This window comes from Zalophus californianus, chromosome 3, assembly GCF_009762305.2.
Source record: "Zalophus californianus isolate mZalCal1 chromosome 3, mZalCal1.pri.v2, whole genome shotgun sequence".
Classification (NCBI taxonomy): domain Eukaryota; kingdom Metazoa; phylum Chordata; class Mammalia; order Carnivora; family Otariidae; genus Zalophus; species Zalophus californianus.
Window position 1 is genome coordinate 28,350,559 of NC_045597.1, and position 144,179 is coordinate 28,494,737.

General features: G+C 37.2%; 1 protein-coding gene and 1 non-coding gene across 2 annotated transcripts; one reads left to right on the forward strand and one right to left on the reverse strand.

The window, feature by feature from the left end:
- Positions 1-22,884: 22,884 nt before the first annotated feature.
- Positions 22,885-22,955, forward strand: TRNAR-UCG. The gene has a single exon. It is a non-coding gene; the product is annotated as a tRNA-Arg (tRNA).
- A 3,020-nt stretch (positions 22,956-25,975) lies between these two features.
- Positions 25,976-93,799, reverse strand: NDFIP2 (Nedd4 family interacting protein 2). Its single transcript, XM_027589119.1, has 8 exons — positions 93,456-93,799; positions 59,781-59,946; positions 53,748-53,881; positions 47,671-47,764; positions 37,895-38,019; positions 32,715-32,781; positions 29,947-30,052; positions 25,976-27,524 (listed from the first exon to the last, which is right to left on the reverse strand). Exons 1-7 carry the CDS (start codon positions 93,771-93,773, stop codon positions 29,949-29,951), a joined length of 1,008 nt encoding a protein of 335 aa, XP_027444920.1. The 5' UTR covers positions 93,774-93,799; the 3' UTR covers positions 25,976-27,524; positions 29,947-29,948.
- Positions 93,800-144,179: the final 50,380 nt, after the last annotated feature.

Below are 144,179 nucleotides of genomic sequence, written 5' to 3' on the forward strand. Positions count from 1 at the left end.
CTTTAAGTCATTAAAATGTCTAATGTATGTATGAGCAATTACATCCAGAAGGTCTCAGCTGTGCTATATGAGATATTTTTTTCTATAACACAACTATTAAAAATGTTCATCCACATACCACTTAAGATGATTACCATATGGAACTACACTATAATTGGGAAAACTGTGCTCTGTAGAGAAGATTAAAGGCACCTGCTCAAGCTCACCAAGCTCTCTTGCAACTCTCATGCCCCGGAGAGTCCACCACCTGGAATCTTCACTCTATAACCCACTGTCCTAGTAGGAAACTCGATCCAGCCGGAATCTCCTCTCTACCCTATCCTGACCTCTTCCAGCTCTTCTGGCTCCCCTGTCTCATACTAGGACTTCATCATCGGCCCCTGCTGGAGTCTCTAGGCTCTTCTTCCATTACACACTACCTCGGACTTTGTGCTCAGCAACACTCACCTGCTTGTGCTTTAACATCTTTTGTCTTCTCTCACCTTCTCACCATTGCTCAGGATCTTTTCTCTGTCTAGAATTCTTTTTCTCTACCTCCTCTCTCCATTAAAAAAAAAAAAAAGACCTATGGACCTTAGAAAGGGGATTTTATTTCTCTTTATGATCTCCAATTTTAAATGGATACAGCATATGTAATTTTGCTCAATTTTACCACAATCCTTCATTCCCAGCTACTGCTTTTTATGAAACCCTATTATAAATTTGTTTATATTATTTCCATTCTTGCTTCAAAATGCCTTGTGGATTTATAAAATTGGCAATAACACTATTAAGTCCAAAAGCGCAGTTCTGAGTAAAAGGAAAAGAAATGTGTAAAAAATGTCTTTTGCCACAATATGGAGTCACTCTTAGCAGATATAACTTATATATTTACAGGTTAACACAAATCAAATATTTAAATCATTCTTGCTGCTAAATAAAGTTCTAACTTCATCAAGAGATGGAAAACAATATAAATATTTAGAAAGTTTATTATATTTAATATAATGATCTTTTGATTATTGATTAATAATTACAGAATTACTGTATCTAATATAATGCTTTAATTTGCTCAAATTATTTGGCCGGTGTAATCTGTCCTGGAAGACGTCGAATGGATGAATCCTGTCATCAAAGTTCTTGTTCAAGACAATATTTGCCAAAAAAAAAAGCGAAAATCTAAACTCAAAGCTGATTTTTAAAATAATTTGACAATGTTTATAAGGAAAGATATTCCTTTATAAAAACCTAAACGTCTTAAATATCGTACGAAATTCTTTCCTAAGCTTTCTTTTTCCTAAGTCACAAAGAACAGGAAATTTAGTCTAGCACCTCAGCAAATCTAATAGAATGCCAGCAACTTTCTATTACAACATTAAAGCCCCAGAAAGTATAAGGTCTTTCTTTTCTCTCCTAGACTCCAGTTTCCACTGTATCCTAGATGATGGTTGTTGAAATCAGCCGCATTTCAAATACTGTTCTTTCAGAACATGCCTGTACAAATATTAATTTTAATGTTGTTCGTAGTTATTCTTGAAAACTGCTAAGCTAGTAGTTTGTTAGGAAATAACATTTTATGCTTTAAGATTCTCAATCTAATAATGCCTTGTATTTTTTGTTTTCTCTTACATCATTTGTTTATCTTTTGCTTATCTTACCTCATTTCATCTGCACCATAATCCTATGAGGTCAGTAGGGTTGTGTGCCAAGTGCCCCTTTCCTCTTGTTCCACTTCTTTCCGAGAGAGCGTTGCCTTAGCGTGCACTTGGGGAGGCCAATATGCTTCAGGGGAAGCTGAGCAGTCCCCCATCGTGTTAGCCTCGGCTGTGATAATTATATTGCTCTCACCAGTGATTGGTTCAAGAACGGCAAAGAGATGTAAGGGAAGTTTCTGAGGGGCCTCGGGAGAGGTTTTAAAATGCACCTGGGGGAAACCTCTCTTTTCCTGCCTCTGAATGTTGTAATCACAGAGGAAGAAAGTGAGCCCGTGAGAGGTTGTTGGGCCCAAGACCCACATGTTAAGGGGAGTGAGTGCAAGGGAATAAACAGCAGGGAAAAATACTTAATCACCAGTGGACAATATATATAAGATAAATATATATAAAACATACATGAAGGTGTACAATAATAACAGGCTGACATAGATCCTTAATGACACAACTAAACCTACAAAGCAACAACACACCTTACCAAAAGAGAAACGAATGCCCCCCAAAATTTAAAAAACCAGGAGATGAACCATAGCCACATACATTTCTATGGATGGATCTCAGCGTGGATAAAAGCCATCTGCAGAGAATCCACATAGGATGGTTGCATTTACATAATATTCAAAACCAGGCACAACTAAAAAACAGCTCTTTGTTATAAAGATGAAGAAAAGCTATAAAGAAAAGCAAGAGGATGATAAATACAAGTTCAGAAGTTCCCTTGCGGTGCAGACAGACAGGATCGAGGAGCGCCCACACTATCCTGTTCTCAAGCTGGGAGCTGGGAGACGGTGTCCATGTGTCATGTTACTGTTGTTCTTTATGCATTACAGGTTATAGATATTCCTGCGTAGTATTCAATATGTAATTTAAAAAAAAAAACCTATTCACAAAGAAAAGGGAATGTTGTCAAGTAACCAGTTAGGACACTTGCAAATACCAGAATATTTTTATTTAGAGAACAGAATTACTTTGACTCTATGAGAAGGGTAAGGCCTCCTACTTTAATCTGAGGTTGTGGGATCAGATCCTGGGTCAAGGCAACTCAGAGATTTTTTTGCTCATGTCTGAACATGTGAGGTGAATAGGCTTCTAGTGTGAGGTTCCGTGTTTGTGTAGAAGTCAGACTGTGTTTGCTGTTGTAGCTGCAGGTGTCAAAGGCTAAAATTCCTTCTACCATCATTATTTTTATCTCCCCTGTTGTCTTTGGGTTTCCCTAGACACTTCTTCTTACTTCGGATCTGAGGCTTACGGAACTTTCTGTTGTAATCCCTGGTTATTCTACAGGAGCGCAGTTTATGTAGCGGTGACATGTGGGGAGAAGGAAAGGGTTCTATTCTTCTTGTGATTAGCTTTCAATCTGTGAGTGAGCGTGTACCGCTGGGATGTAATCTTCACAAGCACTTCTCCACTTCTTTCCTGCCTAGTGAAACAGGAAGGCTGGAGGGGGCAGGAGCTGGGGATTTTTCCTTTTCCACACAGAAGGCTAGAGGAAGCTACAGTTGGGTGTTTCCTTGCCCCTAAGTCAGGTGGGCTCTGGTAAATTATTTCTCTAGAATGCTCTGGGCAGATTTTAAAATCACGCCACCATGCCCTGACACCAGAAACATGGGATTTTTCTCTGATCTTCACCCGAAGAACTTGGTAGGGGCACTGGGAGGTAAAACTAACAAAAGCAGGGCAGACCCCCTAAGATGGAGCCCCCTGGAGATTTTAACTCTCTAGCTCATCTATGCTGAGCCTCCAGCAACTCATCAATTAGTTGAAGCTTTTCTACCTTGGTCTTGCCTTCCACCCCCATTAAACTATGATTTTCTGTATTCACCTGTCTCTTCAGTCCTTGAGACAACATCTTACCTGGTGACTTCCATCATCTGAGAGATCTAAGCGCAGTTCCCGATTTTCAGTTTGTTCAGCTTTTTCTTTTGTAAGGACAAGAGGGATATGTAAGCTCTTTCCATGTCTGACAGGAAATGGGTAGCTCACAATTCACTCTGCAGACTTTTGAATTTTATAAATAAAACTTCATAAGTAAGACATTAACAGTTTCTCTCCTTCTACCTAAATAGTACACTTATAGTCTCCAAAGGAAAAGGGAAGGGAGGCAACATCGAAAGTAATGGGACAGGTTGGGATGAGAGGTTTCTTCCAATGGGCAGGGCATTGGGCCACCAGTCACCGATGGGTCACTCGGTGGGAGAGAGCACGGAACCAAAGAGCAGACCTGTGCAAAATGATGTGCTGGGCAGTAAGTGCTCTTCAATCCTCGGTAATAATTTTTTAAATAGCATTTTACAGAATTGACAGAAATAAGCCATAAAAGAGTACTTAATTCACTTTCAAGCAGCTGTAATATTATAAGGAAGCACATCAGCAGATACAAATATTCTCTAGAACAGGTTTAAAATGCTGTCAAGAACAGTTTCTCTGAAACACAAAGACAGGTTTGGGAAATCCTCTTATCAAACAATGTACACTTTAAGGCAAGAAATATTTTTAGAGACAGGTTTTTCATAATGATAAAGTGTCCCATACACTCTGAGCACCATAACAATTAGAATACTGTATGTCCAAAGGGACCTAGCTTCAAAATGCATACAAAAAAAAATTGACAGAATTACTGAAGCCAAGCCGTAGTGGGGCCACAGGCTGGTTTAAATTTTTGAGAGAAATACAGCACCGTGTATCAGACAATGCACAAACGACTCATTCAAATTAGTTTCACAACTTCAACATGACATCACACTCTATTTGTTTCCATAACACCATATTTTGTGAAGCTGAGTTGTCAGTGATTGCTGTGATTAAAAAAAAAAATAGCAAACATGACTTGAAAACATCAGTTTGGAACAGGAAACAAGGATGGTGGTGTCTAATCTGATTTCAAGTTTCGAGAAGCCCTGTAGTCCCCAACAGGTGCACACATGCTAGTGGTAAGTAATTGTGGTTATCTAAGAACAACTTAGATAAAAACACAAAACTATTTTTTTCTCTTTAAAAAAAAAACCAGCAGGGACCAGGGCTAAGTTTTACTGGGGTGGCTCAACCACCTCTGGGGGCTGATTTCAGAAAGAACATTTTGTATAGGTGTGTATGTGTGTTTTTACATGTTTTAAGGAAGATGTGTATTCAGTCAGGGAAAAAGAGGCCAGCATCCCAGGCAAGACCTTCTGATTTCACCCAGGACATTGTAGTAGGGCCTTGTTGCCTAAGTAGTTTCTAGTAAATTTACAAGTAAGCAGAAGTTAAGACTCTTTGGGTTTTATAGACCAGAAACCGATCTAGTTAACTTAGGCAAAACTGATGGATTTTAGACAAGCTACTGAGATCCAAGATTTGCTGAAAACCAAGCTTTCAGGGCCCACTCAGGGCTGCTCTGGGAACCCACCACATGAGTTTACAGTGTCTCAGTTACCAAAAACTCCTAGCCCCTGTTTTTAAGTTCTGAATTTTCTGGAACAGAAAATCTGATTGGCCTACCCCAGTCAGTTGTGCACCTTTGGACAAATTAGCTATGTCCACAGTACTGTAGAAACACAATAGCTGGAATAGCACCCCCATGATCAAAGTGGAAAGCTTTTCTCAAAGAACCAGATACAGAATCAGCTTAATAGAGACCCAGTATTTGGGATACACATTTTTCCGCAAAGGGAGAAAAAGCACAGTTCTAACCTATTGGCTCCTCTGAATCAAAGTCCTCATTTAAACTTAGTTTTATGTTACAATATTTTTTTTCTCCACACAGGAAACTACTGTAACAGCGCTAACATTTATGTCATAAGAACCCTGTGGAAACTGAGCGGGATCCCCTTCCAAAGGCATTAAATCTTGACAGAATGAATTTATAAAATGAAAATCTCCCTCCGAAGGTTGATATTTAACCTTTTATATGTGAGTATTTTAAGATACTTCATTTTATTTGGATGTGTAAGGTTCTGATATAAATTTTTGGCTAGGTCTTTATACTAATGACTATGCATTAAATCTCATAGCCTGCAAGTTCAGGTAGGCAAAAAAATATTGATTTTTCTATAACTCAGCTTATTTTCTTTCTCGAGCTCTCATTTCTTAGATGACATAAATGAATGCTAGTCAAGCAGAATTTCCTTGGCCAACTCAGAGTGCTTTTCCCATCCCCTTTCTATTTCTCCAAGATTGCGGCAAAGATACAGAAAGATCTCTAACGTCCAAGCAGAGGCAGCAGGGGCTGGAAGGCCTCGGGGCCCTGTTGTCATCTGCCCAAGCTGGCAGTTCCTGCTGGTCCTCATGCTCACTGGTCTCTAGTGTGGGGCGTCTATAGTCCACACGCCATGGCCATAGTCCCATCTGGTCCACAGTCTAAACCCCTTGGCAGTTCCTGGGCATGACTCTTGTCTTAACTGCGGGGTTGCATAGGTCAATAACCCACTCTGCCTGTCTCTGTGCCCATCTTAGGAACAGGGTGAGGCTGTAGATGCTCTCCTTGCCACTTTGCCTACACATCACGACCCGCACCACAACGGAGGAGAAATCTGGAAACTCACCCCTCTCCTAGTTCCCACCAAAGAAACAAAGCAGAGTTGCAATGCCCTCCTGGATCCTCAAGCATGTGCGTGGAGTCCTCCGTTCACTCATATCATCCCCTAATCGCGGCTCTCCTCGTCTACTCTCTTCTGCCCCCAGCCGGCAATATCTTTGTCTAGTCTTGGTAGGTGGGCTGCCTGAGTCTGCGGAAGGGTTTGCTCTACCTCCTGTTTGTGGCATGGTATTATACTTTAGTTCTTCAGAGTTCTGCTTTTTGACACTAATTACAACTCATAAAGCTTTTTCTTTTCAACTGCTATTCCTGCCATGAATGTCAAATGCGTACTTGGGAACATGAAACTGAACACTGACTTTTTTTTAGTCAAGCCCCTTACTTGTTGGTCCTTGCATTGCTGTTCTAAGAACCATACACTGAGAAGTGTTAGTACTACCGCCCCTGCTGCCTGGCTGAGGAGCGCCTGGTAGGGGTCACAGGAGAGACCCAAAAAAGAAGCATAGATCAATATTTTAGGCTATTAGCTCATTGCACTAAAACATTTTGCAATTATTTTTGACATTTCATTTCAAAATAAGTATGACATTTAAAAATGTAAGACATTTGGGGCACCTGGGTGGCTCAGTTGGTTAAGCGTCTAACTCTTGGTTTTGGCTCAGGTCATGAGCTCAGGGTCATGAGATCGGGCCCCACGTTGGGCTCTATACTGGGCATGGAGCCTGCTTGGGATTCTCTCTTTCCTCTCCCTCTGCCCTCCCCACCTCTAAAAAAAATTAGACATTTTCCTCTAACTTACCATGAATGTGTGAAGTAGAACTTTTATGAATGATGTATCAATAAACAGCAAACCTATTCATGAAAACCCTGATCCATTTTTATTTTTAGTTTACTTCTTACATATATTGAGGGCCCTTTGTTAAAGATAATGACATTAAATTAAAATGTTTCTTAAATATATTTCCAGTGGGATAAACACGCCCAAGGAAAACCCAAAGTCCCAGTTTGACCTGTCCAATTTGCCCTGCCTGTATGGATATAGATCAGCATGGCAAGGATACCGTGGACATCGGCCATGACCTTGGTTCTTTCCACTGAAGGAGCAGTTGCAGTTTGCTCTTGGAACTGAGCATTCTGACTTGTGTGGGACCAGCCCCATGCAGGCTGCCTGCCTACAGCCCTTCACTGAAGTCTGATCCATCCGTCCATACCATTCCTTTGCCTACCAGGTTCCCTTTCTTTATTCGGGTTTCCTGAGCCAGGTGACCTAAGTCAGCTCAGCAATTAGTCCCTCCTTCTATAAAAACCTGAGGGGAAAGAATAGCATCTATAACTTGTCAACTCATCTCTGCTTGTGGCCCCGCCAAATTTGGGGATGTACTTTACTTTCGTGCTAAATGCCAACTACTGGTTAAGCCATCCTCGGGCCTCCTTTACTCGTTAGTCTTCCTACGTTCTGTCTGTCAAGTAAGACTTCTTGCTGGAAACATAACACAGAAGGCAGCACAGAAATATGACTCAACCTACTGTGACAGTCACCGTGGCCATTAGAGTCCCTGGAGCTGACCAAGAGCCGTGATCAGAGTGCTCATCCTCTTGGCCACTATTGAAAGCACTGACATCATATTCCATACAGTTTTTAGGCCATGATTTGCCATTGCTGGACAATGATCATATTCATTATTTTACTATATTATTCACTAATATAATATTATTAGATGATCATTATTTTATGTATTAGTTTATTATATCTAAGGGTGTCGATGAACCTCTTTATAAAGTATTTTTTATTTGCTGAAGTCTTTCTGTGTGAGAAATTCCCATAAATGAGATTATTAAAACTATCACAAACATTAATTATGACAATTGTATAAAAATAGATGTTAGGGTAAAACATTGTGACGAGAAAAGAGAACACAGTTCGTCTGGAAAATAGCAACAACTGCATGGGGTCAAGACCTGGAAAAAATGAGCCAAAATGAAATTGTATGAAGATAATGAGATTAGAAAGGATTTTTTTCCCTAAAATTTACAATGTTAACTTTTGCTGGAAATTTTTTAAAAAGACCACTGAAATCTTCTGATTTTAGGGACACGTGAGTTTTTCATTGAAAAAATATTTATCCTTATTGTTTAGAGAGTACATGAAAAAAGAATGTCGTTTCTTCAGAGCATTATGGTTTTTCAAGGACATAATCAAACTGGTATTGTTTGCATTGTTTGCTGGTGTTTCAGTGTTGGAAAAGTATCTAATGAACAATAACAACAATAAAAACAGTCTCAAGGTACCCTGTTTGTATTGTACAGCTCTTACAAATATGCGCATTTGAGGACTTGTAATAATGGCTGATCTACTAATTAAACATAACTGAATAAAAATTTTTTCATATCTTAGTCTTCATTCATTCGGATTTAAATTTAATTCACATTTTGTGTGTACATTCCAGAGGAAAGACAGAATAAACGATAAGAAGGAAATAATATGGAGGGTTAACCTTTGTTTGGACAAGTAAATAAAACATTTTCTCTATTTGTAAAATTGTCTTAAAAGATGGCTAATAGCATTAATGCATTCGAGTTGCTTATTTTATTTTTTTTAAGATTTTATTTATTTATTTGAAAGAGAGAGAGAGAGCATGAGTTGGGGGAGGGGGAGAGGAAGAAGGAGAAGCTGACTCGCCAATGAGCAGGGAGCCCAATGCGGGGCTCGATCCCAGGACACTGGGATCGTGACCTGAGCCAAAGGCAGGCACTTAACCAACTGAGCCACCCAGGTGCCCCTCTAGTTCCTTACTTTAAGTCAAAATATAAAAGATTCCAATCCTTTCTTCCTTTTGTTCCCAGTTATCATTATAGGTCACTTTATTCTTCAACAATGAGGTAGGTTCTAGCATTTATTAAGAAACCCCTTGTTTGGGGCGCCTGGGTGGCTCAGTCGTTCGTTAAGCGTCTGCCTTCAGCTCAGGTCATGATCCCAGGGTCCCGGGATCCTGGGATCGAGCTCCCTGCTCGGCGGGAAGCCTGCTTCTCCCTGTCCCATCCCCCTGCTTGTGTTCCCTCTCTTGCTGTGTCTCTCCCGGTTAAATAAATAAAATCTTAAAAAAAATTAAAAATTAAAAATTAAAAAAAAAACTTGTTTTATGTCTAAAAACTTCCACAAAGGCTAAAGCAGATACTATTTTTTTATCAAAGTGCCTAACACGTCACCCCTTTTTAAATCCTTTTTTTTTCTTTTCCAGCTTTAGTGAGACGTAACTGACAACATCGTATTAGCTGTAAGTGTACAACATGATGAGTTGACATCATTTCATTCTGAAATCACAGTACAAAAATGCTACAGACTACTATTGTAAATACTGGTTGTTCCCCTCCCCCCCCCCCCCCCCCCCCGCTGCCCCCTTTGGCTGATAAGTGCACTCTGTGTGGTGTGTGGGATTCCTGCCTTGGTAAGACTCAGAGGGGTAAATACAAGAAAAGGGAAGTTACAAGAAAAAAAGCGTAGGAGTCCCCTATCAACTTGAGTTTGCCACTCCAGAAGGCAGTTTTGCAAATAGGGCGCTCATTAAAAGTTTATATGGTAAATTCAGGAAGGCTGAACCTGCGGAGAGCAAGACTGAAGGTTTTATAGAGAGAGCATTCTGGGTGGGCATAAGCATTGGGCAGAACCCAAAGTTTACATAAACCATTTCTCTGATATTCATCTAGCCGCTCAATAAGCATTCAGTTATTACTTACCCTTACGTCAGCACATCTGATCTTTCCCCCTTCTTCTCAGGCATTAAAAGAAGACAAAGTTGGTTATACAATTAAACAGGTCATTCATTCCTCATACCCTTTTTCAAATGTATGAGTACTAAAGGCTGCCAGACCTAGGGGATGGGAGTGGTGGAAAATAAATTATTTAAAGAATTAGCAGTATTTTTCTTCACTTAAGAATGTCATCTTAACCATTTTTTGAAAAGTGTTCCAAATTCATCCAGAAATCTGGGGAATAATCGGCAACAATAAACATGAGAGATGGAAATTTTTAAGATTTTTAAAAGCATTTTTAATTTTTACTGACTTGGGCAACTAAATGACGATCTACTTACTTAGGAAAACATAAACTACTGCTCCAGTAAGAGCAAAACCATATGCCTACCTCCAAGAATCTTCCTAGCTTTATTTTCCAGATATTTCCAGAAAAAGTTCCCAGTATATAGATCCTATTGTATATCTTGATGCTTTAGTCTTACAATTCAAGACCGCTGTTTTCTGGTTCTTGAGATAATCTTGTCCCTTTAATTCCATTCTCCTTTCAAGCCCTCATCCCAAGGGCTCTATCTTTCCAAATGTGCAGCCAGCGCCAAGCGTAGGACGTAATGGCTATAAGGCTTTATCTGCTTCTCTCTATTAGCATTCTTGAAAATACATTGAAATAAACAATCGAGGACTGTAATCACTTGGATTTCTCTCCAATCTAAGTTATTCATAAGATTAAATACTTAAACAGTCACATGAGAATTTCTTGACATTTTTTCCCCTGGTTTAGATTTTAGTAAATGTATGATTGAAATCCTTGTTATGATGAATGATTTTTGAATGAAACCTGGACATTTCGTATTAAGTTATGAGACTCTGGATCTTATTGAAACCTCTGTTGTAGCTGACTTTCTCTGGCCAGCGAAGAGAGTTGCTGCTTCGTTATTTCCACGCGTAATAGAAAGTCCAGGTCCCTGCTCAGCCCACACTGACACCCAAGGAGGGGCCTCCTCCCCATTACTGCTGAGGAAAGAAGGGTGTTCCAGCTCCGCACATGGTAACACCAAGGTGGTTTTGTTACCACTGGATGTCAAAAGTCTTGCCTCCCACTAGGCTTCTTCTGACCCCCAAGTGCAAGCTCCTTCCTTGGCCTTCTCAGCCCAGTGGAGGGTGGAGTGCCTTGTTTCAGCCTGCCGAATGTTGAAGCCTAGACTCCCCACTTCGTTGGTTGAGGTTGGACGAGAACACGGTTTTTTTTCCTGTGGTGTTGGGGGCAGCAGAATAGCTGTTGTCCAAAAGTTTTCTGTCTTGTTATGTCGCCCCTTTCCTAGTCCTGTGGGTAGAGAGATCAGAGTTATGCTCCGGCCATTTTGTGTCTGCGCCCTTTGGTATTTTCGGGTTGTTGGCATCCTGGGCTCCATGTCTGGCATATATGAGGCAAAAGAAAACTCAGGGAACTCACGAGGTCCTGAGGTCCCTAGAAGAAAGGTCTCTCCACCTTTTCTCTTAGGCCTGTTTTACATAATGTTTGGGGTTTTTAGTTGTACTCAGTGGGAGGAACAGACAAAGCGTGTCTACTCCATCTTCCCAGTAGCAGGGGGCCTCAGATAAAATCCTCTCGCCGGTCTTACTTCACCGAGAACAAAATCTGGAAAAGCTGTACCATTATGACAGGACTACAATTTTCACTCAAACTCCATTTACGTTTAAGTCTGAAAATCTAGCTTTCACATCAGTTCTAACTAAATACATGAAAGTTTATCCTAGGCTGGGGGATCCTCCAACTTGGTCATATTTCTTGGGGTGTGCAGTGTACTAAGGATGCCAATAATTGTCTTCCTGTTTCTGTGCAAGAATCTGCTTCAGATGAAAGCAGGTATGACCCTGCCCTTCCCCAGTGCCAGACGGTGCTATGGGTGAGTACCACACAAGGACACAGTCCAGGGTACCTGGGAAAGAGGGACATGAAGTTTTATCTCCTAGGAGTTTGAGGTTGGGACACAGAGAGACTTCATAAGCTAGCTTCTGTGAAGTTCAAGGTCAGGTCAAGTCAAGGGCTGAGGCCGGCGTGTAGAGATGACTATTACACACTAGGCACAAGAAGGATAAACTTAAGAAATCAATCTATAGAAAGAAAAACAATAATCGAGCAGACACACAGGGAGAAGGAGATAAGAAGCCAAGGGGTCCCAGAGAAGATATGTTTGAATTGTGTGAGAAGATTGTGTGAATGTGATTCTGACTTGGCTCCTGCTCGCTATTCAGCGCCTGGTTACACGTCCTTTTTGCATATAAACTGCTTTTCCTGCACTTAGGTGTCCTGCATCCCCATATCCCTCTACCCTAATAGCTTTCTTGAGTAGGTTTCGGAGCTCGAGGGTCTATGTGTGGAGTTTGGATGAGCTTTGGCCCCACTGCTGTAACTCTCCATATGGAGCAGGTTTCCTACCACAGCTCCAGAGAGTCACTCTGCAGCCTAATTATCCGCACAACACAGGCTCCCCTCCTACGCATTCGCCTTCTTGTCTATGGCCATGCGACCCTGAAGGCCCCCGATCTCACCTACATGTTTGCCTTCTTTCCCTCCACTCTCCCTCCTAGCTTTCCTGCCGTGCTCCTTTGCTCATTTTCTCTTCTGTTCTTCAACATAATTACCGAAATTTCAGAAATAGAACACAGCTGGTGAGAATACAAAGAACAAAAGGAATTGTAACTGGCCAAGAGTTGCCAACAGGCCATCCAAGAAGACAAGTTAAAGCCAGAAATAACCAAAGCACATGGGGAAAAAAACCCCAAGCATTTTCTAAAAGAAGTCCCAACAGCCATGGAAGTTCAAACGAGATAGATACCAGCTCAGACTTCTTTTTGCTACACCGTGTGACTGCCCACAAGAAGGACTGTTAGAATATGTCTGCCATCAATAAACAACTGAACGTGGGCCCCGCGGAAGATACTATCGGGAATTCTAAATCCAAATGACTGTGCAGAAATCATACAACCAAGAAAATAGTTAACTTATTGGAGGGGACGATAGCTTATTTTTAAGAGGATAAATCTAATATTTTCTGAGCTTTCTATATACAATCCCGGTGATGTCTGTTCAATCTTGCAAAAAGCAAAATCCTCTTTTTTTTGTACTGAATATTCCATTGTCTGATACTACAGTTTATTTATTCATTCACCTACTGAAGTACATCTTGGTTACTTTCAAGTTCTAGCAATTATGAATAAAGCTGCTATAAATATCCGTGTGCAGGTTTTTGTGTGGACATAAGTTTCCAGCTTCTTTAGGTAAATACCAAGGATTGCCATTGCTGGATCCTGGATTAAGAGCATACTTAGCTTTGTAAGAAACTGCCAAACTGTCTTACAAGGTGACTGTACCATTCTGCATTCTAACCAGCAATGAATGAGAATTTCTGTTGTTCCACAGCCTTATCAGAATTTGGCGTTGTCAGTGTTCCAGATTTTGACTATGCTAAATAGGTTTGTAGTGGTATTTCATTGTTTTTTTTTTTGAGTTTCCCTGATGACATAGGATGTGGAATACCTTTTCAATGTTTATTTGCCATCTGTATATCTTCCTTGATGAGATTCAATCTCCCTTCAGCCCTTTATTTATTTAGCCCATATTTTTTATTCAGGTTATTTGCTTTCTTATTGTTGAATTTTAAGAGTTCGTTATATATTTTGGATTATAGTCCTTTATCAGGTATGTCTCTTGCAAATATGTTATCCCACTCCGTGACTTGTCTTCTCATTCTCTGGTCTTTCACAGAGAAGTTTTTAGTTTTCATGAAGTTCAGCTCATCAATTACTTATTTCATGGATTTGGTGTTGTGTCTTAAAAGAGTCATTACAATAAATACCTGAGGTCATCCAGGTTTTCTCCCGTATTACCTTCTAAGATTTTTACAGTTTTGCATTTTACATTTAGGTCTATCATCCTTTTTGAGTTAGTTTTTGTGAAGGGTGTAAGGTCTGTGGCTGGATTCTTTTTTTTTTTTTTTGCATGTGGATGACCAGTTAGTTATTCCAACACCACTTGTTGAAAAGACTACCTTTGCTCCTTTGTCAGAGATAAGTTGGCGGTGTTTATTTAGGTCTATTTCTGGGCTCTTGATTCTGTTCCATTGATTTATTTCTCTTCTTTCACCAAGACCACACTGATTTGATTTCTGCTGCTTTGTAATAAGTCATGAAGTCAGGTCATGTCAGTTCTCCAACTTTGTTCTTCTCCTCAATATTGTATTGGCTATTCGGGTCTTTTGCCTCTCCATATAAACTTTAGCATCAGATTGTTGACATCTACAAAATAACTGGCTGGGATTTTGATTGGGATTGCATTGAATCTATAGATCAAATTGGGAAGAACTGACATCTTGACAATATTGAGTCTTCCTATCCATGAATATAGACTTTCTCTCCATTTATTTAGTTCTTTAACTTTATTCATCAGTTTTGCAATTTTCTTCATAGATCTTGTATGTACTTTGTTCGATTTATACCTAACTATTTCATTTTGGGGAGGTACTAATGTAAATGGTATTGTGTTTTTAATTTCAAATTCCACTTGTTCATTGCTGATATAAGGGAAAGCAATTGATTTTTTTATATTAACCTTGCATCTTTAACCTGGCTATAATTGTTTATTAGTTCCAGGAATTTGTCTATTCATCTCAACTGTGAAAAAAGGGACAGTTTTATTTCTTCCTTCCCAATCTGTGTACCTTTTATTTCCTTTTCTTGCATGATTACATTGGCACGGACTTTGTTGAAAAGAGGTGGTGAAAGGGGAAATTCTTCCTTTGTACCTGGTCTTGGTGGGAAAATTTGGAGTTTCTCACCATTAAGGATGATGTTAGCTCTAGGTTTTTGGAGACAGTCTTTATCAAGTTGAGGAAGTTCCCCTCTATTCCTAGTTTACTGAGTGTTACGAATGGATGATGAATTTTGACAAATGTTTTGTCTTCATCTATTGATATGCTTATGTGATTCCTCATTTTTAGTTTGTTGATGTAATGGATTACATTAAGTGATTTTTTAATGTTGAACCAAACTTGGGATACCTGGTGATAAATCCTACTTTTTAGGCACTGTTGGATTTGATTTGCTAATATTTTGTTGAGGATTTTTGTGTCTGTGGTCATGGAAGATACTCATCTGTGGTTTTCTTTTCTTGTAATGTCTTTGGTATTAGGGTAATGCTGGCCTCATAAAATGAGTTAGGAAGTATTCCTTCGGCTTCTATCTTCTGAAAGAAATTGTAGAGACTTGGTATAATTTCTTCCTTAAATGTTTGGTAGAATTCACCAGTGAACCCACCTGGCTTGGTGCTTTCTGTTTTGGGAAGTTATTAATTATTGATTTATTTAATAGATATTTCTTCTTGTGTGAGTTTTGGCCAATTGTTTTTTTCAAGGAATTGGTCTATTTTATGTAGGTTATCAAATTTGGGGATATAGAGCTATTCACTGTATTACTTTATTATCTTTCTAATGTCCTTGGGATTTGTAAGGATTCTTCTCCTTCCTTTCTGATATTAGTAATTTGTGTCCTCTCTCTTTTTTTCTTAGCCTGGCTATATATAGGCTTATCAATTTTATTAATCTTTTCAAATAACTAGCTTTTGGTTTCATTGTTTCTCTTGATTGATATCCTTTTTCCAATATCATTAATTTCTTCTCTAATTATTATTTCTTCTATTTACTTTGGGTTTAATTCACTCTTCTTTTTTAGTTTCATAAGGTGGAAACTTAAAATATTGATTTCAGCTCTTTCTTCTTTTCTAATATGTGTATTGTCATAAATTTCCCTCTAAGCACTGCTTTCACTACAATTTTTGATAAGTTGTTTTCATTTTCATTTAGTTCTAAATATTTTAAACTTTCTCTTGGGATTTCTTATTTGACCCATGTGTTTAGAAGCATGTTGTTTAAAGCTTCACAAATTTTAGGACTTTCCAGTCATCTTTCTGTTACTGATATCTATTTAGTTCCATTGTGATCTGAGAGCAGACGTGGTGTGATTTCTATTCTTTCAAATTGTTAGGGTGTACCTTGTGGCCCAGAATGTGGTCTGTCTTGGTGAATGGTCCATGTGAGCTTGAGAATAATGTGTATTCTGTTGCTGTTGGATGAAGTAGTCTATAGATGTCAATTATGTCCAGTTGATCAATGGTGTTGAGTTCAGTAAGTCCTTACTGATTTTGTCTGCTGGATCTGTCCAAAAATCCTCCTCTAAAAGACTTCATAAGCAGCGCACTTGTTATGATGAGCGCTCGGTGTCATATAAGTGATGAATCACTAAGTTCTACTCCAGAAACCAATATTACACCGTATGTTAACTAACTAGAATTTAAATAAAAATTTGAAAAATAAAATATGCAGCAAATAAATGACTTCAAATATAATAATTCATATAGTCTTGCACTTAAGTCTCGTATATTGAAGACAGCTAATCAGACATCTAGTCAACAGCTAGTATAATGTGATGTATATTCTGAGTTTCTGAAAATCCCAATAAAGCACTTTTCCTTCCCACCTGGGTTATATATGTGTAAGCTATAAAACAAAAGAGTGGAACATGGAGAATTAAAATATTAACTTTATTGCTGATAAAACTAGATTGGAGGGCATAGTTTAATTAAATGAACTCCAGAATTAGGCAGATGTACCTTACCCAGGTCGTGTTAGACTTCCTTCCCTGGGCAGGGGCAGAGCAGAGCTTGCCCTGGAAGAACAGAGCACAGCTGGAACTCCTGTGAGCTGCTAGCTCCCCAGAGGAAGAAGAGAAGCTGAGCAGAACATACCTAGGTATTTACATTTCAAATTTACCTATCAAATAAATTACTCCCCAAAGGAAGAGCTAATAAAGAGAGAGGTCAGGAGTTAAATAATTACATTTCATCCACATGGAAGAAACATCAAAAGTGGTGGAGGAATGTCCCCCCATCTTCCAACAGTACATTAAATCTTTAAAAAAACAAAACAAAACAAAACTCTAGTTCACAAATTGTAAAATATTAGCATTATTAGAAACATTTTCCTGGAATTTGAGGACCCAGAGATTTGCCAAATGTAAACAAATGGCTGAAGTTAACACACAGAATGGAGCTCACATTACAAGTAATTTCTCTTTCAGAATTTTTTATATTTGTCTTTTACTCTTGACTTCAGACAATGACAAACTAGGTTTATGTTAGCAAAGAAATGGTAAAAGGGAGAGGAGGGGAAAAAGGGAAAAAGGGCAGGGAGTAAGGGAGGTAGGAACAGAGAGGATAGAGGGACAGAGGTAATCACTGTTAACAAGTAGGTGTAAATAGTCCCGGACTTTGTTCTCTACATCTCTTCTGCATTCTGCTACACAGAGTTGATCAATCAATTTCAGAATCTGGAACCTTCAGTCTTATTTCTATAGGACTCCATTACATATTCTTTAACTCTTCTCTGAGAAAAGAATTTTTTTCCGGGGAATAGTTTGGAGTGAGAAAAATACATATTTCCAACTAACAGTAAGGGGAAGGGCAAAGCAATGCTCAAAGCTGTACATAATCATTGCAAACACATTATTAGGAAGTGTCTGTGTAAACTTTCCCGGTGTGAACAGCCAATGAATCTCAGAGTCATCTATCCTGTACTAGACCAGAGGGCAGAACTCAGGGCAGGTGAGAGATGGTGTTTTGGGGGCCTATTAAGCAGCAGGCTCTCTACCTAGAAACCTCCTTGGTTCCAAAGAATCAGACTTAGTTTCATTTCTGAAAATACAAACCAGTATCATACATTTGGGAGCTGGATCATTGCAAAAGGGAGTGCCCTTTTGCACCTGGGTCATTCTCATTTGTTGTTTTACCAAGCAGTAATTTGCAAATGGCACCTGCTTCCCCTGGCAAAGTTTTGTTGATGGGCAGTGTGGATAGCATCGAATGATCTTGGGGATAGTCGTTGAATTGTGGCTGCTGACATTTTCACTGAGGCCATTTCTGGAAGCATTTGTTGGGAAGTTAGTCATTCCATGGGACTCCCAATTGGAGAAAAAAAGAGAATGCAGGCATGAGTAAAGCAGATGTGAAACCCACTGCTTACACATTGCCACTGCATTGACTTGACTGACAATCAGCAAACCAAGTGCAAGGAGCCTGGATGGTCAGTGCCTCCTGTGCGCAGGTAAGTCTTGTGACTCCTTTTTCATGTTGGTGGCTTCTGATGACCTGAGCAGCTCTTCTGGGGAAACGGATGGTTATACTTATACCAGTTTGAATTGTTCTTAAATATCAGTAACAAAAACCTAACTAACAATAATTAAGCAATTATTTTTCTCATTGAGCAGAAAGTTAGAAGGTAGGCAGGTCCAAGTCTTACGCAGTGCTCCATGATGTCAGCAAAATCAAGCTCCTCCTTCCTTCCTGCTCTCATAGTTAGTCTACCAACTGTTGCCTCAGTGGCACAAGATAGTTGCTTCAGCTCCAGATGTCACACTTCAGTTCAAGAAAGGAAGAATTGGGGAAGAGAGAAGGAGGGGTGGTAAATGGCTGTTGGTTTAGCCAGAGAACAGTGACTGCCATATCCTGGAACACAGTTTTGGTCCTGAAACAAGGGAAATTAATTTTAAACCCAGAATCATTTTGGTCTTCCCTAAACCTACCCAGCCTGGATATTCTTGTCAACTCTGACCCCCTTCCTCCTAATAACCTGGTTCCAGAGAACTTGTTGCCAAAAATAGACCTATCGGAAGATCAGGAAGCAGGACATCTAAAAGCTGCAAATATCAGAACTTGGACTAGCCCAGTTCCCACAGGCCTGGAAGACACAAGCCATCCCTCACCTAGAGACTAAAGAACCAAGAAAGTAAACCTTGGTTTCTCAGGAAAAACAAAGTAAGAGCATTTCAGGAAGAAGCAGTCATCTCCAGAGCTGCCTCCCAGAATACAAAGAAAAAGGCACATTGTCTCAGACATTGTACCTGGGACCAGCTCACCTTTAGATGAAATGAGAAGTTCCACTGACATCACAGAAGACAGGGCCATCCTAGTAAAACATTATGATGAAAAAGCCTGTAAGAGTATATAATAAATAGGTAACAGTGGTTACTTCTGGAAAGGAAGAAAAAATTGGAAGATACATGAAAAAGAACTATCACAATTTATTCTGTATACTTCTTGTACCGTGTGTTTAGAGAAGAGGGTGCCTGCACCATTGTTAAGTTCTGAGGTCAGTAGTATGTGCAGTGGCAAAGTGAGTGGTTCACAATGACATGTGGAAAACCTCAGGCTTGCTTTTTCAAGCGCCAGGTGCACTGAAGGCTGTGGAATTAACACCAGGCATGGATCCTGGCCTCGAGCAGAAGTGATGAGGCATGAATGCTGTAAGTGTGCCACACAGTGGAACGTGGCTGGACAATAAAGAGGCTCAGATGAATTGCCATGAGAACTGGAAAAACGGTTACTTCCTTCTAAGAAGGATCGAGAAAGGCAGAGCCTTGTGCAAGAGATGGCAAAATACAAAATGTTGGTGATACATTTATTTTTTTAAAAAAGATTTTATTTATTTGACAGAGAGAGAGAGAACGAGAGCAGGAACACAAGCAGGGGGAGTGGGAGAGGGAGAAGCAGGCTTCCCGCTGAGCAGGGAGCCCGATGCGGGGCTCAATCCCAGGACCCCGGGATCATGACCTGAGCCAAAGGCAGACGCTTAACGACTGAGCCACCCAGGCGCCCGTTGGTGATACATTTAAACATAGATGGGGCACCTGGGTGACTCAGTCATTACGCACCTGCCTTCGGTTCAGGTCATGGTCCCGGGATCCTGGGATCGAGCCCCACACCGGGCTCCCTGCTGGGCGAGAAGCCTGCTTCTCCCTCTCCCACTCCCCCTGCTTGTGTTCCCTCTCTCGCTGTGTCTCTGTCAAATAAATAAATAAAATCTTTAAATAAATAAATAAAAATAAAAAAAAAACATAGCTGCACACTCCTTTTTTCTCTAGAAGTTCTAGTTCCGGCGTCACCTCTGTAGTGTAGGGTGCCCTGGTCCTCCCAGAGAGCAACAGTTCAGACCTGACATTTCTGTCCCTACCTCACATTAGCACATTTTCCTGTGTATAAATCTCCCTCCATTTGGGTTAAAGGGCTGAAAGTATCTTAGGTATCCTGGGGCGCACTCAACCTGGCACTGGCAGCCATCCCACCCATCCTTCCAATTTACTGAGCTGTACTGAGTGTGGGGGAGGCGTGCCAAGTTGGGTAAGATTTAACATCTACAACTGAGGACAGTAACACCCAAGTCAGTAATGATAATGCAGTGTCGTCTGTGCCTTGACAGAAAGAATACACAGGGCTATGGAAACCAAGAGGGCCGGGTCAGAGTGAGAGGATGAGAGAGAATGGACCTTCCCAAAAGAGATGGTATTCAAGCTCTTTTTGAAGGTGGAAAAATGAATAGGGTAGATGGATGTCCTGTGAGGGCAACAGCACCATCCCTTCGGCACTCAAAAATTTTTAATGGACCCAATTATGATCAGGGTAGAGTCTAGGAGACCTAATTCCCATCTAAGTATTTCCCTTGCAAGGTAATAGACATTTTTGAAAATAAATCCAAGATTAAGAACCCATGATGATAAGAGAAAGCTGGTGAGTCCTCGAATTCCTAGAATCAGAAACAACCTGCCCACAAACTATTTTCTGATCACTTCTCAACCAGGATTTCAGAGCCCCGGCTCCCTGAGCAACAGCGATGCAGCGCCAGTTACAGGTTTGTCCTGCTCTCCGAAAGCAGAGCATTGCAGGAAACCTTCATAAGCCGAAGTGTGTAACGTGAAGCAATTACCCCTGATCTATATGAAAGCAATTATCATTAAATTTATTGCCATTTATGTCTGGGCACTCCTAGACCCCCAAAATCTCTCTTTGGCTTCTCTAACACCTTAGGACACATCTTGCTAACGAATGCACAAAACAAATCCGGGAAGACAGATGCTCCCAGACACAGCTCAGAGCTCTGCTGGCTTGATTGCTGAGATGCTCAAGGGCAGGTCAGGGGAAGCAGCGTGGGGTGCGCACTGCCCCGTCCCAGCGCGCTGTGAAACAAACGCTGAGTGCTATTTTTGCTTTTCACCTTTTTTCAGTAAAGCAAAAATCTTCTTTGAATTTCTTTCAGTTAGCGAAAACAAGAACCAGTGTAGGTTTTTCATGAACGTGAAGTGGCATACTGTGAACCTTCAAAAGGCGGGGGATACCTGTAAAAAGAAACATCATCCCAATTCAACAGTGAAGATCTGAGGGACTGGTTTTGGGGCCTCCACACTTTGGCCTGGAAAGATCTGTGTGAGCTACCACACTCCCCACCGGCTGGAGTGCTTTACTGCTTGTCAAACAGGCAACTCCCTTCCCCTTTGCATGACTGTGTCCCTTAAAATCAGTTGTCATCAAAAACTAATGATGTACTGTATGGTGACTAACAAAAAATAGATGATAGGTAGATAGATAGATACATAGATAGATAGATAGATAGATAGATAGATAGATAGATAGATAGATAGATAGACAGATAGATAAAAAGAAACTTTTGCTTTGATTCCACTTCCTGCAGAGAAGATACAAGATATAAGGAACCAACCCTAGGTCAGCACGATGCTATTATATAAATCACCCTTTTTGGCGGGTGCAAGGCCCACAACAGGCAAGGGCTTATTTCAAATCCTCAAAGCATCTACTGACACAGGCAGTCTGGTCAGGGAACACACTGAGCAAAGATTTCATAATGTCTCTTTCTTTTGCATAATTCTCACCTCATCTTCAGGTACATACTGTGTTTCCCAACAAACAGGTGAGGAAACTGAGGCTTTGGTTAAGCAAATTGCCTGTGCTTGCATGAAAGTTGGTTATTTGAGTTCAGGGTTAGTTAATCTGACTCCAAAACCAGTCTTTTATTACATAAAGCTGCTTCTCTTAATAATCCAGAGGCTCCTCAAGGATAGAGAAAGGGAGGTGCTAGTGGAAAGAAGTTACATTTCTTGAGGTAGGAAAAATCAACTGTGTGAAAATTAATCCAATTCTGCTCACTTTACAGGATTATGGAGAAACCAACAAACACTTCTGTCACAACACTCCCACACTGCCCTGCAGAGCCAGGTTGTCTGTATAAAGGCCTGAAAACCAGAAAGGCTCTCCTTCAGAGAGGTCATAAAGAACTCAAGAAATGCTCATTAACTCTTTTAAGATGTTTTATGTGCCTTTCCCTTTGCCTGCAAGAAGTCTTGACACGTTGAGCCTAACGTACTACCCATCACCTGTGTACAAGCACCTAGCTATAGAGAGAGCACACAATGATGAAAAAGGGAATCCGCGGATTCCCACTAGACCAAAATCCCCGAACTTCAAACTAGGGGAAGGAAATGTGCTGTCACAGGCCAGGTGTACTGCATTGGATCCTCTGGTAATGGAGGCTAGAATGTTAATTTCCCCCAAACTTCCAGTTGATTATAATGCACCATTTTGAGTAACAATCCCAGCTCTGAAGAGAGGTCCTAAGACTCACTCAATCAAGAGTTCATTCCTGGAGGTCGCCTGGGTGGCTCAGTTAAGTGTCCGACTCTTGATTTTGGCTCAGGTCATGATCTCAGGATTGTGGGATCAAGCCCCAAGGGCTCCATGCTGGGCTTGGAGTCTAATTGCGATTCTCTCTCTCCCTCTGTCCCTCCCCTCCCTCTCCCCCTCTAAAACAAATAAAAATAATAAAAATAAGTAATAATAATTCCTCCCTGAAGATCCCATTGGATTAAGGAAATGTTAAGACTCACTTATCTTTTAGAAGTTCCTAACTCTCAATGAACTGATCCTGTTTTCCACAGTCTGCTGGTCATTTTAAAAGCTGGATTTAGGAAGTGATACTAATACTCACTCCACCACCAATGCTTACTAGCAATTAAGTTTTTAGGTCTTGGGGTGCCTGGCTGGCTCAGTTGGTAGAGCACGTGACTCGATCTCAGGGTCATGAGTTCAAGCCTCATGTTAGGCACAGAGCCAACTTGATGAAAAAAATAAAGTCTTTAGGTCTTATCTCTGAATAAGATGAAAATTAAAATTTTAAAGCCCAAATCCCATAGTTTGCATAGCATAGCCAAACCAAATCACCATGCAGGAATTCAGATGGCTGAGAAACTAAAGGAATGATAAATATATTTCCACACTAGGGATTTAGGTACAAGTACTGTTCTTGAATCTCCAAAGAGCTCATACTTTCCAACAAGGTTATCTGCTACTTTTCATAATCTGAGCGCAGAGGCTCCTCCAAATTTCTTCTGAACTTTGGTTAAACTTTTGTTTTACGTGATTTTGCTATGCTTCTGGTAAAGCTAAAAGAAGATATTATGCTGTAAGGCCAGCCACCAATATCCCTTTTTGTGTTACTGAAGGTAAACTGTTGATCTAAGTAAAACAAACACGAAAGGAGTGGGAAAGTAATAAGGTGACGCTTCTTGCAAGTCTGAGAGAGAGAGAAGCTACCTCTCAATTTCTGGAAACCAAAAGTGTATGATTTTGGCTTTCCATAATCTCAACTGCTAAAAAAGTAATACTCTAGGGGAGCCTGGGTGGCTCAGTTGATTGAGCGTCTGACTCTTGGTTTCAGCTCAGGTCATGATCTCAGGGTCATGAGATTGAGCCTGGCATTGGGCTCTGAGCTCAGCATGGAGTCTGCTTGAGATGCTCTCTCCCTCTGCGCCTCCCTCCAGTCTCTCTCAAATAAATAAATAAATATTTTTTTAAAAAGTAAACTCTATATAGCTACTGGATTTTTTTAATGGTTTTCATGAAAACCAAGTAGCTTTTAAAAGCTCAATCTCTTAAAACAAAAAGAATGAAAGCTAAGCTGAAAACACCAAGAAAGAAAAGTTAAAACCACCAAGCATGTTGAGTTCAAAACAAACACTTTTAAAAATTTTTATCAAGTATGGAATGAGCTTTTTGATTTTCTTCTAAATAATTTGAAGGAAGTTTTTTGCATTCTAGGTCTTATGTCCCGAATGAAAATATAAGCCCACAGGGAGGTCTGACCTATGGTTACCACTGATATTCTATAAAGTAGCAATGAACATAAATTCCATAAAGCTGATTTTTTGGCATGTATTAAAATTAAACTGCAATCATCTCCTGTGACAAGTTTAATACTGTTCCACACTCCAACCTAATTCCATGCCGGCTGTTCTCATCTCAAATAAGGTATACCATATAAACATTTTGTGAGGCTAAGATGGCGATATGTTGTGAATCTTACACTGATTTTCAAAAGGATGCACAGGTTCACATTTCCACATCTTATAGAACTTTATTAATAAGCAAAACATATGTCAGCATGTTTTATATATGGGCAAGGACATTCCTATAATAATTGGCACATTATCATCTAACAGTTTAACTTTATAAAGAATGAGATTTTAAAAAATAATACGCTAACATTTCATATGACTATTTGAAGAATAAACAATTAAAATTAACATTTAACAGCAGTTTTAAAATATAAAAGCTCATTGTTTACTATTTACCATAAGCTGGAATCATTCCAATACAACTTCTATTAAAAAAAAAAAAAAGATCCCGTGCATCTTCTATAGGTCAGACAAATGGGTTGGCTAGGAAAGGCCGCGACAAAAATTAGCTGTTGACCTAATACTCCAGGTCCTTCTCTCCAAGGGCAGTGGATTTAGGCAGTCACTTCTCAGTAAAAAGTACAGTTATATATAGGATGATCATGTAATTTATTCTCCAAATTAGGACACTTTTGAGAGAGGAGGCACTATTTACGCTGAGAAAACAGAAATAGGGCTGTTTCTGAGCAAACTCAGGACATATGTCACTCCAGTTAAATACAGCATCAGATGCACTCTCGTTACTTTTGTGCTTTGGGGGACTACAAACCAGTTGAAAAGAAAAATGTTAAATTAAGAAACCCTGATTTTTTTCTCTAGTTGCACTTTTTGGATTTCACTTTTCCTGTTGTGGACGGTTCTGCTGGAAGTATTAGTGATTACTGTCTTAACAGGTTGATATGGGAGATATACCTCACAGACTCAAAATAAAAGGCTAGATAGAGATTAGTATTTTTTCTCTTAAAGAGAGATTTTTATTTTAACTGAGTATAATAAGATTTGTCTTTCAATTTTAAATTCCTAATTTCAATCCTGAACACACTATACAGAAAAATGTATTTTTACCTTAAATTCAGTTGATTTCATGAATACATAATATCCTAGCCCTAACTAGCTTATTCAAATAGAAATAATTTAATAAATATTTGCATTAATTTCCAAGCCCCATTCACATTCATTCAATTATTTAGACACCCTAACAAAGATTCTGATTTTCAAACTTTAAGACAGAGTGCAAAGGCAGTTAAGCATCCCCAAAACACAACAGCAACTGTTCTACCCAAGCTCACAGGAAATGAAGGGAAGTATGCAGAATTTGACAGATCTGGAAGAGAATGTTAAGGTTTTAAAAATAATATTCTATGCCCAATTGGATGATGAGATTTACGGCTACCACTGAATTGTACCAATTATAGGGGATCAGTTAACATGTACACTTGAACCTTATAGATTTGAAGGTGGGGGGGACCAAAACAAAAAATGAAGGTTTTGATGTTGGATCAAAAGTGACACATCCATATTCAGAAACCAAGGATAAATACCACAAAAACTAAAATGTTACATTTTAATAAAGTGATGTGATAGCTCATCTAGTAATCTACAATTACCATGTACAATAGCTTAATTTAAAAATTATCACAAAAAACAAAGTACAGGTCGATAGAAACTTAATATGCGATAAAGAAGAGATCTAGCATGAGATTCCATTTCTCATAAATACATTCTAATTTAATTTTAAATTCCAAATCAGGCAACTAAGTTAAATATTTTGTTTTCTTTACCCCATGCTAGTTTGACTTCAAGGGGTATAACACAGGGACTTCAATCAACAATAAAAATTCTATGTAGGGAAAAAAAATGAATGAGAGAAAACAAAAAATAGGACGCTCAATTAGCAAAACAAAACTGCATGTTTTATTTATCAAAGACAATGAAATAAATCAGAAAATACAGAGAAATACAAAAGAAGTTATAAAGTATAATTTATTTTTTCAGAAATGGAAAAATGTCCCTGAATAGTTTTAGATGTATCTTTTAGTAGTAGTCAGTGTCTAATAATAAACAAGCAACCAATTTTATTATGTACTCTATAGCTGTATTAAATTACTTTTAAGTTTAAAAGATGATATAATTCCCATTTTTAATTTTGGCATTCAAAAACAAAAATATAACTGAAAAGAAAACAGATGAGACATAAAATGATTTGCAAAATGTAGTAGCTTATGAATGTAGATTCCAGTTTTAATAATGGTCACAGACACACATACTCTTGCAACACACACACACACACACACACACACACACACACCACACCCCCATATTCCACAGACACATTTCTGTAACTTAAAAACAGATTATTTTGCATATCTGAATTCAAGATATGATTTTTATAGGTTAATCCTACAATCATAAAGCAAGAAGCTATTAGTACAAGTTTTGATTTGTTTCATTTAACAAACTAAACATCTAAAGAAAAAATTATTACAATGATAAGTGAAAGATACTTTTATTGGCTTCTTAAAAGACAAATGCAAATGAGAATCTTATTCAGAAAATTAATTTTCAAAAGTGTCTTAAATGAAATAAATATAATGTCTAATACAATCTCTTCCTACAAGACTAAGATGGCAATGCTAAAAACCAAGCTTCTCGACAGAATCCCTAAACCTGGCATGTCCCTTAAAAAGAAAACAATGAAAAGATGTTTTTATAAGGGACACGTGGAATACCCATATCTTCTTAAAATCTGTCCTAAAACAAACTATCTTTAACACCCAAATTTTCTCTATATATTAAGTTCACTTAATTTTAAATTAATTGAAAAGATATCCAGACACAGTTTCTAAGAAAACAATGCAGAAAGTAATTTATGCATGGTTATTTACAGAGTTTGCTAAATAATAATGTAAATATCATGTTCAAATATCTGACAAAGTTCTTCTATAATCAGCACTGCAGGTTTCAAAAACTATATATAACAAAGGATGTCTCATGTGTAGAGTTACTAGATGAATCTAGGAGCCAGAAACTAAAGCATTTGAATAATTTCATTTTTATTATACTAAATGTCAGGTCGGAAGTCAATGGCATTTACATGCTGGAAGACTGTTTCTCACTCACCTCTTTCAATTATAACAAACACTGATTAACCAAATATGACTGGACTTTACTGCTACAACTTTATGGTTTCTTTCAAGTATACGCAAATCTTTTACATGGGCACGTATGCAAATGTGCAAAACAAATGAAATATAAATATTTAAGAGAATGAACAGAAATGGCTTTTAAGCATAAACCATCCTGCTATTCAATTTTGAAGATCTATCTTTTCTTCACTAATTTGTCTTCTGCTTTTAGTAGTCTTCTATTAAAGTTGTAGGTTTACAGATGATCTGGAAATTTCACATTGATATAAGAAAAGAATGTCTGGTCGATGCAGTCTAGGGACAAAGAAAGAGTCTTAAAGTATATTAAGTTGCAGCTGTCTACATGATAATACAATAAAAACCCATTTTATAGCAGTATTACATCAAATATATAATGTTCTTTTGGTAAAGATAATATAAAATAGCCTATTATCAGAATATATTCCGAAGTTTAAGCTTCTATAGTAAACCATCTAGAAAATATTTACACATTAAATTTTAGGCTCTTGAAAATGCAAACAAGATAATTACACCGAATACTCAGAATATCATTCAAATTAGTAAAATTACTTTGCATTTTATCTTACATACTGATACACTCTGTTACTGCTCGCAAAGACATTTTAGTGGTTAAAGAGAAAATGTGACACCTTCTAGAGCTAAAAGAACATTTAAAAGGATACTTTAATATTTTCCAGAAATACAACTATTCACTGTACTCTTCAGTAGAAATAAGTAAATTATATTAGATTACGAAAAACTCCTAGTTATAAAGCTTAAGCAATCAAATCCCAAACCATACAATTTATTTATAAAAAGAATATAGTAACTTTGAAACATTTTGTACTTGTAGAGATCTAGAAGTTAAGTGTTTTAGCAGACACTTTGCCTATGCAGTTCAAATACTTTAAAAGTTCAAATCATTTATAGACATGAAGTATATGGCACTTGCTTCAAAAACAGTATAGAGGGAGGAGATATTTTTAAGTCATATATCCAGTAAAGAGTTAATATCCAAAATAGTTAAAGAACGCATACAACTCAATAACTAAAAAACCAAACAATGCAATCAAAAAATGAAGAGAGGATCTGAACAGACAGTTTTCCAAAGACATACAGATGGCCATCAAGCACATGAAAAGATGTTCAACATTCCTAAACATGAGGGAAATGCATATGAAAAACACAAGCAGATTATCACCTCACACCTGCCAGAATGGCTGTAAGTAAAAAGATAAGAAACAAGTGTTAGCGAGGACAGGAAGAAAAGGGAAACCTTGTGAACTATTGCTGGGAAAGTAAATTGAGCCAACCACTCTGGAAAACAGTATGGAGGTTCCTCAAAAAATTAAAAATAGAACTACCCTATGATCCAGCAATTCCACTTGTAGCTATCTATCTGAAGAAAATGAAAACACTAATTCAAAAAGATATATGCACCCCTATTAACTGCAGCATTATCTACAATAGTCAACATATGGAAAACAACTTAAGTGCCCATCAACAGATGAATGGATAAAGATGTAGGGTGTGTATGTGTGTGTTCCATATATACATGATGGAATACTACTGAGCCACAAAAAAAAAATCTTGCCATTTGTGACAACATGGATGGACCTTGAGGGTATTATGCTAAGTGAAATAAGTCAGAGAAAGACAAATATTGCATGATTTCCCTCACAAGTGCAACGAAAAAAAACCAATAACAACATAAAACACCACCTATACTCATAGATACTAAAAACTGAGTGGTGGCTATCAAAGGGGAAGGAGTTTCAGGACGGGGGAGCAAAATGGGTGAAGGGGATTGAGAGGTACAAATTTCTAGTTACAAAACAAGTAAGCCATGGGGGCGTAAATTACAGCACAGGGAATATAGTCAATAATATTGTATTTGTATTAATTTGGTGACAGATGGTAACTAGACTTATTGTGGTGAGCATTTCACAAAATATACAAATGTCAAATCACTATGTTGTACATATGAAACTAATATAACATTGTATGTTAACTGTTTTTAAATAACAAAAAGTCTATTATAGAAAATAGAGATATGAGGTCTCCTCATGTGAAGAAACTACTAGCTAGCCGCATGCAACCTCCAGAAACTCACTGGATAACTAGTAAGACAACCTCTGCTCATTTCTTTATTCCCATTTATTCAAGTTGAAGCCTTCATTGTTGATACAAACTGACAGACATTAAGGAAACTATGAGAGCTCCCATTTTCTTCACATAACTTTTATTCTTTGATCTAGTTTGTTAAGATCACTGCATGGAAAATTTCTTTTCAACCACAAATTTGTTTTTTGTTTTGTTTTGTTTTGTTTACCACATGTCTGTGGATTTCACATTGTTTTATACAAAATGCCCATCCCTTCTGTGTAAGTGCTTTGTCGTATTTTGTTTTTCAAGCCTTTAAACTGTGTGCTAATGGTTACTTACATCCTGTGGTTAATCTTTTAAAAAGAAGTTTAAAAAGTCTGACTTAAAGTTTTTTTATTCACAATATATTTAAAAAATTAAAATTTATGAAATTCAATTTTTAAAAATCTTAAAAAGTTCACAATGTACTGAATCTTAATTAGTTGACTGTTAACAGTATAACAATATATTAAATATGCTAAGTCTAAGTAAACAACATAAGTACACATAATAGTCATCTGGTGAATAAGAATACATGAAGGAAACAGAGTTCTCTATTGATATTTCTTACCTCTATAATAAGAAGAAATATCTTGTTCTATGAGCAGCTGCCATACTTTCAGACATGTTTCTGACTTTTAGATAATTAACAAATCCTCTGAAGAAAAGAAGCAGGCCTGAAACGGTTAAAGTAATACAGAGCCATTATGTTCTTATATGGAGAGGGCATCAATTTAAAACAGACAATTATAAACAAGATCCTCTTGGCTTAAGGAATTTAATCTGTAAAATTCTACTCATTCCGTAATATATTTTACACTATAACGATAATAACCATCATGAAAAAATATGAAGAAGTTTACTGCCTCCCCAAATTCTTTCAATTTGTTAAGTCCAGATGTATCTAAATTAAAGCAAACCCAGCCATGAAAATCCAGAATTACACAAAAATATATTTATTCCATGATTTCTTTTAATAACAAAGTTACCTAATGCATTTAAGCTGATTCAACTCAGAGAAATCCCATTTTTATAGGAAACTTTCCAATTAATACAACTACTAAGCAAACTAAGACATATTTACTAATAGAAAGTATTCAAGAAAGAATATATTCAAGTAATTTTCTAACAATCGTGGGATAAAACCAGTAAGCCTCTCTAACAATATCAAGTGCCTGTCATCTGTGAAATCTGTATTTGAAGATATATGTTATGTAAATAATTTTAATTATTAGTTCTTATTTTCAAGTATTAACAAAAGACTAATTTATAGTACAAATTTAGATAAGAAGAATCAGGAAAGAATTGGGAAGCAACCACTCTAGTGATTTATTAAATGATTTGGGATAGATCTTATATCTATCAGTATTCTCTTTAACAGCATTTTTAAATAACAACCATTTACATAACAGGAATCCTTTAGTAATTAATAAAACAATGCCTGTGAAATGCTTCAAAGTTTCAGATGAAAAATATTAGCTAAATATAAAAAGCATTAGCATTATTAGTAAATTCTTTGATATACTTATCAAACATAGAATTCTAAGGGAAACATTTATTAACTTCAGTAAATGTTTAACTAGGTAATGGGCGGGGGACAAAACAAAAACAGAAAAACAGAAGATATACACGCATGTAACTTTCCTCATCGAGAGGAGGAGTCTGTCGATTTAAAAATGCAAAGTCCCAAACTAAATTTGTACTCCAACTCCAAGACAGTAACCAAAGCACTAAAAAAAAGCATGGTTATAATAAAGAGAAAAGATAGGAAGATATACAAATAATGACTAAAGCAAGTGGTATAAATTTCAGCTAAATCTGAGCCCATCTGCTTCCTATATCCTAACTCCTTCCATTTGTGACTCCCACTCTGAATTCCACCCTCACGTCCTTCCAGATGCTGTTCAAAGATAATGGTATTGTGATCCAAATGTAGAAGTATTACTGAAAAATGTAAACCAAAATTATTTATGAAATCCCTACTTTTGTCTAAGAAAACTACAGTTTCTAAGACTATTTTGTCCTGCTCAGGCATTTTCTAAAATAAACCAGTTCATATCTAGAAACCAATCATTCAGCAGCTATTGTCTCTCAGTGTTCTACAATGTACTCAACATTCTTCTGAGTATATGTGAGAGCAACATTTTTATTATGGATTAAGTTTTCACAATTCCCTAAATGCTAGATTGTGGTTCTGATGTGAAAATGGGGGATGGTCCTCTGCATTTCACTGGGCCCTATAACTGTCTTCCTAACATCCAATCCTTAATAATATATTTAGAAGCAAATACACTCATTTAATATGCTTAAATACCTACAAGACTTCATATATTTTTTCACTTTTAACTAAGAAATTCAATAACGAGCACAGAATTCAGGCAGTCAGAACACAACAATACAAATAACTGCCTAAACCCTTGTAAGATCTGGCTCCCTAACCAAAATCACAACACTAGAATAATTTCACTATAATTGTTAAGAGAAAGAATACAAGATCTTTAGTGACCTTAACTGACCACTAAGAATTTGTTTCCCTAAAGATCCTAAAGATCCAATACCAGGACTGAACAAAAACTCAATGAGAACACTGCCACCTACTGAAATGCTATTATTTTCTGGTACAATTATGTTACTACAGAAATGTGGGCTTTTAAACCTAAGTAGAGAGGATATTCTTCATGTCAGTAAATAAATCTGAAATGTGGATTAAAGGCATTATGTGATTTTGAGATTAATTTACCATACATCTAGAGTGACAATCACCAGGGAACAAAAATTGGAAATCCATAAAATTCATCAATATTAACAAAAAGACATGCCTTGTAAAAAGAAAACTCAACAGAAGTACTGTGATCGTTGGGCATGAAGCCTTCTTATGCCTGGTTGATTAATGATTAATGCAGGGTACATTTCAAAAGTATAAAGAATGTTTCAATGTTCCAAAAATAAGAAAATGCATAGAACATCCAACTATCCTACTCTCAACATATCCTAGGATCGTTAAAAGAAATTATGCATGTATATTTTCCAAAATAAATGCTAAAGACAATTTTTTTTAATCATTTTAGGATTTTCAAGTTTTGCGATATTCAATTATCATCCAACCACTGATTTTTTAAATTGACAGGCTCTGGATTTTCAATCAGAAATCTCGAGTGCAATGTATAATTATCCAAATAGCTGAGATGATATTAAGTATTTGGATATGAGAATTTTACAGTAGAAAAATTATTTCCACATAAGTTTCAACACAATGTATTTACATCTTACAATTTGGGGAAATATCAAAGTTAAACTAAATGCAAATTAAAAACTGAAATGCATTAGAAACAAACTTACCAAGTACAAGAAATATCCACCAAAGCCAGTACTGTCCATTGAAATATCCAGTAAAATAATCAGAAAACTATGGAGTGAACATAAATATATTAACCCTATTTATGTACCTAAATTTGAAAATCATAGATTAGCCTTAGTTTCAGAACAATTTACCTCAAATCATCTCTTGCACTTAAAACAACACAAAGAGAAAAATAAATACTTAATGACATACATAATTATTTGAGGAAACAAACTCTTTAAAATCTTGTATACAATAGCTAACAAACTTACACAAAGTATTTTAAAAACAAAAATCAGTTTCAAAATTGTAAGAAAGGTAAATTCTATACATCTGAATCCAACTTTCTCATTAAAGAGTTCACATGTCAGTTCTTTTTTCATAATCTCTCAAAGCCACAACTACCATCCCAAACACACTACAGCAACCCGCTGCTTTAGATATTAACACCAAAAGCCACATTAGTTTAATCTTATCAGATGGGGATGTTCAGCTGACCTCTAAAAAGAAGAGCTTTTGACCTTCTGTACACCCCCTACTGTTAATCACTGCCAAGAATACTAGGCACATAAAGACCCCCAACTCATTAGAGTCTTTTTATTTTCAAACTAGATGCTCCAGTATTCAGTTCCCAATAGTAAGCTAAGAACAGCTAAATGAACCTTGAAGTGGCATTTCAACAGTTCCTATTAGTGACCATGGTTGAGAGTTTTATATCCCCTGTGAAATGAGTGTATGAATAGGCAGATGGAAGGCAGAGTCCGGTGATACTGAACACAGGTATCTTTTCCTTGCTTAATCTCTGGATGTCATGATTTATTATTTAAAAAAAATTTTTTTAAGTCAATCTAATTTTTTTCAGTTACTTCAGATAATTCTTCCCTATTATCCTTTAGCACCTAAACAATTTTCCAAAGTTATATTTTGAAAGTGTTTAATATAACCTAGTCTAAAACTACTAAAATTTACTTTGTTTTATTTACTCTGTTTCCATTCACTGGCCTCCAAACCAAATCTAACTAAAAATGATTTTGTCAAATGGAGATTTGCCCTCAAATCTGAAATTAAAAGTATCTCCAACTTTTGGTAATTATTTCCAACTATTCATTGGTAATTTCCACAAAAGTTTAAAAGGTTTAGGGGCGCCTGGGTAGCTCGGTCATTAAGCGTCTGCCTTCAGCTCAGGTCATGATCCCAGGGTCCTGGGTTCAAGCCCCACATCGGGCTCCCTGCTCAGCGGGAAGCCTGCTTCTTCCTCTCCCACTGCCCCTGCTTGTGTTCCCTCTCTCGCTGTGTCTCTCTGTCAAATAAATAAATAAAAATCTTTAAAAAAAAAAAAAAAAACAAAATAAAAATCCTATAGGTTTAGTAATAAACAAAGTACTTATAAATTGTAAATAATGTCACTATTGAGGAAGCATATGTACTAATAATGATTATCTAAATTTGTTTTTTAAAACTTTTTAAGTATTTCTACAGGAAGTATTTACAATTAATAAATGAACCATAATCTAAATTTTCGGCTGAGGTTTTTAGAAATTTCAAAGTTTAAAATTTTTAAAGTATCATTATAGATGCAGATCCCACACACTACATCTTTAAAATATGTACAAGGGAGAACTAAACAACTGGGGAAATATAGCTGGTAAAGTAGGACTGCACTACACTTTTTAATCAAGTGATTAATAATTAGAAATAAAAGATTTTCATATAGGTTTTAGAGTCTTTAAGAATGAAAAGAAATAAAGAACCAAAGCAACACATTTTTAACTTTCTAATTTTTAAATATATTGTAGAATATACTTAAATAAATAATATTACCTGGCAAGAGGCAACCAGAAAAGTAAGAACATCATTCTTCACCAAAAATATTTGCCAAAGCTAGTCTTTATTTACTCCCAAATGAAAAAATATAATCACTTTCACCGTGAAGTCAAAGAAAGACTCACTATGTAAAAAGGATAAACTAATGAGTTTTTGGGTTCATTACTGAGTGAGTAAAAATGTTTTAAAATACCAATAGTCAGAGGGCTGAGCCAAGTTGGGGGTTTAATGAGTAAATCAATCATGTCAACTAGCCAATCACAGGATGCAAAAACCAAATTTTGGAAAATAAATTAACTGACACTAAGAATTTATCTAATTTTGTTTTATTAATATAACACCAGTAGTTTATTGTTTATATCCTGTCTACTTTCAAAAAGAGTTGTTAGTTTTTAAAAAAACATATTCATTTTTAAATAAATAAAAACATCAAAAGCCTTAGAAATAATACCAGAATCAGCTAAAGATATTTAACTTAAATCTAAGTAAATGGAAACTCAGAAACAAAAAGAAAAGCTACAGTATGATTTATAAATTACTTATTGTCTAATAAAATAAAACAACAGGCTTTTAGGAGAAAACCTTTCTCTCAGCACTTCACAGGGCATTTATTGCTTAGAGCATTATAATAAAAGTCCAAGTACAGTGTCACAGAGGCAGGACAGAATTAGGAGAAGAGGCATGGAATTGAGACCAACCTAGATTGTAATCCAACAAACTGTGGGATATTGAGCAAGTTATTTGACTTTTTTTATTCTTAGCTTTTATCATCAATAAAATGTCTGGATTATCATGAGCATCACTGATACAAGCAGGAGTCAAGAATTTGATGTTTGTAATGAATTATGTTTGCAATACAGTAAGTACTCAATGAAATGCAGCTATTATTATTTGATACAAAAGATTTTTAAAAATCTTTTTCTCATATCAATTCTCAATACACACTAAAGGCATAATATTAACCTTAACCCAGTAGCAGTATTTTATTTTTTTTTAAAGGCCCATTTTATGTGGTTTTTTTTAAAAGTTTATTTTTTTTTAAGTAATCTCTACACCCCACGTGAGGCTTGAACTCACGACCCCAAGATTGAGAGTCACATGCTCTTCTGACTGAGCCGGCCAGTGCCCCTCAGTAGTGGTATTTTAAAGGGAAACGAAACAGTTCTGGTGATCAAACTTGATGCAATCCCCAGTATTTGAATTTAAGTTCCCCATCTTATCACATCAGATGGAGTTAATTACTAGATAAACAAACCCCTCTCAACTAGGGGTATTATAAGAGAATTAGGCCCTAATACCCTTAACAGCACAGGTTGCATATAATGGACCGGACTTTTTTTTTTTTAATGAATCTAGAATACACAAACTTACTAAGTTTAGAAGAGTTGAGAAAACAATCCTCAAATCATTTTCTGTGTTCTGTGACTAAGAAATCCATTTGAATAATAGTAATTAATTCTATTACTAACATAATAATAACCACTGGACACATCTAGTGTCAACTCTGTTGAGGTTTTTCTAGTAATAACTTCTGCAAGGCCAGGGATCGTGCTTTATCTTTGTATGCTCCCTAACACCTTAACAGATTTATGATTATAGTGGGAATTCACTTCACATTTTTATTTATTTATTTTTTAAAGATTTTATTTATTTGAGACAGAGAACAAGCAGGGGTGGAAGGGTAGAGGGAGGGGGAGAGAGAGAAAGAGAGAGAGAGAGAGAGAAGCAGACTCCCTGGTGAGCAGGAAACCTGACATGGGACTCGATCCCAGGACTCTGGGATCATGACCTAAGCCGAAGGCAGACACTTAACCGACTGAGTCACCCAAGTGCCCCCACTTCACATTTTTAAAAATGAAATTAGAAAAAGAATCTGCCAGGGGGCTGTTCTTACATTGGCTCAGATTTTGATCATCTGAGAAGGCGGCAAGTCTTAGGTACTACCCAAGAATCAACTGATTAATAACCAAAATCTGTATCTGGTCTGAACAGAGATAAGGTCTGATAAGATTACTGATACTCTGGGAAGCAGTAAGTTTAAAAATAATGAAGAAACACGTTAGGTCCACAGTTTTAATTTCTTAAATCAATGTGATGATGTAGGTGCATAACTGAAGTGTCTGAAGCACTTAAAAAAGCTGACATTTTAGTATGTGATTCTACAGAATATTTGAGGATCTGACTCATTCAATTAGAAATCAATGTTTAAATAAATGATTTGTAGAAATTATGCATTTTATCAATTGTATAGTAGCACTTAAATATGTGGGTTACTTTTAAGAAAACTTACTAAAACAATCAATAAAACCACTTTTTTTTTTTTTTAAGTGATAGTGTCGTGTAGTGATCTCTGTGGTGTGGGGCCCAATGTGGAGCCCTATGCAGGGCTTGAACTCATGATCCTGAGGATCAAGACCTGAGCTGAGATCAAAAGATGGATGCTTAACCTACTGAGCCACCCAGGTGCCCCAAAACCACTCTTGATCATTCTCCTAGGACTTATCCTAAAGAAACTAGGGACAAAGCTTTGTAAAAAGGAGCCAAAAGGGGCCTTCAATAGGCAAAGGTAAAGAGCTGGGGGAAGAATATGCTAACAATACTACTGCTGATGGAATGGTTACAGAAAATTATTTTGGGACAAGCTGCTGAGATGGAAAAAGAAAAGGACTTAGGATTATCTCCCTACACACCATGTTGTAAGTGATAAGAAGTAGACAGAGGGTAAATTCCAGAAACAACAGGGAAATAAGAAAGGTGGAGAAGGAACATAAGGGAAAAAAAGGTGAGTTCTGGTAGCCACCTCAGAGGCCTTAGTTAACTTTTGAGCTCTTAATGTTACTAAAAGAAAGAGTGAGAGGATAATTAAGTCCTTGAGAATTCTACTAACCAACAGAAAATGTTCTGTTTTAACGGATGGTAGGCATGCCTGCGCTGTATCACAACAGTCGCAGCCTGGTTTACTGAGCACATGCATTTGTGCAGCAACTGGACAAGTGCTTGAATTGTATTACCTCTAGTCCTCAGAGAAATCCTGAAAGGCAGGACTACCAGCTTATTATGAAGAAATGCTCACAACAATTTAAAAACGTAAAGTTAAAACGCTGATATAAATATGAATAAGATTCAAACTCAAATTTTTGACTTCAAAGCTCTTTCCATGTAGTAACAAGCTCTCATGTAATAAAGTTACAAAATGTTCACACCACAGAGATCACTACAATAACAAGTCTAAAAGGGTTAAGAATAAGTCTCAAAATAATTGATTCATATATGTAAAATGAACATTTATGAACCACACAAGAAATTTCATATATTTTAATGAAATAAAAGCGATAGAGGCTATTAAAACACTCACCCTAACAATAAGAATCCATTTGATCAATGAAAGTCCAAATCCACAGATGGCACCATACCTTCCAGCTATGGTATTGGTGATACAGAAGGATAAACAAAATCCAAGCCAGTTGAAAATAAATGCCACTAAAAGCAAGAAAAATAGTCCTTTTAAAGACCACACTTTGGAAACAAATTAACAGACATAATATTAACAATACTTCATTGCACCATGGAAATAACAATTCCCTTTCTCTTGACTGTACCAATTAAGTCTTGTTTATAAACTATACCTTTTGCAAATATATTAGTTATTAACTATACATTAACAAACAGGTAAGCTTGGTTTCTTGTCAATTTGATCAATAGGAATCAATTCCTTGAAACTTACCACCAACAGGTGAAACTACATTTTTAAACCACCTAAAAAACCAAGTCACAAGGTAACTCCCATGTGATCCCACCCAAGAATTCTAACCTAAGCAATCAGCCAACCAAACTGCATTTTTTTAAAAGCAATATTAAAGATGAGCCAAATAAATTATAAAATACTTCCAGAGAAGGTAGTGTTCATTGCCTCTTCGTCCTACCTACTGAAACCTGCTTTTCCCCCTTTTCAGGATCCCACCCACCTACAGAGCATCCATAAGTATGGACCCCATACTTAACCCGAAAAGGTGGGTCCTGAGTGGTCTGGGAAAAATCACAGGAGGCCAAAACTCCCTGCCATTTTTTTTTTTTAAATAGGACTTCTGAACAGCATTCTTTGGTTCTTAAAAACACATCAAGGAGATAGAGGATGGAATATAGGTTAAATAACAGTGGCTCTAGGTTGTTCATTGTTGAAACTGAGTGATAAATACACAGAGGTTATTTATACTCTTGCCTAGTTTGAGAATTTCTACAATGTTTTTTTAAAAAACAAAAACAAAAAAACTCCTTATCCAGTGGATGACTAGTTTGGATATAACATCTGGAACTTCTGCCTGGATTCTACTATCAGCCCGAGGATTAAAGTGTAACTCCACAAGGGCTAGGGAGTGAAGAAAATCAAAGAAAAGCAGAGCCTCAGAACTGACACTTGCTGTGGCTGAGGTCTGCTTGTCTATCTGCTTGCCTATGGATTTTCTGGTTTGTGAGATAATATTCTATTTAAAAGAGCCGAGTAAGGGTTTTCTGTTACTTGTAGCAGAAACCATTTTAACATAGGTCCTTGAGATATAATCAGAGTGCCCTGTGTCCAAGATATTAACATTATCAAAATAAGAACAGTAACGATAATAAAACCGAAGATCAATTTGAGCAGAACTCTGGTCCTGTTCAGTGCCCATCCTCTTACCTTCAGTATCTCTAACCTACCCTCAGGGAAACAAAGTAAATTACCTAGAGAAATGCTGATTTTTCAGAATTCTGAAGACAAAGAGGAAACATTTTAAGATAAGTTTAAATGAAATAGCTATTTCTTCAAAGCAATTCCCCTACTCCTATAATTTCTTCCTTCCTAATGCCTTCTGGGCACAGTTTTCTTGGTCATTTATGGCAAGCTATGTTATATGGTACAATAGTCAGGAGAATGAATTTTGAAATAAGAGACGTGTTTGAGCCACAGTGTGACATATATCACTCACTAGACTCACTGCTGACTTCCACGAGCCACAATTCTCTGATCGGCAGGACCTATTTCACAAGTCTGATAAGGGGATTAAGCAAGATCATGAATTTAAAGAGCTTAGCTTAGCACAGTATAGAACCTGGCACATGGTGACTGCTAAGAAATGTTAACCATTATTACTACCCATACAAAATGATATTTTTAGAGTAGCTTGTATCTTTTCTGCAAAAAAGAAAAAATTCAGGAGACACTACTGGAAATAAAACTTGCTCACACTCCACATTTTCTTTTTTATAAACCTAGATACTGATCAGTATTCGGCTATCTTCTAGATCTGTGCTATCTAATGCCACGAGCCACACTGCTTTGTCTACTTGCTCCAGGAACCCACCCTAACTCTACAAAGGTTGCTATTTAAATTTCAAGTAAATGAAATTTCAAATTTAGTCCCTCAGTCACACCAGCCACATTTCAAGCGTTCAGTGGTCACATTTAGCTTGTAGCTATCATATTGGACAGCGGAGAGAGAATTAGTTCCATGGTCAGAGAATAATACACTATTAGATACAGCTGCTCTACATCTAATTGGTTAATATCTGTGTTATCTGTGGAGAAAAACATGCAACAGCTGATCAAAAAATAAGTTGATATCTCTTTAAAATACATAATGTGCATTAATGAACCGCAGCAGAGACTCCCAAACCAGTGTCCCATATATATGCTAGTGACAGGCTGAGCGAGCTCCTCTCTTCCTCCTCAGCAGGCAGGTGAGATCTGGGCAGAGCACAGACGGCCACCAGCCCTGAGCACCTTATTCCCGGATCCTGCGTGCTATAAACATTCCATCATTTCGTAAGCATGTCATGCTGTTAAAACACAGGAAGCACTGATGGAGAAAATACAAAACAGCAAAATATTCCAAAAGTGCATTTTTACCTTTGAGTGTGTGTATGTTTAGTTTTGGGGAAAATTAATTCAAACACTGTTTTCCTTAAAACAGATTTACCAATATCTACTATACATATAATTGTACTCACATCAGAAATAAGATACAAAATAACAAAAAAGTACCTACTGAGTCATTGTGTTTTCTTTTTGCTCTCTGCCAGCAGTATGGATTCCTAGAAGCTGTGCTCATGTAATATAATGTGTTATGGACTGAACTGTGTCTCCTCAAAATTCAGACTGAAGCTCTAACCAGTGTGACTGTATTTTGAGACAGGGCCTTTAAGAAGATAATTAAGGTTATAAAGGTAGAGCCCTTATCCACTAGGATTGGTGTCCTTATAGGAAGAGAAGAGACACCAGAGAGCTCTCTCTCCACCCACATGTAGGAAAGAGACCATGGGAGGAAATGGCAAGACAGCTGTCCACAAGCCAGGAAGAGAATCCTCACCCAAACCCTAATTTTCCAGCACTTTGATCTTGGACTTCTAGACAGTCTCCAGAACTGTGAGAAAATAAATTTCCACTATTTAAACCATCCAGTTGATGGTATTTGTCATGGCAGCTCTAAGAGACTAATACATAACTTTATCCTTCTGTAACTGGGTTAAACACTGGGAAAACAGTGAAGTTGGTGACGACTCAAGCATAGATACACTTTTTAGGCCCCTTGGCCCATAAGGTAGCAAATAAAGCTGAACAGGTCCTTAAAATACAGAAAGGGCAGAAGCATTCAATTCTAAATCCTCTATGACATGCCTGAGTCGGCAAAAGAGAATTTAATAAATGTATGCTAAACCTTAAGTGTATAAAATCCATAAAATTAGGAACAACATATAGTAGAGGCAGGCAAACATATACATGCCTCTAGAAAAAAAGACAAGAACACTTTTCTCTTAGCTCTACTTCATTCATGCCATGTTTCCCTGAAAACCTAAGACAAATTAGGAAGCTTAAAAGGTGTAGGGCACCTATTCCCCACACAGTAAGGCCCAACATGGAATCCAAAGAAGCAAAAGTCTTATATAGCCTATATTCCTTAGAAAAAGTAAGATTTGGGGTAGCAAGCAGCAGGAAGCAGAGCAATTAACTCAGAAAAGTTGGTAAAAAGAATGCTTACTGTTGCTCCAGTTACACTTTCCACATTCACCTTCCAGTGCTTCTTTATAAGAAAGTGAGTCAGACAGGTTAATGACATTTGAAAGAAGGCTACCACTTTAAATCACGTAAAAGGTGAATGCTCAGGTAAGGATGGGGAAGGAGAACATTACTACTACCTTCACCTAACAGCACTTTATAATTTATGACATTTCACATATTTTAATTTAATTGATCCTCGCATTAGTCTTTTAAGAAGGGCAAGGTCAGAATTAATTCCATTTACAGAAGGACAAATGGAGACTTAGAACAGTGAAATGCCACATAAACTCGCAAAGCAAGAGGTATAGTAAGACAGGAGCATCCAGGTCTTTCACCTCTCCAGTAACCGTTTTATTATACCACCAACCTACAAAAAGAGGGGAGCAAGATAACCTAGAAAGCAGTATTGTACACCACAGTTTATCCTTTAACTAATAAGACTTTACTTTTAAATTTCCAAAAGCCGCAAGATACTTATTAATAACAAAGGGGAAACTTTATAGTGAAGAAAGCTGGCAGACACCATCTTAACCTGATGAGAGTTGGCATCACCAGCAATAAGACATAACTATAGATCACTACCTCCTGATATGATGCACTGAGAAGGGCACATCATTTCTATGGTATAGAAGAAGAAGAAGGAAGGAAGAAGGAAGGGAGGGGGAGGAGGAGGAGGAAGGAAGGGAGGAGGAAGGAAGGGAGGAGGAGGGGGGAAGGGGGGAGGAGGAGGGGGAGGAGGAGGGGGAGGAGGGGGAGGAGGGGGAGGGGGGAAGGAGAAGGAGGAGGAGGGAGGAGGAGGAGGAGGAGGGAGGAGGAGGAGCAGAAGGAGAAGGAGGAGAAGGAGGAGAAGGAGGAGAAGGAGGAGAAGGAGGAGAAGGAGAAGGAGAAGGAGAAGCAGAAGAAGAAGAAGAAGAAAGAAATGCATAACCTGAATCTAATCATGAGGAAATATCAGGTAAATCCAAATTGAGAGACATTCTACATAACAACTGGTCCATATTCTTCAAAAGAATCAAAGTCATAAGAAAAAAAGACTAAAAAACTGTTCTTCAATTAAGAACAGACTAAAGCAAAATGGCAATGAAATACAATATATAATCCCGGACTATAAAAAGGACACCAGTGGGGGGTGCCTGGGTGGCTCAGTCATTAAGTGTCTTGCCTTCGGCTCAGGTCATGATCCCGAGGTCCTGGGATCAGCCCCACAACAGGCTCCCTGCTCTGCGGGAAGCCTGTTTCTCCCTCTCCCACTCCCCCTGCTTGTGTTCCCTCTCTTGCTGTGTCTCTGTCAAACGAATAAAATTTTTTTAAAAAAAAGAAAAAAAGAACACCAATGGTACAACTGGTAAAATTTGAATAAGGTCTGTAAACTAGTTAGTACTATTTCATAATGTTAATTTCCTAATATTGATCATTGCACTGATGTTACATAAAATGTTAATACTTGAGAAAACCAGATGAAAGTTACATGACAATTGTATTATTTTTGCAAATTTTTCCTAAGTTTTAAATTTAAAGATGTAAAGTTTAAAAAGTTTTAAATTTTTAAAAATCTGATACTTGTTTTGAAAATAAACAAAAGAAAATCATAAATGAATATACATATGATCCTAACAATGAGCACTTATTTCTTCAATCACAGAAAAATTCTTAATACATATAAATGCACTAGGTTTCAAAGACATCAAGTTCCTAGACAAGGAATCAATTTCACTAAACTTAATTCTGAATTGCATACAGGTAAATTTCTCTCTTATCCTCAAACAATTCTCCTCATTTAATCAATTAGCCATTAAGAAAGACATGATGCTAACAATTTATTAGTTTTAAGACATTTCAGCTAAATTATAAGCAATGAGATGACCAAAACAAATTTTTTCTTGTAAACAAGTTTAATGCTTCACAAATACTACATGACTTTCTTAAGGTATAGTTACAATTTTTTTTTTTAAGATTTTTATTTGAGAGAGAGAGAGAGAGACTGCATGCACAAGCGGTGGGGGGGGTGGGGGAGGAAGGAGGGAGAGGAAGAAGTAGACTCCCTGCTGAGCAGGGAGCCTGATGCAGGGCTTAATAATCCTAGGACCTTGGGATCATGAGCTGAGCCAAAGGCAGAAGCTAAACTGAGCCACCCAGGTGCCCTGTAGTTACAATTCTTAAGTGTTCCTTTTCTGGATTCACTTACCATCTACAACATCACCTAAAAGCTATATAATTATAAACCCAGCTCTATCTGGACAGAACAAGTCATCAATGTATTGTTTTTCAGTATGTGTGATGCCCAGACAATCTCTTTAAGAATTTTAACTTTTATGACTTGTCCATGGTAGGTGCTCAAAACTGCTTATTAGTGAATACAGATGCTCAATATCATCAATCCTTGGGGAAATGCAAATTGAACCACAATGAGATACTACCACACATCTATTAGAACAGCTATAATTTTAAAAATTGTCAGTACCACATACTAGTGAGGATCAGAGCAACAGAAACTCACCGCTGGTGGGAATGCACAGTGGTACAGCCACTTTGGTAACACAGTTTGGCAATTTCTTACAATTCAGAATTCACATTTCAAAACAGTATTCTAATTCCTTTTAAAATTACAATTTAATATGTCTTTAAATGTGTTTCCCTCAAGTCTAAAATGGGAATAATGGGGGCTCCTGTGAGCTCAGTTAAACGTCCAACTTGTGATTTTGGCTCAGGTCATGATCTTAGGGATTGTGGGATCGAGCCCCACGTCGAGCTCTGTGCTCAGTGGGGAATCTGCTTGAGGTTCTTCTCTGTCCCTCTCCCTCTGCCTCTGCCCCCCCCACTTATGCTCTCTCTCAAATAAATCCATACATCTTTAAAAAAATAAAAATAAAGTAAAATGGGAATAATACAGGTGATTAATTTTTACCATAGCATGAATATTCTTCAATTCTAAAGATTCACACATGGTACAAAATTTCTTAAACAGAGTCTATTACGTTTTTAAGCATTATAGTTCAAGGTCATTTCCGCAGACTATCAATTATCCAGTGGACTAAATCTTAGTTTCTAGCTTTTAACTAACAAATAATTGACTTCCATTCCACTCTTTTAAAAACTCTTAAAAATAAGATCAGATACAAGTACGTATGAGGCATTCTGCTCTGACACTTCAAGGGATTATGAGAAGCAAAAATTATTAAGGATACATATCTTTCTTTATATTTTCTGAACACGAACATGCAATTATTTTACCAAATTTATGTGTAAACTTGTTTAGGATTACATGTGGTAAGAGATGGAAATGTGGATGCTGTAAGAGAGAAGTGAAGAATTAAACCATCATAAAGTTCTAATTTGAAATATTCTTATTGATATTCACTGTAGTTTTATTCACACAACTTATTATACCTGAAATGTTTAAGTTATAAACCACGTTAAAGAAAATCTGTTTCTGACAAGAGGTGTTGGTAAGGATGTGGAGAAAAAGGAACCCTCATGCACTGTCGGTGGGAATGCAAGCCGGTGCAGTCAGTGTGGAAAACAGTATGGAGGCTCCTCAGAAAGTTAAAAATAGAACTATCCTATGACCCAGTAATCACACTACTGGGTATTTACCCGAAAAATAAGAAAACACTAGTTCAAAAGGATATATGCACCCCTATGTTTACTGCAGCATTATTTACAATAGCCAAATTATGAAACAGCCCCTAGTGTCCTTCGATAGATGAATGGCTAAAGATGTACACACACAAACACACACACAAAGTAATATTATTCAGTCATAAAAAAGAATGTTATCTTGCCATCTGCAACAACATGGACGGAGCTAGAGAGTATAATGTTAGGTGAATTAAGTCCAAGAAAGACAAATACACCGTGGAATTTAAGAAATAAAACAAACAAGTAAAAAAAAGGGGGGGTGCGGAGAGAGAGATACACCAAGAAACAGACTATAGAGAACAAACTGATGGTTACCAGAGGGGATGTGGGGGGCGGGGGGGAGGTGAAATAGGTGAAGGGGATTAAGAGTACACTTATCATGATGAGCACTGAGCAATGTAGAGAACTGCTGAGTCACTACAGTATATTGTACACCGCAAACTAATATAACACCATATATTAACTATACTGAAATTAAATTTTAAAAACTTAGTAACATTTTAAAAAGAAAATCTATTTCTGAACCACAGAAATAGAAAAAAGAATAGAATCTAAATAACAGCTACTAGATGAAGCATGAAAAACATAGCAAGCTGCAATTTGAAGAATAGCCACTAGATGGTAGTGATTACAAATAAATCTATGCTTATCAAAGCAAATACACTCAAACACTGGCCTACAACCTACCAGAAAAAAATATATCAGGAAATGAAGTCCAAAAATAATTTATAATTTTACTCTTATAATATTGGTGCAATATTTGTAGAATAGGGAACATAAAAAAAATAAGTTATAAAGATATCATTTAGTAAAAATGTAGTAAAAGCAGGTAATTTACACTAAATACATGAAATATATATCTTCGTATTAATACACCACAGGTCAAAAATAAAGGCAACTAAGTGTGTAGGTTACCAAACATTTGCAACAGTGTTTTATCATCAAAATGTTTCCAAATCTAAAAAAGGGGGGGGCTAAAAAGAAGACAGGATTAAGTGAAATACAGAAAGGGAGAAATAATCACTAAGCTGAGTCATATAGATGGTATCAAATCACATTTTTATACCAAGAGACAGGTATTTATAATACATATAGTACAATAAACTTAAATTTCCTTTTCCAATTAAGATTTTTAAAATACATAACCATTAAAGGAATTAATATTGACACTACTCTTTTTATAAACAAAATATGTGGGAAGCCTGTTATGAATAATAAAGGGTTACCCGTTGAACTAAAACTAAGGAAAAAACTAACATTGACTAGACTAATAGTACAAAACAGTAGTTATTTGTAGTCAAGTGTTCTTTTCCCTTCCATGGTACCTACCATCATATCTAACTACAAATTTTAACTAACGACACAAGATTTAAATATTGCATACACATTAGCTGGTTGCCAAGCAGAACATAACTTACTAAATTTGAAGAGAAAAATGTAACTGCTTTCCCACTCACCGACCCACTTCTGAGTGGTTATCTACTTCTATTCTTCAGCAGATGAAATGAAAGAAGGAAAAGCAGCAAGAAACCATTTCAAAATGGAGGATTAGTGATTTCCCAGACTCAAAAGTAACTCAGCTCAAGGTATGTATTTTCTGTATTTTCTATTTTTAAAGTTGAACATGATACTTTAAATAAGAAAACTATTTCTTAGTTTTATCAAAATAAATTTTATACTTAAAATGAATTAAATCAGCATTCTATGAGAGCTTGATCATTTAACCAGGTTGAGGGCAGAAATTTACCATATCTAGTCTAATAAATATACTTATATGAATATTGGATTTCAAAAACTTAATTTTAGCAATTAAACAATTGAAGTGTCATAATATTATGTATTGAGTATACTCTCTGCCAATCCCCGTGTTAGGAACTGAAATAATAGACTATAACACAGTCTTCCCTCAAAGTATAAAGTCCACTTTATAAATTCAGGTATTTAAGAATTCTGCAACATGTTAAAAAAATCATACTTAGGTTTTTGGTCTTCTAATTCCTTACCATTCCCCCCAAACAAGATATATTTGCATTCTTTCGTGTCTCGAATCACATTGTTCCAGATGCCTAGAATATTTCCTTTTCCAACCCTTGTTCCTGCTTAAAGACACTCAAATGGAAGTCCTTTGCTCCAAAAGCAGAATTTATAGTTTCATTCTGCGTGCTCCTACATCACTGCATGGACACGCAACATTTCTCATGCAAAAACATAGTTTAAATATATTTATATAATTCTATATAGTCAGCATCTAGCATAATGACTGTAATACACTGTTATAAGTATACTAAATACTAGGATTTTTATTGCATCATATGATCACATAGCTCAAAATCAGGAACAATTTACATTTTAAACAAAGTAGTCACCCATTAACAATATCTGCCTTTCTTCACAATGCTACTTTAAATACACACACAGCTAATATATGCAAAAAAACAATTTGGAAATGAAAAAACACTTACTGAAAAATGCCAGCATGAAAATCCCATCATTACCCACTCTGAGCTGGTCTGCATCACTAAAGTCATCTCTTTGTTGGCACTCTTCCTCCTGAATCTGTAAAACACATAACATTAGAACAGCTCACTAAAAAACTAATTACAACTTTATTATTTAAGTATAAAGATAATTTAAATAAGATCAGATATTCTCAATTTGTTGTAGAGACAAATGATAAAATGAGTACAGTGTCTGGCACACAGTAAGTATTCAAAAACATTAGCAAGTATTAATTTTTCATGGGCACCCTGGAAAAGAGTAACTTTAAAAGAAAACACAAAAAAAGATAAAAAGTAAACATTAGATTAATGAAAATATATCAAGAAAGATGTGACTGACACATTTGCACTGAACAGTAAAGAGGAATTTTCATAATCAGTGGTGGAATCTAAGTGGGTATGATCTCTATGGCTGGCAATTTGGAAATATTTATCAAAAATAAAAATGTACAACCCACAACTGTATGGTCACTTAATCTTTGACAAAGTAGGAAAGAATATCCAGTGAGAAAAAGACAGTCTCTTTAACAAATGGTACTGGGAAAACTGGACAGCAACATGCAAAAGAATGAAATTGGATTACTTTCTTACACCACACACAAAAATAAATTCAAAATGGATTAAAGACCTAAATGTGAGACAGGAAACCATTAAAATGCTAACACAGGAAGTAACCTCCTTAACATCAACCGTAGCAACTTTTTACTATGTGTCTCCTGAGGCAAGGGAAACAAAAGCAAAAATAAATTACTGGGATTTCATCAAAATAAAAGCTTCTGCACAGTGAAGCAAACAATCAAAAAACTAAAAGGTAACCTATGGAACAGGAAAAGATATTTGCAAATGACATATCTGATAAAGGGTTAGTATCCAAAACATATAAAGAACTTATAAAACTCATCACCCCAAAACTGAATAATGCAATTTAAAAATGAGCAGAGGACATGAATAGACAGTTCTTCAAAGACATCCAAAGGGCCAACTGACACATGAAAAGATGCCCAACATCACTCATCATCAGGGAAATGCAAATGAAAACTACAATAAAATATCACCTCACACCTGTAAGAATGGCTAAAATCAACAACACAAGATACAACAGGTGCTAGCAAGGAACCCTCTTGCAATGTTTGTGGGAATGGAAACTGGTGCAGACACTCTGGAAAACAGTATGGAGGAAGGCTCCTCAAAATGTTAAAAATAAAACTACCCCACAACCCAGTAACTGCACTACTAGGTATTTATGAAAAGAATACAATACTAATTCAAAAGGGATACATGCACCTCAATGTTTATAGCAGCATTATCTACAATAGCCAAATTATGGAAATAGCCCGTGTCCATCAATCAATGAATGGATAAAGATGTGGTGTATATATACAGTGAAATATTACTCAGCCATAAAAATGTTGCCATTCGCAATGACGTGGATGAAGCTAGAGAGTATTATGCTAAGCAAGTAAGTAAAAGACAAATACCGTATGATTTCATTCATATGTGGAATTTAAAAAACAAAACAAACGATCATAGGGGGAAAAAAAGAGAGGGGGGGCAAACCAAGAAACAGACTCTTAATTACAGAGAACAAACTGATGGCTACCAGAGGGGAAGGGGGTTAAAAAGGTGATGGGGATTAAGGACTGCACCTGTGAAGAGCCCCAGGTTTTGTATAAATGTTGAATTACTAAATAGTAAACCTGAAACTAATATTACAGTGTATGTTAACTGGAATTTAAATAACAACTTTAAAAAAAGAAAAAAATGTACACAGCCAACAATTCCAGCTCTTGAAATATATTGTACAAATATACAATATATTCCCACTTACAAGAAATGATGTATTAAAGATAATTCACTGCAGCAATGTTTTTTGGGTTTGTTTGCTTTTTTAGAGAGAGGGAGAGGGAAAGAATCTTAAGCAGGCTCCACGCCTAGCACAGAGCCCGACACAGGACTTGATAGCACGACCCTGAGATCGTGACCTGAGCCGGGAAATCAAGAGTCAGACACTTAACTGACTAAGCCACCCAGGCGCCCTGCAGGAATAATAATAGTATGAGCAAAATATTAGACACAATCTAAATGCCCATCAATAGTGGGCTCTAGTCAGGAGATAATTCTCCATGAGTCCTTCATGTTTCTACACATCTTCTAGGTAGAGGCACTGGCTGCCCTTCTTCCTTATATTGCAGACAGCTTTGGAAGAGATAGTGTCTCTCCCCAGAGCAGAGATTAGTGACCAGGAGAAAATAATGGGTTCGGGGTGCCTGGGTGGCTCAGTCGGTTAAGCATCTGGCTTTACTCAGGACAGGACACCAGGGTCCTGGATCAAGCCCTGCATCCTGGATCCTTCTCAGTGAGGAGCCTGCTGGGGAGCCTGCTTCTCCCTCTCCCTCTGCCCCTCCACCATTCTTGCATGCACGCTCTCTCTCTCTCTCAAATAAATTAATTAATTAAATCTTTAGAGAAAAAAGAAAATACTGGGTTCACTAAATTCAGGGTTCCACACTGTGTGGAAACATTACTTGGCCCTCTTCGTGTTTCTCAGTGGGAACTGAGGCTCAGGAGACTGGTCAAGAAAATGCTAATACATTCATGGTAGTCTCACTATGTACACTGCCAAAAGAAAAAGATTTTCAAAACCATACTGCTCATTATTTAGGCAAAAAGATCCCTAAAACTCTGCAATCACATATCGTAAGCAACCCTCTTAGAGAAAATACAGTGATTGGCAATAACTATATATTAATAAAAGTTTGTATAATTTCAAGTTAATTCAAGAAATAAACACTAAAGCCCAATGTGAGCCCCTCCAAACCACTGTCAACATGAGGGCAAGAACATAAATATTTCATACTTTTTTGAGATTTTTATCATATGACATCATTTTTAAGAAGACAGGAAACATGCACAAAGATGTCCTTTACAACATCAACAATGATAAACACAGACACATAATCACATCTGAAAATAATCCAACTGTTCACTAGGGAGGAAGAACCACTAAATTATAATATATTTATAATATATTGATTCCATGGAATTTCACTAAACCATTAAAGAAGAAGCATTTATATAAAATGCTTAAAAATAAAATATAATAGCTCTATAATAATTCCAACTACATTAATTTATAAATCCTAAAAGTGGTAAAAGACACCAAAATATTTTAAAATGAAAAGCTGTGAGAAAACAAGTGTGGTATTTTCTTCTTCCTAATTTCTTACATTGCTAATTTTTAAAAAGTTTTCATCAACTTAATAAACTGTAATTTATTAAACACCAAATATGCACCAGGTAATAGAAAGGTGCTAGAAATGCAAACAGAGTCCTTATCCTGGAGTGGCTCATAATTTATAAAGTGATAGTTTTTATGTCAAAAAACAAGTTACTGAGAAACTTTAAAACAAGGTACAGGGGCACCTGGGTGGCTCAGTTGGTTGGGCTACTGATGCCTTGGTCTAGGCTCAGGTCATGATCTCAGGATCTGGGACTGAGCCCCAGGTGGTGGGCTATGCGCTCAGAGGGGAGTGTGCTTGAAGATTCTCTCCCTCTGCCCCTCCCCCAACTCCAGCGCAAGCTCACACTAACGCACACACTTTAATAAATAAATCTTTTTCAAAAAAGGAGTTAGTTTCTTTAAGTCCATTTAATCATCCCATAATTTACATGCAATCCTGCACATTAGAAATAGGAAATAGAAAACAGTATTGTTTCCAAGTCTCCTGGCTACTACCTATATTCTCCCAATGAGCATGGATTTAAGACTATGGACTGTGAGAAACAAACTGAGGGTTCTAGAGGAGAGGAGGGTAGGAGGATGGGTTAGCCTGGTGATGGGTATTAAAGAGGGCACGTTCTGCATGGAGCCCTGGGTGTTATACGCAAACAATGAATCATGGAGCACTACATCAAAAATAAATAAATAAATAATAAGGAAAAAAAAGAAAGAAGCTTTCACACCTCACCCAGTTGAAATTCATTTACAACTGAATACATACTCAAATGCTAATCAGACCAGTTTTCTATCTGAATCGGGTATAGAAACCCATACTCAATCATCTTTTGCAGAAGAGAGGGTGCTGGAACCCTGGGTTAGAAACTGATGAATTTAAGAGTCTTTTACAAGGACCTAAGTAAGTCTCTTCTGTTCAATTATATTTTGCTTTATGAAATTTTCCAAAATCTTCAGAAGCTGGAGTTACAATGATATCAGAAGCAGTTGAAAACGGAAAACTTTTCCTTATGAACATGTTCCAATTCAGACTGGCATCATATTACTTGCTAAAAACAAGACACTGGAAATGATGACAATGAAAGGTTGGAATAGAAAACACTTCAGAGTTTTCTCTCCAAAAGAGAGAAAACTTTTTTTATGCTTTCCCCAAAGCAGAGAGCAAGACAATGCTTGCTTCTTTCTCTTCAGAGTTAAGGACCTTTGTCATTTCCAAGGTCTCTAGGGAGATACTCCCTGAGAAAAGGAGTTATGCCCTTCTCGTTCACAGAGAGTGCATGCATGTATATAATGCATGTATAACCATGTACGTGCTAAGCAACCTAGAACTGATTTTGATAAACTCCACACTGCAGATCTATGCTCCTTCTCTATGATTCTCTCCTCTAAGTATCAAAAATCCTTATTGACTGAGCTGTATTTTATGCCACTGTATTAACAAAGACTTACTTTTACCCTCCGAAGGAAATGGCATAAATAATAAATTTGAGGCTTACTGTCTTTACTTATGTGCCCAAAGCTATTTATGTTGACATTTAACTCTGTGTGTGTTGGAGTATGGGAGCGGGAACAGGCATGGAAAGGGATGGACTGATGAAAAAAACCCATCCAGGAAAAAACACTCACCTATCAGATAATCTACTTGTTGGGCTCTGGCCTGATGGCCGAAGAAGAATGCTGTACACAGAATCACTTTTCTCTCCCTTTGTCCCTCACCTAATCCTAGCTTTCTGTGTAAAGTGATTTTGGTGTCTTTTCTTAAACAACACGTGATGAACCTAGGAAGCTGAAATGATATCTCTAAAGTCTGAAGCAAGAAAAAAAGCCAACAAACTCTAGCCCTGCTTGCAGCCATACTAAAATGTAAATAACGGGACGCCTGGGTGACTCAGTGTGTCTGCCTCCCACTCAGGTCATGATCTCAGGGTCCTGGGATCAACCCCTTGTCGGGGCTCTCTGCTCAGCGGGGAGTCTGCTTCTCCCTCTCTTCCTCTGTGGTCTCTCGCTCTCACTCTCAAGTAAATAAATAAAATCTTTTAAAACAAATAAATAAAATGTAAATAACTTCCACCTTTTATCTGACTGTAGAATAGCATACATGCTTCTCGTTGATTCTTCACTCCTGAGACAGTCACTCCTTTTACCAGAACAAGAAGTAATGTACATGTATATCACTGACTCTTACTCTTACTGAGACAGGAAGAGAAGACAGAAAGGACAGGTATCATTCAAAAATTCTAGGGTGGGATGTGTAAAAGTGGACATACACACACAAAGTGAATTGACAAACATAATTTGAAAACTGGTAACTTATTTCTCTGTGCTTTTTAACCTACACTGAGTTCATTCATGGAGTCACTAGACTGGCTCTGCTAATAATACAAATGAGTAGGGAAAAACATAATTTATGATTATAATTATGGATCACAGAATCTAAACTATATGAGGAGGGGAAGAAGGACATCAAGAGAGAAGAGGTCTATGGGGTGGAGTATCTAGAGTAAGGAAGTCAGGGGATGGGAGTGAAAGCACATGAAAGGAGAAAATCAAGACTTAGGAAATGTACTGGTAAAGACAAGGACCACGATTACAATGGGCTACACAGGAAAATCGGTAGAAACAGAAATGAGGAGGTAAAGGAATGGAGAGGTGAGTACCAATTTCACCAAAAAATGACGACCCACCTAAGAAGTAGTAGAGAAGATACTAAAAAACAGTCTACGTGCACAAACACTCTGAAACTCAGACCTATTTTTGACATTACTAAACATGATATTCTCAGAAGAGAGCAACCAGCCTGCCTTACCCTCTGAGCTGTCTCTGCAGCTGCGGCTGCCATTGTGGCAGCCTTGGCCTTCTCAGCTTCATCGTACGTAGGAAGGGAGGTAGCGACGCTGTAGGGAGGTGGCACAAGATAAAACTCACTGTAAACTTCTGTATCTGAAGAAAGGAATTAAAAAAGGATAACCATTAAAACAAACTATTTAATAAAATTTTTACAGCCAAAAACAATTTAATAATTTACAACAGGCCACTAAAGACTGTTACTGCTTTTTGTAGTCCTATTTTATAAGCTATGTAACATATAAATTACTACTACAACCATATATGTTAGTTTAGCCCCATATTTATTATAAAGGGAAAAGACTGATAAATATCACCTACAGGCTGATATACAAAATAAAAATATCAAGAATGAAATTCTAAAAATCTGTGTGTAAAGGGAGTGAGAAACTCACCACATGTGAGCACCCTCTGTACCTATGCTCAAAGAATTTAATTTTCTTGCTCATAATCTCACAGCCAAAAAGTAGATATATCAGGAATAATAACACTTAAAATAGTTCTAACCATTTAATATGCCACTTCTATATACATTTACCCTAGCAACTCTGAAGTTCAGATAAGTAATTTGCCCAGTATTGCACAACCAGTAAGCAGGAGAACCCAGGGATTTCCCGATTCCCAATATCTGCTCTGATAACATGTGAGGTTCATTTTTCTACACAGCAGTTTTAGAAACTGCCTGAATCTCTTCAGCAAACTATTTCTCTTTGCTTAAAAAAAAACAAAAAAACAAAACTGATGATTTTTAGCTTTTTTAAAACTCTTGTCCCTCTCTTCCCATTTTTTCCTGTATCTACCTAGTTTTTTAGATTTTCTTTTTATGAAGACTTTCTCCCTCCCCAACTTTTAAACTATTTTTGAAATATAATCAGGTGCCTAGGTGGCTCAGTTGGTTAAGCGACTGCCTTCGGCTCAGGTCATGATCCTGGAGTCCCGGGATCGAGTCCCACATCGGGCTCCCTGCTCAGCGGGGAGTCTGCTTCTCCCTCTGACCCTCTTCCCTCCGACCCTCTTCCCTCTCGTGCTCTCTCTCATTCTCTCTCTCAAATAAATAAATAAAATCTTTAAAAAAAAAAATGATCTCCAGAAATATAACACAATAGTAAGTGCAGAATGCTAATAATTAAAAAAAAAAAAAACCTGCATCACTTATCACCAACTTGAGTGGTACTAGTAAAATGATACATACAGGTCAATAAACTGATTAGACTTATGCTAGAATCATTACCATGAAAAATAGGTAGGTTCTCTCAGTAGTCCATACTATAATGTTTGACATCAGTTCCGTGGTTTCCTCATTTTACCTATAGTTTTTGTACATTTTCTCCATCAGAATTTCTTGCATTTCCAACATGAAAATACATTTCACTCTAGCAATACTTTTCCTATTGTATTTTAATGGATATTGACTTTAAAATAAGCTTTTTTAATGCTATCAATAAGACCTAAGTATCTGAAGCTGGGTAATTTTTAATCCAATCCTAGTAGCAGTGTAATACTGAACATTATCCACCAAAAAGGCACAGGAGTCATAAATTCTTAGAAATGACTTATTATTCAGATGAAAAACACGACACACAGTCAAGTAAATAGATTTCCTTAGGTCTGAAGACTAGAATAGAAGAAAAATTAAGCGAAAGCAATGGTTATGAATTTTAAGGCACGAACATTAAAATTAGAAATTTAAAAACTGGAACAATGACATACATCATCCAAGAAGAGAGATCTTTTACATTAACAACAGATATGTGAGTTTTCGAAAAGTTCTAACTCCCACGACAGACAAAAATATCCTATCCAATAACAGATGAAAGTTGGGAAGGAGCACTATTTTGCTACTGCTTTAATTTTCACTGGTTAATTTTACTTATTTTGTCTACCCTTTAAGGCAGCAGTTCTCAACCAGAAAATTTAACGTCTGAGGAGTCCCAGTCCCAGCTCCATAAGCTGTGTGACCTCAAGCAAACCACTTAAGCACTTTATGAAGCTCTACTTTCTCATCCATAAAACTGACCCAGCAAGTCTATTACTTGCTATTATATGACAGAATTTAAGCATATTCAAGAGGACTCTGTAAACTGTAAGGCATTATACAAATGTCAACTATTATTATTGATGCTAAATCTATAAAACCAGTAAGAAAGTGACCTACTGAAAAACATAATCACAGACAACTGGTACTGCCAATGCTTCAAATACAACACTAAGAGGCTGAAAAAAAATAATATCAATGGTTTTCATTAAAGAGATACAAACTCCTAGAACTACTTAATTCTTGTGCTCAATTACAGTCATTTTCATACAGATGTAAAAATAAAATTTTGAGACCAGGAGTCACACAGATTATAAGAATAACTGAACACCCAGGTACCAGACTCCACTTGTCTTACAACTGAAAATTATCTAACCTTTAAAAATGGCATGCGCCATTATCAAAACTATTCTAGGGGCACCTGGGTGGCTCAGATGGTTAAGCATCTGCCTTCAGCTCGGTCATGATCTCCAGGTCCTGGGATCAAGCCCCATGTCAGGCTCCCAGCTCAGCAGGGAGTCTGCTTCTCCCCCTCCCTCTGCCTCTCCCCCTGCCTGTGCTCTCTGTCTCTCTCTCTCAAATGAATAAATAGAATCTTAAAAAAAAAAAAAAACTATTCTAAAGCACAGAAAAATGAGAAGCTTCCTAATTCATGCTATGTTGTTTCCACAAAATTTATACTAAAACCATAAGAATAGTACATAAAGATCCCACTAATAAAACTGTAAAACTTCTAAAAAAAAATTAACAAATCTAAATCCAGAAGAAATTAGAACACAGTGACAATTTATTCTAGGAATACAGAAGTTGATTGGCTTAGCCCTGGGTGTTATACGCAAACAATGAAACATGGAACACTACATCAAAAACTAATGATGTAATGTATGGTGATTAACATAACATAATAAAAAAAACTAATGATGGAATGTATGGTGATTAACATAATAAAATTTAAAAAGAGGAAAAAATCTATTAATAACATATTTCATTACATCAAAAATTACAGGAGAAAAAACATGTAATTACAGGAGAAAAAACATGTGATAAGGTCCCAAAAAGATGACTTCAAGGTTTCTGGCCTCCTGGAGCCATTTACTGAAATGAAGAGTGACAAAGGAAAAGGTCTGGTGATTGGGGAAAAGGCCTGGTGATTGGGGAAAAGGCAGAAGACAGCTGTAATGGTGCTGAAACTTAACTCTATTCTTTGAAACTCTTCCTATCAAAAGGAGGAGACTAATTCCTCAACTGTCCTGAATGAAGACTAAACTTAGTGACTTACTTCTAACAAACCAAATGTGGCAGATGTGACACTGTGTGATTTTTGAAGCAGTGCCATAACAGGTGATATAGCTTCTATCTGCTTTCAGAATGCTTGTTCTTGGAATCCAGCCTCCATTCAGTGAAGAAGCACAGGCCACAATAAGAGGCCACATATAGCCGTTCTGGCCAACAGTCCCAGCTGAGGCCCTAGTTGAAACCTGCATCAGCTGCCAAATATGTTAATAAGGAAGCTGTCAAGGTGACTGGAGCTCCAAATCACCAAAAGACGATAACCACATGAGATCCTGGGAGAAAACAGCATAATTGAGCCTAGCCCACCGCAAAAACCATAAGAACTAGTAACAATGGTTGCTATTGTACTCCATTTGGCTTTTACACAGCAGTGGCAATGGTGACCACAACAAAAAAATTACAATTTCAGTCTTAGCATTCCATCATTCAAACACAAGATTCAGCAAAACAACTAATTTTCTTTCTTCAAGACTATCATCAAATAGATTTTTTTTTTTTAAATCTAGGGTAGCAAATTCACTGAACTATATTCTGGAAACTTACAGAATAACGAAGAAAACTTAGTCCATAATAAATTTTAGCAAGCACTAATCCAGTTATTTAATCCAAAGACAAATAAAACTACTATAAATCAATATAAAAACTGTCAAACAGTCCATCAAACTGGGCACTAAAAAAGCATATTGATCAAATAAACATTATATGCAAATAAGAGTAAGCATTTGTTGATTTATTAGTGAGAACACCTTCATAAAGATAATTTTCAGTAACTGCATAATACTGTAAATGAAAATAGTAAATGGTCTTTTTACACAACCCATATGGTCTAGATAAAATCCATAGAGGTAGAAATGGTAACCAGAGAAAGCTGGCAAGGGTTTAAGAGAATAATAATACTAATTGCAGAAAAGCAAATAAAGATGAAATACTCTAGTGAAGGGTTTTTTAATATTAAAACATTTTTATAACAGATTTAAAAAATGTTTCATAATGAATATATAAAATATTTAGAGATTATTTATAATAGTACACAAAAACATATTTTAAATGTTTTTTTAATTATATAATGATTAACTTCAAGAAACAAGTGCTGGTGAGGATGCGGAGAAAAAGGAACCCTCATGCACTGCCCGTGGGAATGCAAACTAGTACAGCCACTCTGGAAAACAATATGGAGTTAAATAAAATTAAAAATAGAACTACCCTGGGGCGCCTGGGTGGCTCAGTCCATTAAGCGTCTGCCTTTGGCTCAGGTCACGATCCCAGGTTCTTGGGATCGAGCCCCGCATCAGGCTCCATCCCAGGTTCTTGGGATTGAGCCCCACATCGGGCTCCCGGCTCAGTGGGGAATCTGCTTCTCCCTCTACCTCTGCTGCTTCCTCCGTTTGTGCGCGCGCGCTCTCTCTCTCTCTCTCAAATAAATAAATAAATAAAATCTTAAAAAAAAAAAAATAGAACTACCCGATCCAGTAATCACACTGCTGGGTATTTACCCAAAGAATATGAAAACATTAATTCAAAAGGATATATACACCCCTGTATTTATTATAACATTATTTACAATAGCCAAATTATGGAAGCAGCCCCAGTATCCATCGGTAGATGAGTGGATAAAGAAGATACAATACACACACATACACAATGGAATAATACTCAGCTTTTTAAAAAAGAATGAAATCTTGCTCTTTGCAACAACATGGGTGGAGCTAGACTGTACAATGTTAAGCAAAATAAGTTGGCCAGAGAAAGACAAGATATCAGAGAATTTCACTCATATGTGGAATTTAAGAAACAAAACAAAGGAAAGAAAACACAGAGACAAAAAAACAGACTATTAACCACAGAGAACAAACAGATGGTTAGCAGAGGGGATGTGAGTAGAGGGATGAATGAAATAGGAAGGGGGTGAAGAGTACACTTATTATGAGCACTGAGTAAAATACAGAACTTTTAAATCACTATATTGTACACCTAAAACTAATATAACACTGTATGATAACTATACTGGAATAAAAGTAAAAAATAAATTATATGATGATTAACCTAGCATTACTGGGAAAATATAAATTGTGACCAGAGAAGTAGATAAAGGTAGTTCTTTAGAATGACCTGAGAGGATGAAATGAATCATAGGAAGCAGGAAACACTCCCTCGTGTCCAGGAATTATTACCCTGTATATATGGTTATATTATGTAGACCTTTCACCTCCGTTCACACATACCACATTCCCACTCACACTCAGCACTAATAACACCTTGTTTTATAGCTATGTAGGTAGATACACACAAACACAAATATATATGTGTATATAGATACATATACCACATACGCATATATCTATAAATGTATACCTATATATACACATAAATTCGTATACATATATACACATTTATTTATTTCTTCCAAAAGGAATATGCCACTCCATTGGAAACATTCTAGTAAGCAGAAGAAAGTTTACACTTTTAATTTTTTTGAAAACAACAATATAAGACTAGTAATATATGAGTAAATATTTTATACACTATCCTTTGGAAAACCTTTTTGTAACAAAAATCATAAAACCAGTAAGCCTTTAAGAGACTCTATAATTAAATAAAACCATACTGGTTTAAAAAAAAAATGAGTCACTAAAAATATTACTAGTTATTTCATACTAAAAATAATACCTGAAGTTGTAGGTACTTCCACAGTAATACTACTATAAGGTGGAGGAGAAGAGTCCGTTTCAAGTACCGATGCTGAAGGAGCAGTCTGAACGCTCTGCGGTGTTGGGTTTGAAGTTGATGGCTGCTCTACAGCAGATGACTCTGAATTATCTTCTTCATTGTGAAGCTAAGAGAACAACAAAAAAGAAATATTAATGTCATTCTGATTATTTTTAAAAATTTTAAGCGAATTTTTAAAGATTATTTCAGGCAAAGGATCACCTTTTAGTTAAAAACAAAGTAAAGATGCACAAAATTTGTAAGAGACTGAAGCAGTCATTAAGAAATTAAGATTTTGGTAGTTTCTTTACAATAAAAAATGAAGTTCAAATTAAGAATTTATAAAGAAAAACATCATGACTATAAATAGATTCAAATTCATTCAATCCTATAGTAAATATTGACTACCATGTATTAATCACTGTGTACTACAAAGAAAAATAAAGCATCTAATAATTAAACCACAAAACCATTTCTATTACACTAGTATCTAGAATAATTGAAAATGTAACCTGAATTAATAAAATGAAATAATAATGAACATTCCAAAAATGTAGAATACTCTAAGGAGGTTTTCTCAAGTCCAAAATTTTGGAGTTACTTATAAAGCAAGATGAATCAATGTGTATATAAAATCCTGGAAGATGTTCTTCAACACAACAAATTTACTGAAAGCTCAGGAAGTGCAAGATAATAGGTCGGATCTGCAGTCATTTAATTCATTTAATCCTCACAACAAATCTATAAAATAGAGAATGTTATCCCCATTTGACAGATAAAATGGGGGGGTGAGGGGGGACAAAAGTGTAGACACCTAAAGTAACTTGCCAGACATCAAAAAGGCTAAGAAGGGTCAGACCAAGAATCAAACCTAAGTGGCAGGGCTATAAAGACTTCTTACTCCATTTATAACTAATCTTTTAAATGCTCATTTGTTAGGAAGTGATAATAACTACATGTAGGCAAGTTAACTGTAGTCAACCAAAAGCATCAATACTCTAAAAAGTGACTCATCAAAAAGGTACTTAGATATATTTGGAGAAGAGTTATTAAATTTTTTAAGACATTTTTAAATCCACTAGAATCTTGGTTTGAAGAAACACTACAGGCCTTCAACATTATTCAATTTTACATCTTAATTATTCTTGTAGTTTACGAAAGTCAATGTTAAAAATAATCCCCCAAATAAATTTTGTCACACAGCAAATCTGTACACACACAAATCTGACTTTTGTGAGTAGTGGAAAAAAAAAAAAGAGCATGCAAATTCTTGCTCCGCCTTTTAGGAGCTTTGATAAACCTCTGTGCCTCAGTGTCTCTAAGTATAAGTTCTAAATGCAGCCAAAATCCTCACAGAATTGTAAAATAATATTTGGAAAGCATCTAGCATTAACACCTAGCACACAGAAGGCATTTAATAAATACTAGTTTCCTCCTTCTTCCCCTTTAGTTTAATAGACTTTATTTCATGGCCTGAAATAATTTGGTGCTATCAGTCCAATAAATGGTCATTCATTTGCCTCTAAAAACATGCAAAGTAAAATTTACTTCACTGCTGTTTGCATGTGTCTTGGTAAGTGACCACCCTAGCACAATAATTCTGTGAGTTCATAAATTATATTTTATCAGAACTAGCATAAACATACCTAAAATCATTTCTCAAGTTAATAAGACAGGGTTTTTTCCCATAGCGCCAAGGTTTAGGTAATAAAATTCACACAGAAACTGAATTGTAAGGTCAAACAATCATAAAGTGAATTTTCTATGAGCTTTGTATTTACCTGCAGCAGTTTTCTAAGTTGGCACTGCATGACCACCCTCCTGACTAGCTACACTCTGCCTCAGCATCACCAAGCATCTTCCATGTTTCATGTAACAAAGTACCCGGAAGAATTCCTAACTTAGTCATCTCTGATCATACTTCAAAGAGCAAAAATATTAGATGAGCAAGTTAAGGCAAATAAAAGTAATGTATAGATATATACTTAGCATTATCAACTAAACAATTAACCGTGATAGTATCAAAAAAAGGAAACCACTGTTCCATCTCTACCCTTAATGCTGCAAATGTGGATGAACTGTACTACAGAAAAAGATCCTGTATGACAAAATAGCTCTCCTCTGGTTCCTCACAAGAAATACTCCCTACCATATCAAATACATAAATGTGCTCCCCAGAATGACCAACTCATTTTTAAAACCTTCAAAATGTATTCGGGGCGCCTGGGTGGCTCGGTTGGTTAAGTGGCTGACTCTTGATTTCAGCTCAGGTCACGATCTTGGGGTCCTGGGATCGAGCTCCCCCCCCCAACATTGGGCTCAGCAGAGAGTCTGCTTGAGGATTCTCTCTCTCTCTTCCTCTGCACCCTCCCCTTGCTCGCAAGCTTTCTCTCTAAAATAAATAAATCTTTTTAAAAAATGTATTCAAATAACTGCAATAAAAAGAGTAATTACAGAGGGGCACCTGGGTGGCTCAGTCAGTTAAGCGTCTGCCTTCAGCTAAGGTCGTGATCCTGGGTTCCTGGGATCAAGCCCTGCTACAGGCTCCCTGCTCAGCAGGGAGTCTGCTTCTCCCTCTCCCTTTGACCCTGCTCCTGCTCTCTCTCTCTCACAAATAAATAAAATCTTTAAAAACAAACAAAAAAGAGTAACTGCAGATACTTTTACATATGACCTCAGAAGTAAAGCTTTGGTACTTGTAAAACACACCCTAAATTATTTCAACTGCCCTACCTCATACCTCACAGTTTTATTTTTACAAAATTATAATATGTGAACATTTTACAAAATTATAATATGTGAACATTTGCCATGTATCAGCAGTAAAACCCAATAACTCAGTCAATAATCTCTACCCACTGTAACAGAGAACTTCCAAAAGTCAACTTTTTAATTTTGATATCTTTGGTGCCTCTATAAATCAACCTACTTTGGTTGCCTTTTAACTAAATTCATTCAAAAGTTCAAATCAAACTACATGTCCATCAAATTAAACAATGTCCTCTGTAGAAATTTTTCCTTAATCATGCTGTGCAATGGTTCTATTTTACATTCTTTCAGGATTATCAAAAATAGCAAAAAAAAAAGGGGGGGGCAGAGATAAGTGGGGTGGGAACTACATATATACAATAATGAACGTGGCTCTGTGTCCTGTCCACACATCACCTCAAAAGTTATCTTCCTAGCTTGTTCTATTTTTGAGCCTCCTGGAAAAAAACATGGGCAACAACAGCACATGAAAACGAAAAGATGTCTTTACTATAGTAACCAGGGTGACGAAAAGTTGCCTATATTTAGCCTGAAGGATAAAAGGATGCCAAGAGGGCTGGCTGTCTTAAATGTATCTATGGTTCGTCTTTACTTGATGTATATCGATTACTTTTAATGGTAAGAAAAGCATAAGCATTATGATTAATTCTGGCTGGAAGTCCAGCCTTCCCATGTATAAACTACAGTTTCGTTTCCTTTAATTGTCAGCTTTCCTTTGTTGTAGCACTTCATTCTATCTTAAGATGATAAAAGATTAATAAATGTAAGCTTTGCTTTTGAGAAGCCAGAGACCTCACTAAATGTTTTCTAAACACACCCAAATGAGAATGTATGGATGTACTATAAAGTGTTGTTTAACGAGCAGTGTTTGGGAAAAAAAAAAAACTGTAAGTTGTTAAAAAAAAAAAAAAAAAGGTATGTGAAGAGCTACTGTATTTCGTATACTGCCATATTCTGACTACATTTAGTACCAGAAGACAAAACTGGGAAGAACAGCTCTAGCTGCAAGGAGTTAAATTTTAACTAAATAAAAGACCTTTAAAATTTTAATTAGATCCTTTTTTTTCCATTAGATCTTTTAAATTATTAGAACACTAGCTTTTCTGTAGGGCAACAAATACCTTCAGGCAGATTTTAGATGGCAAGGCTGCTGTCTAACTAGGATGACCATTACAGCTGTTTTTCCCAGGACAGTCCTACTTTACACCTATTATTTCAGGGCACCACTCAATTTAGCATTTTCTCCACCCCTTTCATTCTCAAGAAAATTGAATGGTCAACCTACATATAATGGGATTTTTGCCCTTTGTATGATATTAATAGATGACAAGGGCTCCTTTAAACTCTAAGATGATAAGGCTCTAGCGAAAACCTATGGTAGTCTCTATCAATCTATGTTGCCTTATTTAACACCTGAATTAGAGAAAAAAAACAGATTAGAGTTGCAATAAAATCAACTGGTAGAGTCAAGCTACCCATTTTTAATTACCCAAGAAGAAAGTGAGCTTTCTTATCTACGCTGCTAGGGAAAGGTAACAGCAGGAGCTAAGAAGAAATCCCTGCAGAGAGCCCAAGTGATCTAAACCAATATGCTCAGAAGATAAGTTCCCACAAAGCACTGCTGCTTGGCAAATGAAGCTAGATTTTCTATCAATAAAACTAAATTACAGCAGTCTTCCTAATGTACATAAACCATACTATTAAGTGAATTAGCAGAACTTAGTTTTAGGGATATTTCCACTAAAACTTCACTGTCTCTGGACATTTTTCCACAAATGAAAGCTAGCTTATGATAAAGCAAAAATATAAACAATTAGGGAAGACTATAAGCAACAAATGAATATTAAACTGTGAGTTGGCAATCATGCCTAGTTTTCAGTTTCTTCTCTTTAAAGTACAGAATTCTGGTTTGGCTTTATATTTCATATTATAAACATATTTCTGCAAGTAAAACCTTTCTTCTTAGTATGAAAGAATATCATTATTTCATGGTGCTCCACAAAAAGTACCATGAGCTCCAGATGCTCCATCACCTGAACGAGTCTGCAAAATAACTGATTAAAACAAAGTGTCATCAGATATTTTATCAAGGCACAACTAAGCTGTCTTTTAAATAAATAAGGGTTGTTTCATTTTAAAATTGCTATTGTCTGCTCACAACAGGTCAACTGAAAAAAAAAACACACACACAAAAGAGTATAAACAGTGTAACAATGTTTAAAATATTAAGAGAGATGTTATTTGCGTAATACATATGTGCAATCAAAATTTCTGGAAAGATAAGCAAGGAACAGGAAAGAGCAGTAGGTGGGGAGAGAGACTTCATCGTTCTCTATTTGAATTTTTCACACTAAACATAATTTGAAATTTCTAATTTTTAATAAACCCAAAATGCAAAAAAATGAAATCTCTAGTTTCTGGCTTGGTGTATCTCAGAAGCAATGAGGTAATAAGGGTAAGCATTGTATTCTATGATAAAAAGCTTTCTCCAACTTAAATTTTACACAGTATCATTACAATAGTTCCCTGGGGTTTATGTATATGCAATTTCCTATTAAAAATAACACAACCTGGAATTATAGTCAAAAAATAAACATTTGAAGAATGTAATACAGAATCCGTATCTGTTTTTTTAAGGAAAAATAAGGAGAGGGATAATTAATGGGACAACAGAATGATTAACGAACAGAAGACAAAACTTATCCTGCCAGACTAGACTGCTTCTCTGAGCTTCAGACCTGTACGTCCACTTGTTAATATTAATTCCTATATACGTTCAATTCTTTCCCTTCCATACCACACATTCCATGCCTAGTTAACCTGTACACATCATTCAGATGTCAGATTAAAACCAAGTTCTCACAAAAGCTTTTCCTGTCTCCCAAAAGTAGATTAGGACTCTAGTGAGCGCTAAATGAAGCAGGCGGGGAATCGGAGGGGGAGACGAACCACGAGGGACTATGGACTCTGAGAAGCGAACTTAGGGTTTTAGAGAGGAGTGGGGTGAAGGGATGGGCTAGCCTGGTGATGGGTATTAAGGAGAGCACGTATTACATGGAGCACTGGGTGTTACACACAAACAGTGAATCATGGAACGCTACATCAGAAAAAGATTAGGACTCTGATGACAATCTTAAAGCACCCTATTCTTCAGAGTACCTATCACAACTACTATTATTTATGTAATCATTCATTTACAATCTGTTTTCCCAGCTGCATAAGAGTTTTAAAAAAGTGGAGGTTATATCTGTCTTGTTGAACACTATCAAAATAAAATAATAAAAAAAAAAGAAATGCAAGATATGTCCGGTGAAATAGTGTAAAATGGAAGCCTCGAGAGAGAATAACCTTGCTAACCTATGTACTTTGAAGTCTTTAAGTACTAGTTACTAACTAAGACAAAGGACAAAAAGTTGGAGCATATCTACAACCCAAAGACCAGCAAAGAACAAAGAAGCTAAACAGATGGGATAAAGATTTTATAAATTTCTATTTTCAAAAGCACTCACCCTCTGGTTAAATTCCTTTTATATGCTAAAGTTGCAATGTAAATATACTAGACCCTAAGATTCCCTCTTTAATATGAAGGGTTTTTTTTTAAAGATTTTATTTATTTATTTGACAGAGAGAGAGCACAAGTAGGCAGTGACAGGCAGAGGGAGAGGGAGAAGCAGGCTCCCCGCTGAGCAGAGAGCCTGCCGTGGGCTCAATCCCAGGACTCTGGGACCACGACCTGAGCCAAAGGCAGACACTTAACCAACTGAGCCACCCAGGCGCTCCAATTTGAAGGGTCCTATGGGGTACCCTCATTAGTTGCATTCATAGCTCTTTAATGACAAATGTGTGACCTAATTCTTAAATTGTTATAAATAAGATGTTTTTCCAAAATTCTATTTAGCTTACACAGATCTTACCTAATATGTACTTATTACAAATGTGTCCTACAAGTCTATTTCCTTATCAATACGTCATTACGATCTTAACAGAGACTATTAACAGCTTGCTTGATCTCATAGTCCTCAAAAAAAAAGGAGGGGGGGACAGAGGGAGAGAAAAATACTTGAGTGTGCTGGATTGGTGTCTTCTCATTACTTTCTTTCATCTCAGGAATCATTTCTATAATTTGTTACTTTCTTTCATCTAAGGGTGTCTGTCTTCAGGGCACTGCTTGTCAGCCTTCACATACCTTCTCAAAGTCTCCTATCTAACAATCTAGCTCACTTCAATTTAGTATGAAAATACCATAATATATGCCATAAATGTCTATACAGTTCATCAGAGGAAGATGTTCAGCCTCATATTTGCAGTTTTATACCAAAATATGTTACATGTAACAATATTTTAGGTTTGCTTTATAAAGGTTGCTTTTTTCAATGTCTGGCCACTAACTTGAGTTTCTGTCTCTACAGTATCTTGACTTCATCAATACAAGTAGCTTTTTGAGATCTGTTAGTGATTATACTGTGGTCTTAAGCATTTAGGGTATCTGTGGTAGACTTGTGATTTTCTAAAATCCCTTCCATCCCTCTTTCATTACAGGTTCACAGTAATTTAGGTAAGATGGAACCCACCCCACTCAAAGACCAGCCCCTGACTAGACTACATCAGTCATCAGTCAGGATGATTCTCTCCTTTGGCAAGCAACTGGTTCCCAACCAGCATTGACTTCCTGCTGGGCAGGGTGCCTGGGGCAAGGGTGAGCAATAAGATAACCTAAGATGATCCACTTAAAGTATACCCAAGGTTGTTGTAAATGGTGGGGGGAGAAATGATGACTAGAAAAAAACAGATGCAGTTGGGAGAAAGAAGAGACCCTCTTCTCCTTACTTAACACAGCTCAGGAAACACCCATAGCACTTTTTATTATTCGTCTAGAGTAACACAGATAATAATTCCTGAGACAAATCCACCTTCCATTAAATTATGCTGAGGGTTCTAGAGGGGATGGGGGTGGGGGGATGGGTTAGCCTGGTGATGGGTATTTAAGAGGGCACGTATTGAATGGAGCACTGGGTGTTATATGCAAACAATCATGGAACACTACATCAATCAATCAATTATGCTTTCTTAGAAACAAAGATGCAGAGCAATTCCAGCATTTAAGATTTCCTTAAGTGTTGGGGCGCCTGGGTGGGTCAATAAGTTGAGCAGCTGCCTTCGGCTCCGGCCATGACCCCGGAGTCCTGGGATCAAGCCCTGCATGGGGCTCCCTGCTAGTGGAAAGCCTGCTTCTCCCTCTCCCACTCCCTCTGCTTGTGTTCCCTCTCTCGCTGTCTCTGTCAAATAAAATCTTTAAAAAAAAAAAAAAAGTTTGCCATCTAAACTAAATAATTGTGAACAATTTTAAAATGAACATGGGAGTGCAGATATCTTTTTTTTTAAAGATTTTTTTATTATTTGTTTATTTGACAGAGAAAGAGAGATCGCGAGAGCAGGAACACAAGCAGGGGGAGTGGGAGAGGGAGAAGCAGGCCTCCCGCCAAGCAGGGAGCCCAATGCGGGGCTCAATCCCAGGACCCTGGGATCATGACCTGAGCTGAAGGCAGACGCTTAACGACTGAGCCACCCAGGCACCCCATCTCTTAGAGATCTTTAGTATATGTGCTGCCGAAGCGAGCACTCTCTTAGAGATCTTAATTTCAGTACTTTTGAATATATGCCCACAAGTCAGACTGCTGGTTCATATGGTAGGTTCTACTTTTAATTCCTTGAGGAATCTCCATACTGTTTTTCAAAGTGGTTGCATAATAATAAAATAATATAAATATAAATAATAAAATAATAGAATCTTTAAAGAAAGATTTCCTTAAGTGTCTTAGGGATCATAATTTAGAAACTCCAAAGGAGAAGGTGGTCCTATGCATTTTTAAAAAGCAGGAGAAAAAGTTTTAATGTTTTAATTGGTAAAACTATTCAAATCCTCAGTTTTCAAAATATTCCAATGGTCTGATTTTTACAAGCTAACATACTAGTATTCTATTTAACATAGGCATTGATAATATAATAATATATTGCCACTGATAATATAATGGTAACTTGTAGTGAAATGTTTTATTCCTGTTTCCTTAAATTAAGTAAGAACACACTAATACATTTTCTAATTTGCACACACCACAGTAAGTCAGCAAATGTGGTACCTGGTAAAGATTAAAAAGCAAAATTGGCTAAGGAGTACGCTTTATAATAAAGAACCGAGATGTCAGACATTAAAATAAAAACATAAGACACAGGTCATCAGACATGAAATAAGCCCTTTTGGCAATCAGAATCTGAACATCAAGAGCTTTTAAAAGCAAAACTATTTAGGCACAAAAATGAAAAACAAGAGCTAGTAAATTCTAATTGCAACTATTTCCTTCCAGGAAACTACCCCTTGCAAGTTTGTACTGTGCTTCATGATGCCCTGAGGACTTCGGGACCCTTGGGAACCTCTAATTAGATTTGGGAATGTTTCTACCTTCCCAATCAGATTATAACTTTCTGAAATTTAGAAAGTATGCTTTATTCATCCTGGTATCTCCTAAAACAGTTACCTGAGTTTAGAGCTTCCAGTAGACTTCACATAAAATACACTGTCTTCCATGCCTCCCAGTTTTTCTTCTACCAAAATGGGGTAGGGAGCCTAGTCAACCAACAGATGCACACTGAACATCTCAAGATCAAGAATCATCCTCATTTATTTCTACAACTTCCTCGGTGCTTTATACATAGTGGTAACCTGAAATATTTATTTAGTCATTCAACTTTATGGGCACTCACCATAACTTAATAAGCAAATGTTGGGCCCAAAAGCTTACTACATTAAAAAAAAAAAAAATCACTGAAATTATACATCCTAAACAAGAGAATAAACTCCAACCCCACACACCCAAGTGTTTAGAACAACTACACTAGAGACAGCCCTTCTTACCATAGCTAGACAAGATAGCCAACAACTGGGGCACCTGGGTGGCTCAGTCAGTTAAGCGGCTGCCTTTGGCTCAGGTCATGATCCCAGGGTCCTGGGATCAAGTCCGTCAGGCTCACTGCTCAGTAGGGAGCCTGATTCTCCCTCTCCCTCTGCCTGCCTCTCTGCCTACTTGTGCTATCTCTGTCAAATAAATAAATAAAAATCTTTAAAAAATTTTTTTTAAATTAAAAAAAGATAGCCAACAACAAAGAAAGTCACAAAAATCACAAGCAGCTATCCTCTCCCACAACAAAATCAATGAGTTAGCAAAGCTAAAGTCACTGAGGTCGCTGAATTAAGAGATAAACTACCTGAGACTGCATACACTGATAGAAGAAGCATCAGTGACTTAGAGCACAGAGCAGTAACAAATAGTCATACACAGGATTTTTATTCATCAAAAAATAATTTACTACAAAAGAATATAGGTACAAAACCAAAAACAGGTCATAAAGGGGGTGATCTTTTGATAAAGGTTAGTAGAAATGAAAATTCTAGGAAAACAAATTTTACTGGACAAAATAAATAAAGCAGTATTACATAATATAAATTATTCATAAAAAAAAGAAAATATTCCTAATAAGGACAAGAGCAAAAACTGTTAGAAAGGATGGAGTTGGGACTCAAACTAATAAGAGTATGAATTCACTCAACTGCCCTGACGAGCAATTTGGCAACTCCTAGTAAGGCTGAAGGTGTGTAGGATGCAGTAATTCTACTTCCAGATATCAACACTAGAAAACTCTCACACATGGACATTAAGATACATGTACAAGAATGCTCACAGCAGTACTATTTGTAACAGCAAGATGAAAACTGTCTGCCAGTAGGAAATGAGTATTATTCCATGACTTTATAATACAATTCAATATTTTAAATTGATAAATCAGATCTGTATGAATCATCCTAGACCAATCTTTAAAATATGCTAGATGAATAAAGCAAGTTGGGAAAGTATAAAACAGCAAAATACTGTAATAAATACATTTTCACATAATCTAAAACTGAAGTATTTTATGTAGTAAAAACATTCACAAAAATTATATAAATCAACTTCAAGATAGTGTACGAGGGGGCGCCTGGGTGGCTCAGTCATTAAGCGTCTGCCTTTGTCTCCGCTCAGGTCATGATCCCAGGCCCTGGGATTGAGCCCCGCTTCTGCTCAGCAGGAAGCCTGCTTCTCCTTCTCCATGCCCCCTGCTTGTGTTCCCTCTCTCACTGCGTGTCTCTCTGTCAAATAAATAAACAAAATCTTTAAAAAAAAAAAAAAAAAGCGTATGAGGACAAAGGGAGAGGCATGAATGTAAGGCTTTAAAATTATCTTTTAAAAAAAAGTAAAGGAGGGGCGCCTGGGTGGCTCAGTCATTAAGCGTCTGCCTTCGGCTCAGGTCATGATCCCAGGGTCCTGGAATCGAGCCCCACATCGGGCTCCCTGCTCGGCGGGAAGCCTGCTTCTCCCTCTCCCACTCCCCCTGCTTGTGTTCCCTCTCTCGCTGTGTCTCTCTCTGTCAAATAAATAAAATCTTAAAAAAAAAATAAAAAAAGTAAAGGAAAAAACATTCAAAACCTGAAACACATATGGCAAAATGCTATTATCTCCATTTGCCATTATCTCCATTTGCCATTATCTCCATTTGCCATTATCTCCACAGTGGATATAAAACTATCTTTTACATTATTTTCTGTACTTTTCTTTATATTTGAAATGTTTCATAATTTTAATGTTTACACTTAAAAAAAAAAGTTGAGCTAGCCAGTCGTCTTCCAACTGTATGTTTTACAACACCCAAGACTCCTTGAAAAAAAAAAAATTACTTCATAATGAAAACCAAGCAATCAGAAAATGAATCAAAGAAAAAGAAAAGATATGGTGGCTAGCACTGAATCCTATTAAACACAGAACTAATGCTAAATATAGAGCTAAAGACTAAATAGCTGCTAGCAAACAGAAAAGAAACACACACCCCGAAAAAGCAAAAATATTCGCAACATAAAAATCAGGAAACGGGGAAGAGATGAGAGAAAGTAATCACTCACCTCATCTATCACAGCAGGGATTTACTTTCTAATATCTAAAATTAAAACATACCATTTTTTAAATTACCCCAAATTCTTACTGGTTTTTGTATGTTTTTGTAATTTTAGTGAAACCTTACATAACCTAATAGCTCTGTGTTAAAGAAACCTTTATCTAGAATTTAACAGTTCTTTAAGATGTTTTTCCTTGGTATTAAATTCAAACAAAATCATATTTCATGTTTTCATTTTTTAAAAGCATAAAGAGCATTATCCTGTTTTTATAACATTCTTCCTTTCTATAAGCACAAATGAAATTATGTTAGGTGCTAACCTATTTCTGGTTGGTAAGTTATGGATGCCTAGATTGCTTCTTTCTTTGTATTTATACTGCTTGTATTTTTAAATACATCACTTTTTATAAAAATTAAAAAGGTCATTACAAAAACACATTAAGACTACAACCAAACAGGGGTGCCTGGGTGGCTCAGTCGTTGAGTGTATGCCTTCGGCTCAGGTCATGATCCCAGGGTCCTGGGATCGAGCCCCGCATCGGGCTCCCTGCTCGGCAGGAAGCCTGCTTCTCCCTCTCCCACTCCCCCTGCTTGTGTTCCCTCTCTCGCTGTGTCTCTCTCTGTCAAATAAATAAAATCTTAAAAAAAAAAAAAAAAAAAGACTACACCCAAACAAAACAGAAACTTAAAACAGGATTCTTTAAAAAGCTGATCATCACAGTTTTATGATAACAGAAAACTGTAATCAATCTAGTCATCCAAAATAGTACAAACACACAGTATCAATACAATGGAACACTATGCAGCCATTTAAGATGGTGTTTCTAACAGGATACTTAATGACATAAGGAAATGATCATGATATTGTATTAAAGAAGTAACAGGGCACCTGGGTGGCTCAGTTGGTTAGGCGTCTGCCTTCAGCTCAGGTCCCGATCCCAGAATCCTGGGATCGAGCCCCGCATCGGGCTCCCTGTTCGGCGGGAAGCCTGCTTCTCCCTCTCTCACTCCCCCTGCTTGTGTTCCCTCTCTCGCTGTCTCTCTCTCTCTGTCAAATGAATAAATATAATCTTAAAAAAAAGTAACAAAATTGTGTGTCTGCTAAATCATAAATTATTCTATTCTTAAATAAGAAAAAGTTTCAAAATGACAGCTTACAAAATCGGCAGCATGAGTGCTTGCAAACTGTCCATATTTTTTGTTTCTTTGTTTTTTACTTTTCCATTTTTTCTAAGTTCTCTAGAACTAAGATGAAAGTAAGAAACATTTTTTTGTTCTTAATGTAAGACACAATGTGATACATTAAAGAGATTTCCATCTATGCCTAAAGGAGTAAGTTTCTATAAGTTAGAAAATTTGACACTGCAAAATTTCTCAAAGATACTGAAAGAAAAAAATCACCACAGACTCTACAACCATTCAATAACCTTTTATAACCATTATCTTTACAAGAAAAGAAAGTCAGGCACATAAACCCTGATATGATGACGTTTGTTATTTTCTATCAATCAATTAACAGTACTAAATAAATATCAACATGTATCCATTTTAGTGTGATTATTTTTTTTTTAAAGATTTTATTTATTTATTTTACAGAGAGACAGCGAGAGCAGGAACACAAGCAGGGAGAGTGGGAGAGGGAGAAGCAGGCTTCCGGCCGAGCAGGGAGCCCGATGCGGGGCTCGATCCCAGGACCCTGGGATCATGACCTGAGCCGAAGGCAGATGCTCAATGACTGAGCCACCCAGGCGCCCAATGATTTTCTAATGAAACCCATTTTAAAGGTCAAAATGACTCATAAGGGCTTTTTCTTTGTCTCTTCTTCATCTATAACAGAGTTTTCTTCATGGTGTCGTTTTGCCTTTGCTAATCGCATTACATATTCATCTACATAATCTACAAAGGCATTCTGTTTTCACAGTAATAGTATCTACTCCTTAGTACTCCAGTTGTAAGGATGGCACACTAACATTGTCAGCAACATGCCACCAATGTTCCAACTGTTTTATTCAACAACCTAGCTGATAAAGGACTCTGAAAACTTTCCACGAACAACTCCATGAGAAAATGCTCATTCAGCACCCAGTACAGCAGTAGTAAGCTACTGTGGCAATAATGTTGTGCTGGTCAGTTTGCTTCCATTACAGCCCTATGTGTAAATGTAAACAGTACTTCCTCAGTCCAAACCTAACTCTAGAAATCAGATACTTCACATTATCTAGATGCTATATGGTAGGAAAGTACAAACATGATGGGGACATTCCAAACCTAACTCTAGAAATCAGATACTTCACATTATCTAGATGCTATATGGTAGGAAAGTACAAACATGATGGGGACATATTAAAGAACATAAAAGGCGATACCAGAGGCGCCCACTGGTCAAATCTGGGATGAGCTGAGCCTTATAATAAATGATAACAGCATCAGATTATAACCAGTAGAATAAAATAAGAATCCCATTAATTCATACTGATATAAATAAAAATAAACTGGAGGAAAGGAAAATGTTTCCTTATAAAATTCTAAATAAATGTAGAAGAAATGACAGAATTAGGAAATCACCATTTGACAACTACCATAGTTATAACTATTTTCCAGGCAATAATAACCAATGAATTCTAAAGCCAAAGGGGAAAAAGTATAATTAGGAAAAAAATGGACATTTGTGGGGTATAGCACAAAATAGCCGATGTGAATCTTTCCAAAACACTGTCATGAAAGACCAAAAAGATTAGAGAACCGTTCCAGATTAGAATAGACTAACAGACACAACAACTAAGCACAGTATTTAATCAAGAACTAATCCTGATATTGTAAAAAATGTATTTTCTTTTGCTCTAAAAGATCTTTGGGAAACTGGTGAACTTTGTTTACAGTTTATATTATTATACCACTATTACTGATTTCAATAATTTGCACTGTAGTTTATTAGAGAATGATTTTGTTTTTAAAAAATATACAGAGATATTTAGATGTAAAGGGACAGCATGTCTGCTATTTACTTTCAAATGTTTCAGAAAAAACAGTATGTTTGTATGTGTACATACATATAAAGAGATTATCACAAAGCAAATATAATAAAATGTCAACATTTGAGGAAACTGGGTAAATGGTATACAGGAATTCTTTGCAATATTTTTCCAAACTTTTCTAGAAGTCTAAAATTATTTTAAAACAAAAGTTAAAAAAACAAAATGCTATATAATAAGAAAATAGAACATATTATATAAAAACCAACAGATTAACTTAAACTCTACAATCCAGCTTCTAACAATTTCCAATCCACTGTTAGAAATCCTGTAGATCATGAAAAACCTCTACACCTTCAGTCACTTTACAAAATGATTTCTCTACATTTAATTAAAATCCAACTTTCCCTGGAATGGCATTATATCCCTCAAAGACCTCTCAAACAAAAGTGTTAATCCTCCCACAGCTCCCCCTTATCTGGGAACAAGAAGACAAGGAAAGTTTTCTTAGATGATGCCAATTCTAGATCAAGAGGCTCTCTTAAAATTCACAGTCTATACAGCTTGTCAGACCCACTCACATCCTACCATTACTATTTACAAGGGTCAAAAATCATTCCCCAGTCAGTAAAACTTACCAAGCCAGCTCTCTACCCCCAATATCATCACCCCCTGCCTTAAATCCTACTGTATTACAGGATCACTAAACCAACTTAACACCTCAGCTATCAAACAGGAAGTAAAAATATTCAGAGTTGAGTGGTCCAGAGACTGCCTCAGTTCACTACTTTCCTGACCTGATGATATTCATCTATTCCTCTTCTACTAAAAAAGATAGATTTCTACATCTTAGTACGTGGTCACAACCTCCTAGCCTTTACCTTTCTCTTTCCCTTAACTTCCACTAAATCTATTCTTTGGGGCTTCCATTCACTACCATCTGGTTTCACTTTCTATCGTACGTAGCCAGGATTATAAAGTGAAAAACTTGCATGACGCTCACACTCAATTTCCTAGTTTCTATGTCCTCTGATACATCTACCCTATTGAGATCCAATTTGGAATGAGTCTAACTGCTCTTCTCCTGGTAGAGAGAGGAAAACAAATCACAAATTGTGCCACTACAATTTAGTTTCTGATCCCAGCAGGGCCGTCATAACTAGTCCTCATCATGGCAGGTGTTTCAGCTCTGCCAATCTCCTGTTCCCTACTTCCAACCTTGGAGCTTCCTACTTCACAGAGGAAAACAGGTTTTCAAGCAAAAATTCCTTCAACCTCTCTCCCCTGCATCTCTATATTTAGAGCATTATGGCATCCATCCTAACATACACTCTTTGCTCCTAAATGCCAGATAACTGTACAGAGAAGATCCTGCCTCCCAAAGAATCATTTTTGCTTTACATTATGTCTCTCCTTCCTTTCTCCACTAATTTCTTTTTCTCTACCCACATGGATATTCTATTCATGCCATACTTAAAAAGAGAAAAACTGCCATCCGCTAAAAATAAAGTTTTTTTTCCCTCTTGTGCTTTTTGAACTATTTCCATCTCTCCTTTCTTTCCTTCAGTGACAAACATTCTAAAAAAGAGAGAGACAGAGATCTATTCTTATTCTGTGCACTTTTAATTCTCATTTCCTCTCAATCTATTACCAACTGGCTTTCACTCAAAGAACTCTTGCTAAGAACACCTACCTCCTAATTGTTAAATCCAAAAGTCTTTTTTTCAGTCCTCATTGTAAGAAAATCTTTAATACATTCAACACAATTGAGTGTACTTCTAATTGGTTTTTCTTTAGCCTCCAGAGAACTATTTCCTTCTGGTTTTCCTTCATTTTGTTTCTTTTGTAGGGGTCCTTATTTTACTCTGCCAACTTTAAAGAGTCTTAGCTAAAACTGAATCAAGAGCTGTGGAGGCTGCATCTAACACATAGACTGGATTGAAGCTGGAGAGTGTGTAATTGGTATAATTTAGTTTCATTTGCAAGGGGATAAGGCAACTAACCCCCTGTAACAGTGTTAAAGTTACTATTACAAGCATTCATTTGTCATTTAAGAAATTAGCATGGTGTACTTTCTGATTTTACATTCTCTTAGACGACTGGGTAGTTGTTAAATGAATAAACTAGAAAAGAAGATAAAAATTCAAGATATCTACCACCTCCTAGCTGCATAATCCTGACTGGGTTTTGAACTTCATCTTCTTTCTGTGAATCATTCATTTCATTTCATTAGTCAGTTACCCAACAGCTGCTCAACTAACATTTACTAAGTGCCTAGTATGTTCTAGGTACTATACTGGGTGCAAGAAATGGATATAAATCCCAACCCATCAATCCCCAGAACTTCTAGCTTCTAACAACAAGGAGCTCTGAGGCGAGGCCATGATACAGTATGACTAGGCCTGCAAGAGAGGGAATAAAGCAAAATAAAAGTCTGCATATTCTATCATAGGTAAACCAGAGAGCCAAGACCAGGAAGGACCCAGGCCTGAAACTTCAATTTTCCCTCAATAAACACAGAGAAGCTACAAACAGAATCCTCAAGCAAAATTAAGTAAAATAATATCAATTACAGAGACAAGCTGTTAATGATTCATCCAGGAAGCACAGCAAATGCCAAGATGCCACTGCACAAGGCAAAAGGTGAAAGACTCATCCATCAGTGTTATATGCCAAAGCAAACCCTCAAACGCTGGCTAATAAATCTAAATACATAATCTCAATAACTTCATAATATCAAAAGCCAAACACACACATGTTCTCTCTCTGTTCCTTTCAAAAAAGTTAGCGATCATGTACTCCTATACTGATTCACCCCATGTATTTCCTTATTCCCGTATAAACAATAATATCCTCATATTATAGAGATTACTCTAATGTCACATTTCTAAAAACTGGTCAATACAGAAACACAATTACACTGAGGTTTTTCCACACAACTTGACATGACTGGCATTTTCTAATAAAAATTTACACACATGAATTCCGATACTATATTGATTTGCACTAGGAGCAAAGATGTACAAGACAAAAAACATGTTATAACTTGAGCAAAAGTACTTTCCAGAGAGAAAAAACCAGAGCAAAATTACTTTCCAGAAAGAAACTGAGTAGGTGGTTCTCTATGATACTCAAATTCCAATTGTCAGCACACAATAAAAAAAAATTACCAAATACTTTTGGGGGGGGAGGGGGGATGGACCTGGTAATCTAAATGCTTTACTTTCTGAAAGACTGCATTTTGCTAATCTTTAGTTAGCATAACTAAAACACTGATAAAGACTTGAAAGTATTTCATTATACAGTAATTTTGCTTTTAAATGGGTCAATGAGAAGCACTACATAGGCATACATACAGGTATGTGAAATAAAATACTAGCACAAATAGTTCTGATTCTGAGCCTATTTTCAATCACCTGCATTGGGCTAAGAATCAGAAGCATACTGGGTTTAAGTAATGAGGATTGGAATCAATTTTTCTAGATTCAAATCTAGGCTTCAGCACTTATCAACTCTGTGATCTGTCTGGGCTTCAGCTGTATCATCTAAAACAGGAAATACTTACTCATAGGGTTTTTGTAAAGATTACAAAAATTAACATCAGTAAGTACTTAGAATAATGGCTGACAGTAAAAACCCCATGTAAGTGTTGTTTTAAAAAACAAAACAAAGGCACTTTACATATATCATCGACTTTAGTCTCTACCATAACCCTCTGTGTATAGCTGGATATGATGAGTATGGTGGAACAAACTTTAAGTAACTGAATTGACACACCTAGTTAGAAGCAAAGTCAAGATTCAAATACAGGTTGTACTGTCTCCAAACTCAGGCTCTTTCTATTTCAAGATGCCGCCAATAAAAAATAACGGGTAGTAATCTACTCTGCCACAAAATGACCTTTATGAGTACTTCCAATGCTGACTGGAGTACACATACACACTACACACATCTTTGAATCCACCCATCTACTTCCCTTCAATGCCACTACTCTAATCCAAGCCACCACTCTCTCTTAGCTCAACTACTGCCACAGCTTCCTAACTAAACTGCAGACACTGACCTTTGTTATTTCTTGGTTGGTTCACCAAAAAATAACAACACTGAAGCCCACCAATTAATAAGTCAAGAACACATAAACACAGCTTATAAAATACAAATAGGCAGAGAAAGAGCACCCAAATTTAGAGAAAACCTCCAACATGAAAGAAAAACAAAACAAAAATATTAGGAAGAAAAAGTTAATGTAGGAAGTAGAAACACAAAAATCTCAAAAATCTACAGTAGGGTCTAGTTCCAGCATGGCAGTATAGGTCCCGACAGTACAAGCCTCCCATTGATCCCAACTATAAACTTGGGACAACATACAAAACAACCCAACTGTCTGAACAATCTGAACATTTAAAAAAATAGGGATGTGGAGGGAAGTTAAAACTTGAGGAATGAACCTGCAGAAATTCCCCCCACCCCCCACCTTTCTTTTTGCAACTTGGCTCTGAGGCAGAACCACAGTTGTGGAAAAGCACCATCGCTTGAGCTACAAAAACCCAATAGAAATCCTGCTATTTCTTTTTTTTTTTTTTAAGATTTTATTTTTATTTACTTGACAGAGAGAGACACAGCGAGAGAGGGAACACAAGCGGGGAGTGGGAGAGGGAGAAGCAGGCCTCCCGCGGAGCAGGGAGCAAGACGCGAGAACTGATCCCAGGACCCTGGGATCATGACCTGAGCCAAAGGCAGATGCTCAATGACTGAGCCACCCAGGCGCCCCGAAATCCTGCTATTTCTAGCAAAGGAAACATGAAATGGAGCCCACCAGCCAGAAAGTGAGGAGAAATCACTAACTCTGGAATCATGCATTTGTAAGACTGACCCAAAATAGATTAGTAAAGGCCTAAGGAATTAATATATTTGAATATAATTCAAATGCACAGCACACAGAGTGTGAAACAGTACTTAAAATCTAAAGCTGAGTTTATTGCCTCTAAAACAAAACATCTATATTCTCCAGAGGAGCACAGCAAAACTCGGAAGATCCAGGATAAAATCCAAAATTACTAGAAATAAAAAATACTAGAAAATATAAATCATTCTCTGGGGAAAAGGCAATCAAGAGATGCCAATTACAAGATGACTCAGATTATAGTTCCCATGCAGGGATTTTAAAGCAGCAATTATAACTATGTTCCAGGAAGTAAAGCAAAATTATCTTGAAATCAATGAAAATGACAGAGAAAGAATCTTAGGTAAACAGAAAACAAAGCAACAACAAAATTTTTGAGTGAATTTTACCTCTAGGCATCTCTTCCTAGGAACCTACTAGAAAACATGTCCCACTAAAATAAGAGAGTAAACCAAAATCAGAGTAAGACTAAGAACTCAAGAAACAGAGGATCCAACAGAGTGTGGAAGAAAAAAGTCTCAGCAGGACAGCTCTATAGCAGGCCTAGAGAACAAACAGTACAGATGGAAACGAGAGGAGAAGGGCTCTAAGAACGTTCATCTTCAAAGAACAAAATAAAGGAACGAGTAATTTTTGACCATACAAAGAATACAGCTGAAAAGCAAATTTTGAAAAATCATCACAGTACATGCAAAGAATTAACATACAGAGAAAAAATAAAGAAATAAAAATTAGGCAACTCCATTAAAAATTCTAAGTTATAGAAATTACACCACCTGACTCAGTAGTGAACAGTATTTTCATGTCATAAAATGTAAACACTAATTACTGCTTTAGCCAAAAATTAGGTGCCTTTCATTTAATCCTCACAATAATTCTATGAAGTAGGTCCTACATCTGTACTATCCTTACTTTACCGATGAGGAAGCAATGGCATAGAGAGCTGAAGTAACTGGCCCAAGGTTACAGTGCTTTATTTAAGTGAGAAGCCAAAATCTGAACCCCAGAGGTGAGACTACAAAGGTCATGATATGGGAGGAGAAAGGGGGACATGTAAGAAAACAAGGTAGAGCTAACCTTTGAACAACATGGGTTTGAACTGTGCGGGTCCACTTACACATGGATTTGTTTCTGATACTGTACAGTACTATGACTGTATTTTCGGTATAGTTTTCTTTTCTCTAGCTTATTGTATTGTAAGAATACAGTATATGATACATATGCAAAATATGTGTTAATCAACTATTTATCAGTAAGGCTTCTAGTCAACAGTAGGCTAAATCTTGGGGGAGTCAAGTTATACTTGGATTTTGGACTGGCGAGGGGTGCGGGAAGCAGGCAGTACCCCTAAACCTCACATTGTCCAAGGGTCAACTGTAAGATTAATAAATCAACAAATAAATGAATATACATATATGTTAAAAACACAAGAGTTAAAGCAGCTAATGTTTTCTTTTGAGAAAGGCTAGGAAGACAAAAGGAGACTCATGTTTCTCATTTTATTTTAATATTAACATATTATATATAATATATAATACGTAACATTTTAACCTAACTGATATGTTTGCAAGTAATAAAATTTGTCCTCCAAGCTTTGCTGCATAACCTCGACCAGACCCTCCCTCAGTCAATCTTCTCTAAAATAAGCAGGTTGAAGAAAACGATCACTAAGTAACTTACACGCCTGGAAACAGTTTTCCTTCTTTCCACAGGTAGACCAAATAACCTAACCATAGTTAGCTATTTTGCAAATACAAGCCATCAGTCAGATGAGGAATTATGTAAAAGCAGCAGAATTCATCTAAATGACCCCTCAGCACTATTCTAAAAAGAAAGTATCTACCCTAACTACGGACATCAAGAATATCATTGTATAGGCTGGGCAATACATTGTTGTTGTTGTTTTAACATAACTGCAAAACTGTTCACTTCATAAATAAAAGATAATACACCAGTAAACTCATGTATATACTTGAAACATTCAGAAAGACTTTCATCTATTTTTTCAGTAAGTATGTACTATGCACCTATGATTGCCCGAGAACTATTTTTTTTTTTAAAGATTTTATTTATTTATTTGACAGAGAGAGACACAGTGAGAGAGGGAACACAAGCAGGGGCAGTGGGAAAGGGAGAAGCAGGCTTCCAGCGGAGCAAGGAGCCTGATGCGGGACTCGACCCCAGGGCCCTGGGATCATGACCTGAGCCGAAGGCAGACGCTTAACAGCTGAGCCACCCAGGTGCCCCTATGCTATATACTAATATAAACAAGAGAAATCTAAGCTCTACTTCCCACTGAGTTTACAAAATACATACCATGGAATAAGAACTATGATAGGGATAAGTGCAGGGCACCTGGGTGGCTCAGTTGGTTAACCATCTGCCTTCGGCTCAGGTCATGATCCCAGAGTCCCAGGGTCGAGTCCCATGTCAGGTTCCGTGCTCAGCAGAGAGTCTCCTTCTCCCTCTGCCCCTGCTCCCACTACCCCCCCTTCCCCCCGCTAGTGCTCTCCCTCTCTCTCTCTCTCTCTCAAATAAATATCTTTTTAAAAAATGATAGGGATCAGTGCACAGTGTTAAAGAACACACAGAACTTGGTAGTTAAAGGGGGAAATGAAGGGGGGAAAGCAAAGGGTGAAGGAAGATTTTCTGAAGGAAAGAACATCTAAACAGATCTGAATAAAGAATAGAAAATAATCCTGGAGGAAGGAGGGAGAAAAGGAAAAAGGGGAATAATTTGTTCAAATGCCAAAAGGCCAGAAAGCATGGTTTAGAGTGGTGGTTAGAGAGGGGCAAAGCAGGAGAACAAAAGTAATATAGTTCAAAATTTGGCTCCTGTGCAGGGCAATAACAAACCAAGCAGAGGGGAGGTAAGCAAGGGCTCATGCTGTTCTCTAAAGGTTACAAACAAAAACTTAAAAAGGGTCAAGATTTATTTCAAAACCTTCCTCTTTGGGGGAAATCACACAAAAAGTCACGTTGATAAATGAAAGCTCTCAGTGAGAACAAATGTTCTATAAAAACTGTCACTGCTGGACTTCTTCAATCCAACATCTGAAGTCTAGAAATCGTAAGCACCTCAAAATTAGTAAAGAGATAAAACCATCCAGTTTATTTCCTGATTCTCAAAGCCTATGCCAAACAGCACAATTTCTTCACACAACGTAATGGGTAATTCTGGAGAAACATCATAGACAAACTAAACCACAGCACATTCCTAAACTTTGAAAATATTAAATTGTTCATGTTCAAACAAATCTTAAAAGCAAGTCAAACCTTTGAGATAATCTGATAGTAAATATTAGACCATTGCAGCATTTCCCAACTTGCATTTGGCATATCTTTAACAAGAATTTTATCCACACCCTAATTCCAGCTAAGTAATCAAACTGGAAGAAACCATAACAACATGGTTGTTAAAACACAGATATAGGATGATTTATACTCACATGCTAGGTAGGCTAGTCTTAATTACAAGGATCTTGTCAGTAAATTTACATTTAATAAATGTCAGTAGAATGTATTCCATAGTTATCTAAACTTAAGTCAAGCCTACATACATGAAAGACATAAAATTCTAAAATATTATTAATAGACATACAATGAGACAATGTTTTAGAATGTAAGTCTGACATTAAGGAAAGAATAAAAAGAAAATAGTCGCTAAGTAATCAATATAAAACAGATGAGAAAATCAAAGGAGTACCCACAACTCCACAATTAATGAAGATACTAATAAGCAGGGCCACAGCATATGGTTCACATGTTACTTACTAAACAACTCTAGGGGGAGCCAATCACACACACACATATATTTATATATACACACACACACACACAAAGAGCCAGCAATATACATTAAACTGGAGGGTAATACAGATACACACAACTACCACCATCACCATCACCACCACCAAGAGCCCAAGTCTTAGTAGCAACGAAAAAACAAATATAAAAACAATAAAATAAGGAAGATTTTGAGCGTACAAAATTGGTCTTGAGCTAGCAACATTCATTCATTCATTCATTTTTAACAAATACTCCCTAAATGCCTACCATATGCCAGGTACTGAAAGATATAGCAATGAACTAAACAAACAAAATCCCTGTTCTCATGAAGTTTACACCTGGGGTGAAGGGAGGAGGTAGGAATTAAATACACAAAATATTTAGAATATCAGTTGGTGATGAGTACTACAGAAAAAACTTTGAAAGTATTGTGAAAAGGGTATATAGTTATTTTAAATAAGATGGCCAAGAGGGCCTCAATGAGGGGACCACTCCAACAGAATGAAGATTCTACCAGACATGAGAAGTCTGTCTTTGCCATTCTCACAGAAAAAATTTATACTCTATTCCACTACCCATTCATCTCTACCCCAATTCTAGTGACAAACTAGGCGTTTGACTGATTACCAGGTAGAAGTAAATGATGCAAAACAACCTTACAACAGTCCTAAGGGTTTGTTTCTAGACTGGGTGAAATAAAAAATTTGTCAGAAGCATCTGGCAACAGGCCCAAGCTTCCGGACTGTTTGAGGTATATTACCATAACTATATCAGAGGTGGGCAAATTACAGCAAGCCAAATCTAGCCCACTGTTTTTGAGCCACATTAATCCGTTTACATATTAAGTATGGATACTTCTGCACTACAACAGTAGATCTGAGAAGTTATGACACAGATCACATGGCCTGGGAAGCCTAAAATATTTACTATCTGGCCCTTTACAGAAGTTGGTCTAGATCATCAACACTACCATCACCATCATCACCACCACCACCACCACCCCCACAGTAAGACCACTTTCAGGGTCACCTTCATGAGCACATAACCAGTGTAGTCACTAGAACCCTGCCTCAGGAAGGCCCCATGCTTGGGGTTTAATGCTCTATGGTCACCATCTTAAAATTTTTAATAATTTTATCTCTGAATCTGAGTTTTATAAGTAAACCCCAATGAGACAATAGTGCATGTACCAGGGCTCAGAAGAAGCCGTAAGAAGGGGTGCCTGGGTGGCTCAGATGGTTAAGCGTCTGCCTTCGGCTCAGGTCATGATCCCAGGGTCCTGGGATCAAGCCCCACATCGGGCTCCTGACTCAGCAGGGAGTCTGCTTCTCCCCTTCTCCCTCTCCCTCTGCCTCTCTCCCTGCTTATGCTCTCTCTCTGTCTCTATCTCTGTGTCTCAGATGAATAAATAAAATCTTAAAAAAAAAAAAGAAAAAGAAGCCATAAGAAGTCTGCCTCCCCGGGAAGGATTCTCAGTCAGTTGAACCCTCTGGCTCTGATTGACCTCCCCACGCTTGCCCCATAACTAGGGGTATAACAAGGCACCAGCCACCCCCATCCCAGGCTGGCATCACTGTGACACATTCACAGGCAAACCAGCAAGGTTTCCTCCTGTGGCTGATTCAGGTATGGAGCAAGTCCTGGCACGGAGGATGCAATCCCTTGGGAGTTGTCCATCTGCTGTGGGTTGAGACAGCAGACCTACAGGAAGGGGAGACTGGCTTCCTTGCCCCAGGCCAGGAACCCATATTTTCATTTGGCACTGGGACCTACAAATTATGTAGCTAGACTTCACTGCTTTCATAAAACAAAAATTATAAACCAAAGTTGTAAATGAAACTTCCATTCTTCTATCAAATTCATAAAATTTCTATGGTCTGTCCCATTTCACTCTGAGCCAACGCCCTTCTTCTTGCTCTAGCCACAAAGTTTTCTTCATATTCTTACACCAACAAACTAATATTCACCATAAGCCACTATCACACTTGAAATACTCATCAACTAGAACAGTTCAATCAAGCCTCAGCCTGACTGTCACACCCTTCAGAATGGATGACGTTCTCTGATTATCCTGATTCCAGTCAACTGAGGGGTCAAACCAACTGGTGTGACATCTCCAAAGATGGTCACCACCAATTTCTTACCTGCATGTATATGCATGCCTCTCCTTCACTGAGATGGAGTTTATTTCCTCTCCCTTTGAACAGGGCTGAATCTATGACTGCTTTAAAATTTAGCACAGAGGGGAACTGAAATGATCCAGTCAACAGTACCAGTTGAGCTCCCAATCAACAGTCAGCATCAACTGCTAGCCAAGTGAATGAGTTATCTTGGACATTCCAACCCAATCAAGCCCCAAAACAGCTGCAGCCCCAGCTATCATCACATGGAGCAGAAGAATCTCTTTATTGATCAAAGCCAACCCACGGAATCATGAAACATAATAAAATGCTCGCATATGGAGTAGTTTGTTATAAAGCAATATAAAACAATAACAAAATCTGAATACCACATCCATCACAGCTAAGCCTATTATTTAACCTCTTTATGTCTCATTTTTTCTCATCTGCAAAGTAAGGATCAGGATATTATCTATTTCACAGAAGTGGTCTAAGGATTAAATGTGCTCATATGTGTAAAGCACTTGGCAGAGTTCTCAGCATATTCCTGACATAATGCAAAGTCATTATTGTTCTATTATTGCTATTTCAGTATTGATAAAATTTATTACTCATTCCACAACCTGCTTCATTTTTTTAAAAACTACCTAGTACTATCTGAAATTATGCTGACTTATTTATCTGCACCCCCTCCTCCACCAAAGTATGAGCCATACGACATTTGGCTATTGTCTTGTTCACCAGCACTAAAACAGAATTTGGTAGACAGAGATACTTCATGAATTATTATATATTGAATAAATGAGTTTCAGGACCTCTGTTTCATAGTTAACAATGATATCCAAGAACTGTTCCCATACCTTAAGCATAAATCTGACAAGAGGCACTCAAAACATAAAATAAGCATATCAACTATAATGTGGTATTTTCATGACATAATTCCAACACACTTGTTACTGCACAAATCTTTTACTATTACTAGATCATGTACTACTTAAATATGCCTAAGCGATGGCCAGCATTTGATTCAGTATCAATTAGGTGTGCTCATGTAGTATATCATCTGTACTTTAATTTTTTTAAGCTTTTTAACTCCTGCACAGTTAACACACAGTGTTATATTACTTTCAGATGGTGTACAATATAGTGATTCAACAATTCTATACATTACTCCATGTTCATTATGATAAGTACACTCTTAATCCCCTTCACCTATTTCACCCACCCCCCCAACCACTTCCCTTCTGGTTAACTATCAGTTTGTTCTCTATAGTTAAGAATCAGCTTCTTGAGGGGCGCCTGGGTGGCTCAGTTAGTTAAGCGACTGCCTTCGGCTCAGGTCATGATCCTGGAGTCCCGGGATCAAGTCCCACATCGGGCTTCCTGCTCAGCAGGGAGTCTGCTTCTCCCTCTGACCCTCTTCCCTCTCGTGCTTTCTATATCTCATTCTCTCTCTCTCTCAAATAAATAAATAAAATCTTTAAAAAAAAAAAAGAATCAGCTTCTTGATTTGTCTCGCTCTTTTTTCTTTTGTTTTGTTTCTTAAATTCCACATATGAGTGTCAAGTATTTATCTTTCTCTGACTTTTTTGGCTTAGCACTATATTCTCTAATTCCAACCATGTTATTACAAATAGTAATATTTCATTCTTTTTATGACTAATATTCCATTTTATATATACGTATGTATGTATGTGTATGTATACACACACACACACACACACACACACACACACACCCCACATCTTCTATATCCATTTATCTATGGTTGGACACTTGAGCTGCTTCCATAATTTGGCTATTATAAATAATGCTACAATAAGCATAGGGATGCATGTATGTCTCTAAATTAGTGTTCTTGTATTTTGGGGGTAAATACCCAGTAGTGTAATTATTGAATTGTAGAGTAGTTCTATTTTTAACTTTCTGAGGAACCTCCATACTGTTTTCCACAGTGGCTGCACCCACCAACAGTGTACAAGGGTTCCTAATTCTCCACATCCCCACCAACACTGTTCCTTGTTCATTTGTATAATTAAAAAAAAAAAAAAAATGAGCTGCCCTCAATCAATCAAATCAGTGACACACTTACAGTTAATATCACTACAAGCACAGAAATAGCCAGAGAAACTTTAATATGAGCTCTGTTCAAAAACAAATTAACCACGGGCGCCTGGGTGGCTCAGTCGTTAAACGTCTGCCTTCAGCTCAGGTCATGATCCCGGGGTCCTGGGATCAAGCCCTGCATCAGGCTCCCTGCTCCGCGGGAGGCCTGCTTTTCCCTCTCCCACTCCCCCTACTTGTGTTCCCTTTCTTGCGATATCTCTCTCTGTCAAATAAATAAATAAAATCTTAAAAAAAAAAAACAAATTAACCTGGCAACACACAATAACATAATACTAGTCTTCAATCTGTGGAAACTTGGTATAATATAGATTTGAGTATGAATTTCCTCAATTACAGTTTTTATTTATAAGTTTCAAACCTATTCTAAAGTTGAGATAAAAATCATTCACAGGAACCCTGAGCGCTGAAGCACCTCCAAAATACACCAGGTCTAGAAGGTAGAAAGACACACAAAAACATAATTCATTATAACAAGTTCTCTAATACTGTGATTTTCAACTTTTCTCTGCCTTGATGCAGATGAGATACAAGTAACTCGCCCTCTCTCCCTCTTCCAAATATAGTTTTGTAGGAGTTTTTACATTTAAGAACAGGCAAACAAACCAGAGGGGTGTAGTACAGAATTGCAGATGAGAAATAAACATACGTAAAATCAAAGAAGTAAGAAAGAATACATCATGGCTGAAGAAGTAATAATAATAAGTAGGTCCTGCTAGACAACAGCAGTTAGTGCATAAAAATTAAGAGGAGGAACTGCTAAGATATTGCACTGTACAGGTCCAATAAGCCCACCAGAATGGCTAAAATTAAAAAAGACTGACAACACCAAGATTTGGCAAGTTGGTGGAGCAACCAAAATTTCATACATTGTTGGTAAAAGTGTAAAATGGTACAACTACTTGGTAAAAAGTCTGGTGGTTTCTTATAAAAGTAAACATACACCTATCCTATTACTAGTAATTCCACCCAAGAGAAATGAAAATATATGTTGATAAAAAGATTTGTACAGGGGCGCCTGGGTGGCTCAGTTGGTTAAATGGCTGCCTTCAGCTTAGGTCATGATCCCAGGGTCCTGGGATCAAGTCCCGCATCAAGCTCCCTGCTGAGGGAGCCTGCTTCTCCCTCTCCTTCTGCCTGCCACTCCCCCTGCTTGTACTCTCTCCTTCTGTCAAAATAAATAAAATCTTAAAAAAAAAAAAAAAGATATTTAAAAAAAAAAAGATTTGTACAAAAATATTCCTACCAGCTTTATCCATAATAGCCAAAAACTGGAAACAACCCAAATGTCCATCAACAGAGCAATGGATGAATAAACTGTAGTGTATTCATTCAGTTTATACAATGAAATACTATTCAGCAATAAAAAGGATGATATACAAATTTATGCTCTACAAATATGACCCACACAGTGCAAAAGACACACTGAAGGATGGTCAGAAGAAGGAAGAAAGTAGTAAGTAGGATCTTACAACAGTCAATGTCATAGAAAGTATTAACATTTAAATAGTAAGTACAAAATGAGTTCACAAAGAGAAGTCAGAGAACAGTAGAAAGCTTCTTATCAGGAATAAGGAGTTTCAAGGAGAAAGTAAGTTCCCAGTGTCAATATAACAGAAATCCAGCAAGATGAACAAAGAAAAATACCTATCAGATTAAGCAATGAGCAACTCTGATGATGTAAAAGTGGTGTGGTAAGAATATACACCAGAAAAAGGATACTGATAAATTCAAAGGAAACAAACAAGTGAGGATCAAAGAAATAAAGGTAGGCCAAGAAGGAAAAAGCTAGAGAGCAACATAATATAAAAGGCTACAGTATTTCTTTAACATGAAAAGCAAAAGTAAATGACTACACCTAAAAATCCCCATCTATTATCTCATCCAGAACATGTACTATTGAGTAAGGCAGTCGTGGGCGTGACTGTCCCTGCATATTCCCGCTGAGTGTGAAAGTCTGCAAAACTTACCTACTTCCTGATACTGAGTAGATTCTTGTAATAAGTCACCTAGGCAATAAAGAAGGTCAAGGTTACCACAGCACATAACTATACTCCAAGGGAGAGGTGAACTACCTTGTTTGTTGCCTGCTACAATGTTTGCTGCTTGCTAAAAAAGTACTGGAGCCTTGGTCCTCAGTTCCTCCATTGTGACCCACTACATGCATCCATCTAGACTCATCACCTTCATGGGAACTGGGTACTAACGAAAACCTACACAAACATGCTGATGTTCACGCCACTTGCTGTGTTATGAGTAATAACGCTAGTGTTTCTGATCTGGCCATCTCCTGTTTTTTACTAGCAACAATTAAAAATTAATAAAACTAACTTATTAGCCTATAAACATGGTAAAATCAAATCTTAAGACTTTTCACAGTACTTGACATGAGCAACAAAGAACTAGTTGATATTCATGTTGCTATATAAAAAAGAGACACAAAAGTGGTCACAAACAAAAACTGAAATATATATAATACTTTATAGTTTGTATACCTTAAGTTATTCATAATATTATTTATCATGTAACGGCCTCGGTATTTTATCTTTTACGTAAATTACAACATATAATTCTCATAATAATCCTTATGAGATAGGTACTAATATGATGAAACAGAGGCTTCAAATGTTAAGTAAATAAGCTAAGGGCCCACAAACTGTAAACAGCACAACCTAAATACAAGCCCAGATGCCTTTAAAATGTGGTTTTTTTTAAACCATCAATAATCAATCTCCTTCCCAGATGATTTACCAAGGACAACTCTAATTCTCCAGATATAAGACCAAAGTACCTAGACCTTTACAGTATGAATACTTCATTATGTTCACAGAAAAATTAACATTTTGGAAATGTTAATCTTAAAATTTTCTTCAAAATTCTGTGATCAAAATTTAGGAAGAGCTAGGTCAAACAAATCCAAACCATTGTCTCTACTGCAAAATTTCTCATGGTTTTAATATACAAATATATGTTTTAACATGCTAATGTAAGCCATAAATCTTCTAAGATAATCTATTATCAGCATTCTGGAAAAGAGTTTGGGAAACTACTGCTACAATCAACAATGCCAACTTTACTGATATACAGAATTATCTTTGAAACCATAATAGTCAGCTTGGTTCAGGTACATAATCCTTTAAAAGAGAGAACATCAAAGTTAGAATGTGGCCTAACAGCTTCAAGCCAAATCAACTACTACATAGTTTGGCAACATTGCTCATTTTTTACCAAGCAAGACTTAATTCCCCATAACACAAGGAAATTATATAGCATACCTAGCTTTTTCTGAAATTAGAAGGGTAATAATTAAGGCTTTTGGTAGCTCTACATTGTTTTACCTAACAAAATTCAGACCCCCTATAACAAGGGAAGCGAAGAAAAGACCACAGAAAAACCAGTTTCCACATAAAACCTGTGCATTGGTTAATGGTAGTGAGTCATCCTGGTGGGCCTGCGCATCACTGCCAGCTTTCCAATATGGAAAAGCTAAACTGTAACTCTTATCACCAAGTGATAAATTATCATCACATACTATTTCACCCCTAAGTATATCTGCCCGTCTCCTACTTAGTCATCTCTTAACATTCAACAACTGAAATTGTTTACTGCTCAGTGATCTACTAATCATTCCAAAGTTTTCAAAAACTCTGAGCTAGAGACAGCCACGCAGCAGTTGTGTTCATCGTATAAACAAACCAGAGCTGCAGATTTGTCCCGGGCCAAATAGTCTAGGAGACACCAATTCAGCTGCTTCTTTGGAATAACTAGACAGAGTTATTTACCAGGCCACTCTCAACAAAACCAAGAGTTATACTAGACAAAGGAAATAATTATGTAATTACAAAGCAACAGGAATTAACATCCAAATTTAAACTACACTAAGACTCTCAAACACTTGCCCTACAAAGAAAACCCATTAATATCATACCTACTTAAAGTGAACAGTAACTTTATTTTTTTATATAGAAAGCTGGAATTAATGGATTTTATTTTTTTAATTTTTATTTTTTGTTATGTTAGTCACCATACAGTACATCATTAGTTTTTGATGTAGTGTTCCATGATTCATTGTTTGTGTATAACACCCAGTGCTCCATGCAGAACGTGCCCTCCTTAATACCCATCACCAGGCTAACCCATCCCCCCACCCAAGAGTAACTTTAAAAGAACAAATTTTTGCCCTCTGCTCTGAAGGAATGCTTCCACCCAATCAAAGTCTATTTCAAAGTCTACGTAGGACATATCTCCAGTTGAGGGGGAAAAAATGAAATAAAATATGATATGTCCACTTATTGTGAAGAAAGTTGTAGAGAAAAGGAAAAAAATCTTAAAACTAGGAGAGTAAATTTCAAAATATTGGTGTTAGGAATTTTTTTTTTAGTAATAATTAAGTCAAGTCTTAACTAGTCATAACTACTGAAAGTGAATGTGACAATATAACAAATTATTTTAAGGCACAGCTACATCAATTAAAAATGTTTTGAGTAGTGACTTGTGTATGAGAACATGGTTGATTCTGATATAAGCAAAATCCCCACAGACAAAGAATTCAAATCAGTTAATGCCATTAAGGAAACAAATAGGATCAAGAAAAGAAAAGAGATTAGAAAAAAACCACGGGAAATAGTACTCAATATTAACCTACTGAATTTTATTTTAGCTAACATTTGCAAAAATAAAAAATAAACTACCAAAAGTGTGTACACTGACCACTTGAAAAATGCCTTCCATACTGACAGCAGTATTTTCCAAACCATTCTGAAAATACGGACAAATTTTCACAAAATTCAACACAGATCATTTGACGATTTACAGAATGTAAAGCAGATGAAATGAAACCATCATGAGCTTTTACCTTAGAAAAATGCAAAATTGCATACATTGGGATTTCATCTTTCAGTAGCCTTCATATTTGTCAAAATGCAATTATTAAATTCTTAGTTCATAATTAAGGCTCACATGTGCAAATACATATTTGTTCTATTATAACTACATTTGTAAAATTTCACAAACAGTACTATTAATTGCACCATCAATGCTACATATTAACGTTTTCCTCCTCTTCCTTAGTAAAAAGGTTTAACTTATTACCATCTGAAAGTTTATATTGTAACTCGCTACCTAGTTACAACAGAAGAGTCAACTATTGCCGAGACCCTTCTTTAAAGAGTGTTTACAATAGAAGGCCCCAATGCCAGGACCATAATACTAGAGGAAAAACTACGTTGGAAAAATTGACACTGAAAAATAGAGAGGGACACTTTTCAGTCATTTTAACATACAAAGGCTTATGTGGTTGAACTGGAAAACCCTGTATTTAATGAAAAATAATTCTTCAAACAAGATTTGCGTTTTTTTCTAGTAAAACTTCTATATCCTCTCCTACCCCTCCCCCCAAAAAAGTCGGAATTGGAAAAAATAGTCACTTTTAATACTAACAATGGAAAAGGACAAAATGACAAGGTTAACTAGAGCTGAGACACAAGATCAGCACCGCTATTCTCTATAGTTACACAATTTTTCAACCCACATTTTTCACCGAATCCACATCCCACCCTACATCGTGCTTACATCTCCTCCCCCCACCAACCCGCTCCATTTATGACGGCGATCATCTTCCTAGCAGGTATGTGAACTCAACACCATTTCCAGCAGACAATCCACTGTAAAGGTCTCAAAAGTGACTGGGTCAGGGAATTAGGAAATGATCGAGAAAGTGAGAAGTAAAACAAATACAAGTTTTAGGAAAGGGAGGCCGGAGGGCGTCCTACAGCGGGGTATAGGGTGCGGGTGAGGGGCGGGGAGGTAGGAGGAGCCCTGGGTCGAGAGCAAACGGTCTCGAATCAGTGGCAAGCTCCACAAGGAGAGGTGTAAAGGAAAAAAATAAATTACGCAGTTTTTAGCCCGAAGAAGGGGACTCCCTGGTCAACGGCGGGAGGCGGCCCGCTCAGGAGGCCGGGGCGGGGGCGCAGGAACTCACCACCTGGTAGCGGCCAGTCCCCGGCTGGTGGTGATCCATCCTGCCCGGCTCGGTATCCGGCTTCCGAGCGGGCGAGTCGTCTCGGTTCTCGACCCCCTCGTCCACCCCCGTCGCCGACGTCGTCGCCGCAGCGCCCCTTCCGCCTCTGTTTCTGCCGCCGCGGTCGCCCGGCCGGGCCGCTTCACTTCCTGTCGCTCCCGCAGCAGCCGCGGAATCCTCCGCGTCGGCCACCGCGCAGTGAAGCCCCAGAACGACGCGCGCGCTACTGAGCATGCTCGGAATGGTTGCGCATGCTCGTTGGGTCCTCAGGCGTCCCATTCGCGTCGCAAGCAGGGGAGGTTGGGCTGGGTGGGAGGAGATGGAAAAGTAAGACAAGTCCGGGGAACTGTCTAGGTTGTTGGGAGTGGGCGGTGGCAAAGGGAACGGAAAAAAAATATCACCGTCCTTGATAGGTCTTTTCTATTGGACGGGTTTCGCGCAAGCACAGGCGGGTACACAGTCACACCACGCAGAAACCAGAGTGGAGGGGAAAGAGAACGCATACCTAGAACACCTGAGGTCGGGTCACCACCCATTTACCCAACACGTCCTCTTATTACTCACCCAGCATAGGACAATGCAGGGAGATCCGTCTCTAGGACGTTCCTGTAACGCGCATTCAAAATCATTAGTGAGGTAAGGGATATCTTTTTAAATATTGTTTTGACCCCCTCTTGGTAGTATGAGATTTAAGAATCTAACAGGGACTCTTCAACCATACTCTTAATATCTCGCCAAGGAAGGAGGACTCTGGAGAGCCCTAGGTTACTGGAAGGATACAAGAATATAATGAAATAAGTTAGGACTGTTTTGTCATCCTACTCAAATAATTCCGAAGGATTTAACAATAAATTTGTGTACTATCTAAGTGTCTGGGTAACCACACGTTACCTACTATGTGTGAGTATCTCCCAAAGGCCACAAAGCATGTTTTTCTAGGGAGTAGAAGAGTATGATGGAACAAAATAAAGTACCTTTTAACCCAAAGACCTGCTTTCTATGCCCTGAAAACTATGATCCCTCATAATCTGGCCCAGCTATCTCTTTTACTTTACTTCCTTCCTGAATCTCCAAAGGACATTCCTGGAATGAAAAAGGCCACTGAATGAGCCTGATCAGCTAGTTAAAATAGCAAAAATACAATAAAGACAGAAACTCATTGAGAGATCATCACCAAAAAAATTTAAACCTTCTTGACAATTTTATTCAAAGCATTGACTAGTTCTTCCTAGTTTTACCATCCTGAAACATCTAGTGGTAGAGAGCATGAATAGGCTAACAATAAAAAGAGACAATAATATCATACTTAAATGTCTTTAAACTTGTTTTCTTTTGATCTAAGTTCATATATTTTAGATTCGAAGACGATGAAATAGAACATTTTCTTGTATTATTGTACAAGAGGTCACCCTCACAATTTCACCCCAAATGGTATCATCTTTCATGGTCAAAACAACAGTATCAACAAAATGAAATTAGATTCCTACATCACTTATGACCTATACTGCTCCTTTAGAACTTAATTTTATATGTGCTTGTGTTTTCGTTAACCATTTATATGTCCATTTGTTGTTTCTCAAATACACTACTGCTCAGGGCAGAGGCCATTTTTTACACTTAACACACCCAGATCAGTACTGAGAACATAATGGTAAAAGCTTAAAGACCTGACCAAAAGTAGACATCCTGAATCCTGTTAGGGTGACGGATTCTTTCAATTTTACCCTCCTCCCAAGTTCTGTGAACATTTTGCTAATCTAGAGAGCAAATGACAAAATTCAATGGGAGAGCACTTTTTCAGTGAAGAAGAGGAAGAGAAAGAGGGGAAGGAAGTAAAATAATAACTAATGGATATTGAATCCTCCCCAAGCTGGGGGCTGCATATGTTACATCATTTTATCCTCACAATATCTCCTTGCTGTAGGCATGACTATAATCCCTGTTTAACAAATCAGTAAGTAAGGCATCAAGAGGTTCAGGAACTTGTCCAAAGCCAAATCACTAGCAAATGGTCACAGACTCCAGAATCTCCTCTATATTAAGCACAATGCTATAATATACCCTAAAAAAAAAAAAAAAATGCATCACAAAGAGCCAATCTGACTTCGTTAAGTCTACCTTCTTGATCTATATGAAATAAATGATTTTTTCTCATTATCCCCAAAAGAGCCACACTGAGCTCCTTTTGCCCATTTTACAACTAAGCCAGTGTGACCTGTAGTAGCCCATCACAAGGGAGGCCCTGAGTTGTCCCACTAAGAGCAATGTATTTTGGGTGAAATGGGAATAACAATATTCTTATCCTTTTAGAGGCCTTAAGCAACATCCAATATATTCAACCCCTAAACTTACTGGAAGTGGTGACAACTCTAGTTACCTAAGAAGTTGGTGGTAGTGTACCTCTAGAAACTAGTTCAAGTGCAATTTTAGAATTTTAATGCATTTCACTAACACCTCTTGTTCTGGCCTAGTCAATTTTCATCTCCAAATATACAGCCACCCATAATTTCACGAGTGCCACGTTGCAGTACTGGGGCAGACATGGCGATAAACTGCCAGGATTCCCCATCCAGAAAACACTCTGACCAGGTGCAAGGAGTGTGATTAACCAACAACCTCCAGCTGTTAGCTGTGTCGGGGTTTCCTTGAGTTTTCAACCTGAGGTCGTGTTATTTTCAGCGTGGCATCTGGTCATTGACTGGTGGTGGTACAGGTTAAGCCACTTTTGCCTGACACTGACCCTTTTAAGGGGCAATCTTTGCTTCATAACTCCCTGCTAAACTCGTTAGCTCTGCAGTATGTTGTAATGAGTCTCCCTGCCCGATCTTTTTTCCTTTCACAGATGTTAACTCCCTAATAAATCTCTTGCACTCATAAATTCATAGCAGCATCTGCTTCCTGGAGAACCCAAACTAGACAAGTGCCAAAATGTAAAGTGATAAAACATTGTTCATATCAAAATTGTGTGAAATGACTACAAAGGTCCTTTCACATAATTGATGTTTCACCTCCAGAATCACCCCCAGTACCCTCCATTGTTCCCATTTTCTCATGTGGACATAATGTCTTCCCACTCAGAATGACTTGGATGTTCTGTAAAGTGATGCTATTGAGTCCCCTTTTTCTGGGACATACTTCCCACTGGAATCCCTCCTACCTTCCCAAAAGCAGAGTCATTCCCGCCAGAGGTAAACTGCTTTCTTATCATCCTCCATTGTCTCCTCTCAGCTCAAATTGGGTATGCTAAGCTACATATACATGTGCCAAGATTGTTTGTTGATATTCCCACCAATTAAAGAGCAGTGGACAGACATGCCATTGCCTGCAGATGGCTTTCTACACAGGCCTAAATCACAGGTAGGCAAATGCTCCAAATTTTCCTTAATTCTTCAGTGATTTTTTAGTGCTTTATTACTTCCCCTACAACATAGAACATACAACATACAACATGCAACATAGAACTACTCCTCAAGTAGCTGCTGATGGTTAGTGTGACCATAGATCCTAATAGTTAATTGTATTTGGAATATGTATGACTTTGCATATTTATCTAGAGAATGATTTAAAAGAGGTAAAATTGCATTCTCTGAAGATTTCCATCTCTACCTAATAAAAATTCACTAGCCATTACTTTCTGTACACTAAATTCTACACTAGGTTTTAGAAAATACAAGAAATTATTGTCACTTTGGTAAATGAAAATAAGCATAATTATTACTCCAACGTTTTATCTCTGTTACCATGTATATGGATCTTTTAAGCAGTTTGGAGGCTGGGACCTCAATTTAGCTTCACATAGTGTTCCTTATTTAACTGTTTCTGAAATTCCTGTCATCTGTTCAGCTCTGTAATTTTAGAAAGAAAATCTAAGTGAGCAATTTGACAATCAGGTATCTACTTCCTTTCTTCTCTTTATTCTCATACACTATGTTGGAAGAACCTAAAATACAGCTAATGTTTTTTATCAGTCAGGGTTCAACCTAAGAAAAGGAACCAGTAGAAGATATATATTAAGAGATTTGTTGCAAGGAATTGACTTACACTGTTGTGAGGACTGGTTAAGCCTTCAAAATCCATAGTACAGGCCACTGGAACTCTAGAAGAGTTCTAGAAGCTGCTGTCTTCTTCAGGAAGGCCCAGTTCTGTTCTTGACTCCTCAACAGATTAAATCAAGTCCACCCAGATTATACAAGATAATCTCCTTTACTTAAAGTCAACTGATTTGGACTTTGATCATAATATCTACAAGATACCTTCACAGCAACGCCTAGATTAGTATTTGAGTGAGTAATTGGAGCTATAGCTTAACCAAGTTAACACAGAAAACTGAATATCACATGTTTATTTAAGTACTATAAGTTGGGGGCACCTGGGTGGCTCAGTCGTTAAGTGTCTGCCTTAGGCTCAGGTCATGGTCCTAGGATCCTGGGATCGAGCCTGGCATCAGGCTCCCTGCTCTGCAGGAAGCCTTCTTCTCCCTCTCCCACTCCCTCTGCTTGTGTTCCCTCTCGCTGTGTCTCTCTCTGTCAAATAAATAAAATCTTTAAATAAATAAATAAATAAATACTACAAGCTGAAGGGAAATCGGACAGGGAGACGAACCAAGAGAGACTATGGACTCTGAGAAACAAACTGAGGGTGCTGGGGCGGGGGTTAGCCCGGTGATGGGTATTAAAGAGGGCACGTATTGAATGGAGCACTGGGTGTTATACGCAAACGATGAATCATGGAACACTACATCAAAAACTAATGATGTAATGTACGGGGATTAACATAATAAAATAAAATTTAAAAAAATAAATACTGTAAGCTGAAATTATCTCTATACAATAAAGGATAGAGAGAGAGAGAGAGAGACCAAAGAGAGAAAAGTTCCAGAGAGTTAGCTTAGAGATTAAAATAAATTTCCATATTAAGTATTTCCTATCAGCCTTATTTTATATATGTACTATTATATTTGGAGGAGTTTCTCAGAGTCCATAGTCTTTCATGGTTCATCTCCCTGTCCGATTTCCCTTCAGCTTGTAGCAATTAGAAAATATCTGAATTCTGATAAGCTGTCCTAACACTATTTTTATTTAGCACTTTCATTTTTTGTTTAGTCATGAGCAACAAATATGAGCAAATCAACAGCCATTTTGCCTTAGGGATTACTTATTTCAAATTGGGCTAAGTCATAAGTTATTAAAATGTTCTTTGCTTTACCTTGAGTACAGAAGGCTGTTCTTTGACCATATTAAAGCAGGACTTTATGTGGGGTTTTTTTGTCTCCTGTTTTCTCTGCAAGCCTGATCATTGCTTTCATCATAGAAGAGCAAGGCAGGCCCTGAGTATATTGCCTATTATGACAGGTTTCTCTTGACTAACTAATGCAAGATCATTGTGTAAGAAGACAAATACTATTTGTGTGTGCATGTGGGTGTGGGTGTGTGTATAAAATACTAGGAGAGAAAAATGTCTTCTATATATCCAGGTATTCTTAACAGGTTAAACATTGCCTGCTCTCTTTCTTCCATAACAGGAACTAGGCCTCATTTGTTAAATCGTATGAATGCTCCTTCACAATTAACAACATAGTACAACATTAGCAGTAAGGTTTCCATATGATAAAGTTGCCTGGTTTCAGTAGTGAGGATAAAGGGCACTCAAGATCTGAAGGGAGAAAATGGTGATAGGATTCAGACGGAGTGACTCACAAGATGCTGCCTTTCCAGAACAAGAAAAAATTCATACCCATTTCCTGACCTTAAGGGGAAAATAGGGGGAAAAAAAAAAACTGAATGGCCTGACAGAGCCAAAGTAAGCCAAGATAATGAAAAAGGGGAGTTCCTTTTGTATCTGCTAGATATTATAGAAAAAATAAACTATACTATCCTACTTTACCTGTCAATAATGTGTAAAGTTCCCATGAAATGTCCATAAGTTCTGCTTATGAAGAATGATCACTGAGAAATCTGGCATGATTTCCACAATAAAGGTAAAGACATCAAGCTCAAATCTTCTTTATCCAGTATTTTAGTCTGTTTGGACTGCTATAACAAAATACCATAGATTGAGTGGCTTATAAACAGAAATTTATTTCTCGGGGTGCCTGGGTGGCTCAGTTGGTTAGGTGTCTGCCTTCAGCTTGGGTCATGATCTCAGAGTCCTGGGATCGAGCCCCACATTGGGCTCTCTGCTCAGCGGGGAGTCTGCTTCTCCCTCTGCCTTTCCCCTTGGCTTGTGCTCTCTCACACACGCACTCTCTCTCTCTCAAATAAAATAAAATCTTAAAAAAAAGAAAGAAAGAAATTTATTTCTCACAGCTCTCAAGCCTAGAAGGCCAAAATCAGGATGCTGGCATGGTTGGGTTCTAGTGAGGGCCCCCTTTCAGGTTTCAGACTGCCAGCTTCTCACTGGATGCCAGCTTCTCACGTGGCAGAAGGGGCCCTGAGGGCTCTATCCAGGGACTCTTTTATAATGCATTAATCCCATGCCTCTGGACCTAATCACCTCCCTAATCCACCACCTAACACCATCAAATTGGGCATTAGATTTTCAGTATTTGAGTTTGTGGGGAAGGGGAACACAAACATTCAGATCATAGCATTCAGGTACTGACATTTAAAAACAAAAGCATAAAGTTATAAAAACACATGTGGACATATAAATATAGCACATAAAGTAGAAAATAAAATTGAATATTTTTGGTTTGAAGGAACAGATGATTTGGCTCACTCACAGGCAGGCCACTGCAATTTCCTTAGAACCCAAATGTCTGGAAAAGAGAAAAATGTGTGTTTTCAGGGATTCATAAAACTTTAGCATTTCAGGGGAACTTCCTAGTCACCTTTCCCCAAACCTTCATTTTGGATATATGGAAACTGAGGCTCAGAGAGGTAAATGCAGCCTTGAAGTGAATATCTGTGAAACTACCACCCCACTTCCAGCTTGGTTCAAATGTGGTAATTCATAAGACAATAAAAAATACTCCATTGACTGTTCCTACCACATCCAACAAGAAACAGCCCTCTGAAGCAGTACTAGTAAAAATAAATATAGAACTTCAACACGTCATGAACTCAACATGTCAACATTTCTTTTGGAAGAAATATTATATTCAAACGCATTGCCACCAAACAGAAGAAATTCTAAGATCGTTGCTAATTCTCTCAGGGGTTGCTGCTTCGGAAAAAGTAAAACAACTACTTTTGTTTGTTTTTTAAAATTTTTTATCTTATAAACATATATTAAATATTGCTTTCTCTCTTGTGTTTTTTTCCTTCTTATTTTTCTTTTCAAACCCTCGTGTTGAGGGCTGACTTTCAATAGATTGCAACGAGGGAGCTGCTTTGCTAAGTACGAAACCCCGACCCTGAAGCAGGTCGTCTAAAAATTGGTTTAGCACTAGGTTCCCTATGAATGTCTACTTTCTAAAATGCAATAAATGAGCCTTACCAAAAGATAATCCTTGAAAATACAATAGATACCTGACATTAGTTATATACATGCAAGCTTAAAAACCAAACAATCCCAACCCCATACATGCATGTCTATTCAGATAAGATTGGGATATAATATGACCTAACCACATAAAGTAAACAGAATGCCGGCTCTCAGCACAACCCTTTGACCATGATTCCTGGAAACAAGACAGTTGCACATACATACAATAGTTACATATAACCATTTACATTTACATTAATATTAAAAATTTGGTTCCTCGGTGACACTAGCCAAAAGTGTGTAGGGGCTATTGTGTTGGACAGAGCAAATAAAGAACATTTGCATCATCACAGAACGTTCCATTGGCCATCATTGCTCAAGCAAAGATTCTCTTACTATTCACCTTAAATTATCCTCCTTCTTTGACTTCCTGGATTATCCACATAATTTTGTAACAGCTTTGGTCCCAACTCTGCATATCTTAGCAATGTGGATCCTGAGCAAGTCATTTAACCTGCTGAGCTGGTTTGCTCATCTTAAAATATCAGAATACTAATTCTTTCCCTATCTGTCTCAGTGGTTGTTGTGAAGTTCAAATGAAATGTAACCATACAAATATAAAGTAAAATTAATCCTGGAGGTTCTTTTCCATTCTAGTCACTGCAGAAAAAAAGTGATGTTTAACACCTTGTATAGTTAAAATGTGGCATAAATATAATTTAGAGATGACGGAGATTAGCTCAAAGAACCCAGAAGCTGGTTAGGCCTCCTAACTTGGCCACATCATATTTTTCCTAGGCTAAGTGTCTGGGATTATATTCTGCATGAGTCATTGTAAAATAAATAAAAGACTCCAATGTGTGTAACCATAGAAAATACGTCAGTTGTTTATCTAGAAGTAAAACTATTCCATAGTATATTTGTCAATCATTATAATTATGGTAATGATAGCTAACATTTATTAAATGCTGCCAGCCATTTTGCTAAGTGCATCCTATATATTATCTCCCTATATTTCACAACATATGGAATAAGTACTATTGTCACTGCCATTTTATATATCAGAAAACTGATACCTAGAGTCTTAAGAAATTTACCAAAGGTCACAAACAATTGAGGAAAAAAGGGATCTTCTGGGATTTTTTTTTTCACTTTAACAACTTTTTATTGAAATAACATACTTTAGTAAGTATGCAATTCATAAGTGTACAGCTCAAAGATTTTTCATAAACCGAACAAATCCATGCCACCAGCACCCATATTAAGAAACAGAATATTGGGCGCCTGGGTGGCTCAGTTGGTTAAGCGACTGCCTTCGGCTCAGGTCACGATCCCGGAGTCCCGGGATCGAGTCCCACATCGGGTTCCCTGCTCAGCAGGGAGTCTGCTTCTCCCTCTGACCCTCTTCCCTCTCGTGCTCTCTCTCTCTCATTCTCTCTCTCTCAAATAAATAAATAAAATCTTTAAAAAAAAAAAAAGAAACAATATTTCCGGGACACCTGGGTGGCTCAGTCAGTTAAGCATCTGCCTTCAGCTCGGGTCATGATCCCAGGGTGCTGGGATTGAGCCCCGCATCAGGCTCCCTGCTCAGCGGGGAGCCTGCTTCTCCCTCTGCCTGCTGCTCCCCCTGCTTGTGCCCCCTCTGTCTTTCTGACACATGAATTAAATAAAAACCTTTAAAATTAAAAATTAAAAAAAAGAAATAGAATATTTCCAGAACCTCAGAAAAACCCTTGGCCCAATTCCTGTCTCTTCTCCCATACAAAGAGTAACTACAATCCTGACTTTAAACACCATAAATTAGTTTTAGCTAATTTATACTTTTGACTTTATATACATGGAATCATACTATACGTACTCTTTAGAGTCTGATTTTTTTGCTTAACTTTATACTTGTAAGACTTATTCATATAGCTGCGTGTAGTTGTAGCTAATTCATTTTTGTTGCTGTATAGTACTCCAATGCAGGAATATACCCTACTTTACTTACCTGTTTTACTGAATAAATACAGCTGATTGACATTTGGATTGTTTCTAATTTGGGGCTTGTATGAGTTTCCTAGAGCTGCAACACAAAGTATCACAAACTGAGTGGCTTGAGCAACAGAAATTTATTATCTCATGTTCTGGAGGATAGAAGTCTGAGACCAAGAGTCAGCAGGGTCGGTTCCTTCGGAGTGATGTGAGGAAGAACCTGTTCATGCCTCTCCCTTAGCTACTGGTGGTTGTCTGGCAGTCTTCGGGATTCCTTGCCTTGTAGAAGCATTACTCGCCTCTCAGCCTTCATCGTTACGTAGCATTCTCCTCCTGTGTGTGTGTCCAAAATTTCCCCTTCAAAAGGTCATTGGTCAGATTAGGGCTACACCCTAATATGACCTCACTTTAATAACATCTGCAATGACCCTATTTCCAAATAAGTCCACAGTCTGAGATACTAGGGGTTAGGACCTTAACATATAAATTGGGAGGAGGGGAGGCATAATTTAACCCATAACAAGGCTATTAGGACCACTCTTAAGAATATTCTTATACATGTTTGGTTGAATATATGTACTTACTTCTGATGAGTATATTCTTTTATTTTATTTTTTTTAAAGATTTTTATTTATTTTTTAGAGAGAGAGAGAATGGTAGAGAGAGAGCATGAGAGGGAAGAAGGTCAGGGGGAGAGGCAGACTCCCCGCCGAGCAGGGAGCCCGATGCGGGACTCCATCCTGGGACTCCAGGATCATGACCTGAGCCGAAGGCAGTAGCCTAACCAACTGAGCCACCCAGGCACCCCGATGAGTATATTCTTATAAGTGGATATGGTAGATTTTAGAGTGAATATATACATATATATTCAGCTTGAGCAGGTAACTGCCAGTTTTCCAAAACAGTTATACCAATTTTCCCTCCTCTCATCCTTCTCATCAGCGTATGAGAATTCCAGTTGAGCCACAGCCTCACAAACATTTTGTATTGTGTCTTTTTTATTTAAGCCATTATGATGGGAATGTAGTTGTATCTCATTGTGATTTCTTTTTTATAGATTTTTTTTAAGATTTTATTTATTTGACAGAGAGAGACATAGTGAGAGAGGGAACACAAGCAGGGGGAGTGGGAGAGGGAGAAGCAGGCTTCCGGCTGAGCAGGGAGCCCAATGCGGGGCTCGATCCCAGGACCCTGGGATCATGACCTGAGCTGAAGGCAGACGCTTAACGACTGAGCCACCCAGGTGCCCCATCATTGTGATTTCAATTTGGATTTCTCTAATGATTAATAAAGTTGAACTTCTTTTTATATCTTTATTGACCATCTGGAGATCATTTCACTAATCACTTGCTTATTTTTCAGTTGAATTACCTGCATTTGTCTTGGCTTTGCAATAACTCATTATTTTTCCAGAAATAATGGGTCTTTTATATATATATCCCTTTTCACTCAGAGTTAGGAACTTGGCTTCGGGCAAGTGGACAGATGTCGGTGATTTGCTTCACTTTCTGCATGCTTCCCCTATGCATGTGTTTAAAATGCTAAAGATAGAAGGTGAAAAAAATCATACCCTAAAATAGGGACAAGAGGAAAAAATTGGTGCAAAACTATCCATCAGCATCTGGTCTATTGAATTTTTTTTTTTAATCTGACCTTTAGTTTCAGAGAATGAGAGTGTGCATGTTTGTCTTTGTATCAGACTCTATCTTTCTGTCCTTTTTAACATTCCTTTCAAAAGTCTTTAGCCACTTGGCTGGCCCACTTCTCTTTTTCACAGTTTCTCCTCTGGGCTTACTACCCCTGCCTTCAAGCTCTGGCTGCAGAGAAAGATAGGCTGTATGTGTCAGCTTTCAGTGCCTAATACGGAACATTGCATAAAGTAGGCCCTCATGATTGATTTGTTGACTACAACTGATTGAAGCCTCCACTTGATTGCTATGCAATGGATGCATAGTAGTACCCGTTCATAGAATGTTGTCTTGTTTTTTAAGAATTTTTAATATCAACAAAAAATATTCCAAGAGGTAACCAAAAATGCCATACTTTGTAAATGAGGTTTAGGAAGTCTCTAATATTTCTCCATGAAAATTTCCCTGATTTATCCTAAATGTAAAAAGAGCTAGGTCTGACAACTTAAATGGCATCTCACTAATGATCTCCTTCCCACTTTCATTTATTATTACAGATAGAGTCTCATGATTCTCAACCTTGTATTGGCTCTATAATGGGCTATAGGCCCACTGAAGAGTTTTCATAAGTTATTTTTTATTATGGTAAATGTACATAACATAAAATTTACCATTTTAACTATTTTTAAGGGTACAGTTTATTGGCACTAATACTTTTGCATCGTTGTGCAACCATCACTACTATTCATGTCCAGAACTTTTCCATCATCCCAAACTGAAACTCTGCACCCATGAAATTCTAACTCCCCACTCCCCTCTCCTCCTAGCTCCTAGCAACCACTACTCTATACTCTGTCACTATGTGTGACTATTTTAAGTACCTCATATAAGTAGAATCATATAATATTCATCCTTTTGTGTCTGGCTTATTTCACTTAGCATAATGTCCTCAGGTGTATCTGTGTTGTAGAATGTATCAGAAGTTCATTCCTTCTTTAAAGACTGAATAATATTTCATTGAATGTGTATATCACATATCATATTATTTATCCATTTACCTATCAGTGGACATTTGGGTTGTTTCCACCTAAGTTATTTTATTTAACCTTCACAGTTGCTAGCCCTGGCAGGCCTGAATGGGAAAACTGACTGTCACTTACATAGCAACTGACTCAGGCCAAGTTGAATTTTCTCTTTGCATATTAATTTCCCCACTTGTAAAATGGAAATGAAATTACCCACCTTCCTCAGGGAAGATTTAATAAGATAACAAAACATCTAGTGTAGTGCCTGTCGTATAATTGGTATTAAGTAAAGGGTAGCTAGTAACATAATGACTCATGTTGATAGTAAAACAATTCAAAAGTCTGTTCCACACCTCTCAGAAGTCCAGACTAATGTATTCAATGCGTCCCCTGCATCCTCTGCTTTATGAAAGAGTCATCTCAGGTTGTATACATATGGCATATCCAAAAGGTATTTTTGGCTTCTAAAATATTCAAATCACCAAAGGAAAACAAGAATCATTTGTGAAACATGAATTTTTTTTATTCTACTCACAATCTATTTGCCAACATCAGAGAGGTCAAAATGTCACTGCAAAGAGTTCAGTTTTAAGGAGTATCAATGATTTGTCTCTTCAGGGAAAAAAAAGTTTCATTTTGTTTTTCTGGCAAATAAATAAAATCATATCTTCAAGGAATATGGAATTAATAACTTATTACTAATAAAAAGCATCTTCAGACTCAACTAAGACTAATTCTCAGAGTGAGCATCTGGGAAAATATACAAACTATTCAGACAAATTTTTATGAACTTTTATAACAATCTAGTTTTAGATTGTCTCTGATATAAAATGTTAATTTAAGCCATAAAGAAGTTTTAAATATACTTTATAATAATAGCTAAAGTTTTATAATAAATATTTTTCTTATTTTACAAATTTGAACATACAAACAAGTTAGAGAAAAGATTTATTTCTGGTCTCTTTTCCTGAACACAGTTTTTTTAGGGGTTAGGGGAGAGTAAACATAGTGAATGATTCTCTATATTCAATTTTATATCCTTTTTTACTAGACCTTATAATGTAATGCCTTACATAGGATTTTTTCCAAAGTGATGAGAAACTAAATTTACTAACACATTTTTAACAACTAATTAATCATTCTTTCTTAATCCTTTTCTGGGCAAATTACTTCAAGAGAGGAAATATACAAAGCAATTAAGAATGTGGATTTAAGCCAAATTTGTGGGTTCAAATCTCTGTCTCACCAGTTGCTAGCATTAACTTGAGTAAGTAATTTCTTCTGTCTCAGTTTCTTGAAGCATGGGAATATTAAGTGTACCTAACCTGAGAGGGTTGGTATAAGTATTAAATGTGTTAATCTGTAACACATTAAATACACATGAAATTATTAAGTGCATATTTGCTTTGCTAAATACTGAAATCTTAAAACAGGATAGATATAATAACTAAATTTAAAATTTGCTATATTATTTATAGATAACTTACTTATAATACCTTCTGTTTAAATTTTAACATCTATAAAGTTTTTCAGGTCGAGTAGTAAGACTTCTAATCACCAATTTTTTAATATATGGAGGACTAAGTTTGTGATTTTATTTTTCATTTGTCAAAGGGATATACATCTTCACTGAAAAATGTAATTTCTCAGATCTAATGAAAAGTGCTTAAAAATACAAGTGAAAATCAATAAAATATAAATTTCCATTTCCCAGTCCCACTAACCACTTGGTTATACCAGCCAGCTCAATATCCATATGTGGCTGGTGGCTCTAATATTGGACAGAGCTGATATAGAACATTTCCATCATTGCAGAAAGTTCTATTGGACAGAGCTGTACTATGGCTTTAGGCAGAAAGTGCCATGTTTGGATTATGCATCAATTCATGAGTAATGTGCTTTTGTCTCCATTTTACTTAAATAAATTATTCAATTTTTAGTAATTAGAAATTTGTTCTAATATAATACAAGCTTAATATCATTTCAGAACTGGATCAGTCATCTATGGTAAGGATCAAATGCAAGAAAAGCATTATGTGAGTGTCATACAAATGTTTTATTTCACATTTTTTTCTGCATTAAGTGAAAACCTACGCTCACCATACTTAATAAATGTTACCTTTTAAATACTTAATAGATTAAACTCTGCTTAAAACAAACCTTCTAATGAAAAACTACAATTTGCTCAGAAGTAGAAAGACTAATGTAATAAATCTCCCTGGATTCATCACCTATTTCAACAATTATCAATTAATGACCAATCTTTATCTATAACCTACCTTCTCTCACCCCCAGTCTCCACTGGATTATTTTGAAGCAAATATCAGACATTATTTCATTTTGTCTGTAAACATTTTAGTATGTATCTCTACAAGATAAGAGCTCTTTTTGTTTGTTTGGGTTTTCTTTAAGTTTTATTGAGATATAATTGACATCCAGCACTGTGTAAGTTTAAGGTGTACAGCATAATGCCTTGACTTACACATATTGTGAAATGATGACCACAGTAAGAATTCTTTTTTAAACAAAATCAAAATATCCATTGTCATAGATAAAACAAACAAAAACCCCTAATAATAATTCTTAATATTATCAAATATAGATAAAAAACTGTTTAATATTAAAACACTCCCCCCCCAAAAAAAACAGTTGCCTTTTTGGACTTTAACACTAAATTTTAGGTTGGGAAGCATACATGATATTGTCACCAATTCAAGGTGACCGATTATTTGGTGTCAGACACATTAGAGATCAATATTCAGGAAATGAGAGCAGTATGTTTTATCTATTATTTGCTAACAACAACTAAAAAAGCTTCATGAACATATTTAAAAATAACTGTAGGCAATCCAATTATTTAAAAATAGGCCAAATAATCCTAATAATAAAAACAAGTTACTCGGTCGCCTGGGTGGCTCAGTCCGTTAAGCGTCTGCCTCAGGTCATGATCCCAGGACCCTGGGATAGAGTCCCGTGTCAGGCTCCCTGCTCAGTGGGGGACCTGCTTCTCCCTCTCCCTCTGCCTGCCACTCTGCCTACTTGTGCTCTCTCTCTAACTCTCTGTCAAATAAATAAATAAATAAATAAATCTTTAACCAAAAAAAAAGTTACTACCTCACACCCCTTAGGATGCTATTATCAAAAACAAAACAACAAGGAAACAGGAAATAAGTGTTGGGAGAGAACTTAGAACCCTTCTGCACTACTGGTGGGAATGTAAAATGGTACAGCCATTGTGGAAAGCAGTGTGACAATTCTTTAAAAAGTAAAGTATAGAATTACTATATGATCCAGCAATTCCACTTCTGGGTATTCACTCAAAAGAACTGAAAGCAGAATCTTAAGGAGATATTTGTATGCCCATGTTCATAGCCGCATTATTCAAAATAGCTAAAATATGGAAGCAACCCAAATGTCCATGGACAGATGGACAGATAAGCAAAATGCAGTACATACATACAGTGGCATATTATTCAGCCTTAAAAAGAAAGGAAATACTGACACCTGCTACAACACGGATGAACGTTGAGCATATTGCGCTAAGTGAAATAGGCCTGTCGCAAAAAGGCACATGCCACATGATGCCATTTATATAAGGTACTTAAAGTAGTCAAAATCGTAGAGACAGAAAGTAGAATAGTGGTTTCCAGAGGCTGAGGGAAGGGCGTAGTGGGGAGTTATTGTTTAATGGAATAGAGCTTCAGTTTTGCAAGATGAAAAGAATTCTGGAGATGGGTGGTGCTGACGATCGCACAACAATATGAATGGACTTAATACCAGTGAGCTGTGCATTTAAAAATGGTAAGATGGTAAATTTTATGTTATGTATTTTACCACAATAAAAAAATTGGGGGAAAAAAGCAAGTTAACACACTACACTATGCTACTTGCAACAGAAGACAAACTGTACATAAAAAGTGAAACAAAAGAGACTAATAAAATTTTGTACATGTGTCTGCAAATCTAGCATGCATAAATACATGAGTGATCCCTGTATATCCTGAAGAAGGATAATATTATTCATATAGGAACTCACTGTTGCTCGGAGATTTTATAATTTCTAGTTAATGTGGAGGAAATGATTAATTAGAAAACATAAAAAGTTGATGATATATGTCTGCACTGGTGGAAGGAAATAAGTTGTTTCACTCAGCTAACACATTGTACTCACAGGCAGAAGAGAGATGGACTTAAATGTTTGAACTATTTAGCACAGATTCGGATACAGGGACAACTAGACAAAACATACTAGTCATTAGAATTGAGGTTACTAGTTAGGTTTGCCAGGTGCACTAAGAAATTTGGTAGCTGGTGTAGGGTTTTATGGTAAAGAGAAAGAAAACAAAAGAAAGACCAAAGAATCAAGGGCACAGGAAAACAAAACAAAACAAAATAGCAAACATAGCTGAATATGGACTCAGTTGGTTCTGATGAAGTGTATGTGTACGTTTGAGTTACATTTAATTTTTAAAATTTTGTTAATCTTCAGTAGTTATAAATTGGACTGTGAATTCTGAGATCCTGTTCCTTTCTTTTTTAAAAAGATTTTATTTATTTATTTGAGAGAGAGAGAGAGGGAAGGCATGTGCATGTGCAAGCAGTGTAGTGGGGAGGAGAGGCAAGGGAAAGAGAGAATCTTCAAGCAGACTCCATGCTGAGTGGGGAGCCCGAAACCGGGCCCATCCCACAACCCTGAGATCATGACCCAAGCCAAAATCACGAGTCGGGCGCTCAACTGACTGAGCCACCCATGTGCCCCAGATCCTGTTCCTTTCTAAGTATAATATTCTAAGTAAGTTTCAATGTCCTTTAGAATTCACCTTGTATTCTAACACTTTTTCCTCCAAGAAATAACTCATTGGCTTTTTAGTATTTTTTAATTCAATCATTCAGGCATTCTTTCTTTGATGGAGTACCTACAACAATATCTTCTGATGTTTGGTATATAATGAGGTCACAAAAATGAATCCGATACCTTGTTTGCCCTAAAGGAGCTCACTATCAATATAGCAAGGGTAGAGAGGTATACAGATAATTCCCTCATCTTAAAGGGTAAGGAGGTTAAGAAGTGGCTAAAGGTGGGCACCTGGGTGGCTCAGATGGTTAACCTTCTGCCTTTGGCTCAGGTCATGATCCCAGGGTCCTGGGATCGAGTTCCACATCGGGCTCCCTGCTCAGCTGGGAGCCTGCTTTTCCCTCTGCTTCTCTCTCTCTCTCTCTCTCTCTCTCATGAATAAATAAATAAAATCTTTAAAAAAAAAGAAAAAAGAAGTGGCTAAAGGTGTTCCTGGTGAGAGGAGCTTTGAAGGTGCACAAGAAAAACCTGAGAAACGAGACTGAGCAGAGCCTGGAGAAACTGCAGTGGTTAAGTATTCTTGGGGAGAAGGGTGGTGAGTGAGTGGGCTGCATGGTTAGGAGTGGCCACATAATTAAGAACTCTGTTTGGTAGGCTAAGGAACTTGGATTTTATCCTGAAGGCAAGGGAAAGTCAGTTAAGGACTCAAATTAGAAATGTGATGAGATAAAATTTAAATTTACAATTAATCTGAGGATGAGGTGCATGTGTATTCAGATTCGGGGCATGTAGGAAACTGAAAAAGAGCTACAGTAATCCTTGCAGGAGTCATGGTCACCTGGAACCATGCCGGGACAGTAGGCTCTCAGAGGCAGGAATGAAACCCGAATACCTCAGAGATATTCAGAAGGCAGACCTGGCTAGATATCGTGAGGGTCTCAGCCCAGGATTTAGTAGGTCTGTGGAAATATCTTGAAGCCAATAGTTTAATATAATTTTCCAGGTATCCTGCTGATTAGTCAGGTGTGGGACATACTGGCTCAGACTGCTTCTCAGAGAACTTGAGTGTCCAAAAAAAAAAAAAGAGAGAGAAGATAGATGATGGCAATTAGAAGGCCCTGGGGAGCTTTGGTGAAAGATCAAAGAGCCACGACTGTTCACATGTCAAAGAAAGAAAAGCCACAGGGAGGGAGCAGCTAGGGAGTCAAGATCTTGGAATCCATCTCACAGAGGAAAGACTGAAGCGAAGGAGGATCTCAGTTCTGAGTTAGGAACTAAAGAAGAAAGGATAGGAACACAGACCCAAATAGTTGGGGAGAGAGGGCTAGGGACAGGATGGAAGGAATTCTACTATGTATCCGCCCCTAATCCCCCAGCGCTTTTCCTCAGTGAAGCAGCAGGGACCTTTTTCGGAAAAGGTTACGGTGCATAAGGAGGATGGCAAGAATCATGTAGAGGATGAGAGGGGGCTCGTGGGAGACACAGAAATGTGCTGTGGCCTCTCAGAGAGCACTATCAAAGGAAGAAACTGTGTGTTTGTACTGGCACAAAAGAGCACACTGTGATTTTATTCCCATAGAGTTGCCAGATTTAGCAAATAAAAATACAAGATCCCCATCTAAATTTGAATTTCAAATAAAAATGGGTAATTTTTTAGGATAAGTATGTCTTATACAATAGTCGGGATGAACTTTTTTTTTTTTAAGATTTTATTTATTTATTTGAGAGAGAGAAACAGCATGAGAGGGGGGAGGGTCAGAGGGAGAAGCAGACTCCCCTGCTAAGCAGGGAGCCCGATGCGGGACTCGATCCCGGGACTCCGGGATCATGACCTGAGCCAAAGGCAGTCGCTTAACCAACTGAGCCACCCAGGCGCCCCAGTCGGGACGACCCTAAACTAAAAATTTATTCATTAGTTATTTGAAATACAAATTTAGCTTGGCAACCTGTATATTACCAGGCAACCCTATATGAGAACTAAAAAAATCAGGTGTGAGCATTAATGCCTAATACTTAAGGTTGAAGTTTACTATAAAAATCCTCTTAATTCATTAATATTTGTTTTATTTGCAAGCATGACTCACTGTCAATAGCAGACAGATCAACAAACACATGCTCATAATGTGGCAACAACCACAGACTGGTTAGCTGTGACTATTGAGCTGCTTCTTTCCTACCTGTGGCATTTCCAGAAACATCCACCTTCACCTCTGACTTCAAGAATTAGTGTTTCTTCACAGTGAACCATCTGTTAGGTTTTTGTTATCCATATATGATAAAAATGTAATAATTTCTCTCACACAACCCTAAACCAGTTAACCTGATATTAGCTAAAAGTAGAGTAACCAACTGGCTCAGTTTGCCCAAAACTGAAGGTTTCCCAGGACTTGATATTTTCAGTTTTAACACTGGGAAAATCCCAGGCAAACCAGGATGGTTGGTCATCTGCTTGTCCATGGTAGATCCTTTATTTTTTTATTTTCATTTTTTTAAGGATTTTATTTATTTATTGGACAGAGAGAGACACAGCGAGAGAAGGAACAGAAGCAGGGGGAGTGGGAGAGGGAGAAGCAGGCTTCTCGTGGAGCAAGAAGCCCGACGTGGGACCCAATCCCAGGACCCTGGGATCGTGACCTGAGCCGAAGGCAGACACTTAACAACTGAGCCACCCAGGCACCCCATGGTAGATCCTTTAAACCAGTGATGTCTTTACGTTGACTATTAAGCTTTAGTTCTCAAAGAATGATCATAATTTTTCTCCCCAAAGAGCCTCTTCACTACTTAAATTCTCTCTCTTTTATATAAAAGGTAAGAATGTACTTTAAAAAGAGTAGATTTTTTTTTTAACATTTTATGTCATATCACATCTTAGTTCTTAGAACGTTCTCACTGGAAAAGTCTGTCAATTATAAGATCATATATTTTCTAGGTTAATTGTTAGTGATGCCATTTTTAAATGATTGAGTTAAGGAGATAGTTGATCCTTCAACAGCTGACTTTATCCCTTTAAATACCAATTTGGAGATATCCAATGATCCATGAACAATACAGAATGACAAAATACATGTATATATCTGTATATATTTGTATCCTGAAAGCAAAATATAAACAACTGGTGACCTATCTTACTCTTAGAACTCAAAAATCTTAGTTTTGTACCTGGAATGAATTATCCTCACACAAATTTTATAAGAAAATACTCATTCTAGTGGCTCAAGCATGTCTTTACCGCAGGGCAGAAACAGACAACATAATTTGGGAGTTGTGCTTAGATGAATTAAAACCTTCATCAGGATAGCAATGTTCAGGTCCTGATTTACAGTTATGAGAGAGGCTAGCTGCCAAACAAATACTGATTTTCTTCTTCTTACTTAAAAACAAAACTTTGATTTTATTCCAGGTAGCAATATGAACAGCTAAAAGACTCCTTTTCACAGCCTCCACTGCAGCTAGACATGAAATCCAGAAAGGCCCCTTAAGAAAGGACCGCCAGCTTGCATGAAGCCTTTTTACTTTCTCTTCTTTGTCTTGTTTCTTGCCTGGAACTCAAACAAGGTGGCTGGAGTTTCAGCAGTCATTTTGGACCATGAGGAAACTTTGCAGATAGAAGCCATGGCTGCAAAAGGCACAGTAGGACTATAGGAACAGGCTGAGTGTCTGATGACTTTGGCACTGCCCTGTGAAATGTAGGCCACCCATCCCCAAACTTCTACCTGAGAGACAGTTAAAGATCCCGGTTTGTTGTTTGCCACTACCTGCTAAAGGTAAATCTCAACAGATACAACTGTTAATTGTGAATATAAATAAAGATGAGGTGTTCTTGGATTAGTTTATAATAGTAAAACGTATTGTTTACTGTCTGCCAATTTCTGAAATACTTCCTAAATATTATGTTATTTAATCCTCATAAAGATTTATGAGGTAGGTATTGTATATACTCTATTCTTCATATAAAGACATTTAACTCAGAAATGTTAAGGAACTTCCTCAGGGTCACAAACTAGAAAGTGGTAATATTGGAACTCAAACCCAGAAAGGCTGCCATGACTGCTCTGGTTCTAAACTTCTCAAAGGTGAAAAAAAAAATACAATCCCAGGGACAGAAAGCAAAGCAAATTTTATAGTTTTGATAGATCAATCATTCATTTGTGAAATTATGAGTATTTATTATGATCTTTGCTCTTTAATAGAAGCTGATACATAGAAATAAGACACACATCCTGTCTTTAAAGCTCCTGGTTTATGGTGAAAGAATCTACCAAATATCCTTATGAATCTGCTTAATAATCCTGAGGACATTATGAAACAGAAGGTCTTCCATCAGAATCCTTGCAATCCTTATCAGTCCTCTCCTCATCTCTAGCTACAGGCTTCGCTATTGACTGATGATGCAATACAGGATTCTAGTGGACTCTGTTCACAACCATAGTCATCACTGATTTGTGTATGTATTTCCATGATTTTCTGACAGATGGCAGTAAAATGTCTTGTGAGTGTCTTTTTTCCTAAATTGCACAAGTGTACTATTTGGGCTAGGGGAAAGAGTGGTTATGTGCTCCTCTATTCTGGATACCCTGACTTGTGTTCTCCCACCCAAAGCACCCCAAAAGCACCCCCACAGCCCTAGGCCCCATCATATCCTAACCTTAACCCAACAGGCTATGTCCCAGACAGATTCCCATGTCCTAGAATTAAACTTTTCCTCTCCATTCAAAGTCTTGATATCATTCAGTGGTCAAGGTAATGAAGTCCATAAACTAAGTTATGATAAAAATGGAAATTAGTCTTTCTTCTTTGTTTTCTCTCTTATTAAGACACACTTGAACACTAAAAAGTCTTAATTCATAGAACTGTGTGTGTGTGTGTGTGTGTGTGTGTGTATGAGTGAGGAGGGGAAAGAAAGAGGAAAGGGAGAAAGTTTAGTAAAGTAATAGCAGTATTAAAAAATATATAGTACTCTTATTATAATCCCTTGCTTATCTCCATCTCATTCCCCAGGTGAAACTCTTTGAAATACTTAACACTTTTCTCTGGTACTTACCTCCATATTTCTAAACAATCTGCTGATACTGATATGTCTTCTTTAATTTCAAATTTATTTATTAATATCCTATTATGATAAATGAGGATTTACATCTCTTATACCACCAATCCCACTTTCCTTAGATCTGCCAGTCTCCCGGGTGCCTGAGTGGCTCAGTTGGTTGAGTGGCTAACTCTGGATTTTGGCTCAGGTCATGATCTCAGGGTCATGGGATCCAGCCCCAAGTCATGCTCTGTGCTCAGCACAGAGTCTGCTTGTCCCTCTCCCTCTGCTCCTCCTCCTGTGCACGCTCTCTCTCTCAAGTAAATAAATAAATAAAATCTTTAAAAAAAAAATCTGCTACTCCCCCAAGATAGTTACACCACAAGTTTTGATTAATTCAATATCCAGGGTTTACATTTTTATGGCTGTGTAAATGTTGATGCTTCAGAGTCATATTCTTTCTTGTAAAACGTTGTTTTTCCTAGCATTCACTGCCTCATTTTGTCATTTCTTAACATTAGTAACTGCTTCGTTTCTCAATTTCTCATGGGAATTTTTATACATCAAATATTATTTTTATGAGTGTTCAAACATATCAAATAATCTATGAATTCTATTTGTCCCCACAGGAAGAATTTCCACCATCCTCCTGCTCCAATCTTTTTTTTTTTTTTTTTTTTCTCCTGCTCCAATCTTGATTGACTTATTATTGGGTTTGTTGTGCAGCTGTCACGTGGGGTGTCCTTTTGCTATTATTACTCTGGGACTTTGCTTTGCCTCCTCCCTGTGTTGGATCCCTTTCATACTGTCATGTCTACTCCCTCATCTGCTGGACTACATTCTCTAGTAGTTTCCTATAAAAGTCATATGTTTGAGGGGAAACCCAAAAGACTCCACCCCAAAACTGCTAGAACTCATACAGGAATTCAGTCAAGTAGCAGGCTATAAAATCAATGCACAGAAATCAGTAGCATTCCTATACACCAACAACAAGACAGAAGAGAGACAAATCAAGGAATCGATCCCATTCACAATTGCACCCAAAACCATAAGATACCTAGGAATAAATTTAACCAAAGAGGCAAAGGATCTGTACTCAGAAAACTATAAAATACTCAGGAAAGAAATTGAAGAAGACACAAAGAAATGGAAAAACGTTCCATGCCCATGGATTGGAAGAACCAACATTGTGAAGATGTCAATGCTACCCAGAGCAATCTGCACATTCAATGCAATCCCCATCAAAATACCATCCACTTTTTTCATAGAAATGGAACAAATAATCCTAAAATTTGTATGGAACCAGAAGAGACCCCGAATAGCCAGAGGAATATTGAAAAAGAAAAGCAAAGCTGGCGGCATCACAATTCCGGACTTCCAGCTCTATTACAAAGCTGTCATCATCAAGACAGTATGGTACTGGCACAAAAACAGACACATAGATCAATGGAACAGAATCGAGAGCCCAGAAATGGACCCTCAACTCTATGGTCAACTTATTTTTGACAAAGCAGGAAAGAATGTCCAATGGAAAAAAGACAGTCTCTTCAACAAATGGTGTTGGGAAAATTGGACAGCCACATGCAGAAGAATGAAACTGGACCATTTCCTTACACCACACACAAAAATAGACTCCAAATGGTTGAAAGACCTAAACGTGAGACAGGAGTCCATCAAAATCCTAAAGGAGAACACAGGTAGCAACCTCTTCGACCTCAGCCGCAGCAACTTCTTCCTAGAAACATCGCCAAAGGCACAGGAAGCCAGGGCAAAAATGAACTATTGGGATTTCATCAAGATAAAAAGCTTTTGCACAGCAAAAGAAACAGTCCACAAAACCAAAAGACAACCGACAGAATGGGAGAAAATATTTGCAAATGACATATCAGATAAAGGGCTAGTATCCAAAATCTATAAAGAACTTATCAAACTCAACACCCAAAGAACAAATGATCCAATCAAGAAATGGGCAGAAGACATGAACAGACATTTTTCCAAAGAAGACATCCGAATGGCCAACAGGCACATGAAAAAGTGCTCAACATTGCTCGGCATCAGGGAAATCCAAATCAAAACCTCAATGAGATACCACCTCACACCAGTCAGAATGGCTAAAATTAACAAGTCAGGGAACGACAGATGTTGGCGGGGATGTGGAGAAAGGGGAACCCTCCTACACTGTTGGTGGGAATGCAAGCTGGTGCAACCCCTCTGGAAAACAGTATGGAGGTTCCTCAAACAGTTGAAATTAGAGCTACCATTCGATCCAGCAATTGCACTACTGGGTATTTACCCCAAAGATACAAATGTAGGGACCCGAAGGGGTACGTGCACCCCAATGTTTATAGCAGCAATGTCCACAATAGCCAAACTGTGGAAAGAGCCAAGATGTCCATCGACAGATGAATGGATAAAGAAGAAGTGGTATATATACACAATGGAATATTATGCAGCCATCAAAAGGAATGAGATCTTGCCATTTGCAACGACGTGGATGGAACTGGAGGGTGTTATGCTCAGTGAAATAAGTCAATCAGAGAAAGACATGTATCATATTACCTCACTGATATGAGGAATTCTTAATCTCAGGAACAAACTTGAGTGTTACTGGAGTGGTGGGGGGTGGGAGGGATGGGGTGGCTGGGTGATAGACATTGGGGAGGGTATGTGCTACGGTGAGTGCTGTGAATTGTGCAAGACTGTTGAATCACAGATCTGTACTTCTGAAACAAATAACGCAACATATTTTAAGAAAAAAGAAAAAGAAGAAGATAGCAGGAGAGGAAGGATGAAGGGGAGTAAGTCAGAGGGGGAGACGAACCATGAGAGATGATGGACTCTGAAAAACAAACTGAGGGTTCTAGAGGGGAGGAGGGTAGGGGAATGGGTTAGCCTGGTGATGGGTATTAAAGAGGGCACATTCTGCGTGGAGCACTGGGTGTTATGAACAAACAATGAATCATGGAACACTACATCAAAAACAAATGATGTAATATATGGTGATTAACATAACAATAAAATAAAAAAAAAGTCATATGTTTGAATGCCCACATGTCTACAGATTTTTTTTTTAAATATTTTATTTATTTATTTGACAGAGAGAGACACAGCGAGAGAGAGAACACAAGCAGGGGGAGTGGGAGAGGGAGAAGCAGGCTTCCCCCTGAGCAGGGAGCCCAATGCGGGGCTCGATCCCAGGACCCTGGGATCATGACCTGAGCCGAAGGCAGACGCTTAACGACTGAGCCACCCAGGCACCCATATTGTTCATTTCTAAGAGATCTTCTTTGCCATCTTTTTCACTTCATCCTGCTTTGTGTTTGTTTGGTTTTTAGAGAAGCAGTATCGTGAGGGAGGTTAGGTATGCACCAGGATATGAATATTTAGGGATCAGTTCAGGAAAAAATGGTTGGAAGCCTTTGGAGAAATATGAGAAAATAATGCATTAACCCACTTTCTAAGATCACCAGGAATGGTTTAGGATCATACTTTTTACTTCTCAAAGTGGCTTCAGGACTGCCCTTGGTTAAATCTATGGAACAACAATTTTTGAATTCAGATACAACTCAAGCTGTGCAGATTAGGTCAGAGCAGGCATTCGACAATCTAATGGATGGAGAATGATTTCTAACAAAAGGAGTCTATTTTCTTATTACTGAGTTCTCACCAGGACCAAAAGATCCATTTAGATTTCATTTTGTCTTCTAATTTTCTGGCTACGGGCTTCCTTAGGTTCAGAAGTAACTCAGACTGCTTCAGAGAGAGGATCGGTATTTGCTCAGTTTCCTGTTTTGATGTTATGCACAATAATAACTGACGTCCACAAACATGATGAGGCAGAATGATTTCCCAACGTTTCGTTCTTGTTTATGACCCTTTCTACTAACTGGGCTAAACTTACACTTTGTAGTTCTCTCAGGTTTCTTGCATCTTTTCTAAAAGACTGACCAAGTAGCCAAAAATCCTTACACCTTATCTAGCTGTTGAATTAGCTTCAGATTGTTCTTTTTCTCTCTCTTTTCTTTCTCCCCCAAAATGATCTAACAGCATTGACTTCTCTTTATGGAGTTCTAGAAAGTATGGGCAGGGACAAATATCACAGCTTCACCCTTCCCTCCACCTGGTTAGTCAACATTTTTATTCAGGTGGAATTGCATTTAATGTGAAAATCAGGGACACTGGAGTATATAGTTTGAGAATAATAAGGGAGATGCAGTCTATCCCTTTCTTTTTTTTAAGATTTTATTTATTTGTTGGAGAGAAAGAGAGCGTGCGCGTGCGCACGAGTTGGGGGAGGGGCAGAGGGAGAAGCAGGCTCCATGCTGAGCCCAATTTAGGGCTTGATCCCAGGACCCTGAGATCGTGACCTGAGCCGAAGGTAGGCACTTAACCAACTGAGCCACCGAGGCGTCCCCGTCCCTTTCTTTTGAAGACAGTGGAGGTCCTCATGTACTGATTACACAGACACAGAGCTGAGGCCTGGCTCCAGCAGTGCCTGAGCCACTTCCTCTCTCAGAAGAGACTCTCTGCCATGAGTCACTGCCCTGCTGTTACCAGCTGCTTGTTTGCTCAGCAGTAACACACCCCGCCCCCACCTCCCCACATGGAGATCTGGGGCATTGCCCCAATTTTCAGCTCTGCTGAGGTGGTGTGTGACTAATCCCCTATCTCTCCAGTGTCATTTTATAGGGACAAGAATAACCCCTATTTTATTTACTTATTTATCTATTTTTGGTCATTTCTCTTATAGACTTCTCATTTCTTTGAATGCAAGCTAAATTAAGTCCAAAATCGTAACTTTGTTTTGCAGATCATTTATTTAAAAATGGCTTTCTATTCTGCTTCCCTGTTAAGGCATTTTCTTTCCATGGGGGGAAAAACAGTGCAGGAGGAAGATCTTATTTCCTAGAGTACAGTTTACTGTATTTTCCATTAAATGCTGTCAGTAATTGTCCAAAATAAGGTACAGAACTACAATCCTAGGCATTCTATTTAGGATCTGTTTATTCATAGTTTTACATATCATACCTCTCCTGAATGACAACGATTGCCAATGCAACCAAAGTTGCTGCACCCGATCTTCACACTATTCTGCAATGTCAAGCAATTTAAAAAAATAAAGAAATAAATAAATCATGATTCCACTATACTTGTTTCTTGGTTTTATTTTACTATAGTTTAAAACTGTTAATTAAATATCCTCCACCTTTTAGAATTGGTATTTTACATTAGAGATCTTGGCATGCTTATTAGCAACTTAACTTCCCATAAGGTGGAAACACCCACATGGAGGGGTTATGGAAGATGTGTCTTTGTGTATGTACTTAACTCCTATCACTAGCCTGGAGCCAACTGGATTAGAGAATTTTAAGCAGCCCAATTTTGTTAGAACATAAGGTGTGAAGGTGGGAATGGCAGGAGATGATGTAGGAGAGACAGTGTTAAAGAGCTTAAATTTTGTAATTTTAGAGTTTGTCATAGGTCTGGAGAGAAAGGCTGGGCATAAGCTAATTTTAGGACGTCTAAAATCTAAATTAGATCGATTTTCCTAACTTTAAGAGACTATATTTAAAAAAAAAAAAAACCCAGAGGAATAGATTATAAGGCTCCTATTTAGCTCAAGAGAGTTTAAAACTCCAGAAATCTATTTCTCATTATATAATTCAAATGGCATCAGTAATCACACCAATACTGAATAAATGCTCTATACTATATAGCTTTTGGTTTAGTCTATGTGTGAGTGAGTGAATGGGGAGATATCAAAAAAACCCATATAAATCACAGTGAATTGTTTGGTAATCTCACATTTAAATTATAGTGTTTTTTTTTAAGATTTTATTTATTTATTTGACACTGAGAGAGAGCACAAGCAGAGGGAGAAGCAGGCTCCCCGCTGAGCAGAGAGCCTGATGGAGGACTCGATCCCAGGACTCTGGGGTCATGCTGAGCTAAGCAGACGCTTAACTGACTGAGCCACCCAGGTGCCCCTAAATTATAGTTTTTAATGTGATATTACCTATACTCACACACACACACGCATGCGTGCATGTATGTATGTATATGTGGTGGAAATAAAAAGCATATAACTATGGGCAATGTCAGAGGGCAGCCATATGCCTAAGGAATAAAGTGAGATTATTTTTAAAATACTATACATCGCAACTTGTTTCTTTCCTACCTGTTCACTTCCCCCTCTCTCCCTTCTCTTCCCTTCTCCCTTCCTTTTCTGTTATTATTTCACAAAAAGGGAAGGAAGGTAAAAAGAAGGAAAGGAAAGAAAGGAAAGGAGAGGAAAGGAAAGGGACCCACATGTTGTGGGTCCCAGCCAGGCCTTCCATGCCTCATGCATGTTTGCAGACTGGTCATTGTTGCATAGTGCCAATGAAACATGATTGCAGTGCCACTATACATGGATAAGCCCTAGTCATTTTTTTGTAACACATGTACCATTTAGCAATATGGTATCTATGGCAGTAAAAAATTGCACCTAGACCCTGGCTGAAATGCATGTAATGTTCTTTGCTTAAGACAGTTTTAGAAACCATAAAAGGTAATTATCCTGGAGTTTCAGGTGAACAAAGTGTGAGTAAGAAGAGAAGCAGCAGATCTAGGTTTTCTGGGGTCTGGAATGTATTCAGTTTGGGAGGAGGGCCCTACCTAAGAAATAAAAGCTGACAAATTCAACATTTATATGGTCTCTTCCAAGGCCTGGGGATAGGCTTATGCAAGCAAGGGACCCTCAATCTTAAGCTTAAATCTGCCCTTGCTCCATTGGGAACTTTCTTTAGTGTGGCAGGCCCTTACCCTGGACAATCACAAAGCCATTGGCACCACTTAAACACATGTCCTCTGCAGGACACAGGAAGTCATAGTTGCTACCCATCTCAGCTAAAGAACATGGAAAAATGATTCAAGTGACAATGTTCTCCGTTATCCCAAGTTAGTTACAAAACTAGTACCACTCTAGATGCATAGGAGAGAAGTTAATCTATGGCATGCAATGGTTGCCTTATTGCAATATGGCCTGATTCTCACCTGGAATTAGTTGAGAAAGACTTCCTTAGCTTCATATCTTCTGTTTTTCTTTGCTGCAAATGTATTACTGTAAGTTACACAATAAAATGTATAACACATATATATATGTCAGAGTGCTTACTTTTGCTACTCTTTAAAGCCGATTTCTATAAAACTAAGTCATTGTTCTACACTATGTTTCCAGAAATAGGGCTTCCTCAGAGAGGACACATATAAGCAGATATGATCTTCTGGTAAGTAGCAGAAGAGTAATATCAATCATTAGGACCAAGAGGCAAAGGTCAGATCATAAAAAGGAAGTAAGGAAAAGCATCAGGAACCATGGTAGTCAGGAAAGAGATATCGACACTAAACATAGAGGAAATGTTACAATGCTGTTCATAACAGTACTACCCACATGGCACAAGACAGATGCTGAGCAGGAGTAAAATAAAGATTATACAACACTTAGAAGAGATAAGAAGTTCATTCCACAAATTCCTAAAATGGTAAATCCCAAGGAAGATTCTTTTTTTTTTTAAAGATTTTTTATTTATTTATTTGACAGAGAGAGAGATGGCGAGAGAGGGAACACAAGCAGGGGGAGTGGGAAAGGGAGAAGTGGGCTTCCCACTGAGTGGGGACCCCGACATGGGGCTCGATCCCAGGACCCTGGGATCATGACCTGAGCCGAAGGCAGACGCTTAACGACTGAGCCACCCAGGCACTCCCCAAGGAGGATTCTAATTGGATTATTAAGGAATGCTTCATGTTCTCCTAGTTCCCAGCATGGATTAACTTGAGATCAATACACCCTAACCTCATCTATCCAAATTCCACACCTACCGTTCATTACTAACAAAAGAACAGTGTGCTTGTGAGCTTCAAGGAGGGGGAGAGGAGAAAAGAAGAGGGACATTGGCTGTGGGGCTGCAGTGGAAGTTAGTATAATATAACACTGAGCAATAAAGCAGGCAATGAAAAGGCTATGGCAGTGGGAGGTGTCAAGGCCTGGTGATTGAGAAAAGACAGAGAAAAAGAATGTGCCAACTTTCAAAAATGTTAGAAAAAGAGTTCAGGAATTGAAGACAGAATATGATGCCAAGAATATGGACCCCCAGGTAATAATAGCAAGTGCAAACAGTTTGGGATTAAATAGAAGGAAAGGGAGAGATGGAAGATAATAGAGGAAGTAGGTCCTGAGTGGTTTTCCCAAAACATTCGTTCTTAAAGTGTTGGACCCCAGGGCGCCTGGGTGGCTCAGTTGGTTAAGCGACTGCCTTCGGCTCAGGTCATGATCCTGGAGTCCCGGGATCGAGTCCCACATCGGGCTTCCTGCTCAGCAGGGTGTCTGCTTCTCCCTCTGACCCTCTTCCCTCTCGTGCTCTCTATCTTTCATTCTCTCTCTCAAATAAATAAAAATAAAATCTTTAAAATAAATAAATAAATAAAATGTGGACCCCAGATGAGTATCTCATGAGAATTTGTTAAGAATGCAGATTCTCAGGCCCTGCCCCACACCTACTGATCAGAAACTCTTAGGTGGGATCCAACAACCTGGGTTTTAACAAGCCCAGCGGGGGATTCCAGCACAAGCTCAAGTTTGAGAACCACTTCCTTAGAACATCAGTTAGCATTTGCAGCTTGTGTTACTGGGAGTGGGCCAGTTTCTGTCTTGACTGTCATATGTTAAAGGTTTTTATTAAAAAAAAAAAAAAAAGCCATGCAAAATTTTTGCATTGTGTTTAGATTTCAGGAATCAGCCACATATCCTTTTGTTAAAAAGATCTGCTACAGGGGCTCCTGGGTGGCTGAGTCGTTAAGCGTCTGCCTTCGGCTCAGGTCATGATCCCAGGGTCCTGGGATCGAGCCCTGCATTGGGCTCCCCGCTCCGTGGAGAGCCTCCCTCTCCCACTCTCTGTGCTTTTGTTCCCTCTCTCGCTGTGTCTCTCTCTCTCTGTCAAATAAATAAATAAAATCTTTAAAAAAAATAAAAAGATCTGCTACAGAAAAGAATGTGATTTTTTTCTAACCACTCAGAGTTACAATGAACATTTTACAGTTCTGAAAATAAAAGACTTCAAAAGAGAAAACGGTGAACTTGCTGCTGATTCATTTGTACCAACCGATTAAATTTATGAACCATCATCAATTTTCACTCTGTTATATCATGACTTGAGGCAATTATTTACTACAGTGCTTCACAAAATGTTTACACTTATTCAAGTACAAGGGTTCTTATTGTGTATTTCACAGTCGATAAAATGGTTCTGCAGCACATCTTCTTTTTGGGGACAGGAGCTTAGAAAACAGAAAGTACACTATAAAACCAAATGCAATCCGATGTAAGACATTTATTCTTAACCTAGTAAACCAACGAGCAAAAGGCAATTTATTTGACTAAAAAAAACAAAACAAAACAAAAACCACCAGTTATTTGAAAAGGAGAAGTTCAGTATAAAGACCGTTAGAATTCTTTTGTTAGACAATTCTTTTGTTAGACAATACTATTGCTAGACAACAAGCAGACTTGGTCATCTACCAAAATGAATAAAAGGAGTCCGGAAATGTCAGGCGTAAAAAAGCAGCTACTATCTGGAAGCTTTGGGAGACATAGTAGTACAGGAGCAGGCTGTCCCCTATCCCAGGCTGAGAGTCTGACATCTTCAGAGAGGAAGTGGCTACCATAGTGATACACAGCCTGCTGGTCGCTGAAGAAGTTGCCACTCGGATATAGGCACTCGTCTGTAGAAAAGGGTGCACCAGAGCTGCAAGTTGTGAGTGGGCTGGAGCTGGTTTCTAGAAGTGATACACCATTGCCAGAAAGTTTAGGCAGGCCAGAGCTGCTCAGGCTTCTGGTAGGGAGATTATGGCCTTAGGGTATGGCTGGAGCTCCTTGGAACAGCCAGCAGCTAATCTGCTCTTGATAATATCTGAAGATAGGAATCTGGAAGGGAAGTGTGTTCCTGTTGCTCGCCTGGAGGGTCACACCAGTGCTGAGAGTCCAGCTGTAATATCACAAAGCAGGGCAAATAAAGGTGGATTTGTAGCTGAGAGACAATAAATTGATAACTGCACAGCCCATCCTCTGCCTATTCAGCTTCCATATGCGCTTTTCTCCACACATTTAGACCTCTACTCAACAAAACAACTCAAGTTTTCTACCCAATAATATGCAGCTGTCCTGGGGCGCCTGGGTGGCTCAGTTGGTTAAGCGACTGCCTTCGGCTCGGGTCATGGTCCCAGGGTCCTGGGATTGAGCCCCACATCAAGCCCCACATTGGGCTCCCTGCTCAGCAGGGAGCCTGCTTCTCCCTCTCCCTCTGCCTGCCTCTCTGCCTACTTGTTCTCTCTCTGTATTTCTCTGCCAAATAAATAAATAAAATCTTTAAAAAAAAAAAAGATGCGGCTGTCCTTCGTACACATGAGAAAGCTCTCACCCTTTTCCCAAAATGGAAAGATGCACCGTTCCAAGGGTTATTGTAATTACCATATGGTAATTCAATCACAGTCCAACCGAATATTCTGTTATCTAAAGGCTAAATTGTAAATGTAACCTTCAAAAACATGTATATAAAATCATAAATGAAAGAGAGAAAATCACTAATATATGCATTTATGCAAAGAGAAAATACACAAAGCTGCTACAATCCTTGCTCTTGTAACTGGCCACGAGGTTGTAGTTGATACTGGACTTCTTTCTTGTACTATCCTTTCCATATTTTGCTTGCTCTCAGGAAAGATATCACCTACTTGGGCTCTTTACCTGGTGGAATGATCCCAAACTTAATTCCTGAGGAGTCTGTATTCTCAATAATTTTGTCATTCATTCATTCATTCATTCATTTTCGGTCGCTGAGTTTTCCATTAATTTCAAAACATGAAAGTACTTGGATGACTAGGTAACCATTTGGAAAAAGATAAAATTAGATCCATATCTAAACTCCAAATAGATTAGAAATCTAAATGTAAATTAAAAAATCATATAAATACTACAAGAAAACATGGATGAATTCCTCTTTAACCTTGGTATAATGAAAGACTTTTTAATCATGATTCAAATTCCACAGACAATAAGAAAATAATACATCTGATTACATAAAAATTTAAAAATTTTGCATAACAAAACCATAAACAAAGTTTGTCATGAACTGACAAACTGTGAGAAATATCAATGACATATAAAATAAGCAAAGGGCTAATAATCTTAATATACAATGAAACTTAAAAGTGAATGACCATAGCTACAGCAGTGCTTACTAGGATATTTATGGCATTAAATATTTATATTACAAAGGAAGAAAAGTCTCAAATCAATAATGTAAGTTTCTGATTCAGGAATTAGCAAAAGAAAAGAAAAATAAACCCAAAACAGGAAGAATTCAAGAAATAACACAGACTAGAGTGGAAATCAACCAAATTGAAAATAGAAAAATAGAGAACGTCAATGAAACAAAAAGCAGGTTCTTTGAAATGAATAAATAAATTGATAAACCTATAGCGAGACTGAGCAAGCAGCACAAAAATAGTAATAGCAGGAATGCAAGAGAGGACATCACTACAGATCCCACAGACAATAAAAGAATAATAATATGAAGAATAATAAGATGAAAAAGACCAATCCTTGAAAACTACAAACTACCAAAACTTACCCAACCTGAATAATCCTATTACTATTCAACAAATTGAATTCATAGTTTAAAATCTTCTGAAAAAGAAATATCCAGCCCAGATTGTTTTACTAGAGAACTCTAGTAAACATTTAAAGAAATAAAAATAATTCTATACATTGTCTTCCAGAAAATAGAAGCAAAAATAGAATAAATGTAGGTAAATAGAAAAATAGAATAGAGGACACTTCCCAACTCGTTTAATGAGGCCAGAATTACTCTTGTACCAAATCCAGACAAAGACATTAGAAGAAAAGAAAACTCAGACTCATACCCTCAAGAACAGAGACACTAAAATCCTCAGCAAAATATTAGCAAATAAGATCCAACAATATATTAAAAAAACAATGCATCACAACCAAGTGGGTTTATCCCAGGAATACAGGGCTAGTTGGTTCACCATGAGAATTCAATCATTGTAATTCCCATACTAACAGCCTAAAGAAAAACACCACATGATCACTACCAATTAATGCAGAAAAAGGCATCTGACAGAATTTGATACCTATTTATGATAAAAACTCCCCCAAAAAACTGGAATAGACAGGAACTTTCTCAACCCAATAAGCGGCACCTACGAAAACCTATAGCTAACCTCTAAGTTGAACAGCCTCAATCTAATATCAAATATATATATTTGAAATACATATAGATTTGCCATAGGCAAGACATCCACACTTTATGAAGTTGATATAAAGGCCTTCTGTAATGGGTGACTTGGGTCACTTGTTTGCATACATAACACGTAAAGAAAACCATCTTCCCCTTCTTTCCATTTTCCTGGGATATTATATCATTATCTTCAGAAGATCCAAATCTTTTCTGGTTTAAAAACACACAAAAAAAGCAGAGGCTGGTTCGAGTGTAGTGGCATTTACAATTCATTGATCACAGCCAGTTACAGAGTTCTCTGTTCCTGCTCCACTCCCACTGCTTCACTTGACTAGCCTTAAATAGAAAATTAATTAATTAATTACAAAAAAACCCCCAGCATTCCAAAGTGTAGTTTGTCCTTTTTTTACCTTTTTCAAGACAAAAGTTTCTCATATAAATGAAATGGCTTTCACTATAATTACAACAACAAAAAAAGTAGTTCTGTTGAGAATACCCCCAGGTTTTTCCTTCCTTATGTTAAGCTTGAAGTAATTTTATAATTTAGGTTGGATGCTGGAGAGGTAATATAATTACTTGTTTATGAAACACAACACATGATTTACTGTAATTACAAATTCCTGCTTCTCGGCGCCTGGGTGGCTCAGTCGGTTGAGCATCTGCCTTCGGCTCAGGTCATGATTCCAGGGTCCTGGGATGGAGCCTGCTTCTCCCTCTCCTTCTGCCCCTCTCCCTGCTTGTGCTCTCTCTCTTTCTCTTTCTTTTTCAAATAAATAAATAACATCTAAAAAAAAACGAAAACAAAAAAACAAAACCAAATTCCTTCTTCTAACATCATTAAGAGTGTCCTTTATAAAAGGGGTATCAATGAAAAGGCCCAGATTTGTCTTAATCAGAGAACTCTGTATTTTATTTGTATGCAGAGTTGGGAAATGGAAGTTCAACTTTTTTCTCATTAGACTCATTAATATTTGCTTCTGCACAGATGGAATGTTTATATCAGCTTGTAACAACTATGAAACTGTAATTAGTATACATAATTTTCCACACAAATGGCTATAACTCTTATTTAAAAAGAATTAAAGTACTTGTTTTTGTTTTCTTTTAGTATACAAACTTGGTAAGAGTTAAAATGTTTAAGACTAATATAAAGGAGTATTATGGGCTGAACTGTGTTCCCCAAAATTCATATGTTGAAGGTTTTTTTTTTAAAGCCAAGGAGAGGGCGGGAGAGGGGTAGTGAGAAAGGCAGAGAGAATCCCAAGCAGGCTCCACGCCCAGCGCAGAGCCGGTTGAGGGGTCCAATCTCATGACCCTGGGATCATGGCCTAAGCCAAAATGAAGAGTCAGATGCTTACCCAACTGAGCCATCCAGCTGCCCCTATATTAACCTTTAGTACTTTAGAATGTGACTATATTGGAAAATAGGGCATTTAAAGAGGTAATTAAGATACTATATAGGTGGGTCCTAATAAGGAGTCCTTACAAGGAGATCAGGACATAGACATGCACAAGGGGAAAGACCATGTGAGGACAGAGCAAGAAGATGAACATCTGCAAGCCAAATAGGCTTCAGAAGAAACCAAACTTGCTGACACCTTGGTCAGAGCTATGAGAAATAAATTTCTCTTGTGTAGGTTATCCAGTTTGTGTTATTTGGTTATGATAGCTCTAACAAGCAAATACAAGGAGTTTTAAAATATGTTTTCCAGTTTGAGCTGTGTGCTAGGCATTGTGGGAAATACAAACATTTTAAGAAACAGTTGTTTCACTCAAGAAATTTAAAACATTCAGATTTAACTGGGCTGAGGACCACTGTGGTAGATTCTAGATTCTCTAATAAGCAGAATAATATATGTATATATTCTCTTACACTCTTTAATAAAAAGAAGAGAAAATTGAGTTTTCTGTTCATGATCACTAATCTTACAGTGTTTATTTATTTATTTATTTATTTAAAGATTTATTTATTTATTTATTCATGAGAGACAGAGAGAGAGAGAGAGAGGCAGAGGGAGAAGCAAGGAGCAGGGAGCCCGATGCGGGACTTGATCCCAGGACCCTGGGATCATGACCTGAGCTGAAGGCAGATGCTTAACCATCTGAGCCACCCAGGCACCCTTACAGTGTTTTTTGGACTGTAATACATAAATCCCCACAATAATACATAAATGTAGTTTAATCATGAAAAAATTATTAATGAAAAACATTTCTTTCAGCTTAATCACACTATTGCAAGAAGCAAAAATGGTAAAACTTATGCTACATTTAATGGAGAATGTCCTCATGATCTCCAAACAGGTGCTCATTAACGACTAAACACCCACTGAAAGATCCTAATTTGAGGCCAGGAGACTGATGCCTAGAGCTGAGTAGAGAACAGGGTTCATGCACCAGGAGACCTAGAATTCAAATCCTGGTATCCAGGACTTTACAATTCTTACAAAACAGGAGAAGCTCTTGTATTTGTGATCGTTCTGAGGAGTAATTACAGAGAATTTCTCTCTAGTAAAAAGTTAAAAAAAATTATACAACTGTTTTTTCCACTTAAAAAAAAAACCCTCGGTTATTAGTTAAAAGAAGATATGTTGATAAATGAGCCTTGTCTGTTCTCTGTGGCTGGGAACAAGCTGTATAATCTGTTCCAACCTAGTCATCTACATTACTCATCTTTACCACTGAATAATTGAAAGTTAGCTCCATATTTAGCCACTTACTGCATTGTCTTCTCCTACATTCTTAATATTGTATTGCTGATAAGTTGATAATGTACCCCCTTATACTAGAAATAATTAATTAAAGGTGCTGAACTCTGGGAATATGAGCTATCAGCTTTCCTTTCCTCCCTAAATATTGAGTTTATTACTTGGATCACCTGGACCAGTGGTTAAGGTTAGCCCATCCTCTACTGAACATTGAATAAGTATCTTCAGGAAGCTTCTCCTGCAAATGAACTAATTAATTTTATCAGAAAAGACAGAAAGAAGCAAGTTTACAGACGTGTTCATAGTACTTACAAGGACATATTTGCAACACATGGTAGTTGCTGAAAACTATATGAAACATATTCTTAGTCTTTGTCTATAACTTTTATGATGAATACTGAACAAATTAACTCCATTCATTGATTCACTTAGTCCACAAAGATTTGCTGAATGCTGACTGTAAGATGCTATCTTATATCAAGTCCTAGAAGCAGAGCCTGATATGAGGATTCTTGTTGAAATGATTAGTTGAGGAAATGATCTTAAGAGAAGGTGGTGAGAGAGGCAAGATGGAACAGGGGAAAAGGTTAGCAAGGATGTAATCTCAATCAAGACATCAGCTTCCATCGAGTTCCCCAAGAAATTCTCATCCCATCTTGAGTGAATGGGGCCAACTTTTGTGCCCCATGTTAGTCAGTTATCACATGGCGTGGCTGCTCCAGTCTCCCGTTCTGCTGAGAGGAAGAGAGCAATTCTCCTGAGATGGGGACAGCTGTGAACTGCTAACAACAGAAACTCAAAACAGCTAGGGGTCTGAGGATAGACAAATCAGCCAGATCAAGGGAAGGTGGCCACCAACCCAGTCCAGATGAATGTGTTAGAAATGGTCATGACTTATTAAATTTTTAGAAGCAGAATGTACTTTAGAGATTAGGTAGAGGGGCACCTGCGTGGCTCAGTCGGTTAAACATCTGACTCTTAATTTTTGGCTCAGGTCATGATCTCAGGGTCATGAGATCCAGCCCTGCATTGGGCTTTGCGATGGGCGTGGAACCTGTTTAAGATTCTTTCTCTCCCTCTCCCTTTGCCCCTCCTTACTGCTCACACTCTCTCTCCCCAAAACAAAACAAAACAAAAAACCACTCATTTTCTACATAAGCAGCACTGAGGCTCAGAGACATAGTCTTAAGAGTACCTAATTTGGCACAATGTGGATTACAGCATATACATAACTTCCAGCAGGATAATTTTATTATATCCTAATTCTTAATTCCAGAAATTTTTCTTTTGATTCATATATAGGTGGCAGAAACCTTATCTCTAATATTTTTCTTTCAGAGAACTAAAGGACCTGATAACATATTTTTGAGACTGATTTTGTAATAGGAAAGAATTAATTGCTCAAGAATAAGTAACTGGACTTCTCCTGCTTGCAATGAATTTAAGAAGAATTCAACATCTAAATTTAGATGACAATGAAAAAAGAAATAAAAAGGTAGCCCCAAACTGGAGATAAGAATAAGAAATAAGAGGGGCGCCTGGGTGGCTCAGTTGGTTAAGCGACTGGGCTCAGGTCATGATCCTGGAGTCTCGGGATCGAGTCCCGCATCGGGCTCCCTGCTCAGCAGGGAGTCTGCTTCTCCCTCTGACCCTCTTCCCTCTCGTGCTCTCTATCTCTCATTCTCTCTCTCTCAAATAAATAAATAAAATCTTAAAAAAAAGAATAAGAAATAAGAGATCAATTTCTTCCTCTCACAAGCGATGAGGCCGAAAAATCCCAAGCTGCAATAATGCCTAGTAATAAAAGAGCAGAAAGAGATGTCTCATCATTGGATTTTTTTATTAACAGCACTAAGTATTTTGACCACATTTTATGAGAAAGAACTTGAGAGAAACTGAGAGTTAGGACTCTATTTTCAAGTCTTTAGACTTGACACAGACAAAACCCAGGAATTTGACTTTTCTTTTAAAACATTCTTGCTTAAAGTTGTATTTATTGTCTTTAGGAATCCTAAAACTAAATGAAATAACCAAAATGGGAGGGTTATGAATTCTGTTTAACTTATCTATCTGTTTAGATTGGGAGGTCTTAACCTGAAGTCCTTGTGTGCCCAAAAGGTCCATGGATAGGATTCAGAGGGTGCTTGAACTTGATGGGTAAAAAAGTTTACATCTTTATTTTCAGTAACGTTTAACTGAAATTTAGAAAGTCCTTCAAATATGAATGTTGGCAAAAATCTTGGTCCCTGTGACCTTGTCACCGCTAGAATTCACAGATTCTTTTAAATCTCAGTGAAGTTGTTATAGATATCTTAAAATATCATTTATGCTAATCACTCCTCAAAGGTACAGCAGTGCGTTCTCGTAGCCTCCCTGTCTGGAGCAGGCCAAATGCAGTGTAACTCTGGCCCTTCAACCGGTGAAGCTACATAACCTCATAACAGAAATTTAACTCAAACAGCTTCCAAGAATTTTGGTATTCCTCGAGGGAACTTATCCATTTCTTGTGAAGCAAGCTATGGAAACTTTAATTAAATTTATGATATATTTTTGGTAATCTGGATTGTTAATACTTATAACAACAACAACAAAAAAAACCCCAAACCAGACATCAACGGGATATCTTATATGACATACACATTGCCCTGTCAAAGTTTGACCGTTCTGATTCCTATTCAGTAACAATGGCCTTCACATGGATAAGTGTTCTAAAAATAAAATTTAACTTTGACTTGCCTATATTTGAAATCTGTTGTTATTTGGTGCATTTAAAAAGCTCATATGTTGTTACATTACAAAAATAATATTTTATAATGTTTTCAGTCGAATTACTTGTTTTTGGTAATCCTATATATTTTATGTTTTCAAAACATTATTCTTAGTAGGTATCCATAGGCTTTATCAGACTGCCAAAGGGCCCATGATATAAAAGAAAGTTAAGAACCCTGGAGTTGGGGGATATCTGGGTGGCTCAGTCAGTTAAGCATCTGCCTTAGGCTCAGGTCATGATCCCGGGGTCCTGGGATCGAGTCCCACATCGGGCTCCCTGCTCAGTGGGGAGCCTGCTTCTCCCTTTGCCTCTGCCTGCCGCTCCCCCTGCTTGTGCTCTCTCTCTGATAAATTAAAAAAATTAAAAAAAAAAAAGAACCCTGGAGTTGGGAGGTATTTATTATTTATGTAAATCATGATATTAAATAGTCACTTTCACTGGCCTTTGTCTCTGTGTTCTGACTCAAATTAGTTAATTATTTCCTTAACTCATATTATCTCCTATTTTTATACTGTTAATGAGATGTACTTTACATATTATAAAATCCAACCATTTCAGGTGTACAATTCAGTGATTCAATTAGGAATCTTACTTTTTTTTTAAGATTTATTTATTTATTTTGGAGAAAGAGAGAGAGAGAGAGCACAAACGGGAGGGGCAGAAGGAGGAGAGAGAATCTCAAGCAGATGCCACTCTGAGGTCAGAGACCCACATGGGGTTTGATCTCACGACCCTGAGTCGAAATCAAAAGTTGGACATTTAACTGATTTCACCATCAAGGCGCCCCTGAATTAGTAACATTATTGAGTGGTGCAACCATCACCATAAGTCAGTTTTAGAACACTTGCATCCCCTCAATAAAATTACAGTCCTTAGTTCAACATTAGGTATATTAAAATTGTATCTTACCCCCTAACATTGATTATCATGTTTTTTAGATTATAGGAATTTATCTATAATAAAAGTCCTATGATTATGCTAACATTTAGCACGGCATGAGTGGTATACATTTTAGAAACAAGTTTATTTTAAAAATACTCTTCTAATTGATTCAGGTAGTAGTCATCAATGGATGCTCAAACTAGTGTGTGAAAGATTGAGGAGTGGGCGCCTGGGTGGCTCAGTTGGTTAAGGGACTGCCTTTGGCTCAGGTCATGATCCTGGAGTCCCGGGATCGAGTCTCGAATTGGGCTCCCTGCTCAGCGGGGAGTCGTCTGCTTCTCCCTCTGACCCTCCCCCCTCTCATGCTCTCTCTCTATCTCATTCTCTCTCTCTCAAAAAAAGAAAAGTTTGAGGAGTAACAGGATAGTTACACAATCTCAAAGTATCTTTCCAAAAGTCATCTATTAATTATAAGAGGTAACATAATAGTGTTACAGTGGAGAAACATGACAGGCACCACCTTAGCGAAATGATCAAAGTTAAGCACAAATAGTGAGACAAGTCAACAGCATATGCCTCCTAATGTGGTGCATTGAGAACACAGCATCCTTTCTGTGCTATTCCTGTATAACTTGAATCTAATAATGAGAAAACATCAGACAAAACCTAATTTGAAGGACCCTCTACAAAACAATCATCCTGCACTCTTCAAAGATGCCAGTTTCAAGAATTACAAAGAAAGTTTCAGGACTTCCATATCGGTGGAAAGTAGAGAGATATGAAAACTGAATGTAATGCATGATCCTAAATTTCTTTTTCTGTAATTGCCTTTACTGGTCTATTAGTAAAATCTGAGTAAAGGCTGTATAGTATATAATAGTGTTGTATCAGCAGTAATTTCCCAATTTTGAAAATTGTGCTGTTGTTACATAAGAAAATGTTCCTGGTTTTAGAAAATGCACACTCAGGAAACAAACTGAGGGTTGCTGGAGTGGTGGGGGGTGGGAGGGATGGGGTGGCTGGGTGATGGACATTGGGGAGGGTATGTGCTATGGTGAGTGCTGTGAATTGTCTAAGACAGATGAATCATAGACCTGTGCCTCTGAAACAAATAATACATTATATGTTAAAAAAAAAAAGAAGATAGTAGGAAGGGAAAAATGAAGGGGGAAAAATCGGAGGGGGAGACGAACCATGAGAGACTATGGACTCTGAGAAACAAACTGAAGGTTCCAGAGGGGAGGGGCGATGGGAGGATGGGTTAGCCTGGTGATGGGTATTAAAGAGGGCACGTACTGCATGGAGCACTGGGTGTTATACGCAAACAATGAATCATGGGACACTACATCAAAAACTATTGATGTAATGTATGGTGACTAACATAATAAAATAAAATTAAAAAAAAGAAAGTAGGAAAGGGAACGAGGAAGACTCATGGACGGTAAAAAAAAAAGAAAAAGAAAGAAAGAAAGAAAGAAAGAAAGAAAATGCACACTGAAGTGTATAGCGGGAAAGAAGTATTGTACCTGAACTTACTCTTAAATGATTCAGAGTTTGTGTGTGTGCACATGTGTGTGTGCACACTCATGTGTAGAGAGAGAGAGAATAAAGGAGAAGATTATGTATGAGACAATAAAATTTAACATTTGCGGAATCTGGGTAGAGGTTATTCTGGAATTCCTTGTACTATTTTTGAAACTTTTCTGTAGGGATGACATTATGTTTTTTTTTAAAAGATTTTATTTATTTATTTGAGAGAGAGAGAAAGAGAGCACGAGAGGGAAGAGGGTCAGAGGGAGAAGCAGACTCCCTGCCGAGCAGGGAGCCCGATGCAGGACTCGATCCCGGGACTCCAGGATCATGACCTGAGCCAAAGGCAGTTGCTTAACAACAGAGCCACCCAGGCGCCCGGGATGAGGTTATGTTAAAAGAAAACAAAATAAAAGACAAACCTGACTATACTCACTGTCATACCAAAAGCTGAAAGTTCTGATACCTCAATTTACACTGCTATTAGTTGTTATTTAGCTGCCCGTAAATTTTCTCCATAGATTTTTTGGCTGTGCCCCATTGCTTCTTTCATTTGAATATTTGTGCTCTCCTCTTTTGTTTATTATTTCCCTAGGGCAAATGTTGCTGTTTCAAACATATGGCCATTTTCATTTTCTGCCATTCACCTACCAAAAAAAAAAAAAAAAATGCCAAAAAGGACCAACCATTATGATAAACTAAAATAAGCTATAGAAATGTGGAGCAGAATGAGTCATATATTTTGGGAGCCTGCAACTTTGGTTAGCTACCAAGTCAATTCATGACCTTGGGAAAAAACACTTCACTGCTTTGAACTCTATTCTCCTCATAATCTTTTTCAATACAGAGCGCTGAAATGATTAACTTATGATTGTGCATCACACTGAATCTCCTTGGTTTAGCTCTTAAAAGAGTTACTACAAATAAATATCCCTATAAATAGCAAACTTATGAAAATCTTCTTCTTGGTATTTTGGTAGTTGTTTCAGAACTATGTAAGTTTTTCATAATGCTCAAAGTATTACCAGCCCTGGCTGGGAGTAGACTTTCTCCCTGTGGACATTGTATTATTGAATAATATTGATAAGAATAGGAATCATGCAAGGGATTCATAGATCACCAGTATTTTGCCTTTTTTGTCTTTTCATTTCTAGACTGAAAGTACCCAATTTTTTTTTCTCTTCAAAGTTTTTACCCTCTGTACCAGGCCTGTTGTTTTTGCCTGCCTGGCGTCCATTCACCCCTTTTCTAGCATCAAGTTTAATTTGGAGACAAACCTCACACAACTCTGTTCATATGGTTCAGCTGGGACTGACCCAGGAGGATGAGGTCCACAGCACAGATCTGACCAATCAGAGCAGCACATACCCTGTCTACAACGATTGTAGGAATAGGCACACGATACCAAGGACCATGAGTCCCTCTTACGACTCTTTCTAAAATGAAGAAACTGGTGATCTCTTTCCACCGAGATTGCTAAACTGGGATAATGTAAGCCCATTATTTCTAGTAGCTATCTTGCCACCAGGAGGGGAAAATATGTCTCAGCCTGTTTCCAATCCAGATAAAAGCACAGGTGAGAGATAAAGGAAATAATTTCTTAATGCTTATTTGCGTGCCTAGATTGGGTATGCCTGCATAGAGATAACCTGAAGTTCGCTAATGGGGGTCAATATATTCCCCAGTTTTTGTTGTCGCTGTTGTTGTTTGGCTTAAGTTGGTTGGGAGAGCTCCAACAAAATCATGTGGTACATGTGGCAGAGATAGCTGGTTGCTTATTCAACATCCATTTTCTCCTCTACCCTTAGTAACACAATCTCAATTTTATTTAAGGTGTCAAATGTCCCAGCTTTAAAAAAAGTACTTTCCAACCTCCTTTGTAGACAGGTATGACTATGTTAACTAAATACTAGTCAAACATATATAGGTGAAAGTTACAGATTGGGATTTATTAGAAGGCTTTTATTAACAGAAAGCTTGGAGAAGTCCTGTTGCTCCTTGCCCTTCTACTTATTCCTGCCTAAAATGTACATATGATGGTTGCAATTCCTGTTGCCATCTTGTGACTTTGAGGATGGAAGCTATGTGTCAGGAAAAGCACTGTCAAAATATAGCAAGGCCTAGATTCCTGTTGTCTTTGTGGAACTCCATGCCAGTGTGGAGAGCCCACATTTGAACTTCTTTTACGTAAAACAATAAACCCTTAGGTGTTTAAGCCATAGCAGTCAGGTTTCTATTGCTAGTAGCCAACAAAATTCCCATGTAATATGATACATCTGCAGTCAAATACCAGTATGAAATACTTATTTCGAAATTCTTGGATTTATTTTCTGTGAATGGAAACTGAGGAGAAACAGAACAAGAATATTTTTGCTTCAAGGTATCATTAATTTACCTCATTTATGAATTTTAGGTGACAAGCAATAATTCTGGTTGCTACTACCTCAATCCTTTTTCTGATTATCTCTACACAATAAAGAAAATTCTAGATGGGTCAAATGTGGAAGTTCAGAGTCATGGGAGCTTGTAGACTTTCCTAATTTTTTGCCTTCTCTATTCTTAGGCTCATTATTCCATTTGAAGTCATGGTCAGTTTGTTACTTGGATTTCTTGCATCCAACCTTTGTTACTAAACCCAATTCTCTGTACTGGCATTAGAGTAATCATTCAAATATATATCATGATTTTAAAAATTCCTTGGAAAACAAATAAATGAACTGGAGTTACCAAAATTAGGCAGAAGCTGGAGGGAGATCAACACTTGAAGGAAGTGGCAACAGGTGAAGATATTTATATGTCATTTCTATCCTGAGGGCAGGCTCCAGAGAAGGAGCTAAAACTTGGAGAGAAACCCACAGCCATTCTGGCTTCAAGAAATAAGAAACAAAGCATAGAATTTGGGGTGACCACTATAGCCAGGAAGAAAAAGGGAAAATATACGAGAGGTCCAGAGGGGAGAGTTCCAAATACTCTGCTCAAATTTTAGTTAAAGCCTTAACTCTAACTTGCTCAGGGCAGATTTAAAGTAACCCAGAGAAGCCAAAAGATCTGAACAGAGATGTCAGCTGCTGCCTTCCATAGGTAAGGCCGTGTAAGTCCAGTGATGTTAACTGCCTTTAAACAACAACAACAACAAGAACAAAACAAAATACCACTCTTAGCCAACTAGGAATAGAAAGAGAACCTCTTCAATTTGATAAAGAACATCTATAAAAGCCCTACAGCTAATGTCATACTTAGTAGCAAGAAAGCTGAAGTTTTCATGCTAAGATCAGGTACCGGGCAAGCATGTCTCCTGCACCACTGCCTTTCAATATCATACCATTAAGTCCTAACCAATGCACTAAGACAAGAAAAGGAAATGAAACTTACACAGATTGGGAAGGAAGAAATAAAACTGTCTTTGTTCATTGATGACATGATTTATGTAGAAAATCCCCCAAAACTGACAAAAAAAACCCTGCTCCTGGAACTAATAAGCAATTATAGAAAGGTTGCAGGCTACAAACTTGATATAAAAATCAATTGCTTTCCTACATACCAGCAATGAACAAGTGGAATTTGAAATTAAAACACATTTTCCATATTAAGTTAGCAACCCCTCCAGTGAAATACTACAAGTCTAATGAAATATATACAAGAGCTATATGAAGAAAACTCCAAACTCTGAGGAAAGATATAAAGATGAAATCAATGGAGAGATATTCAATGTTCATAGATAGGAAGACTCAATGTCATCAAGATGTCAGTTCTTCCCAATTTGATCTATAGATACAGTATAATCCCAAACAAAATTCCTACAACTTATTTTATGGACTCTAAAGTTTATATGGGAAAAAGCCCTAGAATAACCAACTCAACATTGAAGGAAAAGAACAAATTTGAAGAGCTGATGCTACCTGACTTCAAGATTTCTATAAAGCTACTGTAATCAAGACAGTGTGGTACTGGTCAAAGAATAGACAAATAGACAAATAGAACAGAACAGAAAGCCCAGAAATAGACTATGAATACAGTCAACTGATTTTTCTTTTTTTTTTAATTGAATTATGACTGACATATAATAGTTTTAGGTGTACAACACAATGATTCAATATTTGTATATAATGTGAAATGATCACTACAGTAAGTCTACCCAAATCTGTCATCATACATAGTTATAAAACTTGTTTTTCTTTTGTTGAGAATTTAAAGATCCACTTTCTTAGCAACTCTCAAAAATTCAATACGATAGTAACTATATTCATCATTCTATACATTATGTCCTCATGACTAATTTACTTTGTAACTGGAAGTTTGTACTTTTGACCCAGTTCACCCATGGTGCCCCCTGCCACGTTCTCTGGCAACCACCAGTATGTTCTCTGTATCTATGAGCTTTTTTTTTTAAGATTCCGTATATAAGTGAGAGTATATGGTAATTTTGTTTCTCTGTCTGACCAATTTCATTTAGCATAATGCCCTCAGGGTCCATCCATGTTATTGCAAATGGCAAGATTTCATTGTTTTTTATGGCTGAATAATATTCCATTGTGTGTACGTGTGTGTACATTTTTAAAAAATCTATTCATTCGTCAGTGGACATGGGCTGTTTGCATGTCTTGGCTATTGCATATAACACTGCCATAAACATGGGGATGCGTATCTATTCAAATTAGTGTTTTCATTTTCTTTGAATAAATATGTAGAAGTAGAATTGCAGCATCAAAGGGCAGTTCTAATTTTACTCTTTTGAGAAACCTCCATTCTGTTTTCCATAGTGGGTACACCAATTTACATTCCCACCAAGTGTGCACAAAGGTTCCCTTTTAACCACATCCTCACCAACACTTGTTACTTCTTAGCGTTTTGATAATTGACATTCTAACAGGTGTGAAGTAATATCTCATTGGGTTTTGATTTACATTTCCCTAATTTGTGATGTTAAACATCTTTTTATGTGCCTGTTAGCTATCTATATGTCTTCTTTGGAAAAATGTCTATTCAAATCCTCTGCCCATTTTTAAATGAGATTTTTGGTATTTTTTGCTTATTGAACTATCTGAGTTTCTTACATATTTAACCCCTTATCAGATAATGATTTGCAAACATTTTCTCCATTCTATAGGTTGCCTTTTCATTTTATTGATCATTTCTTTTGCTAACAAGAGCTTCTTAGTTGATGTAGTCTTACTTGTTGATTTTGCTTTTGGTGTGGTATCCAAAAAATTTTTCCCAAGATGAATGTCAAGGAGCTTTTTCCTTATGTTTTCTTTTAGGGGTTTTAGAGTTTTGGGTTTAATGTTGAAGTCCTTAATCTATTTCAGGTTAGTTTTTGTGAATGGTTTAAGATAGGGGTCCAAAAAAATTCACTTACACCTCAAAAACAAAACAAAAAAAACATAGGGGTCCAATTCCATTCATTGTTTTGCATGTGAATATTCGGTTTTCCCAACACCATTTATTGAACAGACTATCCTTTTCTCATTGATTCTCGGCTCCCTTGTCAAATATTAGTTGACCATATATGTATGAGTTTATTTCTGGGTTCTTAATTCTGTTCCATTGGTCTATATATCTGATTTTACATCAGTACCATACTGTTTTGATTACTATAACTTTGTAAGATAGTTTGAAATCAGGAAGTGTGATTCCTCCAGCTTTGTTCTTTCTCAAGATTGTTTTGGCTATTCAGGGTCTGTTGTGATTCCATTCAAATTTTAGGCTTGTTTTTTCTATTTCTGTGAAAAATGCTATTGGAATTTTGATAAGTCTTGCACTGAATCCACAGATGGCTTAGGGTAGTATGGACATTTTAACAATACTAACTTTTGCAATTCATAAAACTGGCATATCATTCCATTTATTTGTGTCTTCTTCAATTTTTTTCATCAATGTCTCATAGTTTTCAGTGTATGGACCTTTACCTTCCTTGGTTAAATTTATTTCTAAGTATTTTATTATTTTTGGTGCTACTGTAAATGGGACTGTTTTCTTTATTTCTTTTTCAGATAGTTTGTTGTTAGTGTATAGAAATGCAATGAGTTTTTGTATGTCGATTTTGTATCCTGCAACTTTACTGAGTTCATTCATTAGTTGCCATAGTTTTTCAGTGAAGTCATTAGAACATTATACAATATTGGTAGTCTTGGGATATTTTGGTACCCATTTGGAAAAATGAAGTTGGGTTCATAATTCACACTGTACTTCAGAATAAAGTTCAAATCTAAAAATCAATGAAAGAAACCACTGAAGTACTAGACGAAAACATGGGAGAATTCTTTATAACCTGGGAGTGGGGATGAATTTTCTAAATGTGACTTAAAATCTAAAAGGCTGTAAACAAGACTGATAAATTTGACTATGTAGATATGAAAATTTCTGCATGCTAAATACATACCATAAGTCAAAAGACAACAAAGTGGCAACACATAGCACAAGGGCTAATCACCTTAGTAAGGAGAGACTGCAATTTAATAAGGACCAACACCCCAACAGAAAAATGAGCAAATGATTATGAACAGTAAGTTCATGAAAAAGAAATACAAACGGCTCTGTCACTGATGTTCAATTAACTCAATCATAGTAAGAAAAATGTACATTATACACAGATACATGTCACCTATCAGACTGATAAAATTCAGAAGTTTGGTAACATTCAGTTGGCAATATTGTGATGAAATAGCTGCACTATTCCTGAGGGAATATAAATTGGTAAAACCTTCACATATGGTAATTTGGCAATATCCATTAATTTTATAAACTCATATGTCTTTTTACCTAGCATTTCCACTTTTGGGACTTTATCCTTTAGATATACTCATTACATATACAACATGGCACATGTATATAAGGTTATTATTAAAGAATTATTTGCAAGAGAAAAAAATCAGAAACAACTCAAAAGTTCATCAAATGGGAACATGTAAATAAATTATGATATATTCTTAAAACGCACTTGCTATCCACTATACAATTGTTTAAAAAAAAACGAGTAAGTTCTCTATAATAGACTTATGGAAAGATTTCCAAGATATATTAGTGATAAAACTAAGATACACAGAAGGTGTATGATATGCTTATTGCATAGGAAAAAGTGGATTAGAATGAGACTTTATATTCATATTTGTCTGTGTATTCATAAATAAACTCTGGAAGGATACTTAAAATAATAATGAATGGTGTTTTTGTATGTGGAGGGGCTGAGAACTGAGTGAATGGGAATATGTTTATGTTTTATTACATATACAAGAATTAAACTTAAAATGTGTCATATCTTACCAATCATGTTTAATGTTGACAACCGAAAAGTTTTCATTATAGCTTGGTCCACCTTACCAGAACTAGAAATCTTGGTAAAAAAAAATTTTTGGAAGTACAGGCTATTGGAAAAAATAAATGGAAAGAATGAAATTTCAATTGCCTGCCATTTCTAAATAAAATAAGTGATATTGATAACTTCTTTGTAAATATATTTTTAACTGAAGGACTTTTTACTAATACATTTTATTATTTAAATAATAACTACATATTTTTCAGAATCCAGCACCTCTTAAAAGAGAAAATAATTTTCGGTAGTAAGTTAAAAAACAGAGCAAAAAATGTTTGAGCTCCCTCTGCCGGCTCTGTAGTAGCATATCAGAGTGTATTTTGGTTTTATTTAGAAACAAACTGGCACATGGTTAATGCCATTAATTCATTTGCCAATATTAAAGAGAGTAGTTTTAAACTGTGTGTTTTCCATAATCTTATAAATGTTAAGTTCTGCTAATATGCCACTAATATTAGCAAGTAAGATGAACATTTCAATATAAATGTTAAAGTTTATTCAGTATGTGTCTGTTCCATTTAATATATCCCTAAATATGGTACCACAGAAGTGGGTTGTATAGAAAAAGAAAATTTCAACATGCACAATATGTACAGGGGTATTTTAGCTTTTTAATTTATTATGGCTTTCAAATTTCAATAATCATGTTACTGTTGTGTTAGTATATTCATATTTAATTGATTAAAATATATGCATATTTTGAAGCAAAGAGGAATGTAAAATATTTGCATAGTAAAGCAATAATTTACATGACAATTCTGAGTATCTGTAGTTTTTTGTCACGACAGCACAATCTGTGATGTGCTTTGCAAAATTATGATGTGCTTTGCAAAATTCAAGTAACTCTTCTTTTTATGATTTCTATTTTTATCTTCCAGATCATTGATTAGTGTCTCATTGGTGACCATCTGATCCTTCTCTTTATCCACTAAATTCTTTATTTTTTTTGTGTTGAACTTAAATCTCTTTAAGGATGCCTTTTAAAAAAAACAATTCAGGTTTTTATCCCTCTTTTTTTTTTATCAGTTCCATTTTCCTCTTGTTTGTTCTATTACTCTCTCAAACTACTGGTGCTTCTTGCTTCATGTGTTCAATTCTGGTTGTTGAAATATGGGGAATTCCCCATGTGGTGGAAGGTAAAGGTATTTCCAGTCAATGGCGTGCTGGAGCCCCCTGTTAGCAGCCTGTAAGAGCTCCTTTACAAGAATTTTGCAACCTAGTTGTTTGGACAACTTGTATTAAAAACTATCTAAACTTAAAATTACATCAATTATATTTTAAAAGGCAATAAATACTAAAAACTTTTCCTAATTATTCTAC

What these genes read in the sequence shown, in the direction of transcription:
- NDFIP2 (XM_027589119.1), bottom strand. Translation starts at nt 93,773, where the DNA reads ATGGGACGCCTGAGGACCCAACGAGCATGCGCAACCATTCCGAGCATG. An exon ending in CTGCAGAGACAGCTCAGAGG is followed by an intron (nt 47,765 to 53,747) that starts GTAAGGCAGGCT and finishes TGTGTTTTACAG; the next exon opens with ATTCAGGAGGAAGAGTGCCA. An exon ending in GTGGATATTTCTTGTACTTG is followed by an intron (nt 30,053 to 32,714) that starts GTAAGTTTGTTT and finishes TAACCGTTTCAG; the next exon opens with GCCTGCTTCTTTTCTTCAGA.